The sequence below is a fragment of the Dipteris shenzhenensis genome, chromosome 16, assembly GCF_047967505.1.
Source record: "Dipteris shenzhenensis isolate YYH24624 ecotype China chromosome 16, Dip_SZ_1.0, whole genome shotgun sequence".
Taxonomy (NCBI): Eukaryota; Viridiplantae; Streptophyta; class Polypodiopsida; order Gleicheniales; family Dipteridaceae; genus Dipteris; species Dipteris shenzhenensis.
In genome coordinates this window covers 11,241,203-11,380,243 of record NC_141611.1, presented here as the reverse complement: position 1 = coordinate 11,380,243, position 139,041 = coordinate 11,241,203, and the positions used below count along the sequence as shown (strand labels likewise).

Sequence of the window (139,041 nt, the reverse complement as noted above, 5' to 3'; positions counted from 1 at the left end):
TCCAACCCATTTCCTCCAGCATTTTGATGCCGCATGCCGAGCGGGGGGAGATCAATCCCATGAAACCAAGGTGGCTTGGTTTCCCATGGCCTTAACTGATGAAGTGTCTGAATGGTACCTAGACCTTCTAGTGGAAGAGTGAGCCACATGGGACCTACTTTAAACATAATTTAAAAGATGCTTTCAAATGTAGAGGCTACAAGATGATCTCGCTCTCTAACTAAGCAAGATTGAACAAGGCCGTCGAGAAGATGTACGCACATACCTAGGCAAGATGAAAAGATTAATCGCCGAATGTGACCCATACCCTAATGCAAAGTACCTCACCGCCTGGTTCATTGCAAGACTAAGGAAGAAAATTTGAAAGGATATGAAAAAGATGAATGGCTATGAAACATTTAGTGCTACTCATGCGGCAGCCATAGACATCGAGGATGGCATGACTGACTCTGACACTAGCAGTGATGATGGGCAGATCTAGTGCACGAGATAAGCGCTCGAAAAAGGGCAAATCCAAGTCCACTGCAGAAACATCAAATGAAGATCACCTAGAAGCCATGACCATGAAGCTGAAAGAAGACATGATGCAGGCCATGGAACAAAAACTTCACTTGTCTCACCCGCCGCCAACTTAGACATATCCACGGTGAGAAAATGTTTGGTGTCCACACTGCATGGCCAATCATACAACAAATGAGTGCCCGGTCCTAAGAGCCAGGATCATTGCACAAGCAAATCCACCACCAAGGTTATGGTGCCATATCTATGTCGTCAGTGGCCATGATGAAAACAATTGCATCTTCAACATGCGCAACAACCCGCCTCGACCTCAACAATACCAAGCGGCACCCATGCCAATGTACAAGCAATCGGCACTTGCACAAGTGCCCCCAACTCTGAGGCTAAATCCTATTTCCATTTGGACACAAGTCCCACAACTACTCAGGAATCTGAATCCACGACCATATCCAAGAGCACCAAATGCAGCTCCTCAGGCAGTTCCAATACATCAATTATAAGCCGAGGACGAGGAAGTAGACTTATCATTTGAATATGAAATAGAGTACCCAGTGTACTATGTAGAACATGCAAAGGGTCTAATACCAGTTTATGCAAATCAAGTACGTCCCAACACATATCGAGCCCCAATCAAGTGCTACAATTAGGGAGAAAATCACTAGATCACAGAGTGCCCTCATCGTGGTAGCCCCACTACTTTCCAACCACTCTACAGAGATTGTGGCATAGGACATGCCTATATGGATCATCCCATGAAAAATAAAGTCCCACAACAAACAGAGGTTAAGCTTGACATCCCAATCGGCATCATTGGGGTGGACCATCAAAGTCTGGGCCTAGCAAGTGTAATATCACAACCTGTGAATGTAATTACATGCCAACAGAAAGAGGCCACCAGGACCCTAACATTCCAATCTAACCAAAGCGACTTCTTAGAAAGAAAGCACAAGTGCCTCCACCTCCGCCAAGCAATGAGTAGCTAAGGTTGTCCACATCAACTCACGAGCCTCAAATAAAAGAAGCTCCATACCCAAATGCAAAGGTGGAGAAGGCTCATTTTCAGGCACTTCAACAATGGGTACAAAAGGAACAAGCTCAATTTGAGGCTAAGAAACAAGCTCAAGACCCAATCCATGACTTGGCCCCACAAAGTATTGATATTGTACTCGAGCCTCTATTCCAACAACAGACTCCACAACATAATGTACCGCCACATCAACTTGAAGGAGCCGCACTCTCTAGCATCCTGAGTTGCCCTGTGTCAATTTCCATCGAAATCCTCCTATAGAATTGTCCCAATCTTTGGGAGAGTTTCAAAGGATAGATTGAACTCGCAAATCCCTCTCCACCTATGAACGACATCAAAGATATCCCTATGCGGATGGGTGAGAGAGATGACATACGCAACATTATTATGCCTTTGATCCACAAGGCATATAATGAAGTCCAAGTCATAGTGGATGGTGGAGCAGGTGTAAATGTCCTATCAAAGGAGCTCTATGAAGAATGGGGTCTCCCACCAATGCAAAAGGCTAATTTCAACATATGCCTTGCTGATGATTCATGAGCTAAACCCTTGGGAATAGTAAATGGCATGTCCATAAAGGTTGCAGGAGTCCACTTTTCCCTTCAATTCACAATCTTGGATCTCCCCAAAAAATCCTAACAAATCCTACTGGGACATCCTTGGTTACGAAGCATCAGTCCTCCATGACTTGGGAACTGATAGATTGACAAATCTAGAATTGTGACACCGCAGTCAGGGTGAATTGGGAACAGGAGCTATAAAACTAATTGTGCCTAGAGCATTGGATGACACATCTTCAATGATAATCTCAAGCAGATCAGCTCCCCTACAACAGCATGCCTTAGCGGGGGATTCACAAAGCAATGTCAATAACTGGATACAAACATTAGCAACCATCGACAACTGCCATTCATTAGACTCCATCTTCTCACAAATAGATGCTAAGGTGCTACAGGTAGATCCTCCACTCACACATGAAGAACCAATTGATCTAGAGATGCCATTCTTTATGGCTGACCTCGAGTGGGATAATGAACTTGAAGAAGGTACCCATACCAATGATGACTCAGATTTTCCTCTGGACATTAAAACAGAGGCTGAGAATGCTGAAATTGAAGATCAAATCTTTGATAATGACTTAGCCATTCTGCATGCCCTAATGGCAGTCGAGCTTCCAAAAATTGAACCTCCAAAGTTGAATAACAGTAGAAGATCCCGCAAGAAAGCTAAAGGAGGAAATCGTAGAAAAGCCAAGGCCGAACACTTCAATGAATTCGAATGAGTCCAAACAAGGATCATCAAATTGTATCTTGAAAAGCTAGCTCCCCAGAATCAGTAGAACCACCACCTCTGGAATAGTTCCTTGAGGGATTGGAAGGAGTATGCACATCAAATGAACCCTTACTTGGAAACACCTTACTAGTGGAAAAGTTACCCCATAGCTCCCAACGTAAGAAGTTTTGGAAATATAAGCCACATGTGTGGATGCTCGATCAAGAGACTTCAAAAAAAGAAAGTCAAAAAGAGCCTAACAAATTGGTAAATGAAACTATGCCACCCAATACACATGGCACATGTCAGGCTAGTTCAACACCATCAGAGGCTGATCTTCGAGAAGTGCTGGAGTACTTCAAGAATTACACAAGTGGCAGTGTCCCAATAGTAATGCCAAGACCACTAAGAGAATCTGAAATTCAAGAAACTGATAGCATTAGAAAAACTCCAATCTATGAGGGATTGGCTAAAACTCGCACAATAAACCTCGCCCTTGAAGGAGAGGAAGAAAAAATGGTTTGCATTGGGAAACAGCTTTGACAAGAAGATGAAACCAAACTCAAAGCACTCCTAATGGAATACCGTGACTACCTAGCATGGTCATACAAAGAGATGAAAGTAATTTCACTAGATGTGGTAGTACACACGATACCTATAACGGAAGGTGCCCACCGTAAGGTATGTGGACCTTATCGCACAAATCCTAAGTATGGCACCATGGTTTATGGACGAGCTAGAAAAACTCCTAGATGTCGAATTCATCTATGAGATAGAGCACACTAATTGGGTTTCACCCATTGTCATTGTGCCTAAATGCAACAAAAAGCTCATAATATGTGTAAACTTAAAGAATATGAATGCCACCACAATTAGGGATCACTATCCCCTACCCTTACCAGAAATAGTGTTGGAAAAGGTGGCAGGTTCCAAAATATATAGCTTCTTAGATGGCTTCAGTGGCTATAACCAAGTGCAAATTACTCCTAAAGACCAATCAAAAACAATATTTGCTATAGAATGGGGTATTTTGCATATAGAGTCATGCCATTCGGCCTTTGTAATGCCCCCAGCAAGTCATCTTCATAGCTTTCAAGTCATTTTTGAATAAGGTTTTACAGGTGTTCTTGGATGATTTGTGCATAGCGTTGCTTTATCTTGTGAACCGTTTGTGTACAACAGGAAGAATAACCAAATGGCTCCTCTTGCTTCAAGAATTCAACTTCAAAATAGTGGTCCGCAAAGGTGCCCAACACTACATTGCTGATCACATGTCATGTCAAGTTGGGAGAAGAAGCCACTGGAGTTGAAGACGACTTACTAGATGCCACACTATTTCAAATAGATGTTGTTCCAAAGTGGTTTGGAGATATAATTGGGTACTTAATGGCAGGAAGACCGCCCCCTGAAATGAAAGCAATAGATGCTAGAAAACTGATTCTAAAGGCTGCACCCTATCAACTCATTGTTGCAGGACAACTGTACAAGATGGGCAAGGACCAAGTATTAAGAAGATGTGTAATGCCTCATGAGATCATGCCAATCCTAAGTGAAGTCCATGAAGGCATTGTAGGAGGACACTTCCAAGGGGAAGCCACAGCAAGAAAAGTCCTCCTTGTAGGCTACTAGTGGCCAACACTATGGGCAAATGCCTATGAATATGTAAAAGGATGTGATGTATGCCAATGGACTACTAAACCACAACACAAAGGCTTCAATCCCCTAACAACAATTATTGCACAAAAACTATTTGAAAAATGGGGGATTGACTATGTGGGTCCCATCCATCCAGTAGCAAAAGGAACACATGCATGCTACATCATTGTGGCCACTGATTACTTTACAAAATGGGCTGAAGCTAAAGTAGCTAGAAAGGTAGATGCCAAAAGCACAACAAGATTCTTATACAAAAATGTTTGTAGTGGTATTACTTCTACCCAATATTGATTCAAGAGATGCTTTTAACTAAGCTTTGCTCTAGCACTGTCTGCTAAAGTATCTGCTAAAGTACCATTCTTCCTTTCAACTCTTGCATTCTGCTAAGGAGTATCTACACAAGTGAATTGTCTTTGAATGCTGTGACTTCTGTAAAAGTTCATGAATGCTGAAGACATGTATTTACCTCCTCTATCTGATCTCATGACTTTGATATTTCTGCTTGTGTGGTTTTCTACCATGGCTTTGAATTCTTGAAATCTAGAAAACACTTCAGATTTCTCTTTCAGAAACTAGACCCAACAATATCTACTACAGTCATCGATGAAAGTCAAGCAGTAAAGTGAACCATTGATGCCGCAGGTCTGGGCATAACCCCATACATTTGTATGAATCAAATCAAGAATACCTTGTGCATGAGAGGTACTTCTGCTGAAGTTGGTTCACTTTTGTTTGTCAAAGCAACATGCTTCGCAAACTTTTCTAAGAAACTGTAGCTTTGGAATACCGATTGCCATATTTTGATTCCTGAGATCTAGTAAGTACTTGAAATTGATATGACCATATGTCTTGTGCCATTTTGCAGATAGTGGCATCTATTGAGGTTGAGCTGACATGGCATGCTTCTCTAGTATTGTTGCTAGCATTTTGTACAAGCGTCCTTCCGTGACACCTTTTCCTACTAGTTGAAATCTTCTGGATTGATCTCTGATAGTGCATTCATCTCCATCAAAGATGACTCGGTATTGTGTTCCATCATTTGACCTACTGATAAAAGGTTCTTACTGAGCTTCAAAATGTAGAGTACATCTTTTACCAATCCTTTCGTACCACTGAAATTGTTCTTAGGGATAACACTTGTCCCTTGAAGTGGATTCATTGTATTATCTATTGTGTAGATGACATTCTTTTGACCTAATGGTTTCATCTCTGTGAACCATTCCTTATGATTTGTCATGTGAGATGATGCACCCCTGTCGATATACTAAGGATCTTAATCTGCTTGGTCGACTTGATAGCTAAAATACTCTTTTGTGCAAGTGATGTGCGAGCACATAGAGCACAAAAAATTGATCGATTTTCCTTTTTGGAGCGCCCTTAAATTCTTCCTGGATCGAGAGATATGACTTGATCTAGGTGGAGAGGCAAAAGGAGTGCAAATGTGCTCAATGATGATGTGATAGTTAGGGAGTCACATGCAGTGACTATGCCTAGAAGGGACTGTGCCTATGGAGTAGTGATGAGGTGTCACTTGTGTGCACATGCAAGGTACACAGTGTGCCTATAGAGTGTGCCTATAGAGTGATAATTGTGCCTGTAGGGGGTCAGTATGCCATGTGGCATTGATGAGGTGGCAACTGGGTGACCTAACTAGGAGTTAACTTGACTCGGGGCTTGGCTTAACCAACCCTATCCTCTTGTTGACCAGGGTTATTGTACTCGAGTTAACTTCACCCAAGGTGATGTGGCAGTCAGCTAGTCAGAGATGACATGGCATCCACCGATAGTGATGGCATGGCAAGTTTCACAGGTGCGATGTGGCATCGTGTGATAAGGTTGGCCACATGGCAGATAGAGTTGACACATCTCAACTCTCTCACCATACTTATGTGTGAGTAGCCCTTAGGATAAGGTCCATGGACAGAATCTTCTGAGGTGATAGAATCGAGAAGATTCTATCTTTCTCCATCATTCACTCTCTCACGGAAGAATGAACGGAAATCTCACACATGAAATGAATGAAGTTCTCTCAATGGAAGAGAACACTCAAGCTCACAATCTCTCAATCTCTCTCGCACTCCCAAGGATTGCAATGCCTCAGTAGAAGGCAAGGGAGCTCTAATACCATGATAAAATATGAAGAGGGGAGAGGAGAAGAGTGGAGATGAGGAGAGAGGGAACAGGTAGAGAACACACCACAAATGAGTAACTATACACTAGATTTAGTTGAAAATATAGAATATATACAAGCCCATTTAGGGTTAGGGTTAAAGCATCTTACCCTTTCCTTTATAGCACTCTATTGGGTTAGTGCTATGCACATATGATCACATGATGGCGCTATGCACACATGATCACATGATGTTGAGCGTGAACTCTCAACAGTCCATGTGGAGAAGGAGGTTTTTGCGACATCACTTAAGAAGTTGGCCTCACAATTGGATTGTAATGTGGAGATATTGATGTCATTCTAGGAGGTACATCTAGTTCCAATTACCTGGGTCTTTGAAACGGTGCAAATTGTGGAGGACAAGGAATTATCAATGGGGGATGACCACTAAATTGTTGGTGCATAGATGTACATAAAATATGTATATGTGTACATGAGGTATGTTAGATAGGCTTGATGGTGTGACATCTTTAAAGTAAGTGTGTAAAGAGAGTAAAGGACCTTCTTGTAAATGTAGGTATGAAGAACGTAAGGTGACTATAATGGAGAATGGCATCTTGTAAAGAAAGAGGAGAATTCATGAGCATCTCTCTCTTGTGTGTTTGTGCTTTCCCCTAGCAAGTAGTATCAAAGCCTTCCTTATGAGTGTGTGAGTTTAAGAGAGCAGCCATAGCTTGGGCATGTTGAATGGTTGAACAGAGTATAAGCCTTGAGTAAAGTTGATAAAAAAAGAGCAGCAGTGTGGAGTCAAGAGAGCTCCATAGATCCACACAAGCTTGGGATAGCTAACAACAACCATTAGTGCAAGAAGGAGGAGCAAGGAGGCCTTTGAAAGAGCTTCCTTCTTCCAAGCACATAAGGCATCAAAGGCATTAAAATGAAAACGAATCTCGGAGGCTCATGGAGAAGCTTCAGTGATGATGAACACTCATCAATGAACACTCATGGAGAAGCTTCAGTGAACACTCATCAAAGATCATCTTTGGAAGATTGCTCGTTCGACTATAGCAAACTTTGGCTGAGAATGTGAGAGAGTTGTTGGGAACATAAAAGGGTCCTAGAGTATGATGGAAAGAGGCATCTCGTGGTGTTTTGGGTCTTCTGTTAAAGCAGGAACATACATTTGAATGCCTAGTGTGCACTTGCTACTCCTAGCTCTGCCAATACAAGATCTTAAAAGGTGGAGTGCCTGCGGGTTAGTATCTGGTACTCTCTCTCGACTCACAAATTGTAGACTGCTTTCATCTAGTGGAAAAAATCACTTGGTTGATGCCCCACTCGATCACCTATAGACAATATTGTGGTTGCATATCCAACTGCAAAAGCAATTTCACTATTGATCACATGAGAAAGAGTTATGAGTAGGCAAAAGTAGTATTATGGGAGATGCAAATGCTACTCAAGCACAAAAATATGTAATGACTCCAAGTTTGGGTAATCATGGAATCCAAAATCAGTCCTATGAGCACACCCCCGATGGCTATAGTATCAACATCTCAAACCAAGAAATGATAAGAGGCGAGGTAGGTACAAATACTATAAAGGAAGCAGTGCACTTTGATTGAAAGCAGAGAGAGCAAAATTGGGCCATCAACATAACACTCTTGGAGAGGTAACATAAGTATTACAGATTATGTTGCAGAAATTGGGCAAATCATGAAGGATTTGGCTTCCGTTAATTGCAATGTGGAGGATGATGACTTGGTGTCCATCACCTTGAATGGATTGGGGCCTCAAAATAAGTCTTTGGACACATCCATCTCCATGAGAGATACTATGCAAGATTTTGAAGAGATGGTTTCTTTATGCATATAGAAGAAGTGAAGCTTAAACTAATAGGATCAAGTAGTAGTGGAAGAGATAATCTATTCTACCATAGGGGAGGTAGAAGTGATTTTAGAGGGAGGAGTGGACCTTGTAGTGGTCATGAGAGAGCATCATATGCTCTTGAACACAATATGGATAGAAATGAATATGTGCCAAGAGGCCATGGTGACATGCAAAGAGGAAGGGGAAGAGCCCCAAACCATGGTAGAGGAAGGGCCAGCCATGTGCAACAAGTTAGAAATTGCCATTTTTGTGGAAAATATGGTCATTATAAGAGAGATTTCTATGCCATACAAAATTCTAGCTATAGAGGCCATGATGGAAGGCATCAATACAACAATTCTATTGGCCAAAGGGAGTATGAATATGAGCATAGGCATGGAGCTCATTTATTTAGCACAGAGTATCTTATGGGCAACATGTCACTCCATCACAAAGTGATGATTGATTTATTGACTCGCGTGCAACCAATCATATGACCTACCATGGTGAGTGGTTCACAGTGTAAAGGACACTTTGGGGGATTGTGTTATATGTTCCTACCATCACGAAGAATCTTGTATCAATGTGTCAAATGGCTTACCAAGATTATCAACAAGTGAGATTTAATAAATTTGAATGCCTTGTGGAAGAGTTCTACAATGGCAAAGTTGGAAAAGTGGTTGCAAGAGGCCATAAGAGACGAAGGCTATTTACTTTTTATGCAGGAACACCTTGTTTACAGTAAGCTATGTTTGCACAAAATGGACACAAACAATATCAAGAGGCTGAATTACGGCATAAAAGGCTTGGCCATATCAATTATAAAAGGTTGAAGGAGATGTAAACAAAAGAGCTTGTGAAAGAATTTCCTATTTTTGGACATGTGGATATAAACCATGTGTGTCCAACATGTAAGAGGGAGAGAGTGAGTAAATATCCTTTGGAAATAGTGCACTTTGATATTTGGGACCCTAGAGATAATGTAACCCCAAGAGGAGCAAGGAATTACATTACCTTTATAGATGATTTCAGTCGCATGATATGGGTACATTTTTTGAAAGCAAAGTACGCTTTCAAAGTTTTTTGCCAATACAAAAGAATGGTTGAGAAGGAGCTTGGGTGTCACATAAAATGCTTCCACACAAATAGAGATGGGTTACATGTAGATACACCCCACAACAAAATATTGTTGCAAAAAGGAAAAATAGAGTGATTGGAGATATGTCTAGAGCCATGATGGATGAAATGCATATGTCTTTGACATGTTGGGTTGATGCAGTGCACATAATAAAAAGAACATAAGTCGGATGACACCTTATGAGAAGCTTTATGGGTATAAGCCAACTTTGGCATATTTAAAGGTATAAATGCTATATTTGTTATTTGGATGTGCCCAGAAAGAAAATGGAGTCAAGAGCTGTGAAACATGTGTTTCTTGGATACTCTACTAAAATAAAAGGGTATAAATGCTATGATCCCATTACAAGACAAGTGTACGAGAGCTGGGATGTCAAATTTAGTGAGCATGAATCTTGGTATCAACCCAAAGCAACTGCAGTTAAGGATGAATACATGCAAAGGGGTGATAAGGAAAAATTACAGCAAATTGTATCCTCAAGTAAAGCTATTTCAGGTCCATCTCAGCATGAAGAAAGTGTTGACAGTGCGAGCCCTTGTTTTGGAAGACTAAAGGGGAGTAAGCATGTGGACAAAGGGAAGCAAAAATTTGAGGTTGATGAGAGCATTGAGGATGCAACTGAAGATGAAGAAAGTGATTTATAGCTTGTTAAAGCTCAAGATACCAAGCATGCCACAAAACATGTGCCGCCACATGCTAGAAAACAAGTATCAAATTCACAACCCTTGAGGAGATCAAAAAGGGTCCCATGGATAGGAGGCAAAGCAAGAAAATATCATGTTCATTGATATCATGTTGTAATGACTTCAATATACAAAAACATTGTAAAGACAAATGGAAATCTATTCTCTCTTTTTTCAAGGTGATGTTAATGACCTCAAATTTCATTATGTTAAAATTGTCTTTACATTATGTGCATTTATTGTAAGTAATTTTAATGTGGATTATTAAATTAAGTCAATAATTTTCCAGGGACTTTGCATGATAGAGTCTATTAATTTTTTAAGGACTTTGTATGAAATTTAAAAGATCGCCTTAAAAAAGCCCACTTGGCCAATTTTGGTAAATTTTCTTAAGGGCAAATGCATACAATTTGCTAAAATGCTGTCTGCATGCCTCCAGAAGGAAAACCTGCAAAGAAACATTCAAAAATGGCCCCCAAAATTTAGGCAAATTTGTTTTGGAGCAAATGTACGCAATGTGTGCAATTGCTATCTACGTGCCTCTAGAAGCAAAACCCCCCAAGAAAACAATCAAAAATGCCAAACCATGCTGATGCGCACCTGGGCATGATTTGACATCTTAGGATTGTCTTTTGGGGTATTGCTTCTAGAGATGAAAACATACACCTTTACCTTCAAGTCTTAAAAATATAAACAAATCTAATCACATGAGGAGATTCCAAGAATCTAGAAAAACAATTGAGGCAAATGCAAAATTTTTGCACAAATGCAATCTTCATGTTGCCATTAAGCACTTCCTCAAAGAAAAAATTACAAGATTAGCCATTTCATTGGTAAAACCAAATTTTGGGGTGCAAATTTGGGGCAAATGAGAAATGTATGCCAATATACACCCTCCATGGTCCTTTCGCTACTTTTCTAAAGTAATTTTGTCAAATTTCACAATTTTGGGCCTATGCTCCATTGGCCAATTTCGGCCAAAAATTTTAGGGCAATTACAAATTTTTTGGCCAAGCAATGTCTCCATGGTGCCTTGAAGCAATTTTCAAAAAATAAATTACAAAAACTACCAAACATGTGCACTTGAGTAGGTGATTGGCTAGATAGCGATGTGTGACCAAAACCATCGACACAAATGACACAATCAACATGATTGACATGACTAGAATGATCAACATGATCGACATAATCCACATGACCGACATTATTCATGAAGATGGCCTATTCTTTGGGGCAAATGAGAAATGTATGCCAATATACACCATCTATGGTCCCTTTCACTACTTTTCTAAAGAAATTTTATCAAAATTTACAATTTTAGGCCTATACTCCATCGGCCAATTAGGGCAATTGTAAATTTCTTGGCCAAGCAATATCTCCATGGTGCCTTGAAGTCATTTTCAAAAAATAAAAAAGGGAAAATTTGGCAAAACAAGCCATGTATGCATGGGCATGGCCAAATCGCACGGCTATGTGCACATGGCCTATTTTGGCAAAAAAAAAGGTTTTTTAAAAGAATTGGCTTAACACAACTGCAAATGTCAATTGTATTTAACTGCAGCCCAAATTTTTTAATATTTTTGGTTAGGAAGAATTTTTTTTGCACAAACTCCAAGTTACCAAACATATTCATGAAATTCATCATGTACTTGAAACAACTTCATACATAGCACTAGAAAATCAACAATGATTTCATTATCAAAATTGATACAACCACCAACTTTGGTGTCCACATATATTGTATTACAAATGTTTAAAACCTTCTACATTGTACTAAATTGTTTATGCCCACCAAAAATGGTGTCCTAACTCATTACAACCTCCAAAGATCACAAGATGGTTTCCAAAATAGTTTATGGCCTAAAGGTTGTTGAGAGTTGTGGTGCCATGAGCACATGTAGAGCAAAGGTATGAGTAAAGGGCAAGCTGCCACATGGCATGGAGGACATATCCCACATGTGAGCAAGCATATGGATGGAAGTACACTCACCTATAAAAGGGAGGTTCATTTGAAGTAATATCAATCAAGCACTTTGCACTATCTCAAGATTCTCTTTATGAGTCCAAGCTAATCTATCTTGGAACCTAATTAACTTGAGGTACATGTCATGAGCACTCTCTTCATCGTGTTTCCACACAAGTTTCATCCACCTTAGAGCGCTCCATAGATCTTGAGGCACGCATGTTTTCTCATGGTATCAGAGCATAGGTTTAGCTCTCCTAGTTTAGCTCATTAGTAGTTCACTAGGATTGCTCCCATTCCTAGATTAGTTGTAGGCATGCCTTAGGAGCTTAGGTATTTCTCCTAGGTTAGTTTTAGTTTTAGATTGAAAACAAATTTCCGTCTCTTGAGAGAGAATTTTTCAATCCATCCATTTCATGAGTGTTTCTTGTGAGAAACATGAAGGTCTCGACTCTCCATTGAGAGAGAGAGAGAAGGGTAGTTGGTTCTTTGAGATTGTAAAATTCCTTAAGGTTCAAGAGGCTCTTCTTTCGGTTCTATTCTCCAGAGTGAGATAGCTTAAGAAAGCTGCTGCAAAGAATTTTGAGGTAAGGACCTCCATCTACATCCTTTAGTAAGTGCTCATGCAAAGCTCCTTACTAAGCTTCTTAGCTGAGGCAGCACTCCATCAACAGTCTCTCAAGCCTCAAACCATCGATGAGCTCATGATCAGCCTCTTCAAACACCTTCTTAGTGCTCAAATGACTTCAAAACAGCTCTTAGATGCGGCAACGCTCCTCCACGTGATAGCCTACAAGCGAGCCCACATGCCTCTCCAACAGTCCGTCGACGAACTTCCACCCTGCTCTGCACATCTTCAGTGCCATCCACTCCAACGAGGAGCTCTCTTGCAAAGAGACTCTAACAACAATGACTGTATGCCCATAGTAGCTCCAAATGCCTTCACGGACGGTCACCTACGATGCCTCCTCCACAGTGTCCCTCTCCTCGCAATGCACACAGGCTATAGATCCCACCTCACAGTTGAGCATCACCAGTAGCAAAGCATAGCCTCCTCCAATGGTCCCTAGCAAGAGCGGCTTTGGACAGCCAACGACCTCTAGCAACCTCCAACATCGAGCTATTGCCAGCAGCAATTGCATCGCTCCAACCAATCGACCAATCGATCTCTGCTTGAGCAACCAACGCTATCTACGAGCCGCCATATGCCCTACAAAAGAGATCTCCAACAAGCCAAGCTCCCTCGACTACCAGATTGTGTCTCCTTCAATGGTTCTTTGCCTCTGTTAATCACGTAGATCTGAAGATCTGAAGCAACCGACCGCAGTGCCATAGCCATCCTCATTGTCGCCACGCCCATGCTGCCATCGTCGTCACAGCGTTGCAAAGAAAGCTTCAAAGCTTTTCTCTTTTCTAAGGTTGTAAACCTTAAGCCATGTGGCAACCCCATTGAGAGCCATGTGGCAGATAAGATAGGGTTTGTGTGGGGTTAAGTTGAACCTTGGTTAAGCTAATGGTTAGGTTCAGTTGGACCATGGTAAAATTTGTGTAACCATGGGTAAACCTATTTGGGTTTAAAGATTGCCACATGGCACAGTGCCACCTAAGCATAAAGTCCCTTGCTAAGCACAGTATGGAATTCAGCATGTGTATCCTTGTGCCACATCATCAAAGGCCCTCTTGTTCACAGAAACTTCAACAAGCCGTAACTTGCAATCTAAGAGGAATTTGCACACGCTCCAAAAAGGAAAAGTGATAATTTTTCCAAGCTCTACACACCTGTCAAATCAGAATAATTTATGCAATTAGACACTGCCAATATTGAAAGAAATCAATTGGTAAGACCTTTGCAACAAATGACAAATCAAAGCATGAATGCACACATCATTGTCATAAGCATGCCAAAAGCACAAGTGCATGAGATGACCATAACACATGGCATCCACACATAAAGCATCAAGGCACATGGAAGAACAAAGCATCATGCATGAAGCTACACCAAGCGAAGAAGACAACGACATTGTCATCAAGCCATCAGCCAAATGGAATGTATTGAGAAACAAAAACCTTGCCAACCTTACCCATATGTTTGTAAATCAAACCTGACCACCTGAGAGTAGCTATGAAAGCACCCGGGGGAGGTATTGACATGTAAAAGCCACACTTTACCACCTTAAGTAGCAATGCATGCACTAAGGGGAGGTGATGGAATGTAACTCACATCTGACCACCTTGCAGTAGCCAAAGGATTATGGCACTAAGGGGAGGTGTTGAGAGTTGTGGTGCCATGAGCACATGTAGAGCAAAGGTATGAGTAAAGGGCAAGCGGCCACATGGCATTAGTAAAGGAGATCATGCAAGAGTACAAAGATGACCTCTAGATTCAGTCTATCACACTGGTAGCTCTATAGGAGGCATGCAAAATGGCTATGGTATCCCTTCTTAAGGACACTAAATTGTGTGCAATCCATGCCAAGAGGGTTATGATCATGATCAAAGATATGCAAATGGCTAGGCAGATAAAAGAGGACCCAACCTTTCAGAAAACATGCGTGCCTCAGGATCTACGGAGCGCTCTAAGGCGAATGAAACCTGTGTGGAAACATGATGAAGAGAGTGCTCATGACATGTACCTCAAGTCAATTAGGTTCCAAGATAGATAAGGTTGGACTCATAAAGAGAATCTTGAGATAGTGCAAAGTGCTTGATTGATATTACTTCAAATGAACCTCCCTTTTATAGGTGAGGGTACTTCCATCCATATGCTTGCTCACATGTGGGATATGTGGTAATGCTGCACAGAATTCACAGCAGTAATCACAAAATATTAGTGGACTTGTAGTGTCCTCTAGCAGTGGTTCACATACTTCGCCATGGACAGGCAGATTGAGATCAGGAGGATCTCCTCAAAGTAATGGAAATAGTGGTATGCAAGTATCACAAAAAGGAAAAGAGAAAGTAGATCAGCCCATGGTTGATGTGAATGCAGGTCACTCTTACGTGAATCCAGTGGCTCAGAACAGAGCCTTGATGATGAGTTGGGTATTCCTTCTGTTGTTACAACTGGAGTAAGGAAGACAAGGGATGTTTTGAGAGCACCTGGTAGTGAGCCTATTTTGCGCAAGTCTACTAGAGCTAGGTATCCTGTGGATAGGCTGAAATATGATGGATTTACAGCCATTCACTATGCCTATATGGTCGAAGTGATACATGAACCAGAACCTACTTCTTTTGAGCAAGCCATGGGAAAAGAAAAATGGGAGAAAGCCATGGATGAAGAAATGGATGCCTTGGAAGCAAATGCTACATGGGAATTGGTGCCTTTGCCTAAAGACAAGAATGCAATCGGCTACAAGTGGGTTTATAAGGTGAAGCACAATGCAGATGGTTCTGTGAACAGATACAAGGCAAGATTAGTTGTCAAGGGGTATGCACAGACATATGGCATTGATTATGAAAAAACATTCAGTCCAGTTGCAAGGATGGCAATCGTACGAGCATTAAAGGGATGGTCTTTACATCAGATGGATGTAAAGAATGCTTTCTTGCATGGTGATTTGCAAGAAGAGGTCTATATGGAGCAGCCACCAGGTTATGTTCATGCTGTTCATCCTGAGTTTATTTGCAGGTTGAAGAAAGCCTTGTATGGCTTGAAGCAAGCACCCAGAGCATGGTCTGACAAGATAGGACAGTATCTTGTCACTATTGGCTTTCAGATTTCCAAGGCAGATTTCTCACTTTATGTGAGAAAAACAGAGAAAGGCATTATGCTGCTTGTCATTTATTTGATGATTTGATCATCACAGGTGATAGTGATGAACATATCCTTCATGTGAAAATGCTATTGAAGCAAAAGTTTGAGATGAAGGATTTGGGAGAGCTGCGTTACTTCTTGGGCATTAAGGTGATTAGATCCACAAGTGGGATATGGCTCTTGCAGAGGCAGTATGGATTGGACATGCTGTCCAAATATGAATTGACATGTTGTAAGCCTGTTTCAGTTCCTTTGGAGCAGAATGTGAAGCTGCGCTGCGTTACTTCTTGGGCATTAAGGTGATTAGATCCACAAGTGGGATATGGCTCTTGCAGAGGCAATATGGATTGGACATGCTGTCCAAATATGAATTGACATGTTGTAAGCCTGTTTCAGTTCCTTTGGAGCAAAATGTGAAGCTAAGCGCAGATGCAGGTGAGCTTCTGGAAGACCCTACTATGTATAGACGCAGAGTAGGAAGTTTGATTTATATGACTATTACCAAGCCAGATTTGAGCTATGTTGTTGGTTTGGTAAGTCAGTTTATGCAGGCTCCAAGGAAATCGCATTTGGATGCGGCTAGACGCATATTGAGGTATGTGAAGTCCACATTGCAGTATGGACTATTTTATGAGACTGGGGTTCAGATACAGTTGCATGGATACACTGATGCTGATTGGGTTGGTAGTATTTATGATAGATGATCTACAAGTGGATATATATTCTCTTTTGGGAGTGCTGCAGTCACTTGGAGCAGCAAGAAACAGCCTACAGCTGCCTTATCAAGCATAGAGGCTGAGTACAGGGGTGCAGCAATGGCTGCATGTGAGGTAGCTTGGTTGCATAAGCTACTTTATGATATGCATCAGTCTACAGATGGGCCAGTTGTCATTTATTGTGACAACATGAGCAGCATACACTTGACAAATAACCCAGTCTATCATGCTAGAACAAAGCACATTGAGGTGCATTATCACTATGTGTGAGAGAAGGTTCTAGTAGGTTTTATTGATCTAGTTTATGTCAGCACACAGGATTAGGTAGCTAACATATTCACGAAGGCATTGGGCGTAGAGAAGCTGCGCAAGTTCAGAGACCTACTTGGTGTGCAGGAATTGGGATTGAGCGCGAGAGGGAGTGTTGAGATATCGAGCTCTACTTGTGATATGTCAGGGTGACCATTGTGCATTTATGTCACTGACTTGTTAGCTGCAGATGCGGTTGGTACACCGCCCATGAATAATAGCTGGATGATAGCTATCTTTACGTACTCTAGTTAGTGGCTCAGTTAGTATGCCACCTTAGTTAGCTGAGTTTGGTTTGAGACCCACATATAGGGTTCACCTATTCTTTTGTACTTAGAGTTCTTTTGGCTTTCACACCTAAGAAGAGGAAAACTATTTTCAGCATCCACCTTTGTGTATATTCCCCCATTGTGTATGTGAGAAAGCTGCAAGTGAGACTCCTTCCTTCTCTCCCACTCTCTTAACACTTCGAAGATGTAGTAGACAAGCCAGAATGGCAAACTGCTATGGATGAAGAAATGGATGCTTTGTATAAGAATAATACTTGGGAATTATGCGACCTTCTACCAGGAAAGAAGGCCATAGCAAACAAATGGGTATACAAAGTGAAGTACAATCCAGATGGAAGTATTCAAAGATACAAAGCCAAACTAGTTGCAAAAGGATTTGCATAGCCACATGGTCAAGACTATGATGAGACTTATGCTCCAGCAGCAAAGATGGATTCCATATGGTTCTTGATATCACTAGCGAGGGATGTGTACCAACTCGATGTCAAGAATGCATTTCTCAATGGTTATGTAGACGAGGAAGTCTACATGCAACAACCAGCAGGTTATGTTGAACTAAGAAAAGAGAATAAGATTTTCCATCTCAAGAAAAGTCTCTACGGCTTAAAGCAAGCACTCAGAAGTTGGTACAGTAGAATTGACAAGTATTTTGCTGATCCGGGATACATTAATGCCAAAAATGATGGGGGCCTGTCTATGAGGCACACTGAAAGGACAAGGAACACAACATTTTTGGCAGCAACAATCACAAGATCACTTGCCATTGGTATGACCTAGTGGACGAGTGCATGTGGAATCTAATGTGGTCACTAATGTGCATGCATCTGTAGTTAGTGGCATATCCTCTGTGGCAGATGGTAGCATATCATTAGTCCTCACTAGTGATCCACTTAAAATGGGTCAAAATCAAATGGCCCACCAAAGGTAGGGTCAGACAATACAATCAATCAATCCAAGTGTACAATGGAAGAAACATAGGAAGATAGAGGAGTACTCAGTAACATGGCCAATACTACTTGATTAATAGCGACTACTAAAAAAACACACTCTTAGGATAAAAAAGAAATTGAAGAGAGGAGGACGGGAATCATGAACATGCTTACCACATTTATGTTGTGGCTTTTGGATGTAATCAAGAGTCTAAAGAAATTACAAAGGAATGTTGAATCCAATGGAATGTTGAATTTGTGTCTCTTGTTGTACGTCTTCTTTCAAATGTGTTTATTCTTGTTTTTTGGAAGTCTAATAAGGTGTATTTCAATTGTTTTGATAGGAAATGGATATTGATGGCATATTGGTCCTATGTCCATGGGTGTTATCATTGCTATGATAGCAATGTTCAAGTTCTTGGATTGATGACACGATGCATATAAAGTTCTTGATGGAATGCATGACCCATGGTATATTGGCTTGATGTGCTAGGATTGCACCTCGAAGACATGAGCACAAAGATTTTTGGGCTTATCTAAGACTGCAGACATTCATGGAGCAAGGACTTCTAGTCAGCTACTCGAGCAGAATGTTCAAAAATAAACTATGAGTCAGTAAGGATACTTTCGAGTATCTTGTAGCTAAACTAGGTCCACAAATGCGATGAAGAAACACAAATTTTTGCAAAGCAATGTTTGTTGAGAAGCGTATTTGTGTGGCCCTACATTGCCTTACCAGTGGCTCAATTTGGCAGTTATAGCTGATTTTTAGTGGGTATTAACATCCTTCCCACATAGAACTGTTTTGGACTTCTATGATGCATTAGTTAGATTTGGATTGCATGATATGTATATAAATTGGCCGACCATAGAATGAATGCAAAAGCTTGCTGATGGGTTCGAAAGCATTCAGGGAATACCATATGTGGTTGGGGCAGCATATACCTTGCCCCAAGAACAAACCATGAAGATTATTTTAACAAAAAGGGGTTCCTCTTGGTGATTCTTTAACTCACCATGGTAGCTAATTGTTCCAACTTGGGACTATGATATTAGGTGGGTAGATTTAATGCATGATTGGAATCTGTTTCAACGTTCAAATGTAGGACAAAGATGTGCAAACGATGTTTTGGGACAGTGCTTATCCTGCTTAGTACTAGATGTTGACTCCTTTCAAGAGTAATAAATAAGGTTTACCCCTAGATTGATATTATTAGAACTACATATAATGAGTCACTTGTATGCTAGCCGAACGAGCATTTGGAAAGCTCGAGTTCGTATATTGTTGAAGAGATGTGAAATGAATGTCCCAAAAATGGTGGTAGCATTTATTGTGTTGCTTAACATGTGTATTGTGTACAAAGATAGTTTTGATGATGCATGGATACACGAGGCAACAACTAAATTGAAAAGGGAAAGCAATGCATGTAGTGCAATAGGGGCCCCCAGTTGGTAAACAATGGTATTAGTTAATAGGGGTGGGAGGGATAGTGGCGATGTAAGATAGGCTATAGGGAATCAATTAAGTAAATCTAGATCATCCAAAAATTGCCTTTTGATGCTATAAAGCCTCCAAGCCTCCTCGCACAACCCTCTTCTTTTGTCCCCTCCAGTCCCTCTCACTCAGCCTACCCATCCTCAGTGCCTCTGGCCTCCAAGTTGCCTTTGCCCTCAGCTAGCCTCTTGCTCTGCCATCCCACAACCAGCTCTTCTACTCTTTGCCCTCAAGCACTAAAGCTAGGTAATTAGGGAAATATTGCGTGTTAGCTTGCTCTGTCTTTCAGTCACTTTGCTCTACCCTACACCGTTGGCTGGTTCCTATTTCTACCAACGAGTTGGGTGTAGAATCCGCTTGATTGTCGGAGACTGATGAGAGCAAATTGCTGAGACACACAAGAGAGCGAGAGAACTATGGAGCAAAAACATTTCCCAAAAACAATTATGTTGTCCCACAGAGATGCTGTATATACACAATTTTATTGTTCTCGCTATGAGGATTTAGAACAAAAAATTACCTTTGATGTGCAAGTGGTTTTAGATTGATACGAAATTTCAGTAAGGAGATAGAATTTTATGATTATCTCGTAGCCATTAGAAGAGGCTTAGAGACAAGATTATCTCATAGCATTAGGATGTGAAGATAAGATCAATGAAATGGTGCTATAAGTGGTTTGGTAGATGTGGCGTGTTTTGTGACCGAGAGAATGCGACTGTGGGAAGCATTTCTGGAGAGAGTGATTCAGCTGAAGAAGTTGAGAGCGAGGACAATGGTGCGTCTTATTGTATTTTGCATATTCACTCTTACTTTCATTATGTTTGTAAGGCGGGCAGGGGGGAGGAGAAATGGTGCACCTCTCCTTTTATCCCACGGTGGAGGGTTTCAACTCTTCTACTCTCTATAATTGTCACCATTCTGTTATATGTCTTAGTGAAATTTATCTTAAATCTTAACGGGTTTGGCAAGTTTGTATGGTTAATCTTATAGTTAGTTAAATTAATCCTTAATTCGAACACATGTCAGCCAGTTGGTATTCGAGCGGTATGTAAGGATCTGTAGATGGACAGTGGATGGACATCTTTTTACTGACGACTCGATTAATGCACAATTGGAGGCTCATTTTGGAGGCACTTCTCTCGAGATAGACTTGGAGCGCCACTGGTGCTCATATTGGCACCTCCATTCTCGAGGTTGCTGACATTGGTGCAAAATTATTAGTCCAGCCAATCTTCATTTGCCGTGTGGCTCTGAGCTTTACCTCTATAGCATCTGCACCTCACAGAGAGCTCCTACATGTAGTCAGATGGTCCCTCAGCTCCAATAAATGCATTGCCATTTTAGTTCACACAAAGCTTGAGAGTCGCACCAGTGCGCATTTTTCATCTAGTGTGCTCTGACTCTAAGGTCTAGTGCACACGAGGAGCTTGATGCGCCTTTGGTGGTGTGTTGCACAAGGATCACGGTTAAAATGGAGCGCCATTGGTTCTCTAATTGTCATCTCCATTCTGGAGGTTGCAAATTGGAGCATTGGAGCGCGATTTCTTCCCAAGTATTCTACTCTAAACATCTGGCTCTAAACAGATCTGCCAATGGTCCTGCAGGAACATAGAGTTGACAGTGTGCTCTCTCCAACCAATGAAAGAAGACCAATTGGTGCGACTCTCAAGATTATTCATATTGGTACAGAGAGCTCCGAGCACCTCCTCTAATGGTCGTGCAACCTCACACTAGCTCATGCTACGCTCATGTTGTTCACGCAAGATATTTAGTTTTCACCTTGGAGTCGCACTAATGTAAAGAGCCTATAATGCTTGGATGACGTGGAATTCAACTCATTGCCGTATGGAAGGACGTTGGCATTTTTTGCCGTTTGGGGGAAGGTGGCCCACCCAAATGGATGCCATAGTTGCAAATCGTCGCCGTTGAGCTCACTGCACATGCTTCCCACTGTCTGAGAGTTAAAACAGGTGAGCTGGGTGCCATGTGAGCTTTGCCCGCCGCCCCAGGTTTCCTTCCTTGCTCTCCACACCAGCTTGGGCATCACCAACGCATCTTGCTTTCACCTCTCATTGCGGTGGGTTCCTTATGGCCTCAGCTCGGAGGATGTAGAGCTGGCTGGCACGACACTTTCCAGTGTAAAAGCCTGCCATCCCGCCCTGCTAGAGCTTGGCCTAGCGTTCCAGATACTTAAGCACCTGATCAGTCAAGCTCACGCACCGCAACAAGCCCCTGGTGTGGCGACCAAACATACCACAGGCACCTTCGAGTAAGCAAGCCCTAGCTCAAGCTCATGCAAGCACGTGGACCGGCAAGTTCTCGAGACCACACAATCTCTTCTGAGGCAAGCATAAGCGCGCGACCTTGGGCAAAGTTTAATCTTCGAAACAACCAGGCAGGCAAGCTAGACCGAATGTTTGAGACGAGCGTTCTGTAGGCAAGTAGGGCAGGCTCAAAGGGCGGGGCGAGCAGTGACAAAGCGGAGCATTTCAAGCAACGACGTGACAAGGAAACTGGAGGCGAGATCGACGACGGTGTGTGGCAAGGGAATGGAGCAAGGCGGATAAAAGTGGGCAAAGCGAATGATGTGTGGAGGGAGGAAGCGAGTGTGAGATGGGGTGGAGGTGGGTGGTGGCGATGGTGTGGGTGGTGGCGATGGTGGGAGGGGAGATGGATGGGGGGGACAAGGGGGTATTGATGGAGGTGGCGAAGGGGGTGGAGGGAGGAGAGAGCAAGCTGGGGTGGAAGAGCAACAACGAAGGAGGAGCAGGGGAGGACGATCCCTGTGTTTCCTGGCGAGGTATCACTTGCCAAGGTACCTTCGTCTCTTCCATCGACCTCTCCAACCTTAACCTCCATGGCTCCCTCCCCCCTTCCCTTAACCTCCTTCACTCCCTCTCCTCCCTCTCCCTCCAACATAACTCCTTCTCCGGTCCCCTCCCTTCCCTCCATAACCTCTCCTCCCTCCATTCTTGCTTCCTTGACTCTAACCTCTTCGACTCCATCCCCTCCTCCTTCTTCCTCTCCCTCCCCTCCCTCCAATTCTTCTCCCTCTCCCATAACCCCTCCCTCAATTCCTCCTCCGGTGGCTGGTCCCTCCCCCTTCACCTCCAGTCCTCCCCCCTCCTCACCAACCTCTCGCTCACCAATACTAGCTTGATCGGCTCCATCCCTGCCTTCCTTGGCTCCCTCCCCAACCTCAAAGTTTTGGACCTCGCTTACAACCGCCTCCAGGGTCCTATCCCTTCCTCCTTCGCTTCCTCCAGCTTGGAGCAGCTCCAGGTGAATAACCAGCTCGGGCCCCAGCTCTCCGGTAGCCTCGATGCTGTTGGCGGCATGCAGTCTTTGACGCAGCTGTGGCTGCATGTGAACGGATTCTCTGGGACCCTTCCTCCGGGCTTAGGCAATGCGGTTTCCTTGACGGATCTCAGGTTGAATGACAATCAGCTGGTCGGTTTCATTCCAGCTTCTTACAGCAGCCTGCCGCTCGCTGAGTTTGCGGTGGAGAACAATCAGCTGGACGGGCCGATCCCAGTGATCAACGGCACCTTCACTTACGGCAACAACCTCTTCTGCGAAAATACCAGTGGTGTTGCTTGTGCGCCACAAGTGACTGCGCTGCTCTATTTCTTAGGGTCTGTCAACTATCCTAGCCGCATTGTGAGCTCGTGGAAAGGAAACAATCCTTGCTCCTCCTGGGTTGGCATAACTTGCGATTCAAGCAGCAATGTTGTAGTCATCAATTTGGCGAACAACAATCTGTCGGGAGTGATAAATGCATCGCTTGCACAGCTCACCTCCCTCACCACCTTGAAACTGAACGGTAACCATCTGACTAGCACTATTCCCAGCGGGCTTGCTAGCCTGCCGTCCTTGAGAAGTCTGGACGTGAGCAACAATAACCTGACAGGGCCTGTGCCCGTATTTCCATCGAACATCACCGTTAATACTGCTGGGAACCCCTTTATCAATCTAGTTCTCCCGCCCTCTTCTTCTCCCCCTGCATCTTCTGTTGAAAGTCCTGGTCCAGGAGTGGCGACCAAATCATCTTCTACTCATATTACAGCCATAGTTGCCCCTTTGATGGGTGCCCTTCTTATGTTCTTTTTTGCGGCACTCGCTTGTTACGTGGTTTATAGAAAGTATCCCAAAAAATTTGAAAGTTTTCGACGCTTTGCCAGATTACCGGTTCATACACAATCTCCACCTGTTCATGGAGGAGTTCCCAACGGAAAAACTCCAGAAGGTTCCAAGGGTACAGAGGATACAACTAAATCAGGTCTTGAAGCTGGAAACCTGACCATCTCTATGGTAGACCTTCGAAAGGCAACTGACAATTTCAATAAGGACAACTTTCTAGGCAGTGGAGGATTTGGGTCTGTCTACAAAGGCCACCTTGAGGATGGCACAGTGGTTGCTGTAAAGAGGATGGAGGCTGCCCATGTGACGAGCAAAGGGGTGAAGGAATTTCAGGCTGAGCTTGCTGTCTTGACTAGAGTACGACACCGGCATCTTGTTGCCATGTTAGGCTATTGTGTTGAAGGAAACGAAAAACTTCTGGTATATGAGTACATGCCTGGGGGAACTCTCAGCGAACATCTGTTCGACTGGTCGAAGCATCCTTTGAAGAAGCCTTTGACTTGGAAGAGTCGACTTGCTATTGCTCTTGATGTAGCTAGAGGGGTTGAATATCTTCATGGACTTGCTCAGACAAGCTTTATCCACAGGGATTTGAAGCCTTCAAATATACTATTAGATGACAGTCTTCGGGCTAAAGTCTCTGATTTTGGTCTGGTCAAGCTTGCTCCAGAGGGTGGCAAGCATTCTGTGGAGACCAGAGTGGCCGGGACTTTCGGGTACTTAGCTCCTGAATACGCAGGTAAGGAACTAATTTTTTGCTTTGGTTTAGCAGAAGATTGGCGTGGTCTAAATCTTTCGTTTAGCATTTTTTAATACCATACAACTTTGTTCGACAATTATCAATAAGTCCTCTAAGACTCTACCTCTTTGGTTGTGTGCGCCTTTTCTTGTAGTTACTGGGCGCATTACTACTAAAGCAGATGTCTTCAGTTTTGGTGTGGTGCTGATGGAGCTCCTAACTGGTCGACGAGTTTTGGACGATACACAGACTGAAGAGAAATACCACTTGGTGCCCTGGTTTAGGCGTGTAATTGGAAATAAGGATCACCTTTTAGAGACACTTGACCCTAATATTGAGATCAATGCAGACACTATTCGGAGCATCTACAGTGTGGCAGAGCTTGCTGGTCATTGCACTGTCAGAGAGCCAACTCAACGGCCAGATATGAGCCATGCAGTGAATGTTCTAGCTCCTTTAGTCCAGGAATGGAAGCCAAGTGATGAGGCTGACGAAGATGCTGAATCCATCTTGAACTTTGAAGAGGCGAAGAAGAAGTGGCAGTTTTTGGAAGAGTCAACAACTACAATGTATTTGAATGATGATAAAACAGCATTCCCTTCTACATCAATTATGCTTAGTTCACCGAGCGGTTCAGGAAAAAGCCCTTGATTTGTGCTTTACATGCCTCGGTCATGCTGTCATATCTAAACAGTGCGAAGCGTTCGAGGGAAGAATCATATTGATGAGCAGGTCTTGTAATGAGTATAGAGCTGGCCATGAACTTGGATATGAGAAAAAATGCTTCTGCAAGACTAGTAAGCAAAGGTAGAAGGCAGAGGATAAGTAAAGCACTTGTGACTTGACAAGCAACAGAGCGTCGGGTTTTGACGGTATTGGGCGAGAGATTTTACTCAGGTTAGGCTGGAAGACTTGAATTGGGCCCTGGAACAATGCATCTTTGCCAGAAGCATGAGATGGATCCATTTATAGAAACGTTGCTACGAGCTTCTTCCCCCAGCCTCACAAAAAAAAAAGAAGGGGGAGAGCTTTGGAAATTCACATTGAGAAATATAGACTTGTGTAGTGTTCGGATTGGTTAGGATAGTGGTGTTGAGTTTTGTACCCGGATCTGAGTTTACAGAGTAGTAGTTAGCTCCTCTGGTGGGTAATGAGGAGAAGATAATCCTTGGTGTGGGTTGGTTGCTATGGTGACGTTCAATTCTTTATACACGGTTTTTTACATGGTCTTTGAACGAGTTTTGAGAGTAGAACTAACCAACCTTAGTGAACCGCCATGGAATTTAAATTTTAGATCGCCAAGAAACATCTTTTTAAAAGCTTTTTTTAGATTTGAGGGGTTCTAAATTATCTTTTATAGGCTCAATTGGCCTCCCTCTATGGGCTGATATTCATAGTATCTAGAGTTATTTTATTTTATTTTGTTTTCCCTTGCACTCTCTCTCTAGCTTGTATAGGCAAGAGCAATTACTTGAACATAAAAGATATGCTATATTTTTGAAAGCTTGTAGTCTTTACAATGGTTCCACTAAGTAGTTACAAATTGCATGTATATATTTCAACTTTGGGATAAAGTGCATTCTAGTGATATTGACCTTGTTGTGTTTGATTTAGTGACCAAGTTCATGCCATGACATAAGCATATATTTTTGTTTTAGGGCATTGTTTTGGGGCACCGGTACCTAAGAGCATATTTTGATTATAAGGCCGATTGTAAGCATTTCATGAATGCCTTAAGACGGCAATGGGAAATTTAACTCCAATGCTATACCAATACTTCAAGCTACATTTGACAATCTCTAAGGTCAAGGATGGTACGTGACCTAAGCCTTGTCTATTGAATGTTCTCTCTCAAGGAGGGCAATCTAGCCAAGAGAAAGGGTTAAGAATAGTGGAGTAGGAGGAATCCTTTCTACTCTTTGATTGTATAGTTCTTTGCAAAGTCCACCATTGATACAATCATGCCCTTAGGAAGTCATAACACATGATCTTTAATTTGATATGCGTTCCATTTGTATATGGAATTGTGTAATACAAATTCCCAAAAGATGGGCATTGAATCGTTGTAAGAATGAATTGTAGCTCATCTTCTTGCTTGCAAAAGACATTAGCTTTCCTTATTTCTAGTCATTCTCAACCTTATCTTGGCTTGTGTTTTTATAGCATTTTCCTTTCAGCTCCACTTGAATTCTCAAAGACCTAGACTAAAACATAATTAACTACCTCATCCATTTCAAGTGGACAACACCATTGCACTCTAGCTGGTCCAAAATTGCAGCAATGTCCAAATATGCATATTAAAGAATGTTACGTGGATCCCTTGTGCTTTTTACATAAAGTAGCTTCACGTAATGATGTAATATGGAGTTTTTATTTCTCAAAGGCTAAGGGATCAGGTTTTTCATTACTTCCACATGTATTGCATATGCAATAACATGTTTGGCCACATGAAACTCAGGATTGGGTTGCCACATTTGGCCAGAAGCTTCCTTCAAATATTACATTTGAATACAACAACATGAGCATCTTTAGCATTTTCATTTAAAAAAAGGTTTCCAGTGCTCAAAATTCATTGTTGCATTTGCACATCTAGATACTCTCTTTCAAAGTAGAGAAAAATCTCAACCTGTGTCAAGATCAAGCACATAATTAGTCAAAAGGAATGTAGAAGCCAATTAATGCTACTATAGAACTCTAGTGCTGACTAGTGCACATGTAACTTATAAAAGTAGTGTAGGGATAACGATGCAAATAGTACAAACCCAACTAGTTAATGTACAACTACCTAGTTAATTGACAACTAACTAGTGCAAAGATAGCTAGTATTAACTAGTGCAAACTACTATTGGCATGGTAACTAGAGTAGGCTACTAATTGTGGGATTAACTAGGTTTCTATTAATTTGGCTACGCATCAGATCCTACATAGTGAATAATGCTCGGTCTAACAAGATAGTGCATGACTAACACAACCAACTAATAGTCCCCAAACTGGGTGCTATCCACCTAATTATTACAAAGTTAGCTCATGCAAAACTAACTAGTAGTCTAAAGCTAGTAGTGAAAAACTAACATGATCTAACTACTTTAGAGCTAGATGCTATACAACTAACTATTCCACTTGTAGCTAGTGTAAAGCTAAGCAGCACAAAATAAACTCTCATTCACAAGTGGATTGTCTTCATCTTTTTTCATCTTCAGATTTTGTACCATTGGAGTGGCAAAACTTATATATATACTTGCATATGAACCTTTTTAGAACATTGTCAATATTGTCTCATGACCTTGTTATTGTTGATTGGCATATTGACCATGACTTTAATGATGATTTCCTCTTTTTTGAAGTTGCATCGATCATTGTCATTGTATTGACCATCTCAGTCATATTGTTTCTTTCTATATTCTCTTCAACCATGACTAAGTTTGTGGCAAAATTTTGATTTTATGCTTCTTGATGCATTTCTATTCCTATGGAAATTTCCTCTATTTGAAGGATTGCCTTAGTGTTGATAATTTCCTCTTTGTTTGCTAGCTTGTTTTTTGTGTTGTTGGTGCTGATGTTGCTATTAAAGTTGATGTCAATATGTACCTCTATGTGATTATATACCTCATCCTCTATGGTGGTTTGAGGCAAAAAATGTTTTCTCACTTGTTTGAAAATTTTTGGCTTGAATTGCTTGCATTCTCAATTCTTCTCTAAATAATATTTTTTGCATTTCTTCAAATGTCGGTATTTGCTTTCGCATTGTTATACTCCATACTTGGTTTTCATAAACTTCTACAAGTTCATTGAGGATAACTTGGGCTATTTCTTCAAGTTCCGTTGTGTCATTGCAAGGCACCAAGCTAAGTATTGATGTCCTTGATACTCAGTATGTAGGCATGTCTTTATTTATTGCTATGTCAAAAGCTTTGCTTAATGTGATTTCTTGTTGTTAGAATCTTGGACGTGGTCTTTGACTCATACAAAGTTGCAAGAGGGAAGAGAAAAAAGGGCCTCTAGGTGCTTAGGTTCAGTGGCACCTTGCTGCTGCAAGGGCTCATATGTAGATCTTGCTAGATCAAATATCAAGCTAAGTCTTTCATGCACGGGAATCCTTTTGGATCCCAATAAATAATTTTTCTCTCCTCTCAGCCCAATACATGCTAGAGAGAGCGTGTTTCATTGTGTCATTACAAGGCACCAAGCTAAGTATTGATGTCCTTGATACTCAGTATGTAGGCATGTCGTTATTTATTACTATGTCAAAAGCTTTGCTTAATGTGATTTCTTGTTGTTAGAATCTTGGATGTGGTCTTTGACTCATACAAAGTTGCAAGAGGGAAGAGAAAAAAGGGCCTCCAGGTGCTTAGGTTCAGTGGCACCTTGTTGCCGCAAGGGCTCATATGTAGATCTTGCTAGATCAAATAGCAAGCTATGTCTTTCATGCACGGGAATCCTTTTGGATCCCAATAAATAATTTTCTCTCCTCTCAGCTCAATACATGGTAGAGAGAGCGTGTCAATTCATTGACTCTACGAGGTTTTGCAAACAGATCATGATGCCATCATGCAGACTATTATAGAATTTTATGCCTCCCTTGTATTAGCAGATCCTCATTCGCCCACATCAGGGATGATACCATACATATATTTTGGTAGATTATTCATATTAGTGAGACCCTATACATAAATTTCACTTGATTCCCCTTTCACGAATATAGAATCCAGGACTACACTTCTCGCTCTTCACAAAGGTAGATGCTCGAGCTTAGATGGTCTGACAACTCCCTTTTTTATTGCTTCTTGGGACATGATTGGGGACCATGTTACGTTACCACTATAGGGAGTTTGGGACTTTAGTATGATGCCCAATTCACTCATAGAGGGTCCCATTCAGCTTATCCCAAAGGGAGCTTGCAAAAGTTTCATCTCCCCATGGAGACCCATCACTTTGTTGGGAACATTTTACAAGATTTCGGCTAAAGAAATCAATGCAGCCCATTCTTCTTAATCTTATTTGTGATACATAGTCTCTCTTTGTGCAATTCAAGGTGCCATTTAATTGGTTTTAGTGTTCCTGCAAGCAGTCTCTTCAACTTGCACTCTTGGGTGCTGCTTGTTACGCATCTAGCAGCCCAAGACCTAGTCTGTTTCTAGCTCTATTATTTGCTTTATCCAACAAAATCTAGGATCTCATTTATAGCAATTTCTTTTTGGTGCATTCATAGCTGCTTAAGGTAACTTCAGGATCTCTCCAAGGGTCAACGCATTCTCTTCAAGGCTTTTAGGACCTTGTTGCATTTGGAATAGCTCCCATTTCATATCTTAGCCATTCTTTTCCCTTGCTTCTACCATTCCATCCTAACCCTCTAGCCTCTCTTTCTTATGTGCCTCTCCACCCTTAGAACTAGCCTCTTGCTCTCAACCCCTTCCTCTCACCCTCCTTCACCCCTCAGCTCTCCCCTCTCAGCGCTCCCTTCTTCAGCCCCTAACTCTCCCCTCCCTCTCCCTCCTTAGCCACTCTCCCTCCCTCCTTCTCCTTGCCCACTCTTTTCACTACAAATGATGGGATAGATCTTCATCGGTTTGAATCGGCCTTCCACCATTGATTCAAGAATGACAACCCTTCTAGCCAATTATCTTCAACTTCCACCGGCCACAAGAATATGTATTTTCTTGAAAGACGAGTTGTGGCAATTTCAAAAGAATTTGGAGTTTGAGAGCTCTACCACATTTTTCAAACACATCCATGGGTCCCACCATTCGAGATCACATGCTAGGGATTGGATGCTTGTGGCCTTATCTGAGGACCACACCTCACACCTCGTTGATATTTGATTATTGGGACTAGGTTTCTTTCGGGTGGCACTTGACACTCCTAGAGTTGCCAACATTTTGCACAGTTCTAGCCCCTTAGTGCTCAGTTCCAAGAAGATATTCTTCAAGCCCTTCTCTATTGGTTTTGATCCTCTAGAGCAGGACAGGCAGACGACCTCTATCTTCATTCCTAGCTACAACACCTCCTACATCAGCAGCTGCTCATCCCCCTCTTCTCTTTCTCCCTCCATTCCTAGCTACATTACCTCCTATAGTGGTTGCTCATCCCCCTCTGCTCTTTCTCCCTCCATTCCTAGCTACAACACCTCCTGGAGCAGCTACTCATCCCCCTCTGCTCTTTCTCCCTCCATTCCTAGATACAACACATCTTGGAGCTTCTCTCAACCTTCAGTTGCACCCTTTATACCTTCTCCCTCTCTCTCCCTCTATTGGAGCTACTCTGTCAATCCAAGCTGCACTTTCTAGTCCACTATTGTTGTTGTGACCTTTGTACAAGCATGGTGAGGAGACCATACATGTACTCTGTGTCCCACAGGAGCAAAAATGCACTGGGTGAATGGGTGCCTTGCACCTACAGCTTGAATGATTGGATAGTCATGAGAGGATCTGCCAAGGGTCCACATAAGCTTCCCAAGAGCAAAAGAGGTGATCTTTTGCATGAATGGAAGGGCCGCGTCATGAAGTTCAAGCTTGGAAAGAAAGGATGGCTTGCAAAGGTGCAGCACATCTACATGGGGAAGGACATGTGCCTTCCTCCATCAAGCAATCAATCGACAATACCATCGCATTGTAAGTTTGCATTTTGTGTAAGATTTTGAAGTGTAATGAGTCAGTTTGAAATTGCATTTTGAAATAGCACCAGTGTAATGAATCAATTTGAAATTGTATTTTGAAATAGCACTTGTGCATAGCAGATGTATTTCCTTCAGACTTTGAGTGGGAACCAGTCGAGTGCTTCTTAGTAAGTTTACTGCCATTCATGAGGATTTAGGAAGGCAAATGCATGCTGGAGAGAAGTCCTCTGCTTTGAAATAGAGAAATATCTATTGGAGAAGTCCTCCTACAATATTGAATATTGTAAACAATGTGGGGTGGAACAATTGTGGATTTTGACATTTTCCAATTAATAGTGGTGCAATTTATTTTAATGTTTTGAATGGTTTTGTTTCATGTCAATGTCAAGTTTTGCCCAAAAAAATTATAAATTTTTTATTATTTATATTTAGAACATTTGGGTATATGTAGGTTATAAAGTTACTTTAGTTTCAAAGTTTCACTATCATAGCCATAGTTCTCCTAGCTACCAAACTACTATGGATTCTGCTAGGTCTGCCTTCCACGATTTCATCTCCCATACTCCATTAGTTGATAGAGAGGAGGAGTTATTTTCGGTCTTTGATAAGAGCATAGATGTCCTAGGCACCTACTTGGGAGCCCGAGATGATTTTGAAGATCTCATCAAGTACATGCAAGACCACATCGCAAGTTTTGCATATCAACTTGATGAGGCTCCACATCACCACCCAAGTCAAACAGGCATATGCGCCATAGCGGGTTTTGACATCTATGAGCTCCCCGCACGATGCTAAACACATTTGCCTTCTGCGCATTCGACATCATACGGGGAGCTCAAAAATATCAAAGCCCGCTATGGCGCATGTGGAGCCTATTTGACTTGGTCAAACAGGCTCCACACACGCCATTTTCAAGTCAAACAAGCTCCACACACGCCATAGCAGGTTTTGATATTTTTGAGTTCCCCGCATGATGCCGAACACATTTATCTTCTGTGCCACGACAAAAAAACATCATTTGACCACTCAAATTCACACTGAACTTGCATAAACTAATGGAAAGCATCACGTAACATGTATAATAACATGGGAACAATAATAAAACATAAAAATATCTTTTATTCATTGGCCTCAAAGGGCAGAGATTTACAAAATGATTCAGGTTACACCAAATGAACCTTAACAACATCTAGGACCTAAGGGAGGGATCGGAGCAAATGCACTTGGCGAGTGCAAGGTCCTTGTCCATCATTGTTACTCTTTTGGCATGGATAGCGTCTTCAAAAAGACCTACTATTATCTACTCCATTGCCTCCTGAATTGCTCCCATAGCGCCTAAAGTGAAACGCACATCCTCCTTGTAATGCTATGCTATTTCATGTACAACACGCTAGAAGGGTGCATAGGGAATGAGATTGTCCACAATGGTTTGGAACTTGTGGATCTCTTGAAGTGCCTTCACGCTTGATTTTTTGCACCTCTTAATCTTTGGGGGACCCTACACTGGCCTTTGGACATGGCCACATGGCCACTTGTCTGCTTTGAACTTCTTTCACCTCTCCTCCCTTGCAACCGCCTCTTTAGACTCCTCTTCCTGTGTCCACTGGGTCCTTCAAGGTGGCTTGTCGTGCCTAGGGGTCTTCTTTGTCCTTGGTCCCTTTTCCTTTTGATGAGGTTATGAGATAGAAGGTTGAGGCTCTTGCTTAGCTCGTACTAGAGGCTCCTCATATGTGACAATCTTGAGGCACATGTGGTCTGCTTGGTTGGAGGATTAGGGCCAACAAGGTTCATTATCTCTGTGAGCCCACCAAATATTTCCTCTTGTTGTGGCCCCTTTAATCTTTCCATCTCCTCTCTTTTCCTTTCTTGCTCCCCTTGTTGGTCTAGATGCTCCATGCTAGGACCCCACGGAGGAGGGAGGGGCAGTTGATCATGATTGATTGGGCTATTTTGTCCCTCTTGGGAGACCTCTCTACTTCCATGGTTAGTTGTGTGGAAGGACTGATAGGACCCCTGATCGTGCTTGGATCCTTCATTGTGCTAGGATTCCCATTGGTGCTAAGATCCTTGGGATCCCCCATGAGAGTTGGATGGTGAGGACTCGCATTGCTAGGACTCCTGATGATGAGAACCGCCTTCAGATCCCTACTGATCATTGCCCTCTTGGCCACTGGGGCTTGCAGTGTATTCGGAGGCCATGGAGTTGTGAGGAGGAGAGCAGGTAGCATCTAAACGGCATCCAATGGGTCTAGCAGTTTGTTTAACTCATGCCATAGAAATGAGGGATTTTAGGGCTTTGAAGTGCTACATATAGTCTTTTTAAAACCACTTTAGGACTTTTCTTTTAAATTATGGTTTTTTGAGTGCACCCCCTCCCCCCCGGTCTTTTGTCGCCAGTTTGGTAATACTTAATCTTCACCACCCTCCCTCCCAACCCACTCACCCCTCCGCCCTATCATGTCGCACATGCAATTCTGCAATTTCCAAACAAATTTGTGAATTTTGGAATCTATAATTGACTCAGATTAGTGTTAACTTTATTCATTAAACATTTTACATTTGGGGTTCTCTTAGGACCCAACGCCTCCCCTATTTGACTCTACATTGCAACCAAAGCACAACCCCTCGGCTCCCTGTTGAGGACTTCCAAGCAGCACATCTCCTTGTCTTCTTGACATGTTGAACCGCTTTTGCAAGACTTGAGACCTCTACCTTATCGCGCTTGAGAGTCTTGGCCTCTAGACATCTATAAAACTAGTCGAACATTTCATGTAGTGCATTGCTTCATGCGATACCACCCCCATGCCTTGTATTCTTGAAGTAAGTTGCCTTTGCTCTGTAGTGCGATTTCTCCATTCCTTGAGTATTCCAAATGGATAGAGAGCCCCATTGCTCCATAAACCATGGTGCATGTGCGTAAAGAACATGCTATAAAGAAAAACATCATATTAGAAACATAAACTGACTCAAGTTTAAAGCACAAAATTTCAACCTAAGGAGGATTACCATGTAATGTGTAATATGTAACTCCCCCCATGCTTCTACCATCAATGATATGAATTCTCCCAATGCTATCCTGAATCCCTCATAATAAAGCTCATCTATTTGACCTTGTCTAAGCAACTTTATAAATGCATCAAGCTTTGTCCACAGTTTTGCTCTCAAAGTAGCAATTTGCGGATGTGAAGCTTGATTTGTAGTGCACTCACACAAAGCTTTCCAATACTCCCAACCTAGGGTGCTTTGAGCCAATGTATGTTTTTCTTTATCAGCATTGTGGTTGGACAAGAACCTCCTTGCCTTTCCTCCACCCATGGACACTTTAGCAAGAAGATTTTGTGTCTTTCTTGATTGTTTCTTGTTCTGCTTAAGCTTCACATTGCCTCCATGAAGTCCCATTAGTGAGAGTAGTTCTTCAACTTTTGCAATGCATTGTGCAGATACTTGTGCTGTGGCCTCAAATTCCAAGCATAAACTAGATGGAGATAGAGTAATTATCAAGTATACACAATTCAGCATGCAAAGTACGCACATGAATTGGCAGAATGGGATCCCACTTAGGATCCTTTTTGTGAACGATCAAGGGCTACACTTTGGTTGAAAGAAAGGATGTCATTTTCCCATTGTAGGCTTCCCTTTTGCATCTTCTGAGAGTGGGTGCAATACAAGCATGTCCATTTTGCATCTGCACCTGTATCACCTATATCACAACCATACAAGCACTTGAGGGTCTTCAAATCACCAGCTAAATGCCATTCAACTTGAAACATTCCATGCCCATCCACTATTAATGTTTGCCCTGCCTCTTGTTTTGGAATAATTGATGGGATACCGGTTCTCTCCAAAACCCACTTCAATGTCTCGTGGCACTCCTTTGGGGCCTCAAAGGCTACAAGCCACCATATGTCCTTCTCAGATTGGACTGAGAAACCCTGCTCAACTTCCTCATCCCCTTGAGTAAAACGCAAGGTGTCGTTCATAATACAAATGCTTACCCTCTCTAGTTTGTGCTCTTTTACCAACTGAGCTTCATCCATTTTTATAACAAATAGTAGCTTGCCATCTATACGATGAAAGCAAAATACAGTAAGGATATAGAAATGAGAAGAAATAAAGTTGAATGCGAAGAGGGAATTTCTCTTACCTTCTTCTCTCATCCCAGAATTTGACCATGGCTCTCTACAAATTCTCTACATCCACGTAAACATTATTGAAAGCATTCATCTCACACGTTTGGATGCCATAATTCTTTTTACTCTTCCAAGTCATTTTACCACTTACACAATGGTATCCTCCAAGCTTTTCTCTAGCACATCGGTTTGTTTCTTGATGTGCAAGCCTTACAGACCATGGTGTTGGCAATGGCATTGTAGATATCTTATATTTTTCCTCCATAGCAGACTTGAAAATTTTAAAAACAGAGTTATAAGCTTCACGTCTTACACCAGTAGCATCACAAGCTCCAAGCACCTCCTTTGCTTGCACGAGGCCCTTGAAGTCCTTCATTACCTCTCTAGCAACTTGTTCACCTAGCCCTTTTTGTCTAGGGTCCTTCAGTACTTCAATGACATCACTTGGCTTTATTAAACTTCTTAGAACATATGAAGGATCACTATCATCCATTTCCATTGTTCCCATCACATCCTCCATGAAATTCCTAAAGTAGAGTACAAATGAGTCTTAGTGGAAACAATGCAATACCACGAATATTTTGGAGTAAGAAATTTCATTGAAATTTTGGGGAACTAACCTTGCAGCCCATATTCTCCTCTTTCGGGCACCACTATTGGTCGACAATGCATCCATAGATTGCAATTGTCTTTTCCTCTCCTTCAGTCCCAAAGGTGTTCCCTTCAACTTTTGTACTCATTCTATTGACTTCTCTCATCCTTCTCCACAGCACATTGAGCTTGGCCATAGATAGACCTTTCCAAATCTTGTTTGCTTTCAACAAGCTTCTATATTGATTCTTCTAATTCCTATTGCTCCAAGTCCAATGCACGTGCTTTGTCACTGAGTTCTTTGTTTTGCGATTGGAGATCCTACATACTATTATGCATTGCCACAATAGTAATATTTCCCAAATGTGGTTCTTCTGCTTGGGCTCTTTACACCTCACTTGCTTGCATAGCCAATGTCTAAGAATGGTTCAATCAATTGCAATAACCGAGCAATCCAGCATGTCCATTGCCAACAAACTGAACAACATCATGCACTGTATGAAAAGGAGGACTCTTTTGGCTAGTAGGGTCTAAAGGGTACAAGTTTCCATCCACCCAAAGGTCAAGATGTTTCTTCCCTTACAATCAAAGATTGTGGAGCACTTTGAGGAGTTCCACTTTATCCCAAATGGTGTGTGCTTGCATATTCTGCCTCTAGTTGTAGGTTCACATGGTACTTGTTGGATATGTCCTCAAATGGTGCCATGAGTACTCAAAGAGAGGTATCAGTGATGCAAGCTAAAACGTAGGGGAGAGCTGGCAAAGATGGAGCAGTGAGAGGGAGAGAGTAGCAAGGAAGAGGGAGGAGGAGAAGCAGATCAGGGCAAGAGGAAGAGGAGGAGGAGAGTATGGCGACAGGTGTAGAAGGGAGGGAAGGAGCTGCTGCAGAAGGGAGGAGGAGGGGACAGATGCTATAGGAGGGAGGAGGAGGGGAGAGATTCTGCAGGAGGGAGGAGTAGAGGAGAGGGAGCCTGGGCAGTTGGAGAAGGAGGGGAGAGGAAGGAGGGAGGAGGAGCCAGAAGGAGGAGGAGGGGAGAGGGAGGAGGGAGGAGAAGGAGCAAGACGAAGGAGGGGAGAGGAGGAGGGAGGGGGAGGGAGAGAGAGGGAGAGGGAGGAGGGGGGAGGGAGGTGGAGGGAGGGAGGGAGGGAGGGAGGAGGGGGAGGGAGAGAGAGGGAGGGAGGGAGGGAGAGAGAGAGAGAGAGAGAGGGAGGGAGGGAGATTCGAAATTTGAAATTCAAATTTCAAAAAGTGGCCCCCTCCTCTCATTGATGGGGGGAGAGAGGGGATCAAATGCACCTAGGTTGGGCTGGTTAGGCCTCCCAAAAAGCCCCTTGCATTAGGTGCCCATCAGCATTAATGCATTGTATCCTTGGCCTCCAACACTAGCACTCGGCTACACAGATCCGCTTTGCACCTATCTTTTGCCCGAGGATGCTGTAGCTTCTTGTCTGCCACCTACAACACCTCAGCAAGTCCCGTTTGCCTGCAAACAAAAGAGACACTGATGATGATGCTCCCAAGCTCATGGGTCCTTTAATTTTGAAGAACATATTGTCTATGCTAATTCTTAAGTGTTCAACATCCATGTGGACACGAATGAAGAAGAGCTGAGGGGAAGTGTTGTGACCCTTGGGACCCAACCCAAGTAGCAAGTACCAGACACCCTGGTTAGCCCAATAAGAAACCAAGAGACAAGCATCTCCAAGAAGCAAGATTTTGAATGGCAAGAATAGTCACTAGGTTGCCAAGTAGATGGTCCAATAGAAGTTAGTGGTCTAGAGAGGATACAAGTTAGGAATTAAGAATGCGGTTGATAGAACCGCTTGGTAGAAGGGACCAACAAACTATAAGTAATGGATTGTTGTAACAGGACAAGGATATTGCTTGCTTCATTATCCATTTGAGTGACAAGTGCGTGGTCCTATTGTTGGAGTGAGCCTATTCTAATCAACACGTGATGCATTATGACCCATAGAAACAAGTGCCATAGTGCCAAAAGCTATACATGCCATAATATCCAAAACAATACAATCAAGTGCATACTTGTTTGCTAGCACATAGCACAAAAGCAAATACATTATGTAGAATCCATGCCATATGTGATGGTGCATGTGGCCTATACGTGGTACTCTTGTTTTAATTGAGTGCACCATTTAATACTAGCTCCCTTTAAGTGGAACAAGGACCCTCATAAGCTATTAGCCCATAAAATACCATGCATAGATCATCAACAATCATCTCACCCTCTCATCAAGCCCTCCACCCTTATTGATCAAGATATCTCCTCTCATCAGTTGATCTAATTAATCACTCAAGGGCTTTCACCATGCTTTTACATCCTCAACTTCAATAATTACTAGCATCCCACATCAAATAATCCCATTGAAACTCATGCCATACTACCCATAGGTACACATAGCAACTTTAAATACAATCCAAAATGACAGCATTAAACTTTAATGTTATCCAAGTGCTAAGCTACATTAACTTGCTTGATTTTTTTAATGCATAAAATTCTCTATGCAAAATATCAAAGAGAGTACATTCTTGTTACCCATATTGGTACCTTATCTCTATATCCATCATTTACCTAGAGATGCATATCTAAAATAGTCCTAGAAGAATTATTTCAAGAGCTTGAATGCAAGAAATAGGATTTATATAGAAGTAGAACCAAGTGTGAGGTGAGAAAAGTGTAGTTGACTATCGGGCTATATTGTTTTCCTTGAATTTTTTCTCCAAAATGAATTATTTAACCGAATTTCCCAAAATTTTTGAATTTCCAATTCAAAATTTTCCACTTAGCCAAATAGTGACCATCATATCTATACATCACATATTGCTTAACTTCAACAAATAGTGACTCATTTATTTTTAGGCATTGATATGTGAAAACTTTGATGAGGCAAAGCACGCTGGCTTATTAATAGTTGTAAGCCCCTTGCCTACTCAAGGACATGAAGTTTCATTGATGTCAAAACTTGTGCACCGACCATTCTTTGTACCTTTCATGATAGAAGACGAGTCTCCAATCCTTAAGTGATATGTGACAAACTCTTCCAACCTAGTAGTTTCATTCCGTCATAAGAATACCCCACAGTAAGACTTCCAAAATAGGTACACAATCCTTCTTCCATTTTCTTGGTGAATATATTAGATCTAGCATATCCATGATTTTGCAGATAGTTCTAGCCTTTTTTAAGGATTAGTTATATAAGGTGAACCCTCCATTAGGGGAGAATTGGGGCCTCAAAATAGTGTTTCCTAATTTCAAGGGATTAGAGAGTGATTTGAGGTGTACCAATGAGAATGCTAGAAGGTGTGGGGCTATGGCATGTTGAGGTGGAGGGTGGGTAGGCCTGCAGAGAGCCCCTATTGGTTGCTCCCCTTACAGTAGGGACCACCCAAACCATCCCCCCCTCTTAACCCATGTTTGACCCTCCTACCAGGAGGAGCACCTCCCCCACATGAGCCCAAAACTACCTTCAATGGGATGGTAGGGCCCTTCTAGTGAATTTTTCTTCTCCCCTCCCTCTTTCTAGGGCCTCTGCCCCCCATTATTCTGGTCCAACATGCCAAATCACTCCATTTGAACCAAATCCCATGCATTTTCCCTCTTCCCCCTCTTTCTCTGCTCCCTCCTACTCTAGCTTGCTTTGCTGCAGCTCTCTCTCTCTCTCTCTCTCTCTCTCTCTCTCTCTCTCTCTCTCTCTCTCTCTCTCTCTCCCTCTCCTATGCCTCTGTTGGAGCTGCTCTGTCCCTCTCCTGTGCCTTTGTTGCTGTTGCTTTGTCCCTCTCCTTCTCCCTATTTTGTGCCTCTGTTGGAGCTACTATGTCCCTCTCCTTCTCCCTCTCCTGTGCCTTTGTTGCTGCTGCTCTGTCCCTCTCCTTCTCCCTCTTTTGTGTTTCTGTTGGAGCTGCATTACCCTATGTAGGAATCCCATTCTTGCTATTGCAACCTCTGCAAGCATGGTGAGAAGCAAGGCTACAAGACCACGCAATGTTGTGACCTCTTGTGTCTTCCACAACACCAGAAATGCATTGGATGAGTGGATCCCTTGCACCTACAGCTTAAATGACTGGATAGTGATGAAAGGATCATCGGCCAAAGGTCCACATAAGCTTCCCAAGAGCAAGAGAGGTGACAACTTGCATGAGTGAAAGGGGCGCATCTTGAAGTTCAAGTTTGGGAAGAAAGAATGGCTCGCAAAAGTGCAACATGTTTACATGGGAAAAGATATGCGGCTTCCTCCATCATTCAATCAATCTAGGATACCATCACACTGTGAGCCTTTCTATCTATGTACCTTTTTCACCTGTAAGTGTAATGAGTCCATTTCGAAATTTTGTGTTTGGTTTCTAAGAGCTCTTATTCATGGTGGCAGATGTTTTCCCTTTGAACTTCGAGGAGTGGGAACTAGTTGAATCATTCATAGGCAAGTTCACTACGATTCATGAGGATTTAGGTAAGAAAATCATGCCGAGGAGAAGTTGGCCTCCTTACGAATGAAGAATGTGTATTGGTATAATGTAACATACATCACTCCAACAACATCATCAAGCTATGGCCGTCTGCAAACCATTGCACCACCACAACTTCAAGACATGGATTGTAGCAATGTGGACTCGAGGACATTGCAATCGTACAAGGACAAGATTGCAAAGGATGTGGGCATGGCCATGAAGTTTACATTTGGATCCAAATGGGCAAGGTTATCTTGGTTTATGCCTCTGCACATTTTTGCTTCTTTATTTCAGAATATACATACGCATAGAACAAAAACTATGTGGTCCTACAAGTGTGTAGATGAAAATGCTCTTGAAGATTTACTTGGGATGAATTGGGGAACCAAGTCAGGCAACCAAAAGGGTGATGTGTTTCAATGTCACGCATGTAAAGACAATGTGGTTATTAAATACCATTTTTCATGCCAAATGTTGTATTTAGCTTTTCAGTATAGGCGTTAGAAGAAAACAAATGGCCGGTGGCTTCCCTAAACTCTAATGATGAAGACAATACGGGGGTAAGTTTGTCTATTGATGTTGAAGAGGGAGATGTCAAGAATGTGAATGTCACATCACAATGGACTCTAAGGGATGTGCAAGAACACCTATTGGTCATGGAGGATGGCATGTCAGAGTCCTTCTACTTTACCTTAAATGGTGGTAAGATCAGCCGCCGTGTGGAGAAGTGCATGCATTGTGCCAATTCTATTCCTCCTACAACTTTGAAGATTGCTAACAATGTGTTTGACTAGTGCAGCATTTAATTTTTTGTCTGTCAAATCCTAGTTATTGCTTCAAAAGATGATGGACAATTAAATTAAAATGTTATTTCTTTTAATGTTTTCTCCTTTCAGTTCATGGTAAACGTTTTTGAAAAAATTTGGGAAATTTATGATGAATTTTAATTTTTAGGGCTTTGATATATATTAAGGGGTGAGAGCCCTTTTTACATCACATTCTCACTTTCACATTTAGAGAGCCATAGAAACTCTCGTCCTCAAAAGTTACTCCCTCCACCAACTGCTATTTGCCATGGATTCAATTAGAACTATGTTCCATGACTTCATCTCACAAACTGCATTTGCAGATCATGAGGAAGAGCTATTTTTAGTGTTTGATAAGACTTTAGATGTCCTAGGCACATATATGCGAGCCAAGGATGACTTCTCAGATCTCATCCTTTACATGCAAGATAATTTCTCAAATTTTTCCTATACACTTGACCACTCTTCAAAGAGATGGGTTCCCATAGATTACATAAAGTATCTATTCGTAGAGGAACCCAAGTTTGTAAAGCGCTTGGCCCGCTTTTGTGACAACCTTATAGACGAAGGGTTTAGGACAGTCAAAGTTCAAGACATCCTAGAGGCGGGGATCATAGGAATTACAGGCACCAAATTCCTTTCATGGGAGATGACATTCATCTTCTTTCTCCAAGCAGGAAATTTAGAGGAAGAAGCCTCATCGTCTACTAGCACCCCCTCTAGTAGAACTGTTGATCTGGTCGTCCCTAGACTCGGACATCTACATGGAAGAGAGTCTTGATGATCCTATAGAGGAGATGGAAGCAGCTTAAGCATTGAGCCTACTTCAAGAGCCCCCAGTAGAGCCAAAATATGCATAGGAGACTGCTGACCCAAACTCTGAATTATGGTCCTTGTCCCCCCTCATCATCGATGGAGAAGAGTATGTATTCCTCCATGACATAGAGATTCTTTTTGGACTACGAGTGGATGAGGCACTCGGAGTCCTATCGGGGTTCGATGTTGACACAAGTGTCAAAGATCCCGGGGTTTTAGGTACCGAAGACCAGACAATGGAAGACTTTCTCTTGACGACGCTGGATGCAAACATGTCCGTATACGATGCACAACCCTCTCATGCAGAAGCTTCCACCTCCAACACAGGTCAGGAGAAAGCGTCCACCTCCCAAATGGAACATCACATAGCACCTGGTTCCATCAACATTGCAAATGAGGAAGGGATAGAAGCCGACGATGCTGTAGTGGTAAGTTCGAACAAAATTTTTTATTTTGATGTTCTTTTAGTATAATTTGTTTTGTCATTTGTTTTGTCAGTCTTTGAATGTTTATTGAGTTGTTGCAGGATGAGTTTGAGCTTGATGAATTCTCATCTCGAAGGGGTAATGTTCGCAGCGCATTTGGGCGAGATCATTCTTTGGCCCATTACCTTGGCAAAGTCGCAGAGCATATCGTGGTCTTTCACAGCAAATTTTCTCCTCGAGGTCCTTCGGAGCTACTGAAGTGCAAGGCATTGTCGCATGCTATTGGATACTCCAACATTACTCGGAATGCCAACAAAGTCATTTTGGTACACCGCTTGGCTGCTATCAATGCCTTTGGATCGAACATTCATGGCAGGGCATTGATGGCAACGGCTGTGTCTTTAGCAGTAGGAGAGGAGGATGTTAGTGCTATTGCGGCTAGATTTATATGTAGGAATCCACTAGGGGATTCAAAGACCCCTATTCTCAATGTACTCGAACTAGCCAAGAAGAAAGATAGCCTGTGAGGCCTTTTGTATATATAAACATATATTTAAATGGATATTTCAATGGATACATGACTACATGTCTTTATTATTTGTTTTAAGTTATCATTGCTCATCATGAATTCCATTGTATTTTGTTTGTCATTGATGATACTCCATCATTTTAATTATGTTAATTTAATACATTTCTAGCCAATTTAGTATCATTTTCACCAATTCTTGGTATCAAAAGTTCATTTCTGTCAAATCCTGAATAAATTTCACCGTCGTGCAGAAGGAAAAAGCGTCCAGCACGTCACCAGGACCCTAGAAAACCGCCACGATGTGAATTTGGGCATTCTGGCAAAACTCGCCACGGCACGAATTTGGGCATTCTGGACTTGCTAGAATGCCCAAATTCGTGCCATGGCGGGTTTTAGGCTTTCTGGGGACTTGGCGACATGCCGAACACTTTTCCCTTTTGAACGACGGTGAAATTCCTTCAGGATTTGACAGGATTCAAAACTTACATTAAAATGATCAGTTACTGTAGTCATAGAAATGGAAAATACACAACAATGCGATAGTGTAGAGAATGTTGATATATTTTATTTAAAAAAATCGACCCTTGGGCCTTAGATACAAGATAGTGCCTTCAAGGGTAGGGGGTGGTCTAAGTCCTAAGAGTGGGCTGCAAGAGAATCTAGGGCTTCAAACTTGGGTCGCTCCGTAGCCACTTTGCCTTTTCCATGACGATGACGCGCTTTGCATGGATGGCACACAAGTTGGCATCCTCAAGCAGAATGGTGGTCACTTGCTCTGCAGCCTCCTGGAGCGCCCCCATAGCTCGTGTTGAATCGCACGTCATCCTTGTATCCCTGTTCTATCTCCCATACCACACGTTGGAAGGGAGCACGCGGGATTAGGTTGTTGGTGGTCTTCTACATTTGCTTGATCTCCCTTAGGGCCCACGCTCCTAGCTTTGCACTGTATGGCTTCCTCACTCTTGGTGGAGGCTTTACAGGTACCCGAACACGATCCCACGACCTCCTGTCTGCCTTGAATTTCTTCCATTGCTCTTATCTGTGTTGATCCTTCTCCGAGTCCACCTCTCGTGGGTCTTGAGCTTTGTCCTTCTTTGGGATGGGGCTTCCTTGGCATCTACTTTACCCTCTTCATGGGCACAGGGATCATCTCTACGATGGGCTATATCACTGGGAGAGGGAAGATGGTGCTCTTCTTGGCAATCTTTTGGCCCTCAGGAAGCCTCTCTATGTCCAGGAGGTTATCGAACACATTTTGTGATTGGGAGAGGGCTCTCATGGGGAGGGGAAGGCTGAGGGTCAAGATGAAGTTGAGGCTGAGGGGAAGGCTGGGGGGAAGGCTAAGGGGAAGGCTCATGCTCTTGGGGCTAGGGAGTGGGCTCACGAGACTGGGGAGTGGGCTCACAGGACTTGGGGGAGGGCTCACGAGAGTTGGGGGAGGGCTCACGAGAGTCCTGGGAGACCTCACGAGAGTTGGGAGAGGGCTCACAAGAGTCGAGGGAGGTGCCACTGGACCCGGATAGGTTCGTGTGCGTAGATGCCATGGAGGTGGTGGAGCTAGAGGAGGAATGGTGGAGGCGGCGTCCAGTGGGTCTAGCAATGTTCTTCACTCTTGCCATTGAATAATGAGAGTTAGGGTTTTTTTTAACGTTTTATATGGGCCCATCATGTTTTGACATCTCTTTTAATTACATTTAGGGTTTCATCATGCCCCCTACCCCTACCCTAACCCCTCCAACCCCCCCCACCCTCGTCCTCCCCCCCCATTGCCCTCCCCCTACTTGCCCCGCCCACACTTGTCACCCTCCCCCATACCCCCCATCCCCCCCTCCCCCCACCCTTGCTACCACTCCACCCCTCCCGTTGTCCCGCCCCACGCCCCTCCCTTCTCTCCCCCCTCCTTCACCATGTCCCCACTTTCCCCAACGTTGTGTGAGTACAAAAATTGTGGTCAAAATAAGCAAGATATTAAAGAGTGAGTACACAAATTGTGGTCAATATTTATTTCATATTTGTATACAATTACACCATAGCTTCTGTTGGTGGTTGGACCATCTGCTCCCTTCTCTCACTCTAGCTTGCAACCAACGCGTGCGTGCGACTCCTCGACTCCCTATGGATGCTTTCCAAGCACTATGCCTTCTTTTCTTTGATACAATTTGAACTGCTTTTGTAAGTTCTGATGCCTTTGCCTTTTCAAACTTCAAAATCCTTTCTAGTAAACATCTAAAAAACCAGTCGAACATCTCATGCAATGCATTGCTGCAAGTGACACCACCACCATGCCTTGAGTTCTTAAAGTAGGCTGCCTTGGTTCTATAGTGTGACTTCTCCATGCCTTGTGTATTCCAAATGGACAAAGGACCCCAATTTTGTACAAACCATGGTCCGTGTGCATAGAGAATATGCTGCAAACATGATGAGAATCATTTCAGCAACAAAAACTATTTATAAAGCAACTGCTAAATATTACGATGGTACCAAGATTACCATGTAATGCGTAATGTGTGACTCCCCCCATGCTTTCACTCATTAATTGCATAAACTCTTTCACAACCATCTTGAACCTTTCATAATACATCTCATCGATTTGAACTTGGCGAAGCAATTTTATCAATGCATCTACCTTTGTTCATACTTTATCTCTCAAAGTTGCTACTTGAGAATGAGAAGCCTTATTGGTCGTGCATTCACACAATGCTTTCCAGTATTCCCAACCCAAACTACTTTGAGACAATGTATGTTTGTCTTTGTCGAGATTGTGGTTCGATAGGAATCTCCTTGCCTTCCTTCCATCCATGGACACTTTTGCAGGAAGATTCTGTGTTGTCCTAGACATTTTCTTATCCTCCTTAAGTTTGACATGTCCTCCATGGAATCCCATCTCTGATAGCAACTTCTCAGCTTCTGTAATGCACCATGTGGATACTTCTTGCAGAATTAAATTCCAAGCATAAACAAGATGCAAATACAACAACTTATCAAGTACGCGCAGTTCTGCGTGTAAAGTACATATGTGTACTCTCTCAAGTAGGATGGACAAGATGGGATCCCACTTTGGATCCTTCTTGTTGCGATTGGGAGCTTGCGTTTGGCTGCAAGATAGAATGCCATTCTCCCATTGTAAGTCAGCCTTTTGCTTACGTTGCAAACATATGCAATAAAGGCATGTGTTCATTGCATTTGCCCCTGTATCACAACCATGCAAGCACTTGAGGGTTTTCAAATCACCAGAAAGATGCCATTCAACTTAAAACGTTCCATGGCCATCAACTGTTAATGTTTGCCCTTCATCTTGTCTTCAGATCATCGATGGGATTCATGTTCTATCTAGAACCCACTTCAATGTCTCATGGCACTCTTTCGGAGTCTCAAATGCTGCAAGCCACCATATGTCTTTCTCTGATTGCACTGAGAAATCTTACTCTACTACTTTGTCCCCTTGAACAAAGGCTAAGACTTTATTCATAATGCAGATGCTGACTCTCTCTAACTTATGTTCTTTCACCAATTGAGCTTCATCCATTTTGATGACAAATATGAGCTTTCCATTGCAATCTGTACAACAAAAGAGAAAAATCGTTAGGATAAAGATGATATAGGAAGTGAACTAAGTAAAGTGCAATGCTATAATGGATTTCCTCTTACCATCTTCTCTCATGCCATAGAATTTGACCATTGCTTGTTGCAATTTCTCAACATCTAAGTAGACATTGTTGAAAGCATTCATCTCAAAGGTTTGCAAGCTAGATTTCTTTTTACTCTTCCAAGTCATTGTGCCCCTTACGCAATGGTACCCTCCAAGCATTTCTCTTGCACATTGGTTTGTTTCTCGCCATGCTCATCTCACAGACCAAGGTGTGGATAGAGGCACTGTAGACTTCTTATACTTTCCCAAAATAGAAGACTTGAAATTTTTAAAAACAGATGAGTAAGCTTCACGACTTACACCGGCAGTATCACGAGCTGCAAGCATCTCCTTTGCATCCACAATATCCTTGAAGTCCTTCATCACCTCTTCAGCAACTTGCAGACGTAGGCGCTTGTGTCTTGGGTTCCAATGACATCGCTTGACTTCAATAAACTACCTAGAGCATATGAACAGTCAATATCATCCCCGTCCGTTCTTCCCATCACATCTTCCATGAAGTTCCTAAAGAATAACACAATAAAAACTTAGTCACAAACAGTGTAGCACAAAAGAGTGTAATCTCATTGGAACATTTAATAACCAACCTTGTAGCCCAGACTCTCCTCTTTCTAGCACCACCAGTGGGTGCCGGAGGGAGGACTAGTAGTTGAAGAGGAGGAAAGGGGGGCAGACCCAGCAGGTGTGGAGGGTGAGGAGGAGTAGGCATGGAGGAGGAGGGAGGGAGGAGGGAGGAGCAAGAGGGAGGGGGGAGGAGGAGAGGCGGTGGAGGAGGAGGGAGGGGGAGGGGAGGAGGAGCAGGCGTGGAGGAGGGAGGGAGGGGGAGGAGGGAGTGAGGAGGGGAAGGGGGAGGGGGAGGGGAGGAGAGGGGAGGGGGAGGGGGAGGAGGGAGGGAGGGAGGGGGAGGAGGAGGGAGTGAGGAGGGAGAGTGAGGGAGGGGGAGGGAGGAGAGAGAAGGAGGGATGGAATTCAAAATTCGAAATTTGAATTTTGAATTTTTTGGTTCCCACCTAGGAGTAAGAGTTGTGTAAGAGGTGTAAGAGGTGGGGTCACTTTTGGGCTTAACCCACCTAGGTGAGGGGGGGTTAGGACTTTTTAGGACCTACCTTGGCCCTTTCATTAGGACTATTCCATTTCTTATGAGGCCCTTTTGAGACCCCAATTCTCCCCTAATGCTTTGAGGTGGTATTTCCACTCCCTTGCTAGTATTTTAGGGGTCACCTCCCACCAGTGAGCCCACAAATGAGGAAATGGGGGAGATAGACCCTTAGCATAGACAAAAGTCCAAGTGGACTGTCATACACAGGGCAGATATGAGAAGATATGGATTTCGCAATGAGCAGGGCCACTACAATAGGTTTTGTAGAGTACAGCAGGGGAACCAATCCACCCAAGGTTCATTAAATTGATCCTGGTGGCTTTGCACATTTGGAAGGGGAGGCCTTCTCAAGATCCTATTCAAGCAAGTCCATGAAATCAATGATGGGGAACCCAAGGCCAGTATAACACAAAAAAAGAAAAAAACTTCTTTTGTGAAAGAATACAAAAAAATACTCATATCTCACACAAATAACTCCAACTCATATAAACAAATACACAATTTATATTATACACAAGAGATCAACTCATATGAACAAAAACACAAATTCCTTCTTATTTTAGGCCTTGTAGATTGCTTCAGCAAACTAAAGGCCTTCCTTTATTTGTAAGAGGCCTTCCTTGTTTTCTTTTCCTCCGTCAGTCTCTTCTACTCATCCAAGGAGCCAAGTGTGAGATAAGCAAAGTGCAATCGACTGCCAGACTATATAGGAAAGGTTATTCTTACTAATACGCTTATCTATATGAATAACAAGTATTCATACAAATAGGTATTTGTATGAATACCATTTGATAACGTGTCAATATTTGGAAAAAGCATGACATGGAAGTTGTTTTTTCCTCCAAAATGAATTACTTGGCCTAACTCCTCAAAACTTTTAAATCTCCAATTCAAAATTTTCCACTTAGACCAATAATGACCATCATCTCTATACATCACATATTGCTTAATCCTCAACAAATAGTGACTCGTTGATTTTTAGGCATTTACATGGAAAAACTTTGATGAAGCAAGCACACTGGCTTCTTAATAGTTATAACATGTAATCCAACCCCTTGCACGCTCGAGGACATGAAGTTTCATTGATGTCAAAACTTGTGCACCAACCATTTTTCATACCTCTCATGATAGAAGATGAGTCCCCAGTCCTTAAGCTATATGTGACAAACTCTTCCAACCTAGTAATTTAATGGCCTCATAAGGATACCCCACAGTAGGACTTCCAAAATTGGTACATAATCCTTCTTCCATTTTCTTTGTGTATATATTAGATTGAAGACCATCTCACATAGACATGATTTTCTGGATATTTTTAGCATAAAAATGGGTCTAGGATTTTATATATAAGATGAACCCTCCTTTGATTACAAGATGCCTTTTACGTGGCATCTCCACTCCCTTGTTTGTATTTTCGGGGTCACCTTGTGAATCCCCAAATGAGGAAATGGGGGAGATAGCCCTCGACATAGGAAAGATTCCACATGGACTATCATGGGGCCATATATGAGAAGATATGGAGTCTGCAATGAGTAGGGCTACTATAGCAGGTTCTGCAAAGTACAGTAGGGAAACCAATCCACCCAAGGTTGATTTTAAACTAATCTTAATGGATTTGAACTTTTGGAAGGGGAGGCCTTCTCACGAGGGTCTTCTCGATGAAATCAACCATGAAAACCAAGGCGCATTTAAAAATCAATCTTGGGTAGGTAAGCAAGGAGGGTCTCATTGAGGGTCTTCTCAGGATCCTTATCAAGCAAGGCCATGAAATCGACCATGACACCAAGACTAACCATGATCAATTCTAAAACCAATCTTGGGTTGATTAGTTTTAAAACTGATATGAGTAGAACTTGCAAACCCTCCTTGAGAAGGCCCTCCCCTTCCAAAAGAGACCAGCCACCAAGATCTACTTTAGTGGAATATGTGGAAGTCTAGTGGGACCAATATCTCTTCTCTAATGTACTTGCCTTTTGAAATCTTTGAGCTACAATGGACACTATGAGATCATTGAAGTGCTCAAGGGTCTATTAAACTAATTTTGCAAGAGATAATACCATCATTTTATCATTGTAAGTACTATACAACATGAACTTGCTCGTTTTAAATAAGAAGTTTATGTGGTATCACAAGACTGTACGTAGAAAAACATTTATATGACATTATAAGCACCAAAGGATGGTATATATTATACGTATACTTAGAAAGTATTCATTGATACGTAAACATGGGTTTTCAAGAGCACACTATTTAAATGTGCTCTATAAAGTCTTTATCTCGTAGCCTCATGGATGCATTTGATATTGTAGTCTTACAAAGTGCACATGCCATGCATAGTGGTAAGGCTCAACATCATTGTAGCTTGCATCATCATGCTCATAAGTAAATGACACGTTTATGCATTCAATTAAACATGGAAAATATTACATGTAGGAAGATCTAAGCATATAATTTATTTGTTACATGCTTTTGTAAGACATTGTCAAAAAGCGTTTTTGTTTTGTACTATTGACTAGTAACATAATAGCATTACAATTTCCAATCCACACCTTGCATACGAATTATCACATGTCTATTACACTTACCATCGTGCCTACTCAAAGCATTAACTAAGTTAAAGCACACACCATAAGGAATGCTCCAAAAGTCAAAGAAAATATTGTACAATATAAGAATTTTACATCAATATTCATTGTTCTTTCAAAGAGGTTGTCCTATATCTAGGTGAGAAAGTAAAGCACATTCTAGTAATTAGTTTCAAGAATCTTGCTTGAAAAAAAATATTCAACAATATAGGCTAGTCTATTTTTTTGGGAGAATGTATCCATATGTGACATGTCACATATGAGGAGACAAACGTTCAACTACAATAAAGTAAGGCTACTTCTCTTGAAGTTGTGTGTTGTGTGTGTGTGTGAGAGAGAGAGAGACAGAGAGATGAAAGTTTATCGGTCACCCATCTTTCCAAGTCACTTATCAACCAAATAATCATTAGAGGCGGGGACGCACATGCCTCACCCATCACACATCCATGGATGCACACATGCGCATGTGCTTCGTGTGTGCATGTCCACGCACGCACGCACACACACACACACACACATCCACACACACGCATCCACATGCACGCATAAGGACACATGTGCATACATGCACTTAGAAAAAGGAATTTGTATTGCATCCCCATTGCATCAAAATTTGTGTAGAGTTGTGGATTCTTGAATTCATGTAAGATATTTAATTATTTGGTGTACACATGTTTGAGAAGGAAAGGGATCACCCCATGGAGTCAAGATGAGTGGTGGGGAAAAACTGTGGTTCTCCTTATTAGGAGAGAGATGAATTACTTTCTTTAGGTTGATTAGGAATTGTAACATATTTTCCATATTAATGATCAAAGATATGATCCAAGGAGTGATTTTATTGATTATATTTTTCATATTCAAATCCGTGGGGGATTTTGTATCGTTGCAGTGAACATCCATTTTGGCAATCTGCTTCACTCAAAAGCCATTTGACAGAGTGACCATGGGTGCCACACACATATGTGTATGTTGAAGGCTTTAGGAGCATATATGTCACCATATTAACCATAATCTAGCAACCATATCATAATTGTTCAACATAATCTAGCATAAGGTGAGTGTGAAATAGTAGGTTAAGGTTAAAATGTTGGGTAGGATGAAAGGGCGTTAATGAAAGGGAGAGGCTCTCTTGAAGCAATAGATAGATTTGAAGCAATAGATAGATTTGAAGCAATAGATAGATTCATGAATAGAAGAGAGAGCCTTGAATGCCAAAGGAAAAGGGTATCTACCAAAACGACCTTACCAAAGCCTTCAAAATCCATCAATTTTGATCTGATTTCCAAGCTTTATTGGCTATGGCGATCAACCATCTGCCACACAACTTACTTCCAACAACTTCATAAATCGAAATGCCTGGAACCATCAAGCTTCTGCGACAACACAGATCTCCAGCTTCAATCGCTGTGCCTGGAATCTCCCGCAAAACAGTTTTCTAATCTTTATGCCTGGAACGATCACAAAACAGATTTCACAGATTTTAAGCTTCATTGGCAATGGCGATCACGCACCTCCCACAGAACAGATTTCCAGCTTCAATCGCTCATGGCTGTGGAGATCGCAATGACGATCAAGCATCTTCGACGACAACAATTTCCAGCTACGGCTTCGCTTTGCCTGCATCTGCGACACGACTGGCTCTGGCGATGACAATTCTCGCCTGCCCGAGACGCATTTTGAGCTTGAATCGGCATGGCGATGGCTTGGCATCTCGCCTCTGATCACCTCTGATCACCACGTCGAGAAGTAGTTGCTGTTTATGCAGTGGTTGTGGCGCCTCATCAACTGCACAGGTGGCTCTCTCACTGCACAGGTGGCTCTCTCCAGAGCCTGCACGTCGCAGATATGACGACTTCTCCTTTCCAAACATGCTTTTTTCGCGATCGTCGTCGCTGTCGCGGTCGTCGACGAGCTGGTCAAATATAGGCCCATGTCTGTGCGTCGTTTCGACATCAAGCTCCCTTTCCTACGGCAACTCGTGCCTTTATGGGGATGTCGGAATGCCGTTTTACTATTCTTCTGTTAAGCCAGCTGATCTCTGGAAATTTCGACGCACAACTTTAAGTCAATCTAGCAATTGCTTATTCTCTCGTAAACAGTGTCAGGCGGCGTGCGATGTGATTTGTTCTTCGGATGATTCTGTATTTGTGGCGCATTTTTACTCGACAGGCCACCATCCCCAGAGAGGCGACTCCTCTGATTCCTAATCGGAGGTTCGTGGTTGGAGTGAGAAGTAAGAAAAATTGCACGAGGAGTGGCATAATTCAAGCAGTGTGAATGCGGTTTCGGGGATTTTCCTGCAAGGAGAGCAAAATAGGAAGACATTATCAGCAGCCACCGGGGGAAAATCAACGGTCACGGTGAGAGGATAGAAAGGGTGATCCCGTGGGTCCTGTCACACAAAGTGAGCGGCAGATAGCAGTGCACTGTGTCTTCCATCCACGGTTTCTCCTTTCAGTCTTCCTCGCAAAGAAGTCGAAGAAGAAAAAGCCGCAACAGAAGGAAAGGAAAGGAGGCGAAAGAGGAAGAGGAGAAGAAGAGGAAGAAGGACAACCAACATCATCATCATCGTCCTTCATCAGGGAAGAAGAAGGGAAAAGAGGAGGAGGAGGAGAAGAAGAAGAACCGACAGCAGCAGCATCATCCATCAATCTGCAGACAAGGAAGAAGGAGAGGAAGTGGAGCAACAGCATCCGCTACGGACGATAAGACAATAAACGCGCTAGAGGAGTTTCATTGAATTTCGAGTTTTGCTTTCGCAGAGAAGTTCAGACAGGAACAGACAGAGACCGACAGAGAGATTTCATGATGAGAGATCAGATCTAGGTCACCTCCTCGCCCCCGGAGCACCTCATGTACAACGGACTCTTGCCGCTTTTCTCAGCATTTCGTCTTCCGGCGGATTTCAGAATCTCGAAAGAGCAGGCTTTGTGCGCCATTGTTACCACTAAGCTTACGAGCGTGCTAGTCATTGTTGCCTCCGCCTCGCCCCTGCCAGGTCCACACCATTTTTCTTCTCCTTGCGTCGAAAACAATCGATCACGGTTCCATTTTTCCCTTGTGCTCTCCTCACCACCTATTTGTGTCGTAATTTTCTCTGTCTGCAAGCTTTCCATGCAAACGACTCTCGTTGAATTGGTTTAATGATATCACTACAATTACGGCGGATTGGTTTTACTATTGGTTCCGCAATGCCTTGTTTTTTTTTGGGGGTGCATTCCGGCGATGTGTACTTTACCCAAATGCACGATGACGAGTAAGACGATATAGAAGGAAGCTTCCCCATTGCGCAACAATCTAGCGTGAACACCTTGTGACGAGAGCCAAAGCTTCGGTTCGATATGAGACTCCCTTGGACAGGTCGCACAGAGATTAGAGTTATGGAAGGTTGAGTATGTCCTCATATGAGATTCAGTGCATCTACCGGGTTATGTAGATGGTTTCTTCAAGAAAGTAGGTTCCCACTCCTTTGGAAGGTATTACTTCACGTTGTTTGTAGGCTTGACGTTATTTGGCAGCTTCCGTGAGGAACAGATAAAGTGGCTTGTAGTGCACATTGATTGCAAGATGGGCATCTTAATTGAAAAACATCCTGGTGAGGTGGGCTTATATAGTCCCCTGAACTATATTCCTCTTATTATTTCTAGGACCAAAACAACCCTAGCCCAATAAGTTTTTAGAGCCGGTTTTGCTGTGTGAGGCACTTACACCCACCACCTAACCATCACTAACTTGGCCCAGTTTTGACCTTCATTACAACCATCCCTGCTCAATATAATTTCGTCCTCCAAATTATAGGTGATGGTCAGACACCAAGGCTCCAAGCTGTAAAAAGGGTGTCCTTCATCAAGGGTACACTTCATCATGCATGCCGCCCCTGGGTCAAAAGGAAAAGTGATATATTTCTGCCTTGGCACCTCCTGGGGTCATGTGGGTGGGCAGCCATCCTGGCAGGCTCACCACTACCAAGCTCCGCAATCACATAGACCTTGACTGTCCCCATGATCTTCATCGTGCACACCCCTCTGTGCTTTGCTGTCCACTTTTTCCCACATTGCAAGCATTGATTGCTTTTCCAGATATCTCATGTGGGTCTCCACATCACATCTTTGATTATGCGAGGAACTGAACATTGTCTTCATTGTAACTGTTGTATTTGGGCTCAAACAGCTCCATAAGTTTTTCTGCTCCCTCAACATTCGAGTTGTCACATGCAATGGCTTCAACCCATGTATGCTAGTATAATCGAACTTGTCCTCCTCATCTGTTGGATAGAATCTCAAACATCTACAAATCTTGTGTGAGCCATTCTTCCAAATCATCAGGTTCCTTGCTCTTCTTTTTGAACGTGTGGACTATCAACATGTCTTACCAGGGTTAATACCTCCGCCAAGACTCTGCATGTGGCCTCCAAACAGCCAGATAATTTAAGAAAGACAAATCAACTGTGACAAGGGTCATGTAAGCATGGTGCCACAAGCTTTCCTTGTCATTGGAATCACTGAAGTCCATCCCTCTTAACATTCAATCACATAGTTTAAACCTGTTTTGGTAGATCAAAGAGGGAGTGTGGTGTGAAAAGGACAAATGCCAGATCATATTTGACATCCATTTGCTTCAGTCTGTAAAGGGTCAACTATCCGCTACACTACTGTAGCCAAACATGCACATCCCCCAAAGGCTATTAGTTTTGTGCAACTTGAAGTGCATTCGCTGACCCAATACACATACCATATTGACTGCAGCTGAGCACCATTAAGCAACTCATGTCTGCCACAATCTTTGAATCAAGCAGTCTAACAAGTACCCTTTCTTTCTTGAAGGGTGAGCAAGTTGCATATAACCTGAACATTAAAATTGGAATGACAAGGCGTAGTCTTGCAATCATTCTCCTCCAAGCTAAGTTAGTTCTTTTGCAGAGCTGCCCCAATTTAACCTAGGTTAATATCATGGTAAGTTTTCCAGCCAGCTGATAAATAAGTTTTCATGATAAATCCTCACAGTGAATGAACTTTTGCATGCATATAAGCCTTTGTAATTCTCATCTATGATTTACATTTTGCACGTGACCATCAAGGAACTGGCAACCATATGGCCCGAGGGTCCTGATTGCCTCGGACCTTCTTGCTGCACACAGAAGCTCACCTAGGCCAGTCGAAGCTAGATAGGCCTAGGGGAGCTGCTTGCAGCTTCTTGCACAGGCGGGAGCCTAGGTGCGGTCCTTCCATGGCCCTTGGGGGCAGCGCCTCTGGCGCGCACAGGTTCCAGCAACACAAGGCAGCATGGGCGGCGCCTTTGGCTGCTTCTAGCAGCTCAGGTGGGAGCTGCACACAGCAGCCTAGGTGGGGCTGCACACAGCAGAGCCTAGAGGCTGCACACAAGCCTACAGGTGACAGCAGCAAGCTGTCACGCGGCGTGACAGATGGCACCCAAACTAGGAGGTGCAGTAGCGCTGTGACAGCAGGCTTTTGAGAGAGAGAGAGAGAGAGAGAGAGAGAGAGAGGGGGGGGGGGGGGGGGTAGCTGTAGATCAGAATTTAGAGTAGAAGTGTTGCCCAAACTAAGAGGCGCAGTAGTGCTGCGACAGCAGGCTGGGGTGGGGGGGGGCTGAGAGGGGGCTCTGAGAGAGAGAGAGAGAGAGAGGGAGAGAGAGAGGGGGGGGGGGGGGGGGGAGGCAGGTAGCTGTAGATTAGAGTAGAAGTGTCAACATCAAAATGTATGGTACAATGGGAATGAGAAGGCTTATATAGCCCTTTTAGGCCCAAACAAATCTCTAGCCCAATCAGTCCTAACTTCAACTAACTTGGCCTAGTTATGGCTTTTAGCAGAGTTCAGTTCTTCATATGCCACTAATCTTGTGTGCTACTTCAACAACCACTCTCAACCATCATTCTTCTCTAACTGCACAATTTTTTTTGAAAGTGCTAGCTTGTCGACTGGTTTGTTGCGATGAACCTAGAGCTGTGTGTTTATGCTTCCATGTATTCTACTGTGTAAGGCATGTGTGGTCTCCTGAGTACCCTTCTCGGCTGCAGGCACTGTCAATAATGCCACAATGAGCTTTTGCGATTCTATAGTGCCTTAAATGATAAGGCATGCCACCACTTAAAGTCCCATGCTCAACCATCACATGCTAAATCTGCTAATTGTTGCAAGGTCTTGCTCACTTCACTTGAGCTGTTACAAGCTTTTATGCTGCTTTTGAGTAGCATGTGCTTGAAGTCAGCCACCTCTGCTTCAACTAAAGATCTCCTACGACTTCTTTTCACTTGTTCGATGGTTTGTTGCTGGTTGTTGTCAATGGATGGGCTAATGGAAGAATTGACCTCCTCTTGCTGGCTCTATGAACGAGAGTGGGATGGAAGTTGTTGATGCTAATGTCACGTTGTTGATGCTGGCTCATTTTCGATCCTGTTGAATGTTCTTTTGAAGGAGTGATACCTCCGCTATCTTGAACAAAAATGTGATTGGGGGGGCATTCGCTTATTGCCTTGGTCCACGACTTCTTTGTGTGGCGAAGCATCTGAGGCGAGGCCTGAGGTACCTCCACTTTCTTCAAGAAACATGGGATTGAGCGGAGCACTCGCTGGTTGCCTCGCTCCACTATTGCTTTGTGTGGTTGAGTGCCTGAGGCTACTTGTTGGTAAGTATTTGGCCTCCTAGCATGGAGATGTGATGTTCTATTGTTTTGACCTGTGACAGAAACAATTTGTGTTTGAAGCTCCAGTGGATGGGGACGAGGTGAGTGGAGAAGAAGGGAGAAGGGGAAAGGGACACATGTATGGAAGGGGAATTGGACAACAGAGGAGAGAGAGAAGAAAGAAAGAAAGCTTATTAAAGTCTTGAAAGACTGAAGGATCTATGAGAGTGGAATAACCAGTTACAATGTGCTGAATGCGTGGAGCCACTAAATGGACATCTGTACCCAAGACAAGTACAAGCACAAGCCTATGGGGAGAATGAAAAATTTGGACGGTGGTATCACTTGGCAGCTCTCTGTGTGCTATTTGAGGAACCAAGTCCACCTGGCAGCTAAGAATGAATAAGAGGGCCTCACAGAGAGATGCTCTGATAGTCATTAGTGATGCAGTGGCATGAAATGCGCTGACATCATTCAGTCTGCTTGGTTTCCTAGCAGTGGGATCTCCATAAGACAAGCGCCACATTCACCCTCGTCGCCTGTGTCCCTAGTTTGGCAAACATGAAGCAAAGATCACCAAGCCTCATCTGTGCATCGACATGTTGATGGGTCTGTCGCATCTCTTGCTTCAGACACCGTCTCCTTGGGAAGTCGCCTGGTTTGTGCTATCCGCCTGGAAAGACTCAGTGATAACGCTCTGGGTGGAGTCTGGGTAAGCCCTTGATCTCTCATCTTTGTGTCCTGATCAGTCGGTCTTTGTGTCATACAACCTTAGGAATGAAGCTTGCTACATCATTGGCTGAACGTCTTTGATCCGAATTTTCTAGGCAATGAGTTGGGTTCTCTGTAAACAGGATGGCTGACAAACAGCTCTTTTTTCTAGCATTTTTTCCATCATCAGTAACCCATGGTTGGCTGATCTGTATGGTCTTTTCAAGGGATTAATAGAAAGTTCTTTCTCTTGAAGATTTTTTTTTTTTTCTAATTCGGGTGGACCAAGAGGCTGGAGAGGCGTCTGAATCCATCTTTGAAAAGATAGTGGTGACGGCCTCGGATCTCATAGTACACCAGGGTGTCTGAAAGCAAAGTGCTCCTCTGACCCAATCTCTTGTCAAAAAGGGTGTAGATGTCAGCCCGGCTAGCTTGAATGCATAATTGGTGTGAGAAAACATGGAACTGCCTAGTCGAAATCCTCAAAGAATGGGGAAGGTGGATCAGTGTGTAACGTAGTGGGTTGATGAAGCCCTCCTCTGATATCCTAGGCAGTGATCTTTGTAGAAGCTGAGCTTCACAGGAAGCTCGCTAGGGGGCTAACTAGGTCATGTATGTCTGAAACCCGCCTGAGACCCTCTCTCAAAGGGCCATGACTGCATTAACTATCTCATGTTTGTACCCCAGATCCTGCAAGCGTCTGATGAGGTGAGCTCTCGGAATTGTATCAAAAGCCTTGTGGATTTCTACAAAGCAGGAATAAATCCTCTATCTTTGTGCTCTGGTCTTCTCAATGACACCTCGGAGTGTGAGGATGTGATCTAGCACCATGCGTCTTCAATCCCATGCTCTTGGACTCCTAGGGTGGAAGCCACGAAGTTGGTCACATCATCAATGGAAGTGGTGGAGGTACAAGGGATCACCCCTAACTCTGATGTTGAGAGCCTTTCTAGCTCTCTACCACTGGCCTTCACAGGCTCTTGTTTCGTATGTCCACCCATCTGGAAGTCTTCTTGATGGCCAATTGCTCCATTGCTGGCCAACCGTTCGGGGCTTCACCTCCCTTGGCTATGATTCACTCCCAGAGGCTTTGATACAATATTAGAGAAACTGAATGAAGAGTAGTAAGGACAGATTAACGAACTCAATGTTTATTGCACCAAAATAAGTCAAACTCATATAAAAGGAAGATAAATGCCCTATACCAGCAGCCACTCTGCTGCTGAGGCACCTTAGTGAAGGGCCTTCGCACTGCTGGAAGAACTGCTCTAGCTCCAGAAGATGATAAGACAACAAGCCTATAAATAGCCCCAGCCTCTCCCTAGTCGGTCAGCAAGAAGGAGAGCCGACCAGCTGCTCTCCCTGGCCGACTCATATGCAGGGGGGACCGACCCCCTCTGCCCTCTATAAAGGGCTGGCTGACAGCCCTACTGCACCTCCTAGAGGGCTGACCACCTGCTCTACAAGTGGGGCTCCACAAGCCCTATAAGGAGGGCTGTGCCCTCTGCCCTCCAACCGATCAGCAGGCCTACAGGGCCGACTGTCCGGCCTACTCTCCATGCCCTAAAAGGGCTGCCCACAGGGCCATAGGGGCTGACCTCCTGTCCCACCCAAGCCAACAGCAGCGCCTAGGTGGCTGACCAACAGGTCGGCCTACCTCTGCCTACACATAGGCTCATGAGGTGGCTGGACTGCTGCACATATGCTGCCCCACAGATGGTCACACAGGCACACCATATAGGCGCCTCGATGAGAGCTCGGAGGAACCTCTGTACCCTACTCTACCCTCACGGGGGGCAGGCACACCCCAACAAAGGCCCTCACTCAATCTACCCTAGCCTCACACTGCGCGGGCACACCCACAAGCAAGGCCCTCTCTCTATACGGTGACATCAGGGGATGTTGACCTCCAACAGAGAGCTGCAAACAGACTGCCATGTGGGCGGCAGTACGGGAAAAAGGGCGGCCACACAATCAGCAAATTAGGGTTTCCAGATCTGCTACAGATGACGCTGGAGTATGAAGAGAAGACTCAACGACATGGGCCATATTAAAAGGACAAAAGAGGAGGATCCATGGTTGGATAGCAACAGTGGGGCTGGAATTGGTCAGGCACAGGCCTTATACTGGGGTTGGTGGGCCACCAAGGCATGGCAGTCTGCCACGTGGCAATTGGCTGTTGGTTGGCCACCCCATATTGGCAGTCCGTGAAAAGGGGCCAGTTGGTCCTGGTGCTTTCCTCATTTGGACGCTTATAGGTGGGGCATTGTTGGTTCTATTCCCAATTCATGCAGCCGCATCCTATGTAGGATGTAGGATAGATGTCTGCGACAGCTGGTCTGACAAAATAATCAAAACTCATCAAATCTTGGCAGAGAATAGATTGAAATTGACCTCCCATGAAGAAGAGCATCTGTCATTCATCTACTGTCGTTCATAATCAGACCAAGTTGACTTGAGCTAGAGTTGACTTGAACTGGTAACTCATTACTAGGGAACAAAGCTATCAATGTCTCGCAACAACGAGTGCCTTGTACAACGAAAACCTGTGACATAACTACAATACTTCAGTTGTGCTAGTAGATGTTGTTAGACTTTTAATTGCAACATTAAGGGCACTAATGACGTTGACATAGATGGAAGTAGGACATTTTGGTTGAATTGAACACTTCATTGTTGTTCCATAGCTCAAGGGGAACAGGTGGGTTTCAAGGTGGGGAAAACTGGGATGTGGTGACTATTCGCAATATGTTACTGCAAGCAAGGATATCCCGCACCATGCAAGAGTCAAGAAGGCTAGTTGGAGCAGTTTGTGATTCTAATCCATGAAAGAAGTAGTTGTGTGTTGAAGAAACGAGAGTGCCATGTGGCCAATTCCATCAAGAGATGGTGGAGATGGCAACTTATGCTGTGGTACCTATGAGAACATAAGTGGAGCTTTGCTTATGAAGGTAAATAGCAAGCATGTGGGTTTGACTTGACTATATGCTTCTGGTATATGAGATGCATGTGAGATTTAAATGTCTATTACGCATGCCAACGCATGATTGTCTAGCCTATATTATAGACATATTTGCTGCGTGTGACATTGTTTTGACGTTTTTGAACTGTTTGGCTTATGCTTCTGCCGTATTAGCGGACATGCAAATTTCACCTTGTGAAGTTTTCGTCCAAGTTGCGGCCTGCTGGTATTGTGATAATTCTTTCTATCTTAAATGGTGCGTTGCCCTATCAGCTAGATTTAGATTTAGATGCTCGTTGGGGAGAGACTAAAATGAAAATGTTTAGACTTCACAGGTAGTTGTAGCTTGAATGAAGAGATTTTGGACTACCTTTTGATTAGCCTTCTCCTTTAGTGCTAGCCTTCATCATGGCTGAGTCTGCCCTTCACCTCCGGAGTGCCGACAGAAACTCAGTACGAAGACTTTGTATAAATGGATGCTCAAGTATGTGTGGGTGTGTGGATTTGTATGTGTGAGAGCATATTTTTATACTATGGTCTACACCCACTGTTGGGCGCTGATGACGTCAGTGGGGATGTCATAGTAGCTAGTCCCTGCTATGCATGATGGAGTTTATGCTTTTCAACCTTGTGAGTGACTATCATGAGATTGAAACTGCACTATGTTGTGTTTTTAGAGGATGAGTTTGGGAATGTGACACGTCCCAGCACTCCTGAAACCCCTGATCTGCAAAACAACCACACACAACATCAGAACTAAGTAGGCTGCTCACCACCCAACCGTGACATCTACGGGATGTGATCCCGAATCAGAAGATGTCCCCTCCGAGCCACGAGCTGAGCTACTGGCACGAACTCCCAATCAGATCCAAACCAGCCTGGTGTCCCATACCACCAGGTGGCGCTGTGAAGCCCTGGATCTGCCTCTGGGTCTTGGGCTATGCTAAGATGCAGGCGCGCGTCCGCGACTCAATCCAGGATCAGACCTGGCACCTGGGAACAAGATTTGCTCCCAACTGCACACTGAGAACTGAACCCTCTGGGCCTCTTTTATAGACTTGGGTCCCGGCGCCAAAAATAGCGAAGACCTATAAATAGTTCGTACCCTTGCCACTCAACCCGAGAATCAAGCCTGCCTAGCTCTAAACCTCCCCAGGCTAACCTGAGCTAGTTCTGTGTACCTAGTACACGTCAGATACCAATCCGTGCACATGACATACTCCCCCTCCTCTAAGAACTCACTCCTGAGTTCGCTAAGAAATCCGGAAATGTTCTTTGGAGGTTTTGTAATGTCTCCCATGTTGCATCCTCCTCAATACGATCCTTCCACTTGATCTTGTATTCCGTGATAGTACGATTACGAATCTGTCTTTCACGAAATTCAAGAATACCTTCAGGTTCGTGAGGAATAAAAGTTAAATCTGTAACTTCTATAATCTCATGAGGAGAAACAAGTTGATCTTCTGCACCCAAGACTTCTTTCAGTCTACTGACATGAAAGACTGGATGTACTCTAACATCAGGAGGCAAGTCTAGTCGATATGCAAGTGGTCCAATTCGTTTAATGACCTTGAATGGGCCACAGTATCTGGGGGATAATTTCGGAACCAAACCAGTACTTAGGCTCTTGGATTCCTTAGGAATTCTCAAATATACCATCGTTCCTTCAGAGAACTCTCTGGGTGAACGATGTCTATTAGCATAAAATCTGTCGCGATCTTGGGCACTTCTAATAGACTCCTTGGCAAACTGCAACATTTCCTGCATATCTAGCAAGAAGTTCTTAGCAGCATCATTTTGAATCCCTTTTAATCCTGGACTCTCTGCCAATAAGAACTGAAATGACTATCAGTTGCGTATAGCCCTCTCAAGGATTGAAATAGGTCTGAGGATATTTCCGTAAATGACAAAGCATTTCCAAACTTAACAACTAAGGCATCCGCCACACTATTCAACGAACCCTTACGATAACGTATTTCGAAATCAAAATCCTGCATTAGCTCTGCCCATCTAGCTTTCCTTTCTCTCAATTCTGAGCCATCACACACATACTTAATTGACTGGTGATCAGTCAATACAAGGAACTTTGAACCATACAAGTAGTGTCTCCAAACCTTGAGAGCATACACTACAGCATAAAGTTCCTTCTCAAGTGTGGGCCAACGATACTGAGTGTCGTCTAGCTTCTTACTCTCGAAAGCTACAGGTCTGCCCTCTTGGAATAGAGCTGCCCCAATCGCATAATCACTCGCATCGGCCTCTAAAACATAAGGCCGGGTAGGATCGGGTAATGCAAGAACGGGTGCTTCCTTGATAGAAAACTTCAAGGTCTCAAAAGCCTTGTTCATTGCATCATTCCAAGAGATCGGCTGGGTAGACCTGCGTCCACGACCTTTCAATATGTTGGTCAAGGGTGCTGTGATACGTGAATAATCACGCACTGACTTCCGAAGAAATACCGTAAATCCTAGGAAAGAACGAAGTTGTTTCACAGTCTGAGGGATAGGCCATTCTAAAACCTTCTGGATATGATCCAGATCAATGCTAATACCTTCAGAAGAAATCTTGTGTCCTAAGTAAATGATCTCCTTCATAAAGAAGTCACATTTACTCATCTTGGCATAAAGCTTATGCTGTCTTAGAACAACTAAGACAACCCTGAGGTGTCCTATGTGATCCTCAAGCGTTTTACTATATACCAAGATATCATCTAGGAACACTATAACAAATTTGCGTAGAAAATCCCTGAACAAATCGTTCATCATCTGCTGAAAAGTAGCAGGAGCATTGGTCAAACCAAAAGGTAATACGAGGAACTTGTAATGACCATACCTAGTCCGGAATGCGGTCCTATCTATGTGTTTAGCATAGATACGGATTTGATGATAACCCGTACGCAAATCAATCTTAGTGAAATACTTCGCTCCGGCCAAACGGTCTATCAAATCATCGGAACGAGGTAAAGGATAGCGGTTCTTAATTGTCACTTTATTTAATCGTTTATAATCTATACACATTCTCCAGGAAGAATCTTTCTTCTTTCTTAAGAGGACAGGTGCACCCCAAGGTGATTTACTTGGGCGGATATAGCCCATATTCAGGTAATCCTGTAGCTGGATAGCTAACTCATCCTCCTCTACCTGGCTCATCCTATAAGGTGGTACACTGATAGGTTGAGCCCCTGGGACTAAGTCTATGCGATGATCTACTACCCGTTCTGGAGGTAAACCTTCCGGCAGTTGAGCTGGGAATACGTCCTTAAAATTATCTAACAACATTCTCAATTCTCGGTGTTCAAACACACTTAATTCATTCTTGTTAATTACCGAAACAACAAATGAAGAAAGTGGAATCAAAACACAATGATAGACATCATAATGAGAATTGTTTAATATATTCCGAAGCTGCATCGCAGATACAATAGGCCCCTGAGAAGGGGGGATTTGATCACACTGAATACAAAATTGGGTGTCCTTATCTACAAAAGAAAGCGTATGCTCCGTCCATCCGATCTGAATATTGTGGGTTTTAAACCACTCTATCCCGATCAACAAGTCTACATGCTCTAGATGCATAACATAACATGTGAGAGCTCCCGTGTAGGCCTGAATCCGGATAGGAAGCGCTTCAACCTTGCGATCCCAAAACTGCTTTCCAGCTGGAAGCTGCACCTCGTAGGTGTGGTCGCTAGGTACTGTGGACAGCCCCATCTTCTGCACAAATTTGTAATTAACAAAATTGTGAGAGCTGCCCGGATCAAAGAGAATGTGAACCTGTTGGTCCCTAACTTCTCCATAAACTCGGAAAAGATCATGGGAACCAAACAACGAAGTATTGAAAGTACAATTACAAGAAAGGGGACAGGTAATGACATTTACTGAAATACCTGTCATCGTGACTCGGTTTGCTCCCTTGGCTGCGGTACGTGGACCTGCCTGGAGCTTCGGTCCTAGCACCAACTTTTGGTTCTTCCGCTTAGGACACTCATTCTTTGTGTGGCCCCGCTCCTCGCAATAAAAACATTGGCCTTCTTTTTTGAGCATGAGAGTGCGAAGGAAACGGGCCTTACCATTCTTTGCTGGAGTTAAGCTTTTCCTGGAGGCGTTGTCCGTAGACTTCGTCTCCCCAATACCAGTCGTATGCTGAAAGAACTTACGTTTGTTCTTTCCACTCGTATCGGTAACTGTGGTTGCCTTGGTACCGGCCATGGTATCATCATATATGCGTGCATATGTCATGGCCTCCTGCAACGTTGTGCACTTGTTGTTCTTTATCTGCAACTTGTAGGAGTCTGGCAAACCATCCACGAAGAAACCTAACAAGGTTACTGGATCCATTTTAGTGGCCCTGGTTTGCAGATCCCTAAATCTTTGAAGATAGACTTCAAAGGTTAAGTTCAATTTTGACATATCGAGGGCCTTGAGCTTGCCAACGATATCGTAGTCATCTTCCTTCTTCAGGAACTCCTTCCTGAAGATGCCCTCAAAATCTGTCCAAGTATCAGGCTTAGGCTGGAGTTCTTTCCACCATAGCAAGGCTTTACCTGACATAAACCCTGCTGCAAGCTGGATCTTTTTCTCATCTGGATAGGGGTGGAATTGGAAGTGTACTTGCCACTTGTGCAACCAAGTGTCAACTACCTCCTTTGTTCTTGACTTTTGGTCACCTGGAAAAGGATCTGGAGTTATATTCGGGCCTAGCACTGAAGCCATGGCATCCACATGCGTGAGTGCCTGTACAGTGCTAGCCAGAAGAGTGAGAGTTGCTTGTATCCCCTGGAGTTGCTGTGTCAACCCCGATTGATTAGCATTGACCTGCTCGAATTTGCCATCAAGAGCAGTCGTAAATTCACTGAAGGCTTTCTTAGTTATCAGGTCGTCATAGAGACCCTGATCGTCCTCTCCCACAGGAGTGTAATCCAAGTCCTGCTCTCCCATGGTGAACTCGGGATTTTGAGCATCAGACATGGCTGAAATCTGATTTGAATACAAACTGAGAGAAATAATTGACTGCAACGAAGCACAGAGGAGGATGGAGCAGAAGAAAACCGTCCCGAAAGATGCTGACGGAAAGAGATGCTGAAATCTGGCGAATCGGAAGCCCGCGAATCCCGAGGCCTCCCCGAACCCGCAACCCGGATGCACGTGCTGCTGGAGTAACTGTACGGTCTGCTGACGCAGGCCGTACAAAGGCCGACGGAGGCCGTACAGTGCTGACGTAACTGTACGGCGTCCGTACAGTGCGTCAAGTACAGGGCGCAGTCGAGTTTTGAAGCAGCAGCAGGTACAGGGGCTGGCGAAAGCAGTCCGTACAGGCTGTACGGGCTGATGCAGGGCCTTCGATGGCTGCACAGGCTGACGCAAGCAGAGGTCGGATGCAGGGGTCTGCACGAGGTAGGGCGATGCTGACGCAAGCAGGGTACGGACGAGGCTGACTGGCTGGCGCAGAATTCGAGGTGAAGGCTCGAAGTTTGAGGCTGCTTGTGGGTAGGCTAGCACCCTGCCCCCACCTATATAGGGTGCAGGGCAGCCTTATTTGGAAGCTGGGCTTCCAAAAAAGGCCAAGCCCCTCCAGCTTTGGAGGGGTGCTTTTTCGAAAAAAGCACCCCCCTGCGCAGGCTGCACGCAGCCCTATGCGCAGGCTGTTCGCAGCCTGTTGCGCAGGCTGTTGACAGCCTGTTGCGTAGGCTGTCAAGCCTCTACTTGCCCCGCCTACTCCGCACCTTCCTAAGCGCTGCATCCCCGCCTCCCTTGCTGCCTTTTTCCTGCCCATCTCACCTACTTTTCTGCTCCATTTCTCCTCCCTCTAAACTTCTCTCAGAGGCTTCAGAAATCTCGATTTTCTCTCTCTCCTATTCTTCTTTCTTTTCCAGATATCTCTCCACCCCTTCTATCCCAGGTAGCCAGCAAAAACGCAGCAAGAAATTTCGAAATTTAGGGCATACCTGGAAGAGAAATCCGTCAAAAATTCTCGCATCAGAAGTTCATACCTCAGGAGTTGGCTCTGATACCAACTGACACGTCCCAGCACTCCTGAAACCCCTGATCTGCAAAACAACCACACACAACATCAGAACTGAGCAGGCTGCTCACCACCCAACCGTGACATCTACGGGATGTGATCCCGAATCAGAAGATGTCCCCTCCGAGCCACGAGCTGAGCTACTGGCACGAACTCCCAATCAGATCCAAACCAGCCTGGTGTCCCATACCACCAGGTGGCGCTGTGAAGCCCTGGATCTGCCTCTGGGCCTTGGGCTACGCTAAGATGCAGGCGCGCGTCCGCGACTCAATCCAGGATCAGACCTGGCACCTGGGAACGAGACTTGCTCCCAACTGCACACTGAGAACTGAACCCCCTGGGCCTCTTTTATAGACTTGGGCCCCGGCGCCAAAAATAGCGAAGACCTATAAATAGTTCGTACCCTTGCCACTCAACCCGAGAATCAAGCCTGCCTAGCTCTAAACCTCCCTAGGCTAACCTGAGCTAGTTCTGTGTACCTAGTACACGTCAGATACCAATCCGTGCACATGACAGAATGTTCCTGGATTCATCTAGGTATATGTGTAGCTTGATTGTACTAGTAAATGATTCTTTCCCCCTTTTGAACTGTTTGGTTTATGTGTAGCTTCATTGTACTAGTTAAATGTGGAGATGCTTTATTCTGATAGACACACATATATTTAGTTGAATCTAGTTTTTTGTTTTCTTAGCTATTGGTCCATAAAGAAGTAGCTATTTCATAAAAGAAGTGTGATAATGAGCTCACCAAGGTCTTTTTAGTTCGATAAGTTTTAAAAGCATTATGGAGCCTGGTTTGGGATTACTTCAAAGTTATGTCCATTTGACTTTGTTATTGCTATGTGAAGTGGATGCTTGTGTCAGTCCTTTGATGTTCGTGTTAATGCAAACTCTTTTGCACCTACAAATACAGTTTGTTTGAAAGAGGATATTGATTTTGAGATGTTTCTTTTGAATAGGCTGTGAACGAGGTGGAAAAGAATTGCTTCTTGTTTGTCATAAAGATTATCAAAGAAGCGTTTGCTAGAAGGGAAGATGGGATGGGGTTACAACATGAGGCGGCAGATGAAAGTTTTCACATTGGCAGTCGCAATCTACCTGGATTACAAAGTAAAAAGCTACTTGCTCCATGTCTTGTTGAAGTTGCTTTGTTAGATTAGACGTGTACTTTTGTATAATACTTATGTGTGACCTATGATTCACATGCTCTATTGGTCTTGAGTTGTGAGTATTGAGAAGGTTTGCCTTTCTTCTCTCTCATCGCTCTTTCTTTGTGTGGTTCTGAGCATTTAATACAAGTTTGAATTCTTTGTTCATATCCAAGTTTGTCTAGTAATAATCTAACTTTGTAGTTAGTGTGTTGATATTGAGAGCTTCCAATGCTGTTTATTGAAGGAGATGCCAATGGTTTTAAGCCAAGAAGCTATGATACCTTTTGTTTGGCATGAGTCTCTTGAAAAGGGTATCATAGTTTTAATATTTTGTATCATATGTCTCTTTTAACGAGCAAGGACATTATTGTGCTTTCTTGCCTTGTTTGACTCAAAGGAAGGGCATTCCTAGTAAAGGGGTGTGATGGAAAGGCAAAACACAATTATAGGAACTTGCTGCTCTACAAATTACAATCAGGCCTAGAGCATGTAGATTTAGTTGTTAAGTCCAGAAGATGGTCAGGTGCCACATGTAGTGAATAACTTCCTCCTTCACAGTCGGAGCTAGCAAGATCTGGTGCTAGGAATAGGTAGGAATTGATGATTGCTGCTGTGGGTAGGTTAGAACCTGCAAAGATGAGTGGAAGTGTAGAACTGCAAAACATCAAGTAGAAGGGGCTTGTCTTCAAATCACAATCAGCTACAGGCTCATTGGTAGCTGATGGGATGCTCTGCAGGTGTCAGAATTGCACAAACAGGACTGGGAGCAAGTCACAATTTTGAAAGAAGCATCAGTATGCACTTGGTGGTCAGAGGCTATGGTGGAAAGCAGAGATAGCTGGGTGGTTTTGCAAGGGCAAGCATCGATTCTCACACAGTACATAAGAATAAGATTTAGTTCATGTAACTATCTTTAAGCTCAAACAATTAGTCTAACCTAGATAAATAGGGAATAAGATCTAATATTTAACTAAATATATTTTCATATTTTTGTCAGGAACTTTGCCCCATGACCCCTCTACCCTTGTACACAGTTAACTACACAAATAGGCCTAGCATATTTAATGTATCCTAGGCTTGCTAGGGCCATAACTTTTTTTATCCCCTAGAGAAAAGAACTGTCTATGAGAACTTTGAAAAACAATACAGATCAGTATTCCAAGGGACACTTGACCAATCAGAAAGGACAGCTGGCTGTCATGCAGCTTGCTTCTCTTACTATTCCAACAAGACTTATCTAGCAAGCTGGCCTTGTTGATCCATGCTCCTCCTCCCAAACGAAGCACTAATCACGCTTTTTTTAAAGCATTACCCCCCCCGAGCGCAGGTTGGGCACAACACACATAGGTTGTGTTGTGCCCAACCTATGTGTGTACATTGCCCCAGCATACGCCCCTCTTGGTCTCGGATGTCTAGGTGCTAGATCAGGGGCTGTCGCTTGAACTCGTGTTTGCTTCAGGGACTGGCCCAAATGAGTTTACTTGAGAGATGCCGCCACACTTTCATCAAGCTCCTCATCAATGGCAACCCCTTCCCTATGAGAGGGGCCTTTGTGAAGATCCACCTGGGAGACCTTTGCCACCATCCCCTTGTGTGGGACGTATTCCGTAGAAGCCCTTGTCATTCATTCATGAGCTTCCAAGTCTTGGAGCTTGGGGCTAGGCCCATAACTATGAGCTTGCCCAACATAGGATCCCCTCTGCCTCGGGTAGAATCTCCATCATCCAGGCAACTCTGTCCTGAGTATTCCATGTTTCCAACACTTGACAATCTATCCCTTGAAGACTATCAAGTTGTCAAATCCATTTGTCCTGCTCTCCCTCCACTTTCCACTAACATCCCTACTTCCACCTTCTCAAATTCACTACTTGCTTCGACCTGAAGCTTTTCCCTTATAACCTCTTCCTCTCCCCCAAGACCACATATTCCTCCAATCTCCCTTGAGTTTTCAATGGAAGACATCATTAATGATTCCATCAATGAGCTTCAAGAATTGGATAATCCAATTCGCACACCCACAATCAAAAGTGAATTGTGGGCTCGAGAGAAATGCATGTTTCCAGTTTCTGATTATGGTACATTGTCATTTTCAAAGGGTCAAATCTTCTTGAAGGGCTTGTCTCCTTAATTGCGCAGGGCTTTTCTTTTTTGTGGTGAGATGATTGCAAAAGTTTAGGTAGCAAAAACTGCCATGACTTCAATAACACGATTGATGTACTTGTACAATGTTAATGAAGGCTTTTCATGTAGCAGCAAACTGTATCTATTTCTATTACTATTTCACCTTGTGAAAGCTACTTGGACATCATGTGCATGATTGTGTTGTAGGAAAGGGTGTGATCATTTATATATGATCTTGTGCAATTTGCCTCATTTTTCCTTTTGGGTCGTTTAAATGCAAGTAGAATTTCTTTTTTCTTTTGGGCATTTGAATGCAATTAGACTTTGTTTCTAATGCATCAGTTGTGATATGTCACAGGCGGTCCAAAAAAAAGAAAAGTGGATTACTGAAGAGAAAAGAGACAGGATATGGCAAAACACGCATGAGCGTAATGCAAAACGTATTTTGAAAGCTATCATTGAGCTGGAAGGGCTGTGGGTAAAGCTTGGCCAATATTTATCCACTCGGGCAGATGTTCTTCCAGAGGCTTATATCAGCTACCTCAAGCAACTTCAAGATTCTCTTCCCCCACGGCCTTTAGATGAGGTGATCTGTATTAAAGTCTTAGAAAGTGACACTGCCGTTGTGCTACTCACCAAACACAGTTTGGATTGCAATGACACATGAAAACATAACGTTTTTGACTTCTTGTGAGGATTTCTTGTTGTGATGACAGGTGTACAATACTATTGAAAAGGAACTAGGGAAGACCTTGAAGGAATTATTCAGAGACTTCGATGATACACCTTTGGCCACAGCTTCTGTAAGCTCCCTAGAGACTAGTTCTTAATGATTTTGAATATTGATAACTATCTGCTTAAATTTGAATAAAATGCACAGGGATTTGCAAGGGATATATTTAAGGCATGTATGGTTCTGGGGGTAAAGTCGTAGTAAAACACATGACATTTAGCTAGAAATGGTTCTCTTTGCCTCTCAGAGCAGTGCCCCTTCTTGAAGGATACCAAGTCCCTTGCCTTTTAGTGCAGCTTCTGATTCTTACTTCCCTGTTCTGAAGAACCTTGAACAAAGTGGTTGAAAATTCCAATGTCACAGAAATGTCCTACCACAATGTACTGCTGCATACTCTATGGTAAAGCAGCTACATGGCCATGTAAGCGCTGATACACGCATCCGAATATTAAAAATATCCCAAATTTATTTCAATTTCCCTTCTAGTTTTTTAGTTCCCGCCAATGTTTTGAAGACGATGCACGCAGTTTCATCCAGAGTTGTATTTGTTCGTAGGCCCAGTAAAGTCTGTCAGCCAAGCTTTTATCTTCTTCCTGAGTGTTTTAGACTTGATCGTTTTGACTGATCCCCTCATGGTTCCCTCATATTTCTCCTGTTTCTTCTTGCCAATGATTTTTGTAGCTTGTCTTGCTTGGGATTTTGTTGCAGTGTCTTACAAGGGATCTACTTTGGATTTGGTTTTTCAGATTTCTTAAGTTCATTGTGTGTGCCATATTAAGGAGATTACCTCTGATTTGGCCTTGCAGATTTCTCAAGTTCATCGCGCAAAAACGGAAGATGGACTTGATGTGGTTGTTAAAGTCCAGCATAAGGGCATCAAAAACGTCATTTTACAGGTTTTAGTTCATGATGGATGCTATATCAATCTTTGGAGCTTAAGATTGTCTCTTTGTGCAACAAGCTGATTTGATACATATCTTGTTACAGGATTTGAAAAATGCAAAAGTTATTGTGGATTGGATTGCATGGGCAGAGCCCCAATTTAATTTTGGGCCTGTAATTAATGAATGGTGTGCTGAGGTACCAAAGGAGCTGGACTTCAACTTGGAAGCAGGTACTTAACTCTTTGCAGTTATGCATAATAGCTCTCCTCAGGATTTTAGGTGTGAACAAGCTGACCGTGTTTCGATCGAGCTCGATTGATAGGGGTGAACAAGCTCGATTGTGGTTCGATTCCCTAGCGTCCCAATCCTCAGTAAAACTATTCTTTTGCTTGATAAAGTCTTGTGTGTGTGGAGTCGTCGTCCTTACACTCTTACATATAAGATAGTAGTTGTAATATGATCTTCTCATAAATGGCAGTATACACTTAAAATTGTCCCTAGACCTAACTTGTAACTTGTTACCGCAGCATTCCCTTACCTAGGTTCCCTTTAGTGTTTTGCTCCAATAGTCCCTATGTGAAATTGTTTATCAGGTTATTAGTGAGGCCACTGAGAACGACTGTCTCAGAACACTCCCTATGCTGGCACACGTGAGGTCGTTGCGAGGTGAGGCCCACTTGGTCAGGCCCATGGCAGGCCACACATGGGTTAGCACAGTTGGCTGGGAACCTTTATGGGACCCTTGTCTGCTCAAGACACAACAAGGGTGGAGCAGTGATCTTGAAAGACCATGTGTGAAGGAAATTGTGAGGTCAGTATCAGTTGCAAAGTGTCAATTGCACCTTCTCTTGTGCATGACGGGAACGGGACTGTCCGAGATGAAGTATGTGTCTCAAAGAATTTGCAGTGAAACCTCTGCATGTAAGTGCCTCATTTTAGATCAACACATTCCTTGGCGAGCTAGACATGGCTAGACTGATTAGGGTAATTAGAGGCTACCATGGAGAGCTTTCTCATCATTCACGCAGCTTGCGACCGATGAAGATGAGTGGTGCTGGTCTGCATGGTTTCATCTTGTGTGACATGTCCATTGATTAGCTTTCCCCATCCTAGTAGCTCCAGCTCCCTCCCCTTCTTAAGCTGGATGTAGTATGAGAGACATCATGTCTTCAGAGAAGGCTGTGGCAGGTGTACATCTAACAGACATGGATACTCCCACCACAGCCACTACACCAATATGACCTCTTATGGAAAGCATTTCCTCCATTCGAGCAAGGATGGCGTCATCAGGGCACCATGTGTACCTATAGATCCACCTCTTTTGCAAGCAAAAATGGTACTTTATATTCATAAAGTTTAGGATACATATACAATCAGTTTGCACATCTCAAAAAGTAGATGTGGGCCATGAAGACAGACCACATAATCTATGACATATACTGAGAAACCGACAGCTGAGATCTATCCAAATATAACAGCCTGTAGTAACCAGCTGAAAACGAATGATTTGGCTGACATAAGCCTTTGACTGCTTCAAAATCCACTGCAATATAGTAACTGATAACAGAACTCCAAGAGCAGCCTTTACTGGCGCTGTACCACACCTGCATCTGGGGACTCGAGCTGCTGCAAGTCTTCTTCTAGTATCCTCAGATCCTGCTAAGCCAACAAAGCATACACCAGTAGTGATATAATTAGGCTGAAATCGATTCTTGGCAAACCACAGTGTCCACAAGACATAGGGACGTATGATAGTCCATTCCTCCCCCAACATACCTTGAACATCATCTAAAAGGCACAGACATCCCAATTACAATGAGCCCAGTCAAGGCCTTCTATTTTCGAAACTCTCCTTGCCCTGGGACAGACCATAAAGATATGAAAGATTCATCCTCAAGAACACGGGCATCTTTTACAGTAGCCGTCAGATTTGCCAATTCTGTGGGATCTCTGATTTGTCCCTATGTCTTGTGGCGTTATCATCGACAGCAGAACATTTTTCTTCTCAGGGACTTTGTTGTTCCATATCTCTGCTCTTGTTTGTAAAATTATATCTTTTCATCCATTTTGTCAAGAAGATTCACTAATTCATTGCTGAAATCAGCAAAATTTGGAATGGACTCAGAAGTGATTTCCCTTTGCAACCAAACTCCTTCATATAATTAATGTGCGACCCTCCTTTCCACGAGAGAGCATCATCTTACCAAATCTTGATCTTTGGTCCACCTCTCACATGTGGTAAGAAAAGCAGTTGGTTACCTTCGGACTTCATCTCACATATTCCAGATTGAGGCAGGATGTTAGATTGTGGACATCAAAGTGATCTGGGGATATGCACTCGTTGTAGGACATGAGGTGGAGACTGAGGAGCACGTACCAATGAGATGTACAAGGTACTTACACTCCTTGTTTGATTAGGATTCTAGAACATGAGCAAAATCATCGACTCCTTGGACCAGTAGGAGAAAAGACCATTGATTGCAAGTTGCAAGCCTATGGGCGTTGAGTCCGCTCTTCAAAGGCTTTAGATCAGCACGAGTCTGAATACAAGGTTGGCGAGTTCTCCCCCATCCAACGCGAGCTCTCCTCTATCCGAGGCATTCTCATTGTAGTGTCATAGCAAAGGCTACCTTGCGATGCCCATGGGTTCGCCCTATGGAGGAGACTAGGGGGTAACAATGGTAGACTTAGACATGTACCAGATACCATGTATCTCAACGAGATACATGGTATCATAGGATACACCACATTTCCTTGTCCAATGGATTTGTGAACACTCCCATTGAACAAAATGTGTATATTTGCAAGGAGGGACAGATTTGATCATATTCATCCATTGGGTAGCAATAACGATTACAAAATTGCAGAAGTGGAAGCTGAGTTGTCAAACACTTTGAAATGACAAAGATTTTGTCTTATCACACCAGCAAATTCACTTGAAAAAGGCATCCAATTCGGTAACATGACTTTGCTGAAAAAGTTTAATGATGGTAGGCAGACTCATGTACTTGTATTCAATGAGGCCAGACATTGCCTCTGGTTAAGGATTGCTGAGTCAGTTTTCCAAGAGCCGACTCGGTTATGGGTGTCTTGGTCCTCACGACCACTCGCATGCCGTGATTTACCGCTATCCATTGCTTGATACAGATCCTCCCACTGCTTGCCCTCGTGAGAGTCTGCTTCAGTTCTTCTATCCCAGCCGCCCTGTGCTGGACCAGCGATCAAAAGAGCCACATCTGCCTCAGCTGGAATCTATCCACAAGCGTCAGCAGCGGCAGGATGTATTTTTGCTTGCCTTCCAAGCGGTGCAGCAACTACCGCACTCCGATAAGTGGTCCTATTATCAGATCGTGGGCATTCACAGCCTGCCTTATGAGCCTTACGATGGTAGTATTTTGTTTCACATAGATTCCTATGACATCAGGTACCCTTTCCTGTGTGAAATATGGTTTAGGCCGTCTGGACTCACGTTTGTTAAAAGCTTGCAGCAAATGAGACAACGAAAATACACAATATGTCCTGAGTTTCTGAGAGAATCGAATGAACAATGCATCAGTGTCCTCTTGTGTATGACCAACCACTGCGTGATTTTTTTTTGGGGGGGGGGTGTGGTTCTTTTGTGATTGGAGTTTAAGTAGTGAAATTGTACCTAATCTCTCTAGGAAGAATTCAGTGGCTAAGAACATTTATGAGTTGCCATAGTAGGCCATAGTTTTGAATGAGTTTTATCATTGGTTATTCCTGGTAAGCCAAGATGGTAGGGAAAAGGGTTTAAGGAGGAGGGAGGAGTTGGAAGCAAGGCTGGTTAGACAGGAAAGACCAGCTCGTGTTGTTGCTAATTTCACATGGATTTTGTCTGTGGTTGCATGAATTATTTGATTATACACTTTTTAAAGGATAGCCTTTATTTTAATTCTACTCGACTTGTATGCCACTTGTGTAAATACATTTATAATGTGATTGGAAGAGTCTTTCATTTTCACAAGCATATAGATGTGGTCACTCGTATGGGGAAAGCTTGCATCCCATTTTAGAAGTGGATCTGAATTTGGGGAGACCATGGATATAGGCGTAATTGATGTCGTTTTTTAATTTCTCTGATTGAGCCTTTTCCCTCTAAATGATGCATGAGCTTCTCTCTATTCAATAATAATTTCTTTTAATATGTTCTTGATCTTTGCCTAATTTCTAATATGTAAGAAGTTACCAACTAGGGATGGGTTGTTGATCTTGCATGTATTCTTCTATTAAGATGTGCCAATTCAAGGTGAGAAAGCAAGAGAGTTAAACAATGAAGGGCATTCATTCTTTTGTTGAGAATTGGCCTTTTAGGCACTTAGTCTTCCTTGGACAATACTACGTATCCTTCTTGTAGTTGAATATTTATTAGTTTTACTGGTGAAGTATGAATTTGTATAGAATTTAGTTGTTGATGGCTTGAACACATACTTTACTTTCTAGCCTTATTGATACTGCTCTTGGTTGTTTGGATGATAGTGTAATGTATCATTCTTGTTGCTTTGTGGGTGGCAAATATTTTAAGATGCGGTTCGATTTATAGAGGATATTGATTCAACTTTGCTATCTGTCCAGACAATACTCGCAGAGTGGCAAGGAATCTAGATCAAAATAATGGTAATGCTGATGCTTCTCCAATGAATCGAGTAGATGTATTGGTGCCAGATGTTATTAAGGTTAGGGTTTTCTTTTCCCAAAGTGCAGGAATTTTTCTTTCAAAAGTGCATATGGAAATGGGCAAGTCGATAACCGTTAATAGCAGTTCCCTTTTGTTGATTGCAGTCTACTGAAAAGGTTCTTGTATTACAATACATGGACGGAGTTCGTCTCAGTGATATTGCTGCCCTCGATGAACTTGGGATTGACAAACAAGCCTTAGTAGAGTCTATCACACGCTCTTATGCACACCAAATCTATGTAGATGGCTTTTTCAATGGGGACCCTCACCCAGGCATGCATCATATGGCGACCCCACAACTTGGATAGCACAATGCTATTTGTCAATTTTCAATTTTCTGAATCGTTTGATTAGATGTCATACATAGTCTATTAGAAGAGGAGACAAGCTGCTAACATATTCTTGTGAATGTGTGGTAGGTAACTTTCTTGTGAGCAAGGAACCACCATTCAAACCTATTTTGTTGGACTTTGGTTTAACCAAGGATTTGACAACCACAATGAAACAAGGGCTTGCTAAAATGCTTCTAGCATGTGCTGAGGTAATTTGTTGTCACTTTGCACTAATTTTTTTGCGGAAAAGGTAAGCACATAAGTTTTTGTTTCTTTTTGTGTACATAAAGGCAAACCTATGAATCATATATCTAAATTTTGACCATGTGACATCATGTATTGAACTATATTTGTGGTGTCCAAGGCATGTTTTTCTTATTATGTGCTTGAGTATGAAAGGCAAAGCAGTACTAGGAATATATAAGAAATGCTTTTGTTTGGCCTTAGCCATTCTCATATGCTTGTGTTGAAGACAAATGGAGGCGAGTTTGCAAGGAGGCAAGGACTTGGAGCAGAAAGTCGTCAGATTTAGAATGAATGAAAATGAGAGAGTAGTACATAAGGCTATCAACATGACAAAATCTAACTCAACCATTAACTAAGTTGAGAGCACACACACCCCTACTAACTCAACCACTAATTGTGGTTATGGAAAAAACGTTAGATTAAGGAAAAAGTGCCCCTAACCTTCTAACCTATTAATACACTGGCACTACCTTAATTTTTCCAATATGTGTGATAATTTGTATATACCAAATGTTGATCTAAGTTGTTAAGTTTTGATATAGAGTTTCTCATGAAAGTGAGAGCGATTGACATACAATCATTAAAGAAATTTAGAGACTAGATAAACTCAAGACAGCACAATTGGGTGGCAGTTCTATTACCAACATGAGGTTAGCCGCTAATTAGTAGCAAATGGAACATTTTATTCTTCAAAAGAGAAATAAAGACAAGACGAGTGATCTTTTGGTAAGCAAGTCAATGCAAGATATGGCTCCTAAGAAGTGGGTGATGAGTGACTTGGAAGAAAAATCTAAGAGTGAGGTGATATCTCCAAATCAAACACTCTAATTGTTTTAGTAAAGAGGGCCTGAGGCTGGTCATACGTAAATTTGTTGGTTATTTTGGTGTTTGTTTCTATTGTAGTGGTATGATGCCATATTTTATACTTTTGGCTTAGGATTGGGGTAAGGTAAGATGAAATGTTTTTGTTTTCATAGGCAATTGTAGTTTGGATGAAGTTGATGTGGGCTGGGTTTTGATTAGCCTTCTCCTAGCAGTCTTTGTTATAGTTGAAATTTGAGTCTACCAAAAAAAGACCTTTGGTTACAGTAATGGTCTCATGTGTGTGTATTGTATGTGTGTCTATGTATGCATGTTGGATGTGTATGCGCAATGGTCTACACGTACCATTGGTGCAGATTTGATGGAGGTGTGATAGTAGCTAGTACTTGCTATCCATGATGCAGTTAATATGTTCAAGCTTGTGGCTGACTTTTATTAGGCTAAAACAACTATATTTCAAAAACATGTATTAGAAAAGAGGATGACTTTGGGCATGTTCCTGGATTCTTCTAAATATAGATGTGTTTATTGTTGATGGTTGATGATGCCACATATTAGCATACAACTTTCTATCATATATCATATCAAAGCTTCTTGAGAGAAACCTAGACGCAGTTATAGACAAGCCAGTTGCTAGTTGTTGAGGTGTAGAGGCAATTACAACTGCCCGAGTCCTCAAATGGGGAAATTTTTGTGTTTATCAAGGGGTTTGGGATTTAGATCAGTGTAAGATTCAAGTGGGATTTCAATGTTTAGAGAACATGTCAGGGTTTGGAAATGGATCTAGGGTCAAGAAGGGTGCATAGCTGAAATCGGGAGTGTTCAAGGTGCAAAATAGGTTGAGGGATCGAAGCTAAGTCAAAATTACATGAAGTGGCATAGGGAGAAAGAAGAATGCCTATCATAGTCTGCAGGAGACTGAAAGGTTTATGACATTGAAAAAAACCAGATACAGTGAAAAAACTACAGAGCGGTGCGACTAAAGCAGGCATCTACTCAGCTTACTTACATCAGTTATAGACTGAAAAACTGCATACAATAGAAAGTAGAGCCACTAAAGCGGGCATCCACTTCCAAAAACCTACTTACATCTGTCATAGACTGAGACTTTAGGTTTTGATTTGAACTCCTTGATGAGAGCCTTGCATTCGCCATAGGGAGCCCACTTACTCTCCTTTGTAGCTGCCTTCACCTTCGCTCGCTCAGTGGCTTTTTACGCAAGTTGGGATCTAGTGAGTTCTTCTGCTATCCATACTTTTGTACCTTTCAGTTGTTGGATTGTGTGCTGTGTACTTCTGGAGATGTCAAAACTTGAGTGGTGAAAAACACAGGCCAAGCCGCTGCTGTGTGGGGGCCTGTGCTCAGTTGAGCTTTGAAGAGTTCAATCGTGTAGAATGCAGGTCCCTCGCCAAAGCACCATGCGCGCTTCCGAAAAGGACTGGCGAACTCCTCAGCTAGGGCAGCACGGAACGCTGCCCAAGGCGACCTGAGGCGCCTAGCTAGGGGTGCAACCAGCCCTTGGGCTGGCACGCAGCCTCCACACACGAGGCGACCATAGGCAGGGCCTGAACCAAGTCCTTAGGAACCCGCAGCCCGCAGCCAGCGCTGGCTGGCGGGGGTGTTCTAGGTGCCGCGAATGTGCCCGGGGCACCTATGCGCTGCCGCGTGGCAGGGCTGAGGCCTCACGGGTCTGGCGCGGCACTCCAAGGCAGCAACAGGGGCGCAGAGGGGCAGGGGGCGGGAGGAGAAAGAGGGGCTGAGAAGGAGCTGAGGCGGAAGAGAAGGGGGAGAGGCAACGGGGATGCAGGAGCAGCAGCTCACGGCCTCCAGCATGGTCGTGTTTGCCCTTGGAAGGGTAGAGTTAGCATTGCCATCAAGCACCTACAGGGAAAAAAACGATATCATCTATACCTTGTGGACCATATGGGAGTGAGGGACGATGGGTTCTCACATGATTGCCGAAAGGCTTGTGCGTTTCTGCAAGGCTTGGCCTGCAATTCTACACATTCATGGATTGAGGCATCCATTCATTTATAGCTGCCCATCCTAGTTGTTGGCATCCGTTTCTAAGATTCCCTAGTTAATGTCCAGAATAGTGAGCACTTTTCTTTTCTTTCTTCCACGATCAGCTTCACACGGACAGCTGATTTGGATGGTTGGTTTTCTCTCAAGCATTAGTAGAAGGTTGTTTTCTTTTGGAAAAAAGAAAAATAATGAAACAATCCACCCAGATAGAGCTCAAAACCCACCCCCATCCCCTTGTAAACCTTTCCTATCCCTGCCCTCCCTGCATCTGCCCCACACCCATGTTTCCCGTAGAAGATCATGGAACACCTCCAACATGGGCCTGATGTTTTTGGAAAATATGAAGTGTTTGAGGCTTCCTCTTTAGCACTTTCATCGGACACCAACCCTCTATGCCTTGTACAACTATGATTTTCTTCCTCCTTTAACGGCCTCTTCAAATTCAACTCATCCTTCTTATGCATTGGTGCCAATCTTACCTTATCTATATGTGCATTACGATCTATGGTAATGGACTATTTCCTTTCTTTGCAGCACCAATTTGGTCGGGGTGGGAGGGAAATTTTGTTCAATAGGAGAGAGTAGATGGCTTCCTATAAAATGGTAAAGAACAGGCAAGGAACATTAGACTTAAGCGACAGAATTGAAATTATAGCTAAAAATGAACTGACTAGAGTAACATTAGGGAACACATTGAGAGCTATAAACAAAGATTTTAGAGGTAGGATTTTCACTCTGTACTTTCACCTTTTCACTCTGTACTTTCACCTCTTAATACATAAATGGTCAAAATCTTGGGGGATGGCACCTATTGGGAGATAGGCGCCTAGGATTTCATACCATTCTGGGATTGTATTGATCTGAAATAGGTCTTTGTCTGGCAGCTGGACTTTGTCATTGCTTCCATCATCCTCAGTTGTTATTAATTAACAGGAACGATTTCAATTTCTGTTACCCTTGAACCTTTATAGTGAACTGGAAATGCTATTTACAGAACGAGTTCTTAAGACATAATATCGCTTGTGTCTGATGTGCAGGGAGACCATGCAGCTTTGCTGTCGGCTTTTGCTGAGATGGGACTAAAGCTTCGGTTAGACATGCCAGAGGATGCCATGGAAATCACGAATTATTTCTATCGCCGTGCTGTCCCTGCAAAAGAATCTGTTGTAAGTATTGTGCTTTCAAGCTGGCCTACACAATTCATTGGCTACATGATTATCATTCCATGTACTAGAGTTTATGGTGTAGCCTTTTGTTAGTATACTCTTCTGCATTCATGACTACTAATTGTTACTCAGGTGTTGTAGTAAATTAGTAGGACACCAAATATTACTCTCTCAAGATATAAAATAGTGTGTCTTGCCATTTCCTTTGGCAGGAAAATTTCAAAGTTCATTCAAAAGAATCGGAGCAGCGTATGAAGCGACTTCAGGAGAGAATGAAGCAACAAGACAGTGGGAATAATGGAAAGAGTCCGCAGCGAAATCCAGTGTGTACTCTTTGTTCTTTGGCCTTTATTGCCTCATTTTTTAGCTTTGTTATTTTCATGCATGCTGTTAATGATCTCTGAGCATTATTGGTATCGCAAATTATATCAGATATGCAGGAGAAAGAAAGATCCATACTGAGATAGTGCTCTGGAAAAAATGATTTAAGAAAATGACTCTGTAAAATGCTCAGGGTGATCTGCCTCCCCATGCAGCTGAGGCAGTTAGGGACAGTTTCGAAGAGTAGAAAAAGGGGATACACATGGTGTATTTTGTGTATTGTCAAAATAGAGTAGCTGCATTACACAAAGACAGCTTAGTGATGTAAGATAGAACTGGCAGCAATTGCTTAACCTGACAAAATAGGTAGGAACCACTTGAGAAGCAAGGTTAAATCTTCAGGTTCGTCCAGGCTGTCTGAAATGAAGTTACCATAGAGAAACCCGTAGACATCACTTGAATCACTTAAACCGCACTTTTATCTTATTAGCATGTCTGAGCAAAAATGGCAAACTATCAGCGCGAGCACCAAGCACAAAAACACAAAAACTGTATTTTTATATTGGACGTCCAAGATAAAGGTGCAATTAGAGATCTTGGCAGCATTTTTATGGTAGGAGGGTGTGCTTGTTACCAACTCATGACTGATGAATTTGAGCAAACTTTGAGAACCATCAAGAGGGAGCCCCTAGAGATGCAATAGAGAAGATTATGGAGGTACCCATAAGATGACACGTCATGCTCAGACCTTGGAAAAATATGTGAAGAGAGGGGCAGTTGGGCACCTGCTGCGCCATCATGCAAGGTCATCTTACTTGAACAATGGGAGAGAAATGGAAACTATTACATTTTGGCTAGCTGTTGTCGGTCTTGATCTAACTTGGTTGAGAGGATTCCTAAGGTTGATGGGTATTGGTTACGGCAGTTGACCCTAAGGGGCCAAGGACATGATCTGATGGCCTGCGTGCTACCACCATAGTGTTGGAAAGTAATGGAGGCTTTGTCATAGCTTTTTTCTATGAAAGTATTTTTCCATGTTCTTGAACAAGTCAATAATATATGCCTTTAAGGGTACTGACATTGGATAGAAATTCAAACCACTAAAAAACAAATTTGGAACCCAAAAAAAGACACTTTTATGTCTTGTTCAGCTACCAAACTAGAGGTTGGAGGTTGAACTTACGAAGAGTTTGATTTTGAGATACGTTACTAGAAAGGAACTCCTAATACGGTTGCAGATTACCTAAGAAGAATTCTGAAAGTAAATGGTATTTGCTATTTCTTTATTGAAATATCTTGGATTTCTATCATTTATTGCCAAACCGGTACGTATATTGGAAAGAGTTGGCAGCAGCAAGTCTAGGTGAGAATGTTACTACTGGATTTGGGTAGCTGCAAGCCCGAATCCGTGGTGTTGAGAGAAAGGTAGTGCAGCAATGTGGAATATTGTTTAAGATTGGCAAGGTGTATATGCCCAATTTAGAAGAATCTCAATGCCATATATCATCTAACTGTCATGATCTTCCAAGCATAGGACATCTAGGGATACATCATTTCTTTGATTTGCTCAAAAGACACTTTTATTGGCTATATATGAAGAGGACTATTTGGTGAAGTGTAAGAAATGCATGTTTCTTCTGCCTCTTGAGATCCCCAACGGAAAGTATGGTTTTAAGTTAAGTACTCATTATAGCTTGGATATGAGTAAAAGGCACTTTTATTGTCCAAAGGTGAAATCTTATGGAAAGACCATGTGGTCACAATCTCAGCTTAATAAGGCTGATTGCCTAAAACCCCGAGGCATGCTACTTCTGCTTGAGATTGCCAATGGAAAGTGGAAAAGTATCAGGATGGATTTTGTTATGGGACTAATGCAAATGAGGAAAGGTTATGATGCTATTTGGTTGGTCATGGATAGACTAACCAAGATGGCACGATTTCTTCCAACACGATTGACGATCAAAAGTTATGAGTTTGCACAAGTATTTGAAAAGCATTTAATCAACTTATATGGATTGTGCAAGGATATTGCGGAGCAGTTTTGGAAATTAGTGTTTCAAAAGCTTGAAACTAGTTTTAGTACAGGCTTTGCGGATTATCCTAACTAGCATGGTCATACCACGTGAACCAATCAAACTATGGAATATATGCTTTAGGCATGTCTCCATGAGCAATTTGAGCGGGAAAGGTACCTTCCACTCATTGAGTTTGTGCTTTATAGTAATGAATATTCAGCATAGGGTTGTTTTTGTATAAGGATGAGCTTCGCTGGATGGGGATAAGGTGTATTTGACATGGCAGTCCGAACGACTATTGAGACTCTAAGGACATCTATGACAGTTAGTACTCTCATAAGCTAAGACATTGTTAGCAGAGGACTCATCCAACACTTGGCTTATACACACCAGCCTACTGCGATGCAGTGGCTTGGCTCAAGATGGGGTCTAGGCCCAAGTCTTAGGAGTGGCTTGATGTTCAAAGCTATGGCTGGGACTTTAGTAAGCTAGAAATTTTAGGAAAAAATATAAGGGGCTTTGTTGGTTAGATTAATAAGGATCCTAATCGTTTCACTAATCTTCTCAAGAGGATATAATACACGTTGTTGGAAATTTATTCGAGAGGATCATCTTTTCTAAAGAAATAGGAATGTGTGATTGATCTTGTTGTAGATTGTGTGTACCGTCATTGCTTGGGCGACCTCCTTGGGGGGTGCGGGTTTTTTTTTTTGGGGGGGGGGGGGGGGGTATTTTCTTGTTCATGGGAGTGTGATGTGGTTCTTGGGTTACAGCTTTTAAGATGTTTTTTCCATTGGATGTCTTATTTTGGTGTTTTTCTTTTTTGGTAAGGACAACTAAACCCACGGAAGTGCACTACAATATCTCATGTAAGGTCTTTTTTTGTAGGTGGATGCATTTCCCGGCGATGCTATATTTTTCATGAGGGTATTAAATCTTCTGCGAGGTTAGTGCCATGTTTTTGTTTGTGCATATCATTAGCCTCCTAAACTCGTTTACAAGATATCTTTTAAGGATTTAGATATGCTGATTGGGGGAAAAGGTATAGATAAGGAACTTTTATTAGGAATGAATTCTAGCCATATGAGTGGCTTGTCTTAACTAGTGACATGATTCACCACATAAGTTCCTTGTATGATGTGTTTGTTGGAGCTGTTAACAGCTTTAGCTTGATTTCTTGATGCCATATATGAAACAATCCCTAACCAAGTCTAGTAAACACTAGGCCTTGGTAGGGTACAACCTCAAGCTCGAGTCCAAACAAACCACGGGGCACCCGTAAACAACCCATAAGGGTTGGATCTTGCGGCTCACCTCCTAGTCGAAGGCTCAATATGTCAAGCCACCCCTGAGCCTGAGGTCCAGACCATTGCAGAGAGACAGCCAGCTTGGAAGTCCAGACATGTGTCCCATAGCATATGTCCTTTCTTCTATGCTGCTCCAAGGCCAGCAGCTCTACATCCTAAGGAGCATCACTCCTCGGACCCCCGTTAATGAACCCTTGGCCTATACTTACAGGACAGGCAGTGGCTAACTTTAGGTGTAAGCCTTTAACTTCAGCATGCATGCCTAAAGTAACTTTACTTTACTTTGTGCCACGCTTTGCCAAGTTTAGTTTAGCCATGCCACGCCTTTGGTAGCAGGCCAGCTCTGTCTACAAGATCTAGACCTCTTCCATGGGTTATTCCTAACCCCGGGCTAGACAATGCTCTAACCTTTGATCTAATCCTAGATCCCAGGTTGGCCTGGCCTTGGCTTAGGTTAGTCTAATGATGGACGGAACATTCTCTCACCCTTCTAAAAGATTTATGCCGGCATAAATCTAAGGTAGGAAAGTTGAATCATTGATTCTAAAACTATATTTCTCAATCTCTCATCCGATCCAAGGGTAGTATTTATATGATATTCTTCTCAAAGGAATGTGCAATCCAGACTTTACCATGCATGGTAAAAAAGAGAAGTATCAGGTCTAGAAATTTTTGAATGCAATCAGAATCTGATTCTACTTACTCAATTCTCATCTGAGGTCTGAGTAAGTTACATCGAACATCCAGGTGAATGTTCAGATTCTGATTTTTTCCAGAATCAATTTCAGTGTTGTGGCTTTCCAATATCATGCCAATTATACTAAAACCTTTTTTAGATGTAGATTCCAGGTGGTATCATAGGGTAGTATTTGTACAAACTTCCCTCAGAATCCATCTGAATCTCGAGAGGATTTAGTGCACTTGGCAGATAATGAAAGCAATTACAGCATTAATATAACTTTCTTAACGGAAAGTTGATTGTGACTCACTTACCAAAATTCATTTGGTAAATTACTAGTCACTTTACACAATCCTTTGGGTAACAACAGCCCATTCGGTATGTCCTTTCAAACACACTCTCCAATAAGTAATGCAAGACATACAAGGTACTAAGCAGCCGACGTTCTCGACCGCACTTCTTTTTCTTCATTAGCTCTTAGCAAAGTGATCCGCTTCGCTAATGCTATATATTTGAACCTTATATAAATTATTAATGCATTCAGCAAGGATTTTCGCCGCCTGTGTACTATATTGTCGCCACCTCGCTTAGTTAAGAGCAGCAAAACGGATTCTAGTCCATACTTTAGTCAATCACTATCGTGGGTTTGTGCGCGGCCATTCTTGAGACTCGTTTGTTGGTGGGTTTTGTACACCGCCTTCTACTCCAATCACATTGCTTCACTCCAAACTATTATAACTGTTCGACTATTTCACTAGTGACGTAATCTCCGCTCTTTGTCCATACAGCCATTTAGACTGTACAGAATCTAACAAATTACATTTGATAATGTGTTGTGGGTTCGACACATTTTTGGGGTCTCACACATGACTTATACTTCAATTAGGGTTTTTGTCCATAGGAATTTTGAATTCTAGATTTTGTAGAACTCGCTGCACAAGCTATGCAAGATTTTCTGCAAAGAAATTGGGCCTGCTTAGCCCCTTTTTTTTTTCACATTTCCCCTCTTTGAATTGGGGCTTTTGCTCCATCAATTTTTCCATTAGGCCCTTTTGCCTTAGGATTGAATTTCGGGTTTTTCAGTTGTAGCATTGTGGAGGAAGCACATTCTGCTCTTGACCAGCATTGTCCAAGCACTTACACATGTTGACGCTTTAGCTTCAGTGTTGGGTCCGAATATTACACCAAATCCTTATCCCAGAGATCAGAAATCCAGGACCAAGGAAGTGGTTGACACTTGGTTGTACAAGTGGCAAGGACACTTCCAGTTTCACCCGTATCAAAAAGATGCAACTTGTAGCCAGGTACTTGTCTGGGAAAGTGTTACTATGGTGGAAGGAGCTGCTGCCAAATCCCTCCACCGGGAGCGAATTTGAAGAGGGTCTTTAGGAAGGAATTTTTGAAGAAGGAGGTGGATTACGACATCGTCGGCAAGCTCAAAGCCCTCGATATGTCCAAACAGAATTTGACTTTTGAAGTTTCTCTTCAGAAGTTTCATGATTTGCAAACCAGAGCTACAAAGATGGACCTTGTGACTTTATTGGGTTTCTTTATGGATTGCTTGCCTAATTCATATAAACTTCAGATCAAGAACAACAAATGTACCACTTTGCAAGAGGCCATGAGCTATGCGTGCATGTATGATGATACCATGGCCATCGCAAAGGGAACCACTCTTACCGACACGAGTGGAAAGAACAAGAGAAAGTTCTTCCAGTCACCAACTGGCATAGGGGAGTCGAAGTCAGTTGACAACACCCCCCCCCACCCCCCACCCATCCCCAAGAAGAACTTGACTCGCATAAAGAATGGTAAAGCTCGTTTCTTACACATCCTCAAGTTAAAGAAAGAAGGACGTTGCTTTATTTGTGAGGAGCTGGGCCACACAAGGAACGATTGTCCTAAGCGATTGAACCAGATGCAAGTGCCACGACCAAAGCTTCATGTAGGCCAAGGAGCCAAAGCCAAGGGAGCTAACCAAGCATCGATGACAGGTAATTATGTAAATGATATTAGGTGCCCACTTTCATGTAATTGCATTTTTAATAATTCGTTATTTGGCCTCCACGACCTTTTTCGATATTATGGAGAAGTAAGGGACCAACACGTTCACATTCTCTTTGACCCATGCAGCTCTCACAATTTTGTGAACTACAAACTTGTGTAGAAGATGGGGCTGTCCATGACACCTAGAGATCACACCTATGAGGTGTCGCTTCCTGCTGGGAAGCAGTTTTGGTTTCGCAAGGTTGACGAACTTTCTATCCGGATTCAAGACTTCATAGATACTCTTACTACGTGCTATGTTATGCACTTGGAACATGTGGACTTGTTGATCGGATTAGAGTGGTTTAAAACCCACGATATTCAAATTGGATGGAAAGATCATACTCTCTCTTTTTTGGATAAGGACACCCAAGTTTATATTACATGTGATGATATTCCCTCTTCTCAGGGACCTATTGTATCTACGATGCAACGCTTCGGAATATATTAAACACTTCTCATTATGATGTGTATCAGTGTGTTTTGATTCCACTTTCCTCATTTTTTGTTTTAGTTAATACCAAGCGCATTTGAACACCGAGAATTGAGAACATTGCTAGATGATTTCCTTGATGTATTTCTTGCACAACTGCCGGAAGGTTTACCTCCAGAAAGGGCATTAGATCATTGCATAGATTTAGTACCTGGGGCTTAGCCTATTAGTATTCCACTTTATAGGATGAGCCAACTTGAGGAGGACGAGTTAGCTTCCGCCCAAGTAAATCACCTTGGGGTGCACATGTCCTTTTAAGAAAGAAGAAGGATGGTTCGTGGAGAATGTGTGTAGATTACGAACGGTTAAATAAAGTGCCAATTAAGAATAAATACCCTCTTCCTCGTTCAGATGATTTGATCGACCGGTTGGCTGGAGCAAAGTATTTCACTTAGATTGATTTGCGTACAGGTTACCACCAAATCCATATCTTTGCTAAACACATAGATAGAACCGCTTTTTGTACTAGGCATGGCCACTACGAGTTTCTCGTAGTGTCTTTTGGCTTGACTAATGCTCCTGCTACCTTCCTGCAAGTGATGAACGATTTGTTTCGAGATTATTTAGTGCCTTTTAGGCCAATTCGTTGATGTATTCTTAGATGACATCTTGATATATAGCCGATCGCTAGAGAATCACATTGGACACATCCGGATTGTCTTAGTTCTTTTAAGACAGCATAAGCTATATGCCAATATGAGTAAATGTGACTTCTTTGTGAAGGAGATCATTTACTTAGGGCACAAGATTTCTTACGAAGGTATTAACATTGATCTAGATCATTGATCTAGATCGTATCTAGAAGGTTTTCGAATGGCCCATCCCTCAAACCGTGAAACAACTTCGTTCTTTCCTAGGATTTACGGTCTTTTTACAAAAGAGTCCGTACGTGATTACTCTCAAACCACTTTACCCTTGACCAGCATGTTAAAAGGTCGTGGGCGTAGGTCTAATCAGCCTATATCTTGGAATGAAACAATGAACAAGGCTTTTGAGACCTTGAAGCAAAGTATCAAGGAAGCACCTGCTCTTGCATTGCTTGATCCTTCGCGGCCTTATGTTCTAGAGGCGGATGCGATGATTTTGTGATTGGGGCAGCTTTATTCCAAGAGGGCAGACCTGTAGCTTTTGAACGTAAAAAGCTAGATGACACTCAATATCGTTGGCCCGCTAAAGGTTTGGAAACACTACTTGTATCGCTCAAAGTTTCTTGTATTGACTGATCATCAGTCAATATGATCAATCAATAAAGTATGTCGGAATTAAGGGGAAGAAAGGCTTGATGGATATAGTTAATGCAAGACTTTGATTTTGAAATACGTTATCGAAAGGGTTCTTTGAATAGTGTGGCAGATGCCGTACGTCAAGTCAAGTTTGTAAATGCTATGTCATTTACGAAAATATCCTTAGACCAGGATCGTTCACCCAGACATTGTTCACCCAGACCAGGATCCTTAGACCAGGAGTCTATTAGAAGTGTCCAGGATTGGGATAGATTTTATGCTAACAGACATCGTTCACCCAGAGAGTACTCTGACGGAACGATGGTATATTTACTTATTCCCAAGGAATCCAAGAGTCTAAGTATTGGTTTGGTTCTAAAACTATCCCCTAGATACTGTGATCCGTTTACTCTCTCAGAAATTTGGGGCCTCTCTTGCTGCATCAAGATTCAATAATTAATTCACATTGTTGCAAATTGGACCGGTTGCATATAAACTAGAATTGCCTCCTCATGTTAAAGTACATCCAGTTTTTCATGTGAGTAGACTGAAAGAGTTACTAGGTGCTGATGATCAGCTTGTTCTCCTTCAGAAAAAATAGAAGTTACTAATTTGACTTTTATTTCCACACGATCCTAAGAGTATTCTTGAATTTCGTGAAAGACAGATAAGGAATCGAACTATCACGGAATACAAGATCAAGTGGAAGGATTGTGTTGAGGAGGACGCAACATGGGGGACATTACCTAACCTCTAGATAACATTTTTGGGTTTTCTTACGAACTCAGGAGTGAGTTCTTAGAGGAGGGAAAGTATGTCATGTGTATGGGTTGGTATATGATGTATACTGGGGTACACGAGACTAGCTCAGGTAGCCTAGGAAGGCTTAGAGGATGAGTTTGGGAATGTTCCTGGATTCATCTAGGTATATATTTATTTTATGGCCACCCTTTGCCGAGTATAGCTCAGCCTTGACGTTCTTGTGGGAGGCAGGCTGTCCAGATCCACACAGGATGTTCTATTGGGGGCTTTTTTACAGCTTGTCAGGATTGTTGGTTTGGTGGATCATGGCTCAGACTCAGAGTGGTACATAGACCCTCACCCGCACCTTGTTACCCTTGGTGCTTGGAGATTATGGCTTTATGAGGGTGTTCCCATAAAGTTCTTGCAGTGGGATCCTTGTGAGTGGGAGTGGATTGAGGAAGGGCAGCACCGAGAGAGGATCCCCTTCTTTTGTTACACTGTTCATAATGATAGGAGATTTTTTTTTTGGGGGGGGGGGGCAGAAAAAAGAGTGTTTTTATATTATGCTCATAAGATTTGTACAATCAAGTCCCAAGCAGACTTATCTCTGTAGGTAGGTAGCAGAACAGAAAAAGTATCATGATTGACTGCAGATTTTGAAGTGTATTGCTGCATCTAGTAAAGATCCTGTGATGCTCTCCAGCTTCCTCTTGTGACTGAGACAGTTCAGCATTGTAGTTATGAATATATATATTAAGTTGCAGCTTAGCCTCAGACAAGTATAATATTAGTTCTGAGTAAGATGAATATTTCTGAAAAACTAGTGTGCAAAGAGATGTTCAACAATGATAGACTCATAATTAAATTGTAAAGCATTCTTGGCAATCCATATAAACCTGTAATGAAGGGGGGGAAAGGGCTATTTTAGAGGCCCTTTAGAGGCCTTTTAGGTGGGAAATGTGGAGGGACTATATAAGTCTCCATTCACCACTCATTGTACACCTTTTGTTATGACATACAGTCACATACTAATCCTATGTACTCTCTCCTCCTTCCTCCTACGTGTTGCCTACACTCTCTCCCTCCCAATCCTTTCCTATCTCTCTCTTCCCATCACCCTTCTCTCTCTCTCTCTCTCTCTCTCTCTCTCTCTCTCTCTTCCTCTCCCTCTACCCCCGTTCCTCACTTCTTAGTCCTCCTCCCCCTTCCTCTCTCTCCCTCCTGCCAATGTATCCCCTTCCTCCAATTTGCTCCTGCCTCCTTCTCTATAAAATCATAGTGCATGTGTTCTGATTAGGGCCCATGAAGCATAATGTATCTCAAGTGGATTCCGCAGCAGCAGAGACTTCCAGTTCAGAGGTTCTCCTACATGGTACTGCACAAATTTTCAGACCATCTAGAGGAGATTTCAGCTGAGTTGTAGAGGTTGGAGGCCATCCAGAGCTCCCCATTGGGAAGGGTTTAAGATTTTTGTCGACATACATAAGAACTTTTGGAAGGCTCTTTGGAAATCCCTCAGGAATAGAAAAATCACTCTTTTCTTTTGGCTTTCTATTCATGGTGGGAATAAGACAACAAAAAACAGTCCCTAGATGGCTGCTAGACTCATCAAAGGACAGCAAACAAGCTTGGCCTTTGTCTGGCCACACAAGAGTAGCCTCTCATCACATGCAAGGACACTTAGTGGAGATTGCTAAGCTTGCAATGAAGAGCGACTAGGTTACAAGCATGCCTTTGATAGCAAGGATTGGATAGAAGCTATGAAATCTGAGCTAGACTCAGTTTCATCAGGATGGCACTTGGGAGTCGTGTGATTTGCCTAAAGGCAACGTGCTTTAGGTACCAAGTGGGTATATAAACTCAAGATGAAGGCTCATGGCCGTGTTGACCCTAGAAAGCCGACCTTGTTTCAAAAGGTTATGCTTAACAGCATGACATCGATTTTGAGGAGACATTTGCACACATTGCTATTGCATCCCATCATCATTGGCAATTGCATCAATTCGATATCAAAACTGCTTTCCTTCATGGAGATTTGCAAGAGGTATATGTCACTCAGCTTATTGGTTTTTGAAATCAAAGGATCTGAAAATAAGGTATGCCAGTTGGACAAAGCACTTTATGGTTTGAAGCACGTACCTTGGGCTTGGTATGCCAAGATACATACTCATCTTATGAGCCTTGGTTTTTAGAACAGTCCTAGGGGGAGCACTCTTTTAAGTCTGTAAGCGTGATGCCCAACTTGCTGATTTTATTTCTATATGTTGATGATATGCTTTTGAATGGACCTTCTACACAGCATATTGCAGCGATCAAGGCTGATTTGCAGCAGTCATTTGCAATGACAGATTTGCGCCAGCTTCATATTATCTTGCCATTCAGTTTACTCATGTTGAAGGAGGGGTTATTTTGATGAGTCAGTCCAAATACATTGAACAACTTCCACACAGATTTTAGTTTGAGGATTGCAAACGAGTTCCTACATCCGTAGTGTTTGATTTCCACTACTCCTTGGATGATGCTGTTGAGCCTTTGATGCCACTCTATCATAGGTTGTTGCATGTTTGATATACCTTGTGTCACACATGGCCAAATCTTTAGTATGATGTTTTTGAGTTGAGCAAATCATGCATAGTTCCAATATACAGCATTAGCAAACTGTGAAGTGTGTCTTTTGCCACAAGCCTTAGGCCAAAAGCTCTAGACAAACTTGTCCACTTTCTGAGTTGCTCTAGAGCACTCTCTTAACACTGCAAAACTCATACCTTGCATAATGGGTGACAACGCATTAGCAACCTTATTTTCCTTCCCTCTTCGGTATCGAATTTTTATATTAAACTATGTCCACAACATGGTTGTTAAGACACTCGTGTCTTATGATAAGACACTAAAGACACTTGAGACATGCGTCTTACCTTAAGACACTCTTGTTTTTTTTTTTTGGGTGGGTGGGGTGTAACAACAAACATTGTGCTTGACTTAACCATGCTATCATTGATGGCGACTTTGGATCCAGCATTGGCAGTGACCTCACAGATTCGGATTAGGATGAATCCCGAGAGATTTGACTCTTGAGAGATGAAAGTTTCCTATCATATGTATCGAGATGTAGATTTCATTCATGTCACATGTGACTGACAAACTGTTGTCATGATATATATGTTTATTGATCTATGATGATTGGTAATAAAATTTATGTAGCCCTCTTGGATTTTTGAATATCAAGATTCAATCGTCAGTGTAAACCTTTAAAGTTATGTCGTGACTTGCAAGCTCTTGAGCCATGAGTCTTAGCTTTACCTTTTAACTCCTGAGTACATGTTGGAAAGGTCACCTCCCCATCTGTAAGCCCCCAAATGAGGAGAGTGTGGGGGAGGGAGACCTAGGGCAAGATGTGCCCAAAGAGAGATTACCTGGATGTGTAGATCTGGGACAAGATCTGGAGCATTCATGGTTGGTGGGGTATCCCAAGGATGAAAGGCTGCATCAGGAGCTGCTCATGTGCAGGAAGATGGCGGGGACACATTGTCTTGGATTAGGCCTGGCATGAGGCACTCAGAGGACAGCTTCAGGATGACACAAGGCGTGGAGTCATGGCTGGAATGTGGGCAGGATTGCGACCTGCAACAGACACCAGCAGATGGCGTCAGCATGGCGAGCCATATGGCGAGGGTAGTGGGCAGGCGAAGGGTCTGCAACAGACCCTGATGATGGTGCATAGGTTGGCGCAGCAAAAGCAGGGGGAACAGGTGCTGACATGGCAGGGGATGGAGCAGCACAAGGCAGCCCATATGGAGGGCTGGTTTGGCTGGGCAAAGCCAGCCAACCAGGCCCTATCTAGGGCTGGCCAAGGGCTCAGCCCTGCATGGAATCGTGGGCCAGCAAGCCCTGGAAAAGAGAGCCCAGGAGGGCGATTTTGTGGGGCCAGTAAAGGGCCCTATTGGGGCTGGTTGGGCTGAGCCAACCAGGTCGGTTGGGCCAGCCAACCTGGTCTGTCCAGTCGGCCCAGATTGGGACAGACTGGTCGGTTTTCTCAGCAGGCCTTAGGGCCTATATAAGGAGAGGCTCTTGGCCTCATTCATCATCCAGCAGCCAGCAGTTCCAGGGCAGAAAGGAGCAGCAGGAAGCCTACTCTCTGGGCCTATCTACAGGAGGTGAGAGAGTGCAACAGGTGCTGCAGACTTAGCTCTAGGGAGAGGCTGGACCTTGGCTGTCTTCTAGGGCAGCAAGGTGCTGAGATCATCATCTTCTGGAGCAGCCATTCACAAGCAGGTTGGAGCAGTGGAACAGCTATCTTGGGGCCTACATTCAGGAGGACCAAGGGGACCTGTGTGCTGTAGACAAAGCTTGGCAGGGGCTGCCCACCTAGGCTGATTCACAGGCAGTAAGGTGGAGAAGAACACACTGGACGGAAAGTCTACAGACGCTCGAGGTGGAGCACGTGGACTCGAGTCTAGAGATAGCCAGTAGATAGGAGAAGGACCTTGTGGTTAGATCAGAGGACCACACCGTTGGTGGGACTCTGGATCTCTCTCTCTTGTATTGTGTCCATAGTTTTGGACACAATAGGCTGATTCACAGGCAGTAAGGTGGAGAAGAACACCTAGGCTGATTCACAGTTTTGTGCCCACCTAGGCTGATTCACAGGCAGTAAGGTGGAGAAGAACACACTGGACGGAAAGTCTACAGACGCTCGAGGTGGAGCACGTGGACTCGAGTCTAGAGATAGCCAGTAGATAGGAGAAGGACCTTGTGGTTAGATCAGAGGACCACACCGTTGGTGGGACTCTGGATCTCTCTCTCTTGTATTGTGTCCATAGTTTTGGACGGAAACATATATATTTTGGTCGTTTCTCTATCTGGCTGGTTCATTGTCTATTGATGAGTCTGCACATCTATGTGACGCACATTAAGTAAAGAAGTTTGTGATTCCACACCCACATTACACTGTGTGAGCTCCTGGGCATTACTATAAGTCTTCCGCTGTGTGTACCCTCTGTTGGGTTATTTCTAACAGTACATTGTACAAGTGCATTGTTTAAGTGTAGCTTATTGTACTTCTAGAATCTAGCTGCTAGCTATGCTAGCAAGTTGTATACTTGTATTCTTATACAGATATTAATTAAATATTTATTATTGCAATGACGTGTCTTATGTGTCTTATGTTTAAGACACTTTAGACACTCGTGTTTGAAGCGTGTCTAAGGTGTCGTGTCTTAACGTGTACAACCATGACCTTTAGGCATTTTGCCAAAGATTGCCCCAGAAGGAAGATAAGGCCCAAAAGGTCTTTTGATACAGTTCCTCCTCATCCTCCTCAAAGTGCTCCTCGTCCCCCACAGAGTGCTCCTCAGCGACAGGCTGTTGGAATAGTTCCTTCACGGTAGAGTGCTCCTAGGGCACATTCTTCACTTCCAACACGTGACACCCATCTTGTCCCTTTGACGGCACCTTCGGGCCTTCGTTGGGTTCTGGTCTCTGTCCGGCCTCCATCTACAGATCAAACGGCTGCTTCTCTGGATGGTATGGATATCCATGTTTTAGTGGATGCTCCCATCGAGACATCTCATGTTGAGACCACCTCCAGGCTACTTCTTCTTCAGTTCCAGAGACTACTGCTTTGGAGGCTCTCTCGACACTTGATCCGGTGGCATTTCCGCTCCCTACTTCGATTGGAGCAGCCACTGCAGACCTACAGAGGGCATTCGGAGCAGCCCCATGTCTCGTCTGAGTCTCCCACATAAGCACCCACATCATACACGTGTAACTCTATACTTCCATCTTCGGCATGGTTGTAAGACACGTTAAGACACGACACGTTAGACACGCTTCAGACATGAGTGTCTAAAGTGTCTTAAAGATAAGACACGTAAGACACGCCATTGTGGTTATAATAATAAATATTTAATTAATATATGTATAAGTATACAAATGTACAACTTGCTAGCATAGCTAGCTGCTAGATTCTAGAAGTACAATAAGCTACACTTAAATAATGCAAGAAGAAACAATGCACTTGTATAATGTAGTTAAGAGTCAAGACTCGTCACTCAAGACTTAAAAGTTAAAGTTAAGACTCACGACTGAAGAGCTCGCAAGTTTTGAGTACTTAAAGGTTTAAACTGACAATTGAATCTTGTCACATGTGACATGAATGAAAATTGCATCTCGATACATATAATTGAAAGGAAGCTTTCGACTCTCAAGACTCAAATCTCTGAAGATTCATCCTAATCTGAATCTATGAGGTCACTGCCACTGCTAGATCCAAAGTCACCATCAATGATAGCATGGCTAAGTCAAACTCAATGTGTGTTGTTACTCCCCACCCACCAAAAAAAAAAAAAAACACGAGTGTCTAAAGGTGTCTTAAGGTAAGACACGTGTCTTAAGTGTCTTAACAACCATGGTCCACAATGGCAGCCACTCAAGCTAGGTTGTTCGCAAGAATACTTCAGGCTATTGTGGTCCACATCCTCATAAAACTTTGAGCCACACAAGCAATGCCTCTATGCTTTCAAAGCATGAATAAATGAAAGTGCACAACTCTTGCTCATTAGTTGGCCAATTACGTTGAGGAGGAGAAAGCTGCTTGCTTTTAAAGGCTACTGGCCTTCGACCTTGGAGAAGAACTGCGCCTACCGCAATGCCAATTGCATTAGTTTCTAGGAAATCCATTTATGGGGATCAATAATTTCTAGCACCAGACTTGATGTACTATCCTCTTTATAGTGTTAAACTCTCTCATTGACTCTGTCTCCACACAAAAGATACTTTATGTAAGGTTATCTTAGTCAAAGGCGACATTACCTCGGATAAAACAGAACAAATCCTAAGAATTACCGCAATGTGGTCACATTTGAGGAATTGGCCACACTAATATTCCAACCATCTTTGGATCCATTTCAACCCCATCAAGAGTAATCATGAACCCCAAATTCTCCAATTTAACCATGCACAACACACTTTTCTTTCTATTAACAAATAGACTGGCTTTTCTCAAAGTATTGAACACTTTCTTTAAGTGCTTGCGATTCTCAACAATATTTTTTGCTGTAAATAAGAATATCGCCAATAAAGTGTACTACGAACTTTTTGATATACATATCTAGTAAGTCATTCATAAGCATAACAAACGTAGCTAGAGCTTTGGTAAGCCAAAACGGCATTACCAAGAACTCGTAATGTCCAAACTTGCTCTTGAAAATGGTTTTTTGCACATCCTCGGGCTCTAAACCAGATCTAATAATAACCACTCTTAAGATCTATCTTGTTGAAGATTATGGCTTCACGTAATGTGTCTAGCAAATCATCAATCCGAGCCATCTGATTACCGATTGGTGATATTGTTCAATCCTTTGTAATCAAAAGGTATCATCTTTTCTCTTTTTCAATATTACTGGTGAAGTGATAGGTGAGAGCTGGGCTGAATCTACCCTAGCTTGACGTTTTTTTCCAGTTGCCTTCACACCTAAGCTTCTTCAGTAAAGCTTAATCTATAGGGAGGCCTATTTATAGGTTCTACCCCACGATAAGTATGCTGCTCTAGATGTAACCCATAAGACAACTCATCCTTAAACAATTAGGAAACTCCTATGGGATTTGATCAGCTTAGTTGGCCAGTTCTCCATGTTGGGTGGCCGCAGTACTAGCCAATGCCTCCTTGATTGACTCTACTAATGCTGTACAAAGAAACAAAAACTCTTTCGGAGGTTTTCGAACCTCCATCATGGAGACCAACTGTCCTTGAGGTAAATCCTTTTCACCTATTGCACATTGTTCATTTTGTCATTTCCTATTAATGGCTGGATTCTTCTTAGAACGCTGTGCCATTCCTAGGGCTATATTTGCGTAAGCAAGCCTAGTCATTTCAAAGTCCAGCTTCTCCACATAGTCTTGCTCTAAACCCCTTGCTCCCATGCTTCAATAGAACTTCTATCGGCTAGTCTAATTGTATATCATAGCCAAATGGGCTGGTTTTCAATTTCAGCCTCGTCACAAGCTGGGAGTTAATTACATCGTGTGTTGATGTTGAGTCAAACAAAACAATGACATCATGGTTGGCTACTTGCCCTTTCATCTTAATTAACCGCGTTTTATTAAAGGCTGTATAACCCGTTGCTGTGGGCTTTGATAAGTTGTTATCAGGTGCACTATTTACTAGCTTAGCAATAGATACACACAAAAACATAGGTATTAGGATCTCGTAGCTACAGCTGCATCTAATTGGCTTTGGGACTCTCCATATTCTAAGACTACCATGTCAACCAGTTGATGCTCCTTATTACATGGACATTCCTTACCCTGATTAGGCTGAAAGCATCCAAAGCATAGGCCTTCTCTCCTCAACTTTTGTTTCTGTTCTGGATCACAGAGGATTTTGACCAAGCCCGTTCTTATAATGTATCAACACAATCAACTTTTTACGTTTATAAACGTTACCCAGGTCTCTCTGAGGATCTTCTATCACCGATCCATCCGAGGTCATGCCATATTCTTACTGGAGCATAACACGCGCGCGCGTGCGCACACAAAAAAACTAAATATATCAAAGGAATATAAGAATTTGTGCAATACGATGGGCCTAGATAGATTGAATGTGATTTTTATGACCTTGAATAATATTTCACTAAGCTTTGTGCAATGGCTTAGAGCAGCACAAGACTCATTTGCTTTTGTAGGATACCACTGATAGAGGAAAACTGATGCATTGTATTCAGGGACTGCACTCTGATTTGACGTAGTTTGATTCAAATTTAGTGGGTCCATGGCCATTATAGTGTTACGAGTTGCTTGGTCCTCGTACAGCTATTTGTGCTCATGTTCTCAACTGTTATGTAAGATGCATGTTTGTGTTGTGATCGCTCTTGTCTTTTGTTAATAAGTGCCAGCTATGGTTTTCATTATGCAGGTTTGTCGTCCATGCTTGGGGCCAATGTTATTTATTTAGAAATTATGAGGCCATTTGCAGAGGCAACTTTATGGAGGTGAGTCAGGTTGGAATGTGAAGCTTTTAAAATGTCAGGAGTGTCCTTATATTACACCAAATATTCGACCAAGAAAATATTGTAATATGGCATTTTCTTTTTGCAGTGAGCATGCCATCACATTTGGCCCTAGCTTGGATAGAAGTAACTGGATTTATGACAGCCCAGTACATTCTGAAGTAGAGAGCAAGCTACGCAATCTGCTATTGGAACTGGGTCAGCAGAGGAAAATTCTTGGCATTCAGGTATGTCTGCGCATGTTATATAGTTGATAAGGCCTTGTTGGTCTATAGGACTATGTGAAAGCATTGACTGGTTCTTGTGATTGTCAATTTCAGGTTTGTGCCTACAAAAACGGTCAAGTCATTGTAGATACTGCAGCTGGGTTCCTTGGAAAATATGATCCTCGTCCCGTTCAACATGACAGTTTGTTTCCTGTATTTTCGGCAACTAAAGGAGTCACAGCAGGACTCATACACTGGTTGGCAGATCAAGGGTAAGTCCGAGGTGACTTTTTCTGGGATCAACATTGCTTGGTTTCATCTACACTAGTAATGTGACTTGTTTTGAACTCTGGTTTGTGCTCTTTTGGGTACAAATGGCAATTTCAAATCAGTACCGAGTTGCTTTGTAGCTCCAACACAATCTGCATCTTCTACAGAAAAGGAATGAGCAATTATTGCTTTCCTGAATGAGCCTTTTGGAAGCGTTTGAAAAAGCTGGATATGAAGAATTGTCAGTTTTCAAATGGGCCCTTTGGAAGCCTTGTAAATGCTGTTTGAGTGAAATAAGAGAGACATGGTACACAAAATTACCCTGTGATTTCACATCTACTTCCTCATGAATTGGGGAATGTTTCTCCTTAACTCCCCGCAATCCTCTGATGGCTGTTGCTTGTGTCCTCAAGGTGAATATGTTAAGTTGCCTTTCCATTGTATTGTTGTCATGGCCCTTGCCCCTGCCTAACACGGATCTGTGAACTTGTCACGGTTTTGATGCCTTGAGACTAGGTCTGATGAGACACCCTTCTTTTGGCTTGGAGTCTGTGGCTTGGCTTCTTTAATGGCCTTCAGGCCAGGTTTCTGTATTATAATGTTACGTTCTGTCGATTGCATGCTCGATAGTTCAATGTTCCATGTGCTTAATGGACACCCGGGAACATAATGGAATAATATACACGTGAGTGGAATAATATACATGTGAGTATATTAAGTGGGGAAGCCAGAAATACCTATCCGAGCTCTATACATGAAGCTTAGCTTCACTCTACTTCATGCTGGCCTTTTGTAAGAAGATAGAGATTTTTAAGAAAACTGTACTGCATTAAGTTTAGCTTCACTCTACTTCATACTGGCCTTTTGTAAGAAGATAGAGATTTTTAAGAAAACTTTACTGCGTTCCCTGTTTATTGTGTAAGGCAGAGCTACATCTACTAACAACTACACGTTGGTAGAGTATCATCAAAAACATTCGTGGGTTGCATCAATTTTAGTTGGAATACGCAATCTCTTTGCTAATACTGTGGTAAAATCACTAATATGCATCACAACTGTCAATAATACGTTTATTCACTAATAGGTTACTAAGAACGAGTTACAATTGATATGGAAGATAGAGTTCGATGTTATATCTATGTTAGATGCACTTGGATTGGTATATCCAGCCTACTATAGGCATTTGCAATGATGAGCTTCAAGGCCCGTAGCCACTTTTGTGGTCCTTTTGGGATGTATGTTCTTGGTTGATCTTCATGTTGAGTAATACGACTACACCCACTAGCTATGTTTAGGTGGTTAAGTCATGCCACGTGTGTGTATGAGCGCCATGATATACTGGGCTCCCCTGTGTGCATATTCTACGTATACCTTTGTACTGATTGCTACCTGATTACTAGTTCAATACAAACTTCTTTTGTCGATTGCTTGGGTGGAGAGGGCTTGCTTTTGGCTGACCTGATGGTGTAGATATTGCTGTACATCGGGGACGTAGTCCTCATAAGCTTCCTCAGCAGAGGGGTTGCAGAAACATCTAGAGGCTCTAGAGATGTTTTACAGAGAGAGAGATCTGACTGTTAACCTTGGGAAGACCAAGGTTATGATCTTCAACACCTTGCGAGCAGTGTCCCGTCAACATAGCTTCACATACCATGACGAGCCGGTGGAGAGAGTGCAATCTTACACATATTTGGGGGTAGTGTTCATCGGGCCAGGTTTCACGATGATCCATGCAGGTAAGACACGACTCACACAAGGACAGGGTGCTCTAGCCCGACTAGAGAGACGATGCTTCCAAGCACACTTCCAAACCCCTCCGACGAAGGGTTGGATTTTTGACACACTGGTGAGACCGACTGCCATGTATGCAGCACCCTTCTAGGGGTGTGATATTTCAGTGACAGAGTGGAGGATATTCGAGAGGCTACAGGTGACTATGGGATCTAGGATGATTCAGAGTAAACCCTCAGTCCCCCACTAGATTATATAGGCAGAGTTTGCCATGACCCCTCTCCAAGTTGATGCCATCTTTCAGACAGTGACGTTCCTTCACAGAGTCTGGGCCTTACTCGAGTGGAGATTACCGAGGCTAGCATTAGAGTCCTCCAGGCGACTAGTAGAGAGCGGTGCTTATATGGCATGGTATGCACGGATATCCACGTGGTTTGGTAGCCACGGCATTCAGATGGACAAACTCCCCATGTTTTAGTACAGTCTGGATGCACCACCCAAGATGATCCCACGAGATGAGATCAACCGTATCATACAGTTGGACCTCCTCTAGCTCCATACATCTAGGGCTTGGGAGGGAGAGAAGTTCCCCACCAAGATCCAGTTCTACCATGACCACCTCCTGAGTAGAGCACGGTCTTGTCATTAGACCTCGGTATCTCGAGGATAAGAGAGTCTCACATGCACTGAGAGTTGCCATCGATCAGTTGCGAGTCTCATCACATCAGCTGCAAATTGAGGCAGGGAGAGCTGTAGGCATACCTAGAGAGCAAAGGACTTGCACACTATGCCAGATGGAGGAGATCGAGATGGAGGAGCACTTTCTATGTGTCTGCCTAGTCTATTATGAGATACGAGGACGATACCACTGTCTCTTTCAGGAGGGGCATGGTGGTCCACTTACACCGCTGATCCATTTTCACGATCAGGTTTGTGTTGGGCTCTACCTGATTGAGATGTGTCGACTGAGAGACACATTGATGCGACATATCAAAGAGCAGTAGAGACTAATGCCACATGTCACTGATATCGGCAGGTCACGTACCTTTGTTACAGACTTTTATGCATCTGAGTTAGTTGCCGCCAGTGAGGCTAAGGGAGAGGAGCTTGAGGAGATGAGAGCATCATGGATTAGCACTAGGAGAGTCCACCACGATGCTGCCAGACGAGGGCTACACACCAGAGTGCGCATGATCGAGGTTTGGTCTATCTCAGCCCTTCTTAAACGCAACCACCAGAGGCAAGGCATCATCCTTGTTGTAGACCACCGGATCCAGAGATGGAGGAGACCACACCCTCCCCCACACCGCGAGACAGCTCGATAGACACAGATACGAGAGCTCCTCACATCTCATCAGAGAGCCACTAGAGAGCTACTAGGTTACCTAGATATACGGAACTTGAGTATGTACTAGGAGTGCTAGCTCTGAGCACCTGACACCCCTCTGTTATTTAGCTTTCGCTACTCTAGCATTTTTAATAGTTTTAGCACTTTAGCTTTAGCTTTCAACAAGGGTCTTAGTGAATCCTTTGCTTCAGCCCTCAGTGGCTTGTATGAGTTACCTTTTGGCGTGTACTTTGTCTCATAGGCCCGCGAGCAACTCTTGCAGACATTAATCTCTCTCTCTCTCTCTCTCTCTCTCTCTCTCTCCCCCCCCGCTCATGCGCTCGCCTCTCCTCCGTACAACCCGTCCTACATTCCCATACAGCCCGTCATACATTCTCCATACAGTTCCTCCTAGCTTCTTCGTACAGTCGCGTAACTTCCCCATACAGCCTATACACTCCTCCATACCCTTTTCGTACATCCCGTACCAATATGTCTTACCAGCCCCGTACTTTCTCCATACATCTTCCGTACTATCCCCGTACATCTTCCATACTCCCCGTACTTTCTCGCAGCAAGCTCCTAGGGTCTTTAACCCTGAGTTGGGCTAAACCCCTAGCCTAGCTCGGGGTTTAGGTTCAGCTAGCGAGTTCTAAAGAAATAGCCAATATGGAATGGCCTACCCTCTCTTCCAAATCCCCATCAACTCCATCAACCTCAACTATCAGGACTTGGTACTCTATAGTTGCAGCCATGACACCCTCTCTGTATGCACACAATTACCATCAAGAAGGGTCCAAACGACCTATCATTGGACAACATGAACAGATTTATTATTTGTAGCAAGCAGTCAGAGGCTTGAGCTGGTAGAAGTAAAAGCCCGACTTCAAGTTCTAGAGGGACTTGGCAAGCAGGCAGTAATTGCTGAGGTTGTGAACTCATGTAAGAATTCTCCTCCTACTCCTCAACTAGTCTCTACAGTCAAAGATATGGTTCATATTGAAGTACAATCAATCAAGAAAGAAGTGTTTGAGGAGTTCGACACAAAGGCAAACAAGATTGATATCCAAGAAGAGATCAAAGAACATGAAGCTAGACGTGATAATGCATTGAAGATTAGAGTGGGGGGGCTCCTTGAAGGATGGCTCAAAGATGATGACTCTTTCAATGAGACTTTATCACATGTCAAAGTAACCATGCCTAATATTGAATGGAAGGTTGATGATGATAATGATAATGATGATGATGATGACGGGGCAACTAATATCCCGTCACTCCAAAGGACATGCTATTCTTACACTTAAGTCGCGAGATTTACGGATCAAGCTTCTTCGAGAATCTTACAAGTTGAAAGGGACCAAGATATGGATAGCTGAGGAACTTACACGAGCTCAATAAAGATAAGGCAACGGAATTAGCTAGAGTCTGGGCTGCTAGGAAGGATGGAAAATGGGCAGTTTATGGTGAAGGCATAGCACTAATCAAAGAGTTTAAATCCAAACCAAAAGACTCTCAGTCTTAAACTGATGTATGGCTGATTACTCTTTCGGACTATTATGTAGGTACTCTAAATAATTGGGGTTGCTTTTGGACTCCCTGGGAGCTGCCATGTGCCCTCCCTAAAGAAGATGTACTAGATGGTCTTTTGTTGTCCCATAGACCTGTTGGTTTCCCATGGACATTAATAATATTTCTTTCTTTCACCCGCTTAGCCCCTTCGCTCAGCCTCGCTACCCGCTCAGCCTTGCCACCCGCCTACCTTGCTAGCCCTTTGCCTAAGCTTGCTCTGCCTAGCCCTTCGCCTAAGCTTGCTCTGCCTACCACCCCCGCCAGTCCCACCTAACCCATCAACACAGATCCCGTCTAACCGCAACAGCCTCTCCTTCATCATCTAACTCCTAGCTGGGCTGAAACCCCTAGCCTAGTTGGGGGTTTAGCTTAGCAGGGGGTAGCATGAGACATGCTCGGTAAAGAATGGCCCAACCTCTCTTCCCCCTCCTCTTCTTCAAAAACCCCATCAACTCCTTCCAACAGCCACAGTTGCAGCTCGAACACCCTCTCCTTATGCACATATATATGAGAGAGGAGGTCTTTTCAGCCGCCCCATTATTGGATATCATGAACATATTTTGTTCTTACAAGAACAGGTGAGAGAGCTAAGGACACAACTGGCAAAAGCAGTAGCTAGAATCCAAGTTCTTGAAGGACTTGGTAAGCAAGAGGTAATTAATGAGGTTATAAAGTCTTGCAATGCTTCTCCACCTACCCCCCAATTAGTCTCCATGGTCAAGGATTTGGCTCAAACTAAAATGCAGACAGCGAAGCAAGAGGTAATTGAGTTTGGAGCAAAGGTAATTAAAGCTGATTTTCAAGAAGAGATTACGGAACATGAAATCAGGCAGGATAATGCATTAAAAATTGGGAGACTCCCAGATGGATGGTACAATGAGGAGGATTCACTCAATGATTCCTTAGCACATGTTAAAGCAGCCATGCCTAACATTGACTGGACAGCAGATGAGAATGACAAGCCTGAGGATGATGGTGAAGCTTCAGCAGTCCGTATTAACCATCTTAAAGGCCATGCTGTTATTACATTCAACTCACGAGATTTAAGACTCAAGATTCTACGACAACCCTACAAGCTCAAACGAACAATAGCTGAGGAACTTACAATACCTCAACTGAAGGAGAAAGCAACGGAATTAGCCAAGGTTAAGGCTGCCAAGAAGGATGGAAAGTGGGCAGTGTACCGCGGAGGAATAACACTCATTAAGGAATACAAATCAAAACCAAAAGACTCTCAGTCTTAAAATGATGTACAGGTGATTATATATATGTTCGATAGAATTTAGATACTCCAAATAATTTGAGTTGCTTTATGCACCCCTTGGGAGCTGCCATGGGCCCTCCCTATGTTGTTGCATTAGATGGTGGTTTTTTCTATTGTCCCATAGACCTCTGGTCTCCCGTGCACGTTAATAGACTCTCTCTCTCTCTCTCTCTCTCTCTCTCTCTCTCTCTCACACACACACACACACACACACACACACACTTTTTTTTTTTGGGGTGAAACCATTGTATTTATATCAAGAAAAAGTTTTTACAATGAGAACAGTCTAAAGAAAAGACTATTCTGAAAAATCAAAGGCAGTGGGAAAAGACCTCCAAAGATGATACATCCAAGTCATCATGATGACAAGCATCACACACACACACACTCATAGGCCCGCGAGGCCTCCCGAAGACGATAATACGTGTGTCACGTGTGTGTCTCTGTGTGCGCATGCGCAAATAATACGGAATTTGGGATATCCTATTGGCTGGCCTATAACCTTAAAGGAGGAAACCCATTAGCAACTCCAACAAAAGCTTAATTACTAGAAGCTCTCTACTTGGCGGTTGCATGTGTGTCTGCGCATTGTACAAGCTATCGTCATGGCATAGCTTCACTTGCTGCTTTTAGCATGGGACAAAAGAATGGATGCTTTCATGTCACAAGCAATGGAAAACCTTTGGAAACAAAAAGCCTCTCCACGTCTTGAAAGTTGAGGTTTTTTTTTTCCAAGAATGCATGGAGACCTTAACATTTTGAACATACACTATCATTTGCCCGGACAGCTACCACTTTTGCAGCGCACAAGGAACCATGGACAAAATGTCTGTCCAAAATGTGCACTAAGGTTCGTATGCATGCATTTGGTAAATGGGAGTCCACTTTCCGAGATTTTGTCAAGAGATCTTTCAAAGGGACCATCCCTAGCAGCCGTTTCTCTAGCAGTTTGATTACTGGTTGGCAAGTCATTTTGCAATAAATGTGTTGGTCGAGACGTCCACTTGATGTGATTGAAAGTATGGTATTGGAGAGTAGTAAGCTCTTTCCTTCACCCCTCGCCATAGCAGAGTCCCTGAAGGCATACTATCTTGCTTGCAAAGTTTTTAAATATGTGTAAGATATGATTCGTGTTGATGGTACTTTCATGTCCTTTTCTGCAGCCAATCAGCGTTATGCTTTGGAAATCCATTCCTGGCCTATTTGCACATGCTGCGAGACTTACTTCAGCCCTTCCTCCCCATTCCTCACCTTTAAATACAAAATCGGTTGGCGGATTGCAATCTTGCTGGATTGGAGACTAGTTGCCAAGCCTTTCCCATGATGAAACTGACAGCAACCACAGCTTATCAGTAATCGATTCCACCGCCGTGGATACAGCGTCATGCTAATCAGCTTTGGCGCTAAGATAAGCCTCTCAGATGGTGGACTTGATGCTGCCTACATTGCATATGGGAGAATGGTCTTCCCCCAAAACAAAAGGTTTTCATGTGGTGGTGTCTGTTGGGGGTCCTCTCAAGTGGGGACCATATTGATGAAACGCGGTTGCACCTGCATATTGCTTGTGTTGCTCTTCTCCCAGAGAGACTATGAGCCATCTCTTGCGGAACTGTTTGGCTACTAGGCATCTCCTTGCGACATTGTCGGCTGGACTCCGGATTCGATTCCCTTCGCATTGCTTCTCCAAGCACTCTTGGCTATTGGGGAGATTTCACTCCTCTCTCACTGACCATGCCCTTTGTTTTCGTGGGTTAGATTTACTGCATATCGGGACATTTGGCAAGGTAGAATAATTGTATATCCTCCCATGCCTACTTAGATACATGTGTTTTTTAAGGCATTCTTTGCATACATCCCTATATGATGCCTATCATATAGGTGACATTTCTCCGCATTTCTCAAAAGCATTTTTAGGATAATTTGGTCAATGTTTACTGTTTGGCAATTAGTTTTCTTTAATATCTTCAGTGTTGACTGTTTGGCAATTTGGTCAATGTTGACTGTCTGGCAATTAGTTTTCTTTAATATCTTCAGGATGGCTGTATTCTTTTATGATATTTTCATAATAACAGTTGTTCCTTTCTTTTTTGTGTTACTTTGTTTCAGAAAGTTGAGGCTGCATGAAAATGTAGCAAACCTTTGGCCTGAATTTTCTGTCAACGGGAAAGAAGCTTGTACAGTAAGCAAAATTGCAATCTTACTATGACGGGCCAGTTTTTAAAGTTTGGTTTATAGATGGAATATGGCATAATTACTGAATGGTTTATGCAGGTTGCAAATGTACTAAACCACACAGCGGGATTACACAATGCTTTAGCTGACAAATTAAGGGAGGATCCTTTTATGATGTGTAATTGGGATGAGACATTGCAAGAGATTGCTGCAGCAACACCAGATTGTCCACCAGGTTCCAAACAAATGTACCATGCTCTTACGTACGGCTGGCTCTGTGGAGGAATCATTGAGGTAGGCATCGGTCACTCCATTTACTGTACTAGATATTGCCATTTAAGAAATCTGATTTCTTTCGCGATGGCATAGTCTCCACTAGGTCATTATGTCATCTGAGAGATGCATTCAACACTTTCTATGATACCAAGGTTTGCATTGGTGATCTTGTTGTGTTACCTTGGGCTACAGTATGCACCACCTGCATACCCGCTGCGAGACAGTTGAGTTTTGTTTTTGTTTTTCTTGAGGTGTTGGGGGGGGGGGAGATGAAATGAAAGGTTCTATCAATGTCCTCTAGAGACCCGACAAGATCTATGGGAAAAACCAGAGACAATGCAAAGGATACTAACCTTGTGTTGTAGCTCTAAAAAGCTGCACCACTTAGATTATGAATTCAGTGAAACAACCATAGTATTTGTTTTTTTACTTCAAAATCTTTAATGATTCCTCTTCTGTGCTTCTAAATCTCCACAATCCCAATTGACTTGGGAGAAGTTCAAAAAGATTGTAGAGTAAGAGCCTGTTAGTTCTAGATGTTAAACATCATTCTAATGTGCTCGTAGTTGTCTTCTGTGCTTCCAAATCTCCCAATCCCAATTGACTTGGGAGATGTTCAAAAAGATTGTAGAGTAAGAGCTGTGAGTTCTAGATGGTAAACATCATTCTTAAGTGCTCACAGTTGCTTGAGGAAAAGATTATGATAATGATGTATTTTTTACATCCACTAAACACCAGATATAGGATCTATGGGACCAAAACAAACATACATATGTAGTTATTGACACGTAGTGTCTATGTGAAGATGCATTGTTTTGCTAGCTGCTATGTGTACTGGAAAAAAGGTTAATGCGGTTTTTAATCTCATCCAAACGCAGGTATATGGTTATTATAACATGTGCAGCTACTATTGAAACAGTAGCCTAATGTGTGTTTGGTTGATTGAAACAGAAAGCTTCAGGAAAGAAATTTCAAGAGCTGCTGGAGGAAGTTTTTGTCCACAACCTTGGCGTTGATGGGGAGTTTTACGTTGGTATCCCTCCTGGTGAGCATGGTCATAGTTTTGAATATTTTGTGGCATGTGTGCTGAACTCTGCGTGGCTGTTGAGTCCTATCATCGTCAGGTAGATGGAGCCAATGCGAATCCTTACCGATAGCATTGGGCTTGTTGTCTCATGAGTCACATTACATGTTTCTATTGTTTTGTCACTGATTAAGAGGTATTACAGGTGTGGAGACTCGCCTGGCTTCACTCACTCTCGACACAGAAGAGTTTGAGAAATTATCTCAGTTGGTGAATTCAAAAGGCCCTTTAGGAAATGGTCTTCGAGATGGGCAATCGAGTGTTGGAAGAATGGGTGCAATAGTTGATGGAAATAGTTTCATTGGTGGAGACTTTGTCTCTGCTATTGCTGCAACGCCTGTACTCTTTAATATGTTGTTTATTAGGAGAGCAGTAATACCAGCAGCTAATGGTCATTTCTCCGCTCGAGCATTAGCACGTTACTATGCAATGCTTGCAGCAAGTGGCCATGTTCCTGTACAGACTTCATCCAGTAAACCTCAACTTGGCAGTCATCTACATATTCCTGCATTAAGATCTCAGGATGTTAGCAAAAAAAGCAAGCAAAAAGGAAAGAGAATGAATGATAAGGAAGTGATGCCTCATGGAAGTGGGGCTTTCAATAAGGATTCAGAAATTACTCCTGGAGAGTGCAATGGGAGTGCCTCAGCTCAAAAGGTGATTTTTAAAAACCCCCAAATTCAACATGCATTTGTTGGTTCCGAGGAATACAATGATCTTGTTCAGCCAGGGCCATTTGGTTTAGGATTTCGTAGATATGAATCGAGAAGGTCTACAGATGGATCTCCACAGTTTTTTGCATTTGGACATTCTGGGATTGGGGGCTCTACGGCCTTCTGTTATCCAGAACACGATTTCGCCCTAGCTATTACACTGAATAAAATGTCACGAGGGGAAGTCACTGCTAAAATAATTAGATTTCTGTGTGCACAGCTGGAGTTGCCCTGCCCTGATGAGTATCTAGGACAAGGTGAGATGGGACCTGATATGAGATTGGATTTAAGAACTTTTGAACAGGAAGCTATGTCATAGTGGTTCAAAAGCCCATAATTTTGGGATTTTTGCCCACCAAACCCAAGGTGGAGAGAGATGTATTGTGTATTCACTGGTCATTGTTTGGATTCCCACTAAGGGGAAATCCCAATATTTTTGTAAAACGAGTAATGTCAATGCTATATATTAGATATCTTTGATAATATGGTTCTGTTTAGGCTCAGCTATTGTCTAATGGCTGAGCTTTGACAAAAGTTCTAGCACGTATACTTCATTTTACATTAAGAAGTGCCAGAAAAGGAAGCAAGGCTACTGGCACTCATTGTTCATCTGGTCCTTGTAGTGTTTTTTTTTGGACCTTTGTGCCATAGTGCAAGAAATTTTAAAGGACATCTTCCATCTAGAATGAGGTTTTGATTTTTCAGAGACAGATATCTGGACCTAAAAGTACGAGAGCCCAGTTTTTTCCTCACGCACATTCTAGGAAATTTTGGGTTTACGAACTTATTGAGCATGGTTTATGATCAGTAATCGAGTAGTGTTGAAGTTAAGTATCAATTGTAATAGGTGTACAAAGATGCTCGAGAAGTGTCTTACTGAGTTCATTTTTCTATTGTCTAGTTGTGGACATGGATGGATTGTAATTGTTGTTGGAAAACTGATATGATCTGGTACCAGGTTGGTGAACAGCACGGCACACTCGGATACCACATTTGTGGATTCGTCCACCCATTCCCCCAACTGTGCGAAGGATTAACTCTTTGCATGGGACTCTGATCTCAAAAGCCTCTCTTTGGTGCTACGCTCGACCTCAGTTAGAATGATGCAATCTAAGAAACAATGCCCAATCCATTAACCAAAGATCACGCCACTTGTTCCTTGATTACACACAGCTCTCAAGGAGCTTCAGCCCTTCTGAGACTATGGGAGTATACAACAGCACGTCGGCTACAACTATGAAGGGATAGTGTAAATCCGGTGTGCCTCTTAAGAGGGCTTCAGTGGTGCTCGGTCAACTTCGCAACCCATTGTGCTGCTCTAACTCCATGTATTAATTGCGGCTTAGCATACGTTACGTTGCTAAACTTCGTCTTGCCTCTGGACATAGGCTTGTAGCTACTTCATGTTGCTAAGGCTTTGTTCTTTGTTGGACGACAGGCTTGTGACATCTTGCACACTACAAGTATCATCTCGAAACTAGAGTACATGTCTATTTCCTCTCAATGGATTCCATTCATTGTGGATTACTAATCTTGGTTGTGCTTTTCTCATCAAAGGACCTTGGCTCTTTGATTAACTTGACTTGAGCGGGCGGTTTTAAAGTTGCCTTGACTTTCATACCCCCTTAGAACTTGCCTCCAGGATGTTGGCATTCTCACAGTCTTCTAGTGTTTTCATACACCAAAGCGAATAGCCTTCGCCAGTACCGCTCTTTCGGAAGTCTCGATCTGAATTTGACTCTACGTCACTGATCTTGGATCTGGTACTACAACCGGATTTGGTTCTTCACTACAGTGTAATCTCGGGGATACCTCGTTGTCTTGGGAGTCGGGGTCTCTAGGAAGACTTTGTCCGGCTGGTTACGAGCTTCCATGTCATCGAATCATATGACCAATAGGCTTTAGATTATTTATCATAAACAATGAAAAGATGCTTCTGGCTCCTTGAATGAACTTCTCGTGGACATGGGCCCAAGCATCAAAACTGAATGCTAGCAGACGTTTGATGATAGCCTTCTTCGGACTCTTTGATTTAACTACCTTCATTGTTGCAGCTTGGTTTAGAACATGAACAACCATTGATTGTCTTTGCCTAGAACAAAACTGAAGATTTTTTCCTCTCAACATGCTCAGTCCCATCCTCAACAATCATGTGCTGGGATGTCCTGGCCGTCATTAGTTGCCACTTGATCTTGATCTCCTTGTAATACCTATTGAATTTGATCATGTGAACTAGCTCCCTCTGTTTGCACAAAGCATCTTTAGCTTCTTTCTGGTCTCCCATTCTATTTTTGTCCTCCATTCCCTAGATTTGTCGAACGCATTAGATTTCTTGGACAGAGTATATATCTACGTCATCCAACTTAAGAACGTGCTTGGGTGTGTGACTTTATATGCATCGGCACACAAATGTCCAAGAGAACCAATTGCAATGGTTCTGTTGCTTGATTCATGGCCACCATTTTGAGAACGAATCTTGATGTTGCTCGACTCCTAGTAGACTTCGTAACTGCATAATACAAATGGGGAATCCCATCCACCATTTCAGATCTTCCCATGGCTTCTAAGATCAAATATTCAATAGGACCAAATCTCTCATGAGAGAACCTTGATGCATCTTTGTTGTCTTGCATCATCAATATGCATCATCAATACACTAATTTTGTAGAGGCCTTCGTCTACTTTGGCAATCTAGTTTGGGAGTGAACGAGGAGGATGTGTTTATCGAAGACCGCACTGATCATATTTCTTACAAGAGGGTTCAACGAGAGCAGATTCTTGCACAAATTTGGGACTTGCTCTTACTGAATATGTTTTTGTCACTCTTTTGCGAGGAAGGCCTTGTCTCTAAATCTACCATTTTTGTTCTCTCGAGCCTGTTCTTGTAGGAGCAATAGAACTAGCTCTTTGAGTGATACTGGTGTTGATCTCTATTGTGCACTCATGGTTGTCATGAAGCCCTTGTAGCCTTAAAAAAACATGTCTAGCAATAATCTAGGAATTTGAGATGCACCAATTGTGGTGAGTTGGTCTTTGACTACTTTTACCTTTTTGATGTTGTACTCTTGCACCAACTTTCCCTTGTCCATCTTCATGTTGTAATGATTGATCTTGAGGTCAAGTACTAGGGCTTCTTTATTCACCTCAAAACATCTCCTTCAGTACATCACATGCCTTTGTTGGCTATCTATATGACAGTTTGGCCAGCTGTATGTGTGGAAGGAAAACATCCATTGTAGTGTCAATGATGGTTGTTCGAGCCTATGCATCCTACATGATGCTTGTGGGGAATGTGTTGGGGTTGCATTGCATCAGAATGGTCATGTAGTGGCCTATGAGAGCAGGAGACTCCGAGATGCAGAGAGATATCTCGGAATCTATGAGAAAGAGTTGCTGGTTGTAATTCATGCCATCCATACATGGAAGCATTATCTTTTGGGAGTAAATTTTACTGTTAAAGCAGATCACCAAAGTCTGAGATACTTTCTGCTGACTCAGACAAAGCTCTTCGAGAAGCATATGAAATGGGCAAATATGCTGTCAATGTACCATTTTCAAATTGTCCATACTATAGGAGTTCGGAACAGAGTGGCAGATGCCTTGTCCTGAATCATGTGGTATGTTGATTAGTTGTCTTAATAAAATTTATTTACTGGGAACCTATAATGATGACATTACCTACATAGATAAATATAAGCACAATGTCCTTGTGTTTTTCTAGTTAGAGTGGTGATGGTGATGATTTCGTATTGTAACTTATTGATATATTCTAGCATGCCATTCTGTTGGTGCATGCTTTTATTTCTCATTCCTTGACCATATAGAATCTTGGTCCTGTCATGTATAGTTTTCTATCAAGATATCCGTTGAAGAATGCATTTTCAACATCCATTCGACATCGCAACGAATTGTACTGTGGTACCAAAGGAAAAAATATTCACACCATTGTTATGTTTTAAAATGGCACAACCATTTCTTCAAAGTTTATTCCATATCCTATGCATAAGATTTTTAATTCAATTGGTGATATATCCAAGATCTCATTTTGACGATAAAGACCTATTTGCATCCTAATAAGTTTATTTTCCTTTAATAAATCTTTCAATGTCAATGTCTAAATTTTCACTAGTTCATGGTTCTTGCCATTTGCAATCCTTTAAATGCCAAAAAATCATCGATTTGTGAATGTTTATGTAAAACACAAATTGATTCTAAGTGTCCACCTTTTTATTTTTTGTGTTTTGATAATATTTGATCCCATGGCTTGAGTTCTGTGATTTCTTAACTTGCACTTTGTTTAATTTCTTAAACCTTTGATTTCCTATCCTTGCAATTGTCATGGTGCTTGAATTGAGCTAGTACGATGATTGCTTAAATTACAAAAAAAAGTCTTGGATTTCTTACTATTGTGACAAAATTTATATCTATCTTGTTACCAAGCTCCTCTAGATTATGATGACAATTTAGGAACCCAAATAATTTTAGATAGATAGCTCTTGGCCTACCAATTCTAAATACTTTTTATAACGTAGTGTTGTGCAATTGTGAAATTGTATTGGATTGATAATGTAGTGTTGTGCAATATAATTTCCATCCATCAAATATATGAATATTGCATATGATTCTTTCCAGTAGGGGCTTGGTATATTTTTCTCATCAAGTCATCAACTAGGATGATTTGAAGCCATAATATCTATACAATCAGACATGAGAACTTTATATATTTACAGATTTCCTATTCTACTAGTGCTCAATTTAGTGATTTTCTTAAAGCATATCCCTAAATGCCAAAATGAACTACTCCTTGAACATCATCACATCTTGACCATGGGATAAAAAAAGTCTTTTGAAAATGGATATCCATATAATAGATGTGAACATGGTGCCTGGTGTGATCGTGCTAGGATAGGTTAATGTGAGCTAGTGCACAACAGTCTGACTATCTATTTTGATGCAGCTAGAAGACTAATGCTACTAGGTGGAGATTTGATGGCACCTAAGTAGCTCAAGGTAAGATTGATTAGACATGGCACACGTGGGAGCAGAGAAAACATGGATGATGAGCTATAGGGTGTTTGGGTTAGTGAGATGAGCAGAGAAATGATGGATCAGAGGTGCCAAAGGGAGCAAAGAAAACGTGGTTGATGAGCTACTGATAAGGTGTTTGAGTAGTGAGATAAGCACGGAAATTATGGATTTAGCACAAATAAGTATTTGTAGCTCATCAATTTTTATGTTACCCATATGATTGAATCCCATTTGTACATGAAATGATCACGTGAGTAAAATGATTAAACTATGGAGCTTATAAAATTTTAATCACCTTATGATCATGATGCTAACTAATTATGGATCACCTTCATATGACCATACATGTCTAGAATGGAGGGCGGAAACCAAGGACCCACAAACTCTATATGAGAAAAATCCATGGTCATAAGAAAATATAGAGCTTGGTAAGGTCTAGCTCTCATGAAACAAAGATAAGTATAAAACATTCTAAAAGCTATAGAATTCTGACACTCTAACATGAGAAATGGCTCCATTCCTATCGTTCCACTCATTTTGACTACAAACATGACCATATTCGGAGTCCTATCGCTCAAGTTATGGCCAAAATAAAATTTGGCAGCAGCAGGAGCCTCCCAAGAGGCCACAATATCGCGGGGCTCCTCCTGCTAATATTTTTGTGCCTTGAAAATGGCAATGGCATAAGGAAATTTTGTATTGCAAATACCGCGAGACCTTTCTTCCAACCCTCTTTCCTTGACTCTTGAAAAAGCATTGCAGAACATTACTTTTTGAAATTGTTGTTTGTATGTAAGACAACTGATTACTCACAATATAATCGATAGGTGAATTACATTCCCCAACAAGATCACCAAATGTTGATGCAAACTATATAGATTGCATGCCGTGGTTTGGTTTATCATCCGAAGCCCTTTCTTGATCTTTGTGGTGGGGCGGCTATTGCCTTTTCTAGATACCCTGTGAGTGGCACTCTACAATGAGTGACTATGATTTAAGTGTGATGGATGTATGGTGTGGTGTGCAATTGAAAGAACAGTTTGAACAAGAGAAAGAGAGATGCAATTTGTATCCCAAAATGAATGCAAAACATATAGGGACAATTATCTCTATTTTGTATGGCTAATTGGCTAGATACAATGATGCATGGCTACACTTGACACACTCTTATCTTTTCCCAATATGATGGACCCTCACTATTTGGACTCCTAGACTATTTATATAGAGAAGGAGTCTAACACTCGACTAACAAAGGAGGTGGGTACTACCCATCACCTTCATGATGATTGAATTTGAGATGTCAGCTCTAACATTCATTTGTCACAAAGATTGGATTTGTTTGTCAGAAATTACATTGTTAGCTCTAACATTCGTTCATCACAAAGATTGGATTTGTTTGTCAGACATTACATTGTGTGTCACCATTTGGACAATATATGCCTTCACTCACACCTACTACCACCACCCCTCATCTTTACTGGTTCTTGAATAGTGCTTGAAAGATGACACGAACTAGTGGGTTCATGGTTCTCATTGCCTTGCCCAATCCTTCATCCACTCTCTTTGACATGTCATTCGATAGGAGCATTATCTACTTATTGGGTCCCTCGATGGGGATCTCCCTTTGTCTTTTGGTTGGTGGAGCCCCACTTTGTCCTTTGTGTAGGGCACCCTGTTCAAATTTGGTGGTTGTTGAATCCCAAGATTCAACAACCAATCGTACCTCTCATCATTAGATTGTGGTGTATAGTTCTGACTTAATAGGATATCAAGGTTATAAGGTTAAAGGATCTTCATGCATATTGTTACAGATACTCTATTTTATAATTATTGAAACAAAGATTTGCTCCATGTTAACATGAAGTAAAGTTTCATGTGTCTCTTTCCAATAAGAAGTGGCTGATTAACTATGGATAAAAAGAATTATTTTCCAAGTATCTTTTAACTTCCAGGAGGAGGAGGATGAATTTAAGATTAATAATTGGTGTATAAGGCGATGAGGGAAGAAGTGATACACTAAACGTAATAAGGCACATATTTACATGAAAACTTCTAGAATGACTTGCTATTATGTCATTTTTTAAGTCCATTAGAAGCAACGAATCTCACAAAATAACATGTAATGGGGAAGAACTAGAGATGTTGAGAATTTTGAAAGGACTTGAACACTACGGTAGATACTTTGTAGAAGACATAAATGTTTAGTTTTTCTTGTGCCATTTACTAGTAGAAAGCATGAACTTTTGAAACGACAGAAGAGAATACATTATAAGCATAAGGGTACTTTGTAATAATACTTGCTGAAGTATGTAGGTTGAGCTACCTTACACTTAGCAAGGTATGACAAAATAAAGAAGAATAGAGGAAGCTAAAGGGAGAACAATAAAATAACATGAAATACATTGATGGCATAACTAACCTAATTTTTCATGTCTCAACCATAGGGTTCATTGTCCAAGTTGATAGCTCTTTGAATGCTCACCATGTTCATGAAATAACATGAAATACATTGATGGCATAACTAACCTAAATTTTCATGTCTCAAACATAGGGTTCATTGTCCAAGTTGATAGCTCTTTGAATGCTCACCATGTTCAAAGGATTCAAGTAGGTCAAGATGGAGAGTCTCTATTTGTATAGGCATGTCAAGTTGACCCTCAAGTTAGCTGGTGTTTATAGATGAGCTACCTAATCTCATTCAATTACCCTTTTCTATGCCTCAACTAAAACTTGGTTGGCATCTCCCGTGTAGCACGTTTAAGGGTCAACTCCAAAGGTACTAAAATATAATGATAATTTTTTAGGAAAAGAGACCTTGTGTGTGTGCATGTGCATGCATGCATGTTTGTGTGTGTTTTCTTTTACAAAAGATGTGTGTGCATGCCTGTGTATATATGTGCACCTGTGCATGCACGTGTGCGTACATGTGTGTGTGTGTGTGTGTGTGTGTGTGTGTGTGTGTGTGTGTGTGTGTGAGAGAGAGAGAGAGAGAGAGCTCAATGAGTTTGAGTCCAAGCTTGACACCTTCGAGGCTTCCATGGTAAAGTCTTATTACCATATCTCATGCATTTGTGTATGAGATGCACCTAGTGGAAAAGAGAAGATTTCTAGCAAGGATGTTTGATGGGCACATCAGCAAATGACAGCAATAGCCTTCATGTCTCGGTGCCGATAGAGGGTGGTGAGAATGGCCGACCTTTGGAGACGAACCGACTTGGCAGACGGATCGTTAACTTATCTTATTCTATAAATAGCTGAATCTACGTTACATGCACTTTCCACACTATAATCTAGCTTGCCGATTGGAGTTCAATTTCGCTGGAAACACCTCCGAGCAATCTCCAGGTTAGTCCTGAGTCATTTGGTTCTGTATTGATCTCTCTCTCTGTAAATGGTTCTTCTCATAATCTTACGCTGCTTTCACGATTCTCATCGCACACAGGGAAGAAATTGCTACGCAAGCTGGTTCTTAATGAAATATTCGCAATTCCATCACACAGCTTTCATCTCCAAAAGCCCACCGTCACGCTCTAACTTCCTTGCTAAAAGCTCGTTCGGGTCTAATGCGATCTTTTTTCCTCTTCTGCTACATGTTACGTTGAAAGCCAAGGATTTGTCGTGTGAGCCATTGCCGACTTTCCTTACTTGTCCTTTGCGTATATTGGCTTGACCTTCCTCTGCTACTAATGGATTGCCGTACGTTAACCAATAAGCAAACTTGTACTACGGCATTTCGGCTCATGAATCTCTCCCCTATTGCAAGTCACTTTTTAACTCTCACAGCTGAAGCAGTTCTTCTTGGATAAACAGGTTAGCTATACGTTTTTCTTCTCCAATTTTACTTTGCATTTGCTTTGCTGCGATCACGGCTTCCTTCTATACACACGTGTCGTGGCTATCGCAGAGTCTCTCCTCTATCTAGTTCTCTAATTCTCTCAGTCTTTCTAGGTGCTTTCTAGTATTACGTGTGACTGGATTACTCGCACAAATAATTCTTCTATGTAGCTGATTGTTTTGTGAGTACAATTGTTTTATAGCACAATCATGACGTAAGTCTATGCACAGAGAGACAACTCTGAGCAAACTCCGTCCTATGGTCATCTTCGCCCCCCTTCCTATATCCCTCTATTCCAAAAAATATATCCTATACGTTAATGTGATAATGTATAGAACTCATTATACACTAGAAATTTTATTTATTTCTTCTTACGCATTACTTCTCTAGGTGTGTCAAATACATCAATTAAATTTCGTGTCTAAGAACCTATGTGTATTCTTATGAGGAAATCTTGTTTATTCTTGTTGGGTTTGGACTTGAAGTTTTAGCCTTGGAAATATTGATCTCACATACTCCACAAATCTTCCTTAGTTTTATCTTTCACTCATTTGGAAAGGATTATGTGCTAAATTTGGAAAGGCTAGTCGAAAGGAATATACACTCAAATTGGAGACCATAGCACTACTTACATGCACGCATGCACACACACATGCACCCGCGCGCGCGCAAACACACACTCTCTCTCTCTCTAAATATTCCCTTATTATGAATTAACATGCTCTACTACATGATGCTCTTACATTTGAAGGCATTTGCTATAAGATATCCTCTAACAGTAAAAGCATATGTGGAAAATATAGATATATGTTGATATATATATATACATACATGAAATATATAGCAAACAAAAAAGTAATTGCTTAAATAAGATAATCCAATAAAATATAATAGCCTTTAACATAAGTATGGTACTAAGTGGTATTGTTTTTGAAGACTCCGTGGAATCCTAACCCTTATGTTGTATGATACTAAATAAGAAACTTAGATTTAGCCAATATTACAATTAAGGAAACGGAATATCCCTTAGAACACTTGAGAAAATGAATTAATACCTTGGTATACCATTTATAGGACATGGCCTAATGCTCTTAAGCTTCCTATATAGTCAAGCCAACTTGATAACTTGGCATGATACCCTTACCATGAACCAAAAGTGGATTATTAACATCTTTGAAAATTAGAGAGGTTTGTTTTTAAAGCCCCGTGGAACCAGTATGCAGATGAAATTGTGAAGAGGCTCATGTGACCACCTTGGACCTCAGTTAGTTTTGGCTTTGAGCCTCATGGACCTCATGGACCTCAGTTAGTTTTGGCTTTGAGCCTCATGGACCTCAATCACTTTTCACTTTGAGCCTCATAGTAGGAATCCAAAAAGTATCAATCCTTAAATCCATGAGGAATTTTGATTCTAGGGAATACTCTACAAATACATAGGTGCACACTTGGTTGCAAGACTCTAGGACCCTCTCATCACAGACCTAGAAATGCTAAGACAGACTGTCAAATACACTCTAGAATCTTGGACGATCTTTCCTTAACATCTCTCTCTCTCTCTCTCTCTCTCTCTCTCTCTCTCTCTCTCACACACACACACACACACACACACATAGAATGTTTTCATAGATCATGCTATCAGATAGACGAGAATTTGTTTGTAAATCTCAATACAAAAGCCACAATTCATAATCATGTGGCATTCTTTCATCTCATTTCTTGAGCAATGGTATCGAGGTCTCCTCAGTTACCTTTCCTAGTCAGTAGTATCACAAAAGGTCTCAAGTAGGTTATAAAGGAATCCTAAGCAAAAGAAACACCCGTTCTATGCCAACCCAGATAGGATGTGATTTTCCACGTACATGTTGATACCTTGGATAATGCCATAGGAATTATCCTAGTACAACCAAACAAATGATTGGACAACTCAATTTGCTAAGCCAACCAAATGGTGACAACTCCTAAGTACAACTACAGCGCCATAGAGAGAGAGGCTCTTGGCATGGTCTATAGTGTCCAAAAGTTTAGGCACTACTTGCTTCGTAACTCTATTATTTCCTCTATTGATCACTAAGCACTAATCTATCAAAATAAACAAGACAACTATCCAAGGAAGATTGGTACAATGAACGTTGTTGTTGCAGGCATTCAATTTTTGGATAATACACAAATCCATGAAGTCACATGTCTGAGTGGATTGCCTTTCAAGACTTCACTAGGAGATGAGTGAGGAGTCTACATTGGTTTGCCAAACTCACACCTCTTTTTCCCCCCTTATGAATAGAGGGTTTGTTACATTAGTCCAATTTTTTTTAATAAAAAGTCTTCTCTACCCCACAATATAACAAAAAGTGGAGATACAAATGGGCTAGTAAAACTAGGGGGTTACCTTGTCTAATAGTAGAATTGTGTAAACATAAAGTAACCTCTTGATTACATAATTCCTTTCATGCCTATTCTTCTTTGATATAAAGTTGCGGGTAATAAACTACACTGACAACTAGGGAGTTTTTGAGGCTCTCTAATTGCCAATTGATTGGATCCATATGATCCTTCCTTGAGGTGAATCGAATCAAAAAATGGGGAGGAGGATGAGACTCTGATACATGTGCCATTGGTACCATGGGAGCTGGTGGAGGACGATGAGACTCAAGAACTAGAGCTGTGGGAGACACTAAAGCTCATTGAGCCACTGGCTCTTTTCCATCTAGGAGCTATGATTTATGGCCTCTTAACTAACCTCTAGGGACCAGCAATGCCCTATGATGACTTGGTATTTTGTAGGTAACATGTGGGATCTTTCCTTTAGGGGTGATGGGTGAAGTATTGGGAAAACCATGGCAAATTGAAGGAGGAGCCTCTAAAGGCTTTTGGGGGGCTGGAGCTGTGAAAATTGGAGCTGTAAAATCACTTTCTAAGGCAGGAATGGTATCTATGGAGGGTCTTTCAATACAAAACCTTAAAGAAAAATGGGGACAAGTGAGCAAACCGAGTATAGTGGAGGGGATCCTAAGGGACTACTGAATCTGTATAGCTAGTTTTGAGGATGATGCACCTTTTGCCTCATTGTCCTGCACTAGGGAATCTTCCTTGGTATCTTTTTCATTGTCAAAATCTTCCACCACAAGGTGCCACGCCTTTGCTGCAAGCTTGACAATGGCAACATCTTTCTATAGATAGCAATGGACCTATTGCACCAACATATACACTTTCTTCAAATTTGCAGCGTGGGCCTAAGGTCAACCACTATGTTAGGATGACATATCCTACATCCACATCCTCACCTTTAAAACATTATCAAATCTTTGAACCCAAATATTCCATAAAGTGTTGCTCCTCATAACATTCCAGTCGGCCTACATTCATCTACACCTTTCCCCTCATTATCCTGCACTAGGGAATCTTTCTTGGTATCTTTGTCATTGTCAAAAGCTTCCACCACAAGGTGCCACACCTTTGCTTCAAGTTTGACAAGGCAACATCTTTCTACATATAGCAATGGACGTGCTACACCAACATATCCAATTTCTCCAAATTCTTAGTGTGGGCCTAAGGTCACAATATCATTTTCCAAGCACACCCATGTATAGCCTTTTGTTCTACAACTTGCTACTATATACTCTTGGTGTCACTTATCATATATTTTGCTACTATCTTATGCTTTCACCTTTTTATCCTTTGACTTCCTTCTTAACAATAAAAATCATCATTTTTAAAGAAGGTATCATTCAATCAAATTACAATTCGAATAAAGCATATACCACTTTTGTTCTTAATTTATATTGTCTTATTCTAAACCTTTGCATCTTGAAAGCTTTGCATCTTGTTATAGGCTTCATAGGCATACATTTAAGTCTCAAGGGTGTGTAGAGGATTATTGAGAGACTATGCCTAGTTGTAAGAAAGATGTTTGACAAAAAGAAACACATACTAAATCCATCAATAACAAGCTAGATCTTTTTGGATACAATGCTAGAACATTGAAATTCCTATTAGGACTGCCCACAATGCATTTTGAGACTGTGATTTTGTGATTATGTGAAAAATGCAAGCTTTGGACATGAAAAAGCAAGAAACTTGTGCAATTCAAACTACTAGAGTCAGATTTCTAAATCTAGGATCTTGCATAGGCTTGATAAGATATTTATTTGAATTACAATACAAGCATGAGGATGATTGGCAATTTAACATCCAAGTAATATGTCATGACTCAATATCTTATGCATCACTATTTTCCACTCAAGTCTTCTTTAAGACAATAATACACACAACATTCTCAAAAATGTCACCCAAGTAAGGGATTGTTCACTTAGATTATAATTCTTTCAAGAAGGAAGCATGCCATGTCCTACTCAGAGACTATGTAGTTATAATAATAATTATTATGTTACATATTATCATAAAAATATATTTCATTGTTTATTCTTAGCAAGTGTATGAAACTTTGTATTTACTTTTGTGTCTTTAGGTGCTTCTAATAGTAGGCATACAATGCATACCCACCTATCGCCTCCTCCTCTATAGCTTGCTACTATCTACTTTTGGTGACGCTTCATAATCATGTATTTTGTTGCTACCTTTCGGTGACACCTGACCCCCATAGCCATTGAAGCCATGTAGTGGGTGGAGCTGGCTTGGCTACCCATGGGGCCTTGATCAAAGTTCAGTAGGTAGCTACCACCAGTTTTGGCATCCCACAATTTCTAGCTAGGGTCACTAGGCCCGTTGGTGCATAGGTATCAGCTCTAATGTGGCTTCAAATGAAAGGAAATGGAAGACAAACAACCATTAGCATTATAAAGAGAGTGTTTGAGGATAAATGTGTTGGTAAGGAGGAGTGACAAGGATGAGGAATGGGAAGCTCTATGAATTTTATATCAAACATAGGGATGATACTGAGTGCTAGTACAAGAATAAATTAACAATTAATGCCAATTAGAGGTCAAAAGAAGAACAAGAATGTCCCAAGATCAAGGAGTGTCATGACCCCTAGGATTGACTAAAATCTCTATCAAAATTATCAAGATCAAGGTAAAGCAAAGGTGAAATGCTTCTAAGTTTTCTAGAGGAAGAAAATTAATCTATGTGCTTATGTAGAGGAAAGAGGAAGGGAGGATTCTTATCATATGTAGTGATTCCAATCTCACAAAGTTTAAGTACATTAGAATTAAGGGCTCTTGTTAGCATTATATCAAGGGAAGCAAACTAAATATGTGCATCTCTTTCTATGGCAATGATAACGGTTACTCTCTTACATAGGAAAGTAGGGAAATTGCTAGCTTTATCTAAGCCAAAGATATAGAATGTATCTATGATAGCCTTAATATGAGAGTACATCTTAGTATCTACCCATAAGTGATTTGGGTCAAGAAAGGACTTCTTGAGACAGTTCATCTTACTTTTAAAAATCTTTCTAACCTATTGTATCATTTGCTTCTAAAAGGCAAGATATATCAAGAAAGTTAGAACAAGACTCCCACCCTTTCATGAGTTCAAATGAGGCCACATTCACATCAGGAGGGTTACATCGGATGTGGGTAAGGCATGAAGGAAAAAATCTTCTCAATCTTAGCAATAGTGCATACATGTAAGTCATGTGAACCAAAACCCTTTAAATTTCTTATGTTCATTTTATAATCTCAAAGGCATTCCTCATCCACAATATCACAAAAGATCTCAAACAACTTCTTATAAAGGAATTGATCAAAGTTAGGACAAAATTTCTAACCACAACAGATATTTTCTAGTGCTTTTGTGAAAATCTTCATTTGCTGCTTTGAGGGGACAAAAGGGAGAAGAGATAGTTGATAAATAAGAAGTGAACAAAATACTTATTATTGAGCTTATTACTGAATAAGACATAGATGAATAAGCCTGAGAGATGGTTGATGAATCATAAGTGAACAAGATACTTATTATTGAACTTATGAAATCTCCTTATTCAATTGGGATGAGATGTGATAGGCTCCCCCACCTAGCTAAGAGAGAGAGAGACAAAGAGAGAGAGAGAGAGAGAGAGAGGTACAAGAAATAGGGTTGGCCCTCCCTTCAAAAGGTGACATGTATAAAAGGACAAATGGTTGACTTGGGTCTTCATTGTGTAGTTGCAACAATTGGAATACAAGTTCTCATTCTCTCAACTCTTGTTTATGAGTATGGTTGCTTTGTTTCTTAGTGTGTTTCCTTGTGATTTCCACTCATCTTCTTGAACTTCCCCCCTTCTCTCCCACCCCCTCTCCTCTCATCCTTTTCCCTCTCCCTGTACACATTCTGGTAGGCACTTGTGTGACACAAGTGTAGGCTTTTGCATCTCAAGGATCCACAAGGAGTAGGTTGGGAGTAGAGACTCTGACGGCATCCTTCCAAGACCCCCACAACACGTGTTACCATTGTAGAACACATCTTTGTCATGATATGTTAAGCCTCACAACACAGCAGGCATCTGGGTGGCGATGGAAGCCACATAGGAGACAAAAAACCAATAATAACTAAAAACTAGCAAACTAATATACAAAAAGGAACCTGTCCCACAATGGAAAACAATTGAAACTCTAGCCTAACCAAAGGTAAACAACAATAAATAAAATAAAAGTACAATTCTCTTGCTCTCACCCTTAAGAAGAGTCCCTTCCAAGGATAGAACTTCGGCCTTTTAGAAAATGAGAGTGGTAATAGAGGAATGATCTTCAATGATGGGATTAGGATGGACAAGAATCAAAGTGACTTCTTTGAATGAACTAAAGGAGGTAAGCATGGGACCCATCTTTTTTATCATGATCTCTTTAGCAATATTGAGCATGAGATCCCCTTGGAATAAAAAGATAATTAGCCTAGACCAAGATTGCATCCATGGCTTGACTTTTTGGACATGAGGAGAAGAGAGTGAGCTAGATAATCTATTTAGTACTTGGAAAGGTTACTTGATTTAGTAATTGGAAATAGCCTTTCCAATTGGTTGAGCCAAAACCAAGTGTCAAACTACGTTATACTCTCATTGCAATCACAGTAACTATTTTCAAGTGTATAGGCACACTTGATATCCAAAGGTAAAGTCCAAAAATTATTTGTATAACAAGTAGTGTCCTCCTCCTCCTTGAAGTCCATAATCCATCGGGTAAGGGTGTATTTGCCCATTGGAGAGGGACATTTAGATGAGTCATCTTGAAAAGTTCTTCAAGTGAATCTTTTCAAGTTTGTAGGCACATTTGATATACATATGGTACAAGTTCCACACATTCCTTGTATAACAAGTATCCTCCTCCTCCTTGAAGTCCATAGTCCCTCTGGTATGGGTGTATGTGCCCATTGGAAAGGGACATTTACAACCATCTTGAAAAGTACTTTGACCCTTAAAACTTGGTTGATAGGGATTAATTCTATTTAATGTATGAAATCTACAAGTCTCCATATATAAGAAGGGAGGTAAGCAAAAAAGGACCAAGATTCTAGAGGAATGGATGCAATGACTAAGAGGATTGTCAAACTTCCATAACTTATGGTCAACTATAGTATAATCAATCTCCATTTTGTTGTTGGGAAGGGAAGGAAAAATCCCCAAAAGAACTTGGCAACATTGATTATGAATCCCATCTTAAATGTTGAACTAGCATCATCAAGTGAATTTTAGAAGTGTCAAAATAGGAGCTACCACTTTCTCCTAATTTAAAGAATCTACTGCAAGTAACATAACTTTTAGAGAAAATGAGGCATTAAAATAAATGCATTGGCTCCACAATTGCCTCAAAAGTTTGAAAGAGGTGAGGACCTTCTTGAGCAAATTTCCTTCTGCAATATAATGGTGGCACTAGTGGAATGTCTACCATGTTTATTCATTCGTCATTTAATCATTGAAATTGAGTATAGTGGTTGGCATATCAAAAATAGAGTATTTATCCACTTAAATTGCCTTAACTAGGTTGTAAATCATGGAGGAAAATTTGTACGATAGTAAAGCTTTCACAATCTAAGATAGAGACTACATTCAACTATCATGCATTCCCTTTAGGAGAGCTAGAATCCATCCAAATTGAAAAACAATGATAGAAAGAGTCAAGCACTAGACATATGCAATCCTAAAACTTACCAACAAGCTACCATACTAATAGTAGTAGCAAGTGAAGACATGCCTTTGTGTGGTGTTCCAGTAGCTAGTGGGGTAATATGTCACGACTATCTATCTTATGCATCTATTATTTTTCACTCAAGGCTTCTTGAAGACAATAATACAGATGACCTTCTCAAATAAGATGCCCAAGTAAGGGCCTATTCCCTCAGATTATAATTCTTGGGGAAGGAAGCATGCCACGTCCTTGCCCACACTATATCGGGTTATATAATATATAATTATGTTGCATATTATCATAAAAATATATTTAATTCCTTGCTCTTAGGAAATGTATAAAACATGGTTCTCTTTCCTTCCCTGGTATATATTTACTCAATGTAAATTCTTACAATATTTACTTTTGTATCTAGACATGTGATATCATTTTCCAAGCATACATGCCTCCTGCTCTGTAACTTGCTACTATGTACTTTTGGTGACACTTTATAATTATGTATTTTGCTACTATCTTATGCTTTCACCTTTCCTCCTCTAGCTTCCTTTGTAACAATATAAATCATAGTTTTTGAAGAAGGGTCCATTCAGTCAAATTAGATTTCTAACAAAGCATATACTAGCTATGCTATTACTTTTGTCGTCGTCTTATACTAAACCTAGAAATAAATTACTCTTGCATCTTGCCATATGCTTGATAGGCATGTGTTTAGGTATCATGGGGGCATAGAGGATTATTGAGAGACTACGCCTACTTGTAAGAACGGTTGATAAGAAGAAACACAAATTAGAGCCATCAACAACAAGCTCGATCTTTCCAGATGCAATGCTAGAACATTGAAATGCATACTGAGACCACGTCCCCAGTACATCACAATTTCGCACGTGGGAGACCAAAGAGATTATACAAGAGCAAATGGAATACACCGCTTGATTATCATGCTGCCTTTGTTGGCATTTTCATCCCTAACATTGCCTACCCACCCTAGATTGTCTCATAAGAGTTAAATATGACTTTAGATGTATGTTGTAACAAATGGAGCTTCAGTTGTTGTTGCTTGTGGCTGGGACTTTACCTCTTGGAACACCAAGTCCCTACTCACAACCACCTTCTTTGTCTTTGGGTCATAAAGCCAATATGCCTTTGAATCTTCACTATACTTGAAGATGCATTTCTTACTTCTTGGATCCAACTTGGTCCTGTTTTTCTTTATTGACATGCACATATGTGTTAACAAGGTGAATGATATTTAATCATTCATAAGGCCTACCCAAGATCAAAAAAGCAAACAAAAAGAAAATAGTGTGGAGTAAGACTCGAGGAAGGGGAGAGAGAGAGAGAGAGAGAGAGAGAGAGAGGAAGAGAATCACTTTAAAGTTTCCATTCAAGTCCAATGAAGAAGAGTCAACATATTGGCCAATAGGAAAAATGCACTTCCAAAAATTCTAAAAATGCCTAACTTCTGATTTGCCAAATTTGAAGGGTTGCTAAGGCAACCCACAGGGCAAGCCAAAAATCGTTGGATGTGAGATGACAAGCTTCTTACCAAAATATGCCTTGTATAGAGTCTTCCCTTCTCCCACTTTGGTCTTTGTCCCATTTTGAATGTGGACAATTGTGTTGACTGTCTCTCCCCAAAAGGATCTAGGAAGCTTCCTCCCTCTCAGCATACATAAGCCCATTTCTGTGATTGTCCGTTTCTTCCTTTCAGCCACCCATTTCTACAGGGATGTGTGTGCCATTGTGAGTTGCCTTTTGATTCCTTCTTTCTTGGAGTAGGCGTTGAAGGCCTCCGATGTAAGCTCTCCCTCTCAGTTGGTTCTCAAAGTCTTTAGCTTCTTGCCCGGCTTCTTCTCGTTCCACTCCTTGAACTCTGTGAGAGCTTGAGACTCGTTTGCAATGCAATAGATCCAAGTATACCTTCATGCAAGCTTGACAAACTTTTGACTTCTCTGCCATATGCGGAAATCCATCTACCAATCCAGCCTTCCACATTTATTAAAGGGTTCTATAGTTCACGTGCCCAAACTTCCACATTAATGTAGTTCACGTTCCCAAACTGTTCAGCAATGAGTTTGATGTACGTAAGAGCTCTTTGATAGTGCCTTCTTCTCTTTGAAAACTAGATTTTGTTCTTTGGGAAAAAAAAAAAAAACTAGATTTTGGTGAAGCATTATGCGACTAGCTGAAAATAGGAAATGCAAGAAAACATAGAACAAACCTTTGTGTCCTAAGGAAGATGCTAGAGATATGCGCACACATCTCTCATGCCCAACTTCTAAGGCATGGAAAGATTGGACCTTTGTATCCAGGGTATGCATTCTCACTGTGCATTATTGACGATTTCAATTATATGATGTGGATGCTTTGGTTGCTTACAAATTCTTAGCTAGATAGGCAATTAAAGGGGGAAACTTGTGTGTAGATGCATTCGGTGCCTATAGGATGATGGTTGCCATTCATCAATTCATGAGCGTTTGCATCTAGCAAGGTTGTGACTTTGTTTTGCAGGGTTTTGGCTCAAAGAATTTGGACGCTTCATGAAACTTGTACTGAAAGGAGCTGAAGATGCGGGTGCATGGACCAATATTCAATGATGCAATTGACCTGTTTGTGAGAGCTCTCCCACGGCATTGGGTGGGTGTAGGTCCATAGTTGGTCCTTGATAGTGCTTGGATAGGTGGGGTCAACTCTCCACATCTGAGCCTTCACATGGGAGAGTGATACGTTCATTAGCAATGGCAGCGTTTTCATTGCTACCTAGGCAGTATCAAAGCATGACGTGTGGGTAGATTAGAGGGGCGTGGGACATGTCATGCGGACATCCTTCTTGGCTTTGACTTGGACCCCTCAGTCAGGCATAATAGTCCACATGGACTGCCATGGAGTATACCCATGCATGGGTCTGTCCATAGGGGCAGGGCAGAAGAAGGCTGGTAGAACAAGCCCAGCAGTGGGCTGAGACAAATGGCACAGGCAAGGCCTTTTATTGGCCTAGTAAGTGGCCAAGTCGACAAGATGGCTGACCCTAGTCATCCATATCAGTTTGGCTTCTCTATTTGGGTTGGCTAGACTAGCCAGAGTGGCCAAATGGAGGGAGACAGTCAGCCATATCTAGGCTGAAACAACAAGCAGGTAGGGCCTTTTAGAGGCATGCCTGGTCAGCTAGGCCAGGGTGGTCGGATGTTCAGCCCCCCGTTGGAGTTGGCCAGACCATTCATGTTGGCCAAATAAATGAGGGTAGATGGCCCAATAAGAGACTGCAGCTGGCCTAGGAAGGAGAAAGGAAAGGCTCTAGCCCTCCCTTATTCCTGATGCCTCATTCTAGGGTGGAACGTTGAGCTGAAGCCTTCCTTAGGGCACATTGAGGGAGGAGCAACAGCAACAGTAAGGCAGCAACTCTCAATCCCCTATGAGCAGCGTTCTAGTGCCCACATGGCGTACTTAGCAGGATATTTTTGTAGTATAGATCTGTCAATTTCGGAGCAATTTATATATACGTGTGTGGCTGTCATCTCCAGATTTGTGGTTCCACTAATTGCTTGTGCGTGTGACTAGTATCCAAGCAAGTGTGATATGTGGGTTATTGTCTTTGCTATGGGGTAGGGTCTGGCTGAGCAAGCACGCCCCTGTCAGCTATTGAACGTTTCCCCCCCTTGAGAGTAACACTAGTGTTATATTAGTCCATGCCGTACATAAGGCTCTGGCTGAATGAAAAGGATGCTGGCATGGTGACCTGCTGTTGCTTGAACACGCAAGCTAAATAGAGACTCATCTATAATGTTGAAGTTAGTTTGAAGTTGCCTGTATGCTACCTTGTGGTGATGTCCAGATTGACTGCAAATGGACATACAATTGAGGGCCATTTTCACTCCAGATCATACACTGTACTTGCCAAAGATTCGAGCTACGCGTGTGAATGTGAGAAAGTGGTTGAGGCAGAAGTGGATTTTGGGGGATATGTGTTGGTGTGGGTGTGCAGATGTGGGGGTTGGTGGTTGGGTTGGAGATGTGGGTGGGCTGGTGGTGGGTGGATGGAATGTGGCTGTGTGGCTGTGTGTAGGGGTTGGAGGTGTATGTTATGTGGGGTAAGGTTGTGTATGTGTGGATGTCTCGCCCCTTTGGCTTTGCAGTAGGAACCTCATCGTCCTTATTTTCTTTGTTTCAAAGGAATTTCCCATGTGGATGATGTGGTTGACCCTACTGGTATGGTAATCTCTTTTCCAGCAGTAGTGAGCAAGTATGCTTTGGGACAGCACTACGAGTCATTATTGCATTTGTTATCACAGATGCTCCATGATTTTCAGTCAATTCCTCCTCTTGAGGTTCGTGATTGCCTCAAAGGCTGGGTTCTTCATTCGGATAATCATGTTCGTCATGAGCTATTGCTAGATGACATCACAGTTCATCTCTATACAAAAGTTTTGATGCCTCCTCCTTGGGTTTCTCTTCATGCTAATCGTATATGGTCCATGGCATGCACCTCGATGGTGGTGGAAAAGATTGCAGTATATATTGGATTCGAAACTCCCACTTCGGCAAAAGTTCTTCTTATGGCGAGTTTTGATTGGGGTTCTTCCTTTTGGACAGCTCTTAGCTCGTCGTCACGTTGCACCTGCAACTTGTAGATGATGATGTCTGTCCTTGAGGGAATCTGCCTCATATTTTTTGGCATTGCCCTAAGTCACGGGATTTCTTGCTTCTGCTACAACGGCTTCAGGCTCGTTTCCCCAGTGCTGCTTTTTTGGAAAGCATTTTTGGTTGTTTGGATTTCATCCTGTCAAGCAGGTTTTATCTCCTTTTTTACTGAGCTCATTATTGAGCTCTATGTTCGTTACTAATCTCCTTTGTAATGAGTTCGTTATGGGCTCTATGGACCCTTTGGAAGGACCATAAGCATCGTGTCTTTGGTGATCTCACTCTTGCTAAATATCAGTTCTTCCGGACATCTCTACGGCAATTGCTTTATGATTGTCTATATGCGTGGGATTTAGATTATCCTACTTTCTTGTCATATAATGAAATCTTCTGACGCTTGTAACTAGAGGTTCCAGCATTTGGGACTGATTCTTGTAATAATCTTCAATGGATTTCACCCAAAAAAGTGTGTGGATGTGGATGTAGATGTGGGAGGAAGGGGCCAGCCTGTTGGCCCCCATCCAGTGCTATTTTAGCCCTCTATTACCTAACTCTCCCAGCATTATTAGTGCTAACTAGTGCTATTATAGCTTAATATCCCCCATAATAGTGCTACTTTAGCCCTGTTTTCTGTAACTCTCCTAGCATTTTTAGTGCTAACTACTGCTATTTTAGCTTAATAACTCCGAATGTTTGTTTTGAGGACTTATTTGGCGTGTGTAGATCTAAGTTTTGAAAGAGTATTGCTATGTACTAGCTGTTTGGGTTTAAATACTTCGGATATTGGGAACATCACAGTTCAGTCGTCTTTCAACAAGTGTAGATTACACATGATGTTTTCAAAGAGCTTGTTTATTATACCTCTACTATTATCAGAAAATTGATAATGGCGTGATAGATCTTAATATATGTTTGGTCTGCTCTTTGCCTCACTCAATATTTGGCTTTTTGTTCCATCTTTAGGGAGTTGGTACTGGCTAATCTCTGTCTCCACATTTTTGGAGCAGGAAAGCAAGACATACTTCTATTTAAGATCTTTGTCTTCACTTTGGCTGCCTGTTAAATACTCTTTCTGTGGCTGCCATATTCTTTGGCTTAGTATTCTCTCCTTGTCCTCGTCCCTCTGAGATTTATCAAAGTTCATTATACACACTGTGTGTGATGATCATCTATCTGCATCGGCCATGTGTCCATGAAGTATGGAATCAGCAACAGTTTTGAGGGTGAAAACCCTGCATATGAGCTCTGTTATACTTGCAACCGAAAGTCCTTTCTTCTATAAAGTAAGGTGGGCCTACATGAAGTCCAGGTCATATTTTTATGTTTGTAGGAATTGTGCTTAAAAAGATATGCTTCCTACTATTCATCTTTTTCGTGCAGCTTCTTTTTCGTGCAGCTTCTCCAAGGCATGAGAGAAACTGAGCAAAGAGACGTCACTCTGTTCAAGGTATATTGCATTTGATAATATAGTAATTGATTTGCTTGAGTTTGCTCTGGCTTGCTGTGTAAAGTTTTTATTGTCACACAGAGGAGTTCCTGTCCACTTGCAGAGATCAGGCTAGTTCGGCACCTGATCTGCCAGATGTTTATGGCTATTTGAGCTAGCATCGTGCATGCGTCACTGCAGCAGACTCTTACGCAATTTATCCATGAACCCGGAGTCTGATCTGCTATATCTGGACTTGCCTTCGAGTGTGCTGCTTACAGATGCAATGCAGCCGCTAACAGTATCACAATACAAGGATATCATGAGGTAGTTGCATTTTCCCCTGTCAATTGCATTCTCAGCGGAGTGTTGGGTCAAGACTTCAACAGGGTGTGATGATGTGAGTTTGGAGTTTCAATGTGGTGACCTCTAAGAGATAGCATGTGACCCTTGCAGGTTTCAGGACGAGTTTATGAATTTGCCTTTAGCAGGCATAGAGGCTATGCTCTCAAGCGACTATCTGCAAGTAGCTTCTGAAGATACTGTTTACGACTTTGTGCTGAAGTGGGCGAAAGCTCACCATCCCAAGATAGAGGAGAGGAGGGAAATCCTGGGAAGCAGGTTAGTTCGACTCATTAGGTTCCCCATGATGACAAGCGGGAAACTTAGAGAAGTCTTAGAATCTTCCGAAATAGACAATGAAGTCGCTTCCAAACTTGTTTTAGAGGCTTTGATTTATAAAGCACAAGTACCCAATAGGCAGCGGCAGCTAGCAAATTTGGACACATTATACAAGAAGTATACTGAGAGGGCATACAAGTACCTTCCAGTAAGGGTGGTGGAATTTGACAGTCCGCAACAGCACTGCATAGTCTTTTGGGACTTGAAGAAAGAAGAATGTGCTGCTCTTTTTCCAGAAGGGAAGCTGTACTCTCAAGCATTTCCCTTCGGGGACCAGGGATTGTATCTAGTTGCCAATTGTAACATGGACCAGCAAAGCTCTTTCCACTTTTTTGGATTGTTCTTAGGTGTGCAGAAAAAGGGTTCTATGAGTTTCTCTGCTGAATGTGAGTTCAGTGCCCGCAATAAACCATCCAAGGATTTTGCAGTCATGTATAAGAGTACCTTCAAGTTTACCCCTGGCGGAAAAGTATTTGGGTATCCGAACCTTTTCTGTTTGCCTTGGGCCTCTTTTGTAGCTGATGAGAGCATTTATTTTATTGACAATGTGCTTCACTTAAGAGTGGAGGTAACTAGCAAGGTTAAATTCAAAATTTAGAGGTGCCACCCTTGTAATGAATTTTGTGGCATGGTAAGTACAATCATTTTCCGAACAGTTTTTTATGTTTCAGAGTTATTTAGCTCACTCCAAGTATTTTATTATGTCCTTTTGGCAAGCTAGACATGGAAAGCAAACCAGATGTAGCGGACACCTATGTAAGAGCAGGTTCATAGAAGCAACACGGGGTTAACAGTTTGTGAACTATGCCCAGTCTTGTTATTTTTTACTACTAAATGGCCAAACTTTTTGAACCAATAACCAATAAATTTCAATTTTGCTGTTATTACTACTAATGTTGTTTTTAGGTAAACAAGAATCCTTGGATATAAACACGATGTTCCGACAAAAAAGTTGGATGTTCTTATTGCTAGGTTATGCATCATGTGGGGGGCTTGCATGTGTATTCTCTTGTGGATCAGACATATGAAAATTTTCTTACCATGTTACGAAACGGAAAACTATTCAAAACTAATGCTGTAAAAAAGTAGGGAAGGCTAGGTTCTGGCACTTGATACCTAGCATTTTCGTAGTTTGGCACTCTTGATATTCAGAGTTTTGGCATCAGTTGGTTCCTAGGGTGTATTTTTTGTGTTGGATAGAATATAATGTTATGCTTTCGTGTCTTAGTTTTGTATTTAAAAGAAAATTTTGGCTGTGTTGGATAGAATATAATGTTATGCTTTCGTGTCTTAGTTTTGTATTTAAAAGAAAATTTTGGCTTTCATTTGTCGGGCATGAAATGAGAAGATAGATACGAATATTATTTTTTTGGGATTTCTCATTAGTAGTCTTTAATTTGTTCCTTTGCTTTGAGAATGGAATCGTAAATTGATAGAATTATGAAATTGTGTACTACATTGGAATGCCATGGATTCGTGTCTCTTTGACGTTTTAAGATATTTCAATGCACAATTTTGATGAGAGTTTATTGAGCTCGTGAGTAGATTTAGATCCTATTCCAATTCTCTTAAATAGATGTATTCTTAGGTCCGAGCTACACTTGGAATATTGAACTCTTTCAATATTTGATGAAAAGCTTGCAAATCTAGGGGAAAGCCAAGGCTATGTGCCTTAAAAGTTGTTCCAAGATGAGAGTTTGACCCAAGGACCTAAAAGAAGTTGTGCTTCAAGAAATTGGAACTCACAACTTGAAACCTATAATGCAACCAACCACTAGCTAGCCAAACAATATAAGGGATCAAGGTTGAAACAACTAACTAATTTAGATTGACTGAAACTAAAGAAACTAATGCAAATTAATGAGTTCTTGCTATCAATTTCAAGAAATAAAACTTTCAAGGTGGGAGGGTTGTCAACAATAGCCCAATGCGACCAGCCCTTCTATCATATATAAGTGAATGGGTTGCCTCGATCTACGAAAACCTTTCCATTAGGCATGCAAAATAGTATATCTTCCAAGAAACTCTTCCTCGAGGGCATTTCCCTTAACAATACGTATTGGATGCTTTTTTGCATTTTTCTCCCTTCGTCCTCCTACCTCAAGCTTCTAATATCATGTCCAATACTTTGTCCCTGTCTATTAGTAAATGTAAACGTCAATGCAAGAAAGCTCCACGAGCATGGATGAAGGTGGGAAGTGCATAGACCTTGGATCCCCTGCTAGGAGAGTGCACCAAAAGTACCTTCTAGCCCTTTGTGACCAATCCAGAGTAGTGTGCCTTAAATCTCCACTTAAACCTTCACTCTCTATATCAGAATGGACACATAATATGTCAAAATAGATGCACAAATGTGGTCGTCTTCTCTACTACTCACATATAGTGTTCACAAAACCACATATAATATAACATTCATATAAAATCTTGTCATACTTCTCTCATATTATATGGCATTGAGTTAAACTATATCTTGTTCTATGAGGTTTCAAATATGTGGTTTTGACCATCAATTTTCATGGAAAGAAGCTTTAATTGTGGCTTAAGAAAAAGTTGTAGGAAAAGAAAAAGGCCTCAATACATAGAACTTCTACCCACGTATGTCCTTGACTTTTGAAGGACTTGAGATATGACGAAAATCATGGAAAAATGTGATATGCAAGCCTTTTCAAGGAAGCTTTTCTATGGTTAGCTTTTTTGCATAGTTCTATTGTGATCATCATCCTTTAAGCATTTTCGTGTTATTATTTCTATGCAACATCTTTATTGGCAAGTCTTTTTTCTTGTTGTAGGTCATCTTGAGTGAGATCTTTTGTATTATTCATTATATCTACCCTCTTTTGATAAAAAATCATTGTATTATTCATTATATGTAGCCTCTTTTGATAGAAAATTCATTATATTATTCATTATGTCTAGCCTCTTTTGATAGAAAATTCATTATCTATGGCAATATATATTTTTCTTTTTTTTTGGGGTTTGGGTTGGTGGGGGGGGGGAACATAATTCATCCTTCAAATTTAGGTTCACTACTTAATACTATGCATGTCCACATAGTTCATATGCATGTGCATTGGATACGATGCATGGGCACATGCTTCAAATGTAATATACATACGAATTATGATACATATTGCTTACATAGGGTACAAAAAGATATTTTCTTGAAACCTCCTTAAAAGTATTTGGATACAAGAGGTTGATTGATGTGGTGTAATATCAATTATTACCCTTCGGAGGGGGGGGGGGGACATAGTTCCTCCTTCAAATTTAGGCTCCGTACCTAATACTATGCATTTGTACATAGCTAAAATCGAATATATGTGTATGAATTATGATACTTATTGTTTACATAGAATAAATAGAGAGATTTTCTTCACAATTTAAAATTTTTTATACAAAAGGGTAATTGCAATCGAGAAAAGATCACTCTTGGTAGTGAATATATGTGCAATTTCAAAGGGGAAATTCAGAATGCATGCTTGAATTATCAATTGATACCACATTTCACCCTATTTCACATACACCTATTTTACACTATAATGAGATAACCTATTTTACACTATTATGAGATAACGCCATGCATGCATAAGGATAACTTTTTATGTCCTTGATTTTTCAAGAATCACAAGACATGTCTACATGTTTCTTATTCTTTCATTGTACGTGTTTATGGGACAATGGTGCTATAATCATTGGCATGCATAAGAATGGCATGTCATCTTGTGTATTGGATTGTTTGCATATATTTGTCGCTCAAAGTGCTTATGATACCTTTGTTGGTCTCATGGTAGGATGATTTGTTCTTCATATCCATCTTGCGGATGGACCAATCAAATTGTAAACCAAGTGGTTGTTCTGACAATAGTCATCTTTGTAGCTAGTGTAAAGGTCTCTTCATAGTATGTGCCATATCTTTAGCATATCACTTGACAACCAACTTGGCCTTGTATTTGTCAACTTGTCCATTTGCAATCTATGGTCTTTTATAAACCTATTGTGCACAATAGGCAAAATGTCCCTAAAGGATGGCAAACTTGGCAATTGCATCAACTACCATTGCTCTTATGGTATAGGGAGCTTCATCAGGCCAAGTTCTCTTTTTATAATTGAGCACAATTGTAAATGTTGATCTTCATACATATTTAATAGTGTGAAACCTATGGATTAAATTTGGACTATTTTATGCTAATTAATATATTTACCAAATTTGTCATCCTACCTATTGGCTTTTGATGTTTACTATTCTCTCGACCACCGCTGAGCAATCTCACCTTGCGATCTCTACTTGGATTATTCTCCCACCTTGACACTCTCCACCCTAGTGTAAAGATCCAAACAAGCATATTCGGACAACTCAAAATGAATTTCAATAGAACAAGTTAAAGTAGTTGATCTTTTGGACCAAATTCGTTTATCTTGCCCCCAATTCATCCGGTGCATGATTTTTTTAAGATTTGGTTCTGTCTGGTGAGATTTTAGAAGTGTGGTTGTGTGCAAATTTTTTTTCCATAATCGTTTATTACAACCTTGACAAGTGTCACTTGAAGCTTTCCTTTTAATATGCAGCGAGCTAATTGGTTAAAAATCCAACAGCTCCAATGCGGACAACTAGGTGAAATCGAAGATTCAAAGCCACCTTAAAGTTCAAGCAAAACTTATAAGTGATGATGTCGGATTGATCAAGCTATTGCACAACTTTGTGGAATATTCTGAAGCTATTTGAAGGTGAATGCATTTTATAAATGGGATCGGATTGCTTGAACTCTAGGAAAGTTGGATGCATGCTTTGCAATCAAGGTCAATAGCTAGATCGATGGGGCTCGGGCTGATCATGGTAGGAAGCTGACAGTGATCAGATAACTAATGAATGCCATTGATCAAAATCTGCTAACTAAAGGTCGATCGATCAAGTAGTTGATCAGGGAAGCTTGTTGAAAATCATCGATCATTAATTACAAGAGGTGTGATGGAAGCTTTAGAAGCTACTGAACCAACCATTTCTTCTTTGTAAGACTCTAAGTAAGGATGGAATAGTTATTGCCAGCACAAGCTAGTGCTTCTAGATAGCAAAGAAGAGATGCCAAGTGCTAATGCAAGAAAGGCCAAGGTGGAAGAGGACGAGTATTGGGGAGTGGATGGAGGAGGAGAAGAAGAGGTATATTGGAGCTCTTTGGATTTCTTGAAAGGGTATCTATGATAAAACAATCATAGGGTATCTTACTAGTGGTCAAGACCTCTATGAAGTGGGGCCCAGCTAGGGTGGTTTCAGACCACCGCCTGCCTAGGAGGAAATAAAGCTAGAGGATGGCCACTTGGTGTGGTGGTTCACACCAGCTGGTGATCATCAAGCTGCTAATTTATGTCACGAAGGTGTAATTGGTGTAGTAGCTGGAGGAGATGGAATGGACCAATCATGTAGCGGTTGGAGAAGTTGGCCATGGAGTGGGCAGCCTTCATGGGTCAAACATAAATATTTTATGTCAGTGTCCACGCCCTTCCCTATTCTTTGCATTGTCCATTTTCTTTGCCTGTATCAATTCATGCTACACATTTACAAGCACAATTGGTGATCCACTCCTGCAAGCATCTGAGTCCTCTAGTCTTTCTTTTTGTCGCCCAAGCATCCCTACCGAACTACCTTCCCCTTACAATGGTTATGGACTCAAACTACACCCCCTCTCATCTCACTGAGAGGGGGTGTAGTTTGAGTCCATAACCATTCCCCTTACAATGGTTATGGACTCAAACTACACCCCCTCTCATCTCACTGCTCCTCCACTTAAAGGACGGCTTTGTCATGGGACTAGCAAAATGCATGCTTCACCACCAAGTGCTTCCCAAATATCTGTGGGCGAAAGCTGCATCACACACTGTCTACTTGTTGCTGAATCACATCCCTTTGCAACCCATTGGGATGATGATGACCCCATATACCCTTTGTTTAGGTAGGCCCCCAATGTCTCCCACCTTCATGTCTTTGGATTCAGTTCATTGTCCACGTGCCAACTGGGAAGCTCAAGAAAATGGATCCATTTGGCACATCTAACCTGTTCGTGGTGGGTAATGGACGTGCTTACAAGGTCTTCCAAGAGCAAACTCACACAATGT

At 42.2% G+C, this 139,041-nt stretch overlaps 2 protein-coding genes and 1 pseudogene across 10 annotated transcripts; all 3 read left to right on the top strand.

Moving 5' to 3' along the window:
- The first annotated feature begins 22,343 nt into the window (after positions 1–22,343).
- On the top strand, positions 22,344–25,868 carry LOC147892546 (receptor-like kinase TMK4 pseudogene; annotated as a pseudogene). Its single transcript, XR_015542352.1, has 2 exons — positions 22,344–24,609; positions 24,764–25,868. The product of XR_015542352.1 is annotated as a receptor-like kinase TMK4 pseudogene (transcript).
- A 26,443-nt stretch (positions 25,869–52,311) lies between these two features.
- Positions 52,312–109,859, top strand: LOC147892545 (ABC1 family protein). Its single transcript, XM_087387003.1, has 19 exons — positions 52,312–53,312; positions 67,607–67,757; positions 70,278–70,505; positions 70,636–70,722; positions 71,459–71,548; positions 71,640–71,766; positions 76,130–76,230; positions 76,337–76,505; positions 76,652–76,773; positions 80,695–80,823; positions 81,036–81,146; positions 84,048–84,105; positions 98,563–98,638; positions 98,745–98,883; positions 98,977–99,134; positions 107,130–107,202; positions 107,295–107,489; positions 108,423–108,516; positions 108,701–109,859. Exons 2-19 carry the CDS (start codon positions 67,683–67,685, stop codon positions 109,585–109,587), a joined length of 2,919 nt encoding a protein of 972 aa, XP_087243129.1. The 5' UTR covers positions 52,312–53,312; positions 67,607–67,682; the 3' UTR covers positions 109,588–109,859.
- A 17,903-nt stretch (positions 109,860–127,762) lies between these two features.
- On the top strand, positions 127,763–133,547 carry LOC147892544 (BTB/POZ domain-containing protein POB1-like). Of its 8 annotated transcripts, none has more exons than XM_087387045.1 (4): positions 127,763–127,985; positions 132,223–132,273; positions 132,377–132,579; positions 132,709–133,547. In XM_087387045.1, exons 3-4 carry the CDS (start codon positions 132,440–132,442, stop codon positions 133,529–133,531), a joined length of 963 nt encoding a protein of 320 aa, XP_087243171.1. In that variant the 5' UTR covers positions 127,763–127,985; positions 132,223–132,273; positions 132,377–132,439; the 3' UTR covers positions 133,532–133,547. The 8 variants fall into 8 exon arrangements, with proteins under 8 accessions (XP_087243171.1, XP_087243168.1, XP_087243166.1 ...); XM_087387042.1 differs by having other exon boundaries at positions 132,355–132,579; XM_087387040.1 differs by having other exon boundaries at positions 131,834–132,273; positions 132,355–132,579.
- The last annotated feature ends 5,494 nt before the right edge of the window (positions 133,548–139,041 follow it).

What these genes read in the sequence shown, in the direction of transcription:
- LOC147892545 (XM_087387003.1), top strand. Translation starts at nt 67,683, where the DNA reads ATGGGATGGGGTTACAACATGAGGCGGCAGATGAAAGTTTTCACATTG. An exon ending in CAATCTACCTGGATTACAAA is followed by an intron (nt 67,758 to 70,277) that starts GTAAAAAGCTAC and finishes GATATGTCACAG; the next exon opens with GCGGTCCAAAAAAAAGAAAA. An exon ending in TCCCTGCAAAAGAATCTGTT is followed by an intron (nt 80,824 to 81,035) that starts GTAAGTATTGTG and finishes TTCCTTTGGCAG; the next exon opens with GAAAATTTCAAAGTTCATTC.
- LOC147892544 (XM_087387045.1), top strand. Translation starts at nt 132,440, where the DNA reads ATGCGTCACTGCAGCAGACTCTTACGCAATTTATCCATGAACCCGGAG. An exon ending in CAATACAAGGATATCATGAG is followed by an intron (nt 132,580 to 132,708) that starts GTAGTTGCATTT and finishes TGACCCTTGCAG; the next exon opens with GTTTCAGGACGAGTTTATGA.